The sequence below is a fragment of the Panthera uncia genome (genome assembly GCF_023721935.1).
Source record: "Panthera uncia isolate 11264 chromosome A3 unlocalized genomic scaffold, Puncia_PCG_1.0 HiC_scaffold_12, whole genome shotgun sequence".
Classification (NCBI taxonomy): Eukaryota; Metazoa; Chordata; class Mammalia; order Carnivora; family Felidae; genus Panthera; species Panthera uncia.
Genome location: NW_026057579.1, coordinates 2,411,607 through 2,555,305, shown reverse-complemented (window position 1 = coordinate 2,555,305; position 143,699 = coordinate 2,411,607). Strand labels below are relative to the sequence as shown.

The following is a 143,699-nucleotide window of genomic DNA, read 5'->3' as shown; positions in this document are numbered from 1 at the left end:
AAAAATAAATAAAGGTTAAAAAAAGAAAAAAATTTTTAAAAAAAAGTAAAAAAAAAAAAAAAAAGGAAAGGTCTATTCCCCCACTGACAGCCGCCTTTCATTCTGTGTCCCCAGCCTTGGTGAGAAAGTTTGTGAACACACATCGCACACACAAGACAGGGACAGGAGTAAATACTAACTACGAATAGAGCCATGTCAGGTGTTTGCTACTACTACGTACCTGGCAATATTCAAAGACTTTTGTACATGTGAACTCTTCTCATCCTAACAACCCAAAGGTAAGCTGCAATTATTATTCCCACTTTACAGATGAAGAAACGGAGGCACAGATAGGTAAAGTCACTGGGTAGTTTTATCACTAACAGGTGGCAGAGCTGATATCCCATGCAGTCCAGCTAGCTCCAGTCTTAACTACTTCCTTATATTGCCTCTCACAGAAAAAGGAGAACTTTACATGCATAAAACATATAATCATTTATAGGCCACCAGAGGGCGGTTAAACAGGGTTTACTTATTCTTTTTGGATTTGTGCATTTCGGTGAGGGGGAGGGATCTTAAGAAAAAAACTACCTTATTAAAAGTTCCAATCTTTTGACTCATTGGATCTGCAACATGGGAGGTTCAGAAGCCACTATTATGAAATGCACAGTAATTCCTTTGCCCTGCAATCCTCCACACACTCAATGGTAAGGTAGAAAGGTATGTAACACAAAAGCCCGTGTTAAGGCAATAAGGATTCCAGCAGCCATCACGCCAGCACCACAGCCACTCTTTTAAAGACAAAGTGTTCCTGGACTTTGTCTCCTGAGCACTGCCCCCGCCTTGGCACCTAGAAGAAGCAATCAGCATTCAGGCAAGTCTCTCCTGGGCTTTGTTTTAACAAACAAAAGCAGGGCAGTAAAACCTGTTGAGCAGCCACAGGGGCTGATAATTCCAGAGCCTTTCCTAAGCTCAGAGACACCCTAATCAGTAAGCCAGTACCTGCAGGAAGGAGCCACCAACTCTGGGTGCCTCATATCCACTCCAGGATCACGGACAGGCGAGCCTGCTCTGAGCTCAGTTTGCCCACCTAAAATTAACTGAGGGACCCAAAGGCTTTAGAAGCCTTGCTTCAGGGCCCCAGGGGCCACACACAGGACCACTGATGAGGATTAAAATTCTGTTGAGATCTCCTCCTAAATCAGCTCCTACCCTCCACATGAGCAAAGTAAACAAAGCCAGGGCATCCCCCAAAGTTGGCTGAAGAGGCCCAAGAATACCTCTCAGAAGAGCAGAGCTGGGCAGGTGCCAATGCTGTGCCCCCCCTCCATCCCCCTCTTCCACATCTTCATCCCCGTGGCCCCCACAAAACATCCAGACAGCCCAAGAGCATACCTATTCGCTGTACAGCATGAACGATTGTAGAGCCACTTCCAATTCCCAGCACTTGGTTATTCTGCCAAAAAAAGGAGAGGAAAAACAAAAACTCATTAATACCATATGTGACGCCCTCTTTAGCCCACTTCCTAGATCAAGGTGCTGTGCCCATTTGATAGCAACATAAGCACTGAACAGAACCAACTGAGAGTAATTTAGCCTAGTGCCCATGGCAGTTTATCAACAGCTCCTTCTACTCTCATCTGACACTAACATCACCATTTCCTCCTGTTAAAAAGGTAAACTGAGGCACATTAAAAATTTTAAGAATGTATTTGAGCAAGTCAGGCCGCATTCAATCTGGCAGAGACAGAAAGGAGCTCCGAGGAGCTACACGAAATGAGACTTTTACAGCCAGAAGGAAGTGTGAACAAGGAAGTCACAGCAGGCAAAACAGCAGACTGGTTATTGCCAGGTTACTTTTCCTTAGGGGGCAGTAGGGGCCACTGAGGCAGATTACCTAACTAGTGCCGAGCAGACAATTCCTGATGGACTAACAGAACATTCCACTTCTGGGAGGGCTGAAAATGTAATTAAATCTTCTTTTGGTGATACAGGCTTAACACAAGTGACTTAATTCGGGGCCTGTTGTCTTGCTCATTGATGAGGGAACATGGGGTAAGCTGAGGGCAAAATACAGGCTGGCACCACCACCACCCCCTGCCCCCCAGGGTGGAAATATGTGTGATATTCCCTGGACACTCCTGGCTACCCAAGAACAAAGGAAAGGGGTTTAAGTGCTTGCCATGGTGATGTGGGAAACTAAGGCAAATGAAAAATTAAACTCCCTTACTGCCTACAGTCCATTGACAAGTCCTTGAAACTGGCAGAGTAACCCCCCTCTAGGAGCTCAACTGTCTCCATGATGGCACTTTGCTAGGGGCAAAAGAGAACCTTGGCTGAACATTGTCCCAACCTTCAGGAACCTGTAAGTCTACTTCCTTAATCTCAAGCACCCCAAGATATACGCTGGTAATCATACTCTGAACTTATTGCCTACCGATATACATCTGAAAGGTCTCATGACTGAGGTTTTACTAAACAGTAAAAAATGGCATTTCCCTAGCTAACAGCTAGCCCCTCAAGGTCCTGGAAACCTTGCTCCAAAATCCCTTAGAGACTTCTATATCCCTATGTATATATATACATACACATACGCACACACACATATATGTACACACACACACACACACACACATATGTATATATATATATATATATACACACACACACATACATAGTGAGTAACCTGTCATGACCCCAGTGCAGCTCTTCCTGTCCACAGGGTCCTGTCTCCGTGCCTTAATAAAATCACCTTTTTGCTCCAAAGACCTCCTCAAGAATTCTTTCTTGGCCATCGGCTACGGACCATCCCACCATCACCCCAAAACTTCATCATTTACAGCAAAAAAATTCACTATGGGCTTCCCCTTGCACAATGAGTTGTTAATCAGTTGCTGGAACTCTAAGAAATTTGACACAAAATATTTCAGCATACTGAACTTCCTGAAGTTGCTTATTCAAAGTAAGGTTATGTAGGAGGTAACTGATATTGTGAAAAGATTATTTAAAAAAAAAAAAAAAGAAAATTACGAGACTTATGTCAATATAAAATGAATAGGTCATAGATTTCATTTAGCTCATTAAATTAATGAGTGAATGGGAAAAGATGTTACAACCTGTCCACAGGAAAAACCCTAGAACCGAAATTCATATGCAGTCAAGAAATGTTGAAATGAATTTACAAGAGTCTTAGGATAATAATCAGTTGACTCTCATAAAATTTGCATTTCTATGAACAAAAATTACGTGCATTAAGAGTGTTCTACAAGTTAAAGGTCTCTCCACAGAGTTGTAAATGGCCTAGTGGAAGGCCATTCCAAAGAAAGGATATTTAGTAATGTCTTTTGCTCATTTCCTTAAATTTTGCCTTATGGTGTTGAATTCTTCGCTAAAGTGGAGATAATTAGGGTTGAGGTCACAAAGGATTGTTGTGAGATTTGACTTATATTAACATTTAATAAATATTCTTGGTAAGTGCTTAATGAATGGTAGCTTTTGCTCTGGTTTCTAGCTGTTTTGCCTTAGTCTGGCAGGAAGTTGCTTAGGAACTGAGTGAGCTCCACATTAGTTCCTAATTGTAGTACCCTGACCCTGTTTTGCTGTTTGTGGTTTAACTGACCCCGGCTGGGCCCCTACTCTGCCCCCGTCTGCTCACAGGGATTCTCCCCCTTTCTTAGGATAGCAGGCTCCTGAGGCCTGTTTCTTGTCCTTTGTACTCACAGCACTCTTACCCATTGTCCCTACTGCAGGTGAAGACTCTTTCTCATAATCCTAAAAAAGCTTCACCCTCTTCCCATATTGAGGCAGCGTTGTGCAAAATAGGGACCTTCTGGCATCAAGTGGACGGATGCTGATGTGGTTTCCTATTTCAAAACGTCTGCCATCCCCTTCAGACAGGGAAACTGAAGCGACCCCATGGTGGGAAAAAACACCCTGCTTTTTCGCTTTTTCCTGCTTCTATTCTTGCTAGTGATGAGGGAGCCAAAGGCAAACTGAGGGCAAAGCACAAGCTAACACCCCAGACCCCTCTCTCCAGGTGGGATATGTGACATTCCTCAGGCACTTCTGGCCGCCCAAGACCAAAGCAAAGGGAAAAACAAACTGACAGAGATCACAGTCGTGCAGGACGTGGGTCTCCATCAGTTTGCAACTGTTTTGTTTTTTTTTAATTTTTGTTTTAACGTTTTTACTTATTTTTGAGACAGAGACAGAGCATGAACAGGGGAGGGTCAGAGAGAGGGAGACACAGAATCTGAAACAGGCTCCAGGCTCTGAGCTGTCAGCACAGAGCCCGACGCGGGGCTCGAACTCATGGACTGCGAGATCGTGACCTGAGCGGAAGTCGGCTGCTTAACCGACTGAGCCACCCAGGCGCCCCAGTTTGCAACTGTTTTAATGATTTACAAGAAAAAAGGCAATCTCCCGAAACCTACAGACTCAGCTTCCTGAAACCCTAACATCACCCTCCCCCTCCATAGTGATGTGGGGAACAATGGCAAGAAAATGTAGATAAAATTAAATTTCTTTATAACCTGCAGCCCATTGACAAATACTTGAGATAGGCAGAGTAAAACATTCCTCTGGGAACTCCCCATGGTCTTAATGGTCTTAACGTTAATACTTTGCTAGAGGGAAAAATAACTTTAGCTCAAAAAAAGCAAGGCCTCCAGTATCTTCTGAGTCTTCACCAGCATATGAAAGTCTGAGAACTTCCCACTGCCTTTACACACACCCCCTCCCCCCAAACTCCCAGGTATATAATCAGTTCGAACCCCAGAGCAGCTCTTTGGCCCACCGGTCCTGTCCCCATGCTTTAACAAAGGCACCTTGGCACCAAAGACGTCGCAAGATTTCTTGGCCATCGGCTCTGGACCCTCACCACCACCACTTCAACCTCATCCCTAGGACTGTGTGCACCCCCCCACCCTAAACATGCCTTAGGGTATCGATAAAAGTATGTCCTCCTTGTAAAGGTCAGGGAGTTCAGGGTATCTTCAGTCTTCTAGCACAATAGATAACATCTAAGTACTGATGGGGTGGGGTCATCATGAAGGGTTTTCGGAGACTCCTAGCTCCAGGGCATAGGTATAAGTGACTTATGGGGAATACCTGGGCACTCATCCTTTTCTTTTTTTAATTTTTATTTATTTTTAGGTTTTTGAAAGAGCTAGAGAGTAGGGCAGGGGCAGAGAGAGGATCCCAAGGAGCCAAGCAGGCTCTTCGCTCAGCAGAGCCCAACACGGGGCTCGATCCCACAACCCTGGGAGCCTAAATCAAGAGTCTGATGCTCAACCAATTGAGCCACAGAGGCACCCTGCACTCATCCTTGTTTTGACCAGTTCCAGGATGCCTGAGAGGCACATACCCCAGGGCCACTGTCCTCAATAAAAACCCCGGCCCCCAAGCAAAAATGGGAGTCTCTCTCCTTTCCTTCCTGGGTCTCCCAGACACTCAGGTCTGCTATAATCTATCCCTCGCACTATTCAATAAACTCTGCTCTCACTTCCTACCAGCTTGAGTTTGATTTTGATCCTGTGTGAAGCCAAGGACCCTCTTGACTGGTCCCGAGGGACCCTCTCTGGTTCCTCAGACCTGGCCAGGCTGCATCACCCTAAAGGTTACTTTGGACTCTACCCCTTCTGCTCACTTCAGGGAGGCTCTAGATGGCGGGCCTGGTGCCCCCCTGAAGTTTCCCTGTGATGCCACCAACCTGAAGATGCCTGTGATTAGTCGCTGTAAAGTCACTGAAGCTAGAAAACTCTGCTTTTCACTCTTAGGGTATACCTAGGCTCTGTGTTTTTTGTACAGCTTTTCCTTTCTGACTGCCCCTGGGGATTGGCCAGGAATCTTTCAGTACTCACCTGCAGAACATTTTTGTAAAGCCAGCTTAAATTGCACATTCATTTTAAGTAAGCTAAATCTTTTGCCTGATAGGAAGCAGCGAGTGTTTAAAAAAAAAAAAAAAAAAATAGACAGAAAAAACAGAAAAAAGGCCCCAAATGGAGTCACTTATGCTAAGCCCCAGGTCACCAAACCAAGACTTGACTTAATTACAGTTTTGGCTCTTCCAGAAAGGAAATCTTAAGCCAGTCAGTCAGGAACTGTCTAATCAGCACGAGCTAGGTAATCTGCCTGAGAGAACTCTGCCATCCCCTATAGCAAAGTGACCTTGTAATAACCAACCTGCTTTTACGCCTAGTCCTAGGTCCTGTCCCTTCTGACTAAGAAAGTCTTTCATTTTGCAAAGCTCTTTGGAGTTCCTTTCTATGTGCTAGCTTGGATGCTGCCTGATTCATGAACCACTGAATAAAGCCAATAGATCTTTAAATTTTACTGTTGAATTTTGTTTTTTAATACTTCATAGGAGACAAAAAATCCTGGGGGCAACTCAGGACAAATTGAGAGCTAGAGCCAACACCCCTCACTCCCCACAGGACAAACACCCAATGCTAGCCCCTGGGCCCGTATCTGATACAGTCCTTCTCAAAGCAAGACCACAGCTCAAACTGTAAAGGATTAGAAAGCATGACCAACAAGTGGAGAGAGCTGCAAAAAAGAAATGAAATGTTAATATCCCAGCCACTAAAGCACTTCCAGCTGGGCCTCTACCTACTGATGGCTTTACCCATTAGCCTCTGTGCTTGCTACCTGATGGAAATCACTCTGACTAACTCATAGTTCCCAAATCACCAAATCCACCATGGGGCCCTCAGAAGAGAGCTTGTTCTGGGTCAGTATTCCACCTTCAGTGATGCCCTCATGAAGGCAATGCATCATCCAGTAGTCATTTAGCTACCTGCGCAAACGTCAACAGTAAGGTCTTCAAGACAAGTGAATGGTAGGTCACAACACAAAAACAGTCAAAATAGCTGGATATCTGGGGGTGCCAGGCAAGCGTCCAACTCTTGATGTCCACCCAAGTCATGATCTGACAGCACAGAGCCTGCTTGGGATTCTCTCTACATCTCTCCCTCTGAAAATAAATAAATAAACTTAAAAAAAAAAAAATAGCTGGGTATCTTCAAGAATGAGAAAATTACTTAATTTACTGAGGCCTACGTAGGCTTGACCTGACTCTCACACCTGACCCAGAGCTGACAGCTCTAGCTATACAGTCATCCTCATTACCATACACTGATGTCGCTCACGGGCTCCCAGCAGGCAGGTGGCACACAGATGAACTCTGGTGAGTCAGACAAGCTCTACGCAAGACTCTTCCCTTTGTGGAGGAGGCCAGGAATTACAGACAGAGGCCTGCCAGGCGCAAGCTCTTCAACCACGTGGTTCTCCTACCATGGAATCAAATGACTGGCCCAGGAATCAGTGTCCTAGCCAAAGCGAAACAGAGACAGCCAAAGGCTGCCTGTGAGGTGGCCCAACAGCAGGCAGCTGCCAAGCAAGCTCTTCAGGAGGAACGGGCCCCTTCTGATGGGCAATACCAGACCACGTGTCATATGAAACACTTCTGCTGACCAACTGGAGCTACTGCTCACCAACTTCAAGCTAAGTCGGTCAACGAAACAAAGCCAGGCTCCAAAGGGAACAAAGGGAGCTACAGACCTTCAGGAGAACATGGCCCTGCATGGTAACCCATCCCGGGTGGCTATACTGCCAGGAACAGGCACATCTGAAGTCAGGGTGGCTACCCAAAGGGTTCAGCTGAGAACTCTCCAGGTTCTCCATCCATCCAGATGTGGAAGTGGTCACCACAGTGGAACACCAATGGGCTGGGCAACTGGAAACCCTACACTCCAGAGATTCTAACTAAGCAAAGGGCCACCACAACCTCCATATTTGTGTCCACACTCCACCAACTCAACCAACATTTACCAGGCAGGCCCTGCTGCAACCACCATTGAGCAAAGATAAGGTTAACTATCCACTAAGAGCTTACTTACTCTTTAGGAGGATAGGAGAGATAAACATACAGATGACTAGAACATAAGACACCATAAAGCATCTAAGAGGTATAAAGCACTACAGAATCGAAAAGATCTCCCTGCTACTTAGGAGGCTAAGGAAAAACCGAAAGGAGGAAATGGTCTTTGAACCAAACCCTGAAGGACATATACGACTTTAACAGGCAAGGTCAGAGGACAAGAGCGAGTATTCTAGGTAAAGTGTAGTGATGTTAAAACACACTCTATGCCAGTAGTCTGACTTTTCCAATGTTCTGGTACATGGAGGACAAAGGATTATAGAAGGAAACAAGACTGTGGGCTTCAGGAAAAGAACCACAGCCTCTCTTCCGTGCATTCTCTGCAGCTGGCCCAGTACCGAGCTCGCAATAGATACTTTAGATGTTAACAGGGACATTAAAATGAGGCCACCTGAGGGCCACTGTGACAAGAGCAGATGAGCGCTTCAGAAGATGATAATGGATCACTCGGTAGATTGGCAGAGGGGACAAGATAAGGGTAACTGCTATCCTCTGGCCATGGGGAGAGCTTAAACTGGTAAAGGTGATAGGTCAAAGGGAAGGGTCAGCTCTAACAACATTCCAAAGGTGGGACCAACAGGACTTGGCACATGACCACCTTGATAAACTGACACAAGTGAACAATTTCAAGACACAAGGCACTAGAAGAAAAACATGGCTTAGATTGGGACAAAGGACACCCCTCTCCCCCAACTCCCCAGAGGGCAGCTAGTAGCTAAGCCTTGACAATCAGGCACATGACTATGTTCAGTAAATGTGTAGATTTGAACTCTCCTGTTTGCAGGAGTATACAGGAAATGATTTTCCTTCTCCCTGAAGCAACATTTCTGGCCACCACACTAACTGCCTGACACATATTAGACACTCAAATACCTGGCAAACGAATGAAATGAACAAATCAACGTTTAAAAGCAGAAAATACAAAATTCAGGTAATGTTAGCATCTCAGGAAGAAGCTCTGTAGGCAAAGCAGATGCAACTGAGATTGGTGTGAGGTGCCCCAAAGTGCCAATGAAGCTCTCCCCATGATCACCCGGTAATTTCACAGAATAATGTGGCTGGAATCCAGTGTTTTGTAGCTCTAGCCTCAGGTGGGGGCTTACAGATTTTTATGTAAGCAAATACATTATAAAACGAAAGTCAAGAATACTTAATGTCAGTAAGTATTAATGTAAATAATAGGAAAAGGTATGTACAGATTTCATTTACTCATCTATTAATTACTCACTTTATACAGGCATTTTGAAATTTCAGCTTACTGTCCCAATTTTTCAGCTGAGGCACTGAATCCCAAAAGCAGAGCCAGACTGCACATTTTGCATTGTCTCTGAGAATTCCCATGGAAAACTCCACTGCTAACCAGACTTAGAACAAAATACACCAGAACAGGGCAGCTGGGGAGCTGGTGGAAGGGCACTGGAATAGGAGTCACTCAGTTTGGGTCCCGGAGGATCCTTGGGCATTCCTCTACAAAACATGTTTCCATAGAAACAAGTTAACACACTGGTCCCTCCCACTTAGTCGAGCTGTTTGAGGATCAAACATCATATATCAATGGAAAGTAACTCTATATGCTGAAGCATTAACAAATGTAAACGTAAAGAACTATCATTAAAGGAGAGAGGGAATCTGATACCACTTTCTAAGAAATAAAAAGAGAGACAAAAAGCCCAACAGAGCCCAGGAAACTCCACCAAAGGGCAGAGATACTCCACTTGGCTCCGGGGAAGTACCACAATTAAGATAATTAACCTGACTGATAAAAGCAAATCCACTCTGGTTAAGAGACTTCACTGAACAGCACCACACCCGCCACTTAACAAGTGGGGCCACGACCCCACCGGTAACACCTAGACATCTCTGCGCCCCAACCTTACAGAACAGCTTCCTCCAAAATGCAAGCGCCCACCCACCCCTGTGAAAAGCAGGAGGTTTAAAGCCTGAGTCTTCCTGTCTCTCTTTCGCTAGCGAGTACACTCAGGACCGGACGCGCGCCACGCTAAGAACCTCCTTGGAGTGAAATTTCAACGCAATTTTCAAAACAGCTCTCCACTTCCCAGCACAATAAAGAGCGATGAAGAGCTCTTGGCAGCCTCAGGACTCACCATTTGCCATTTGTTGATAAGGAAGCCGCACGGCAAGTCCCCGCCAGCCCCACTCCAAACACATCAGACACCACCAGACTCCACTTTGCAAAGTGTTACCCCGCCGGACAAGGAGTCTTTTTAGAAAGCTCAACTTTTAGGGAACTCGCCCCCAACTGATTCCACATCTAAAAGATCTTTAAGGAGCAAGGAAAAGCGCGGGGGGTGGGGGGGATCTAAACCCGGATAAAGTGTGCACCCTCTCTCCTCTCACGCACCCCCCCGCCCAGAGCGCGCAACAGGAGCCCATCAGGCAGAGCACAGGAGCCCCACGCCCGGAGCTGCTCACCCTCACGTGGTTCTCCACCGCCGCGCGGCCCGCCAGCTTCTTGGCCTCCTCGGCCTTGGACATCGTGGAGGGGGCCGGGCAGGCGCCGTTGGCGTCCCCGCCGTAGGTACCTGTACCGCCGACGCCGGCGCGGGTCCCGGACTGCGTGCGCCCGGGAGGCTGCACGTGGGAACCCAGGACACCCCAGCTGTTCCCGCCTCCGCCAGAGGCCGCGCCCCCGGCCCGCCCGGGCAGCGGGGCCAAGACCCGCCCGTAGAGGGTGCTGAAGGGCCCGGGGCGCTGCATCCCGACGCCAAGCTCCAGCCTCCGCCACGGTCCCGCCCCCCGGCTCGTCCGGAAGTGTGGTCGCTCACGCACAGAACGTGCGCCTGCTGCTGCCGGAGTCCTTGATGGGAGGTGTAGTTCTGTGGCTTCGGCAGCCCGCACCCACGCACCAACGGGAACTACCAGCCCCACAATGCTGCGCGACTGGCGAGCAAATAGCCCGCGACGACCTTCGGTGCGACGGCCCGTGTGTGGCCCGAGTAGCCAAAGTCCGAACCTAGGCGTAACACCTAGCAGAGATGCGTTTACGCCGCGCTTGGGAGGGTTCCGGGGGTTTTTCTTTCTGCCCTCACAACCGAGAAAGGGGTGGTGAAGCTGACCTTGTCGGTTTTCCCAGTAGTAGGAGCGTGGCCGTGGACTCCTTAGGCCAATCGCTGTTCTGGAGACGTCGCCCCCTTTTGAGAGTGACTGCTCTAGACACTCCCCGGGGAAATGCACAAGCGGTTTGCGCAGGCTTGTTATTGGACAGAGAACAGGTTCTGAACCCAGGTTCAGCTGCTCCCTGCTGGAAAATCAATATTCGAGAGACAAGTAACGGTGGGAAAAGAAGGTTATTTTTTTATTCAGGAAACCGGCAACCTGGGAAGATGGTAGACTAACTTCTCAAAGACCGTCTTCCCCGATCAGGCGAAGCCTGAGGGTTTTTAAGGGGAAGGCATTGGAAAAGGGAGGAGAGCTAAGTGCAGAGAAGCAGGTGCCAGGCAGCTAGTCGTATGTGGATGTGACCTTAAACGGACTTGCTGGAGTCAGCGGCGGCTGTTTGTGACTGTAGTAAGGCCTTATCTTCTGGGAGAGCGTGGGCCTTCATTCCTCAAGGCCGGCAAATCTCAAGGAAATTAGGCTGGTTCTGCTGTAGACCAAGGGACTTAGGTCAGCAAGCAAAGAGTGCATAAGCTTGAAGCAAGTTAACCCTTAAGACGGTTGGAGTGCTGTTACACACTGAAATCTTATTAGAGCTGAAGGCCCTGGACTACAAGTTTAGAACTCCCAACCTGAGACGTTGTTCTGCACCAGACAGTTTTGGATGGCTTACTTCCTCCAGGATGGATGCCGGGCAGAGACCTGGCAATCCTTGCTGATGACTTATGAAGGGATTCAGAACAGGTGTCCCCAAAATGTGCCACTTTGTCATGTGGACTGTTTTGAACTGAAAGCAATCCAGACCCTGAGGAACTCAAGAGAAACTTTGCCCCTCCCTTAACTGCCTAGAAGTATCTAAATTGGGTGTCTTTTCTAGAATGAGAGTTATTACCAATGATAAATTTTATCTAACATCTGTATAGCAGGGCAAACATCTAATTACCAAACATCTCATTGCCCTGTGAATTGCCCTTCTCCCCTTTGAACTCCACAGCACTATCCCATTCCTTAGCTTAGGCTGGCATATATACATATCTCATTTGTCTTGATATATGCCAAGAATTTCTCTGTGAAGCCTTGAGCAGCATCAGTCAGATTTACAGGTACCCAGCCCCAAAGAAGAAATGGATTTGTGTCTCATTTCAAGAAGGAGGCAAGAAAGAAAGAAAATAACCTGTTCTGCCACCTTGGTATATAAATGAGTTATCCAGAGAAGGCAGAAGGGCCCTTTCTAAGACTGACCGTACCTTTAGCTAGGGACCCTCACACAGTTGGCACCCTCACCTCATTCTGGTCTCTGCCTGCTCAATGGTCTTCCCCACACGCTTAATAAAGTACCCCTGTCCCAATCCTCAGCCTCCCAGTCCCCACCTCATGCCCATCATATCTTATTCTGTTCTAACATCATCTTGTTAAATAACCTGTTTCTTTGTTTATTGCCTGTATTTCCCACTTCAAGAATAGAAACAGAAAACTTGTGTTTCTTGTTCACTACTGGATGCCTGAATTTACGGAATGAATGAATATAGGGCATCAGCCCTTGGCTCCTCCTTCCCCTCATCCACCAACTCTCCACCCTCACCCCCACTCCACCTCAGGCATGGCACAGAATAATTTCCCGCTTTGATTAGCTTACAAGCAGTTTTAAGAGTTTAAGAACTAGTTTTACTAAGAAACAATGATAAAACAACAGACCCAAATAACTGCATCTCAAATGTTTTTCCTGTCTCTCAGGAGCTGTTGGCTATGTAAGAAGCACACTGCAGGCATTCCTGATTCTTTTACAGCAACTGTTTCCTTGCCGATTTCCCTGACTCAAGGCCCAGCCACAGCTTAAAGGAAAGGGACTTCAGGTAGAGGCCCCTGGGCCTGGTGGTACCACACCTGGGTAGGGGCAAGCAGGAGAGGAACAGACCTGAGGTCAGCTGCTTGTGCCCCACCCCCACCCCCACCCCATTGGAAAAGCAGGATACATCCTGAGTACCATTTAAGTGGCCTGACATAAAGTTCTATTAGTGGGAAAAGGAGCTGTAGGAAATGAGCACTTTTTTTTTTTTAAGTTTATTTATTTTGAGATAGCACGTGTAGAGAAAGAATCCGGGGCTCGAATGCACAAACCATGAAATCATGACTTGAGCCAAAACCAAGTGTCAGATGCTTAACCAACTGAGCCCCCCAAGCACACCCATCAGCATGTTTTTCTTAAGTTGGTTAACTCCAGGCTCTCCGAGGCTTCAATTTTTTTCTAAATTATAATCTAAATATTTATTGAGTTTATGGCTCAGATGTTTTGATTATAATATTTTAATAGACTTTACTTTTTATTTATTTATTTTGAGAGAGAAAACGCGCAGGAGAGGCAGAGAGAGAGAGAGAGAATCCTGAGCAGCCTCTTCACTGTCAGCGCAGGAGCCAATTCAGGGCTTGAACTCTCCAACCATGAGATCATGACCTGAGCCAAAACCAGCAGTCAGACGCTTAACTGACTGAGCCACCCAGGCACCCCTAGACTCTACTTTTGAAAGCAGTTTTACATTCATAGCAAAATTGAGCAGAAGGTACAGAGATTCCATATATACTGTCTGCCCCCACCTATGCATAGCTTTCCACCGCTATCGACATCCCCCACCAGAGCAATATATTTATTACAGTTGATGAACCTACATTGACCTATCACCCGGAGTCCACAGCGTGCATTATGGGTCACCGTTGGCGTTGGACATTCTCTGGATTTGGACAAATGTATAATAACATGTATCCACCACTGAAGTATCATACAGAGTAGTTTCACTGCCCTAAAAATCCTCTGTGCTCTGTCTGTTCATCTCTCCCTCCCCTTTAATCCCTGGAAACCACTGATCTTTTACTGTCTCCATAGTTTTGCCTTTTTCAGAATGTCACATACTTGGAATCATATACTATGTAGCCTTTTCAGATTGGCTTCTTTCACTTAAAAGTACGCATTTAAGTTTCCTCCACATCTTTTCGTGGTTTGATAGCTCACTTCTTTTTAAAACCGAATAATATTCCATTATCTGAACGTACCACAGTTCATGTATCCATTCGCCTACTGAAGGACATCTTAGTCGCTTCCAGCTTTCGACAATTATGAGTAAAGCTGCCATAAGCAGTGTGCAGATCTAGGTGTGGACGTAAGTTTTCAGCTCCTTCGGGTATAGCAAGGAGCACAATTGCTTGATCATATGGTAAGAGGAGGTTTAGTTTTGTAACAAACTGCCCAACTGCCTTCCAAAGTGGCTGTACCATTTTGCATGTTAACTAGGTTAACATAGCACGTTAACCAAGTAAAATTTAAATTCAAAATAACTAAATAAACAAACAAAGTGGGCTATACCATTTTGCATTCCCATCAACAATGAATGATTATTTCTGCTACCCCTCACCCTCACCAGCATTTGGCGTTGTCAATATTCTGGATTTAGACCAGTCTAATTGGTGCGTAATGGTATCTCATGGTTATTTTAATTCACATTTCCTGGTTGACATGTGATGTGGAATATCTTTTCATATGCTTATTTGTCATCTGTGTATCTTCTTTGGTGAGGTGTGTGTTGAGGCATTTGGCCCATTTTTAAATCAGATTGTTTGTGTTCTTATTGTTGGGTTTTAAAAGTTCTGTGTATGTTTATACAGCAGTCCTTTCTCTGATATGTCTTTTGCAAATATTTTTTCCCAGACTGTGGCTTGTCTCCTAATTCTCTTGAAAGTGCCTTTCACAGAGCAGAACATTTTAATTTTAATGAAATCCAGTTTATCAATTCTTTCTTCCATGGCTCATGCTCTTGGTGTTGCATTTAAAGAATCATTGCCAAACCCACGGTCCTCTGGATTTTCTCCTATGTTATCTCCTAGTTTCATAGTTTTGTATTTTATATTTAGGTCTGTGGTCCATTTTGAGTTAACTTTTGTGAAGATTATAAGGTCTGTGTCTGGATTAATTTTTGCATGTTCCAGAACTAACTGTAACAAATTCCCTTAGAGCTCAGGTCCCAAGAAATCTCTGTGTACTCCTCCTGGTTAACAGCAAAAGTTCCTGCTATTAGACAACAAAAGCTATGATCAGACTTTTCAGAAGCTCAAACTTTCTACTTTTCAGTAATGGAACACAGCTGGTGGATTTAAAGAAGTTTTTCCTACTTTTTGCACATTTCCTATTAGTCAAGCATGTTTAAGTTTACCTTGTATTGTCCCCTTATATATTCAGCAGGACCAAAATATAGGCAGTGCTGCACCTTATCTTACATCACCTTATCAGTGCTGCACCTTATCACTTACAGCAGAAGTCTTTGAAAGAAATACATTTATCCCAAAGCCACACTATCCACTAAGGAGAGAAGTCACCACCTATTCTTTCAAATTATGCTCAACTACCTAGACTGGATCATGCAATATGTACCAAATAAGACAGCCACCAGCGACAGAAGGGGCCCCCAATTTGCTAACACCCTACAAAATTTAACACAAATTATCAATTTTTCCCTCTCCTTCAAGAAATCTCCCCTTCTTTGTTTCCATAGAGAACATGTCTTCCCTTACCCTTTTTCTTCTCAACCTACTCAGCCCAAGCAGAAAGTATCCACTCAGTTGTCTCATATATTCATTCAGCAAATATTCATGGAGCATTTACTCCATGCTAGGCACCAGGACTACAGCAATGGGCCACACAGACAAACACCTGTTGTCCTGAAGCTCACATGGATGTCCAGGTTCCCGCTTCCACTCCGGAGACCAGAGCATCTTCCCATGGAAGTGACCCCATTCCCTTGGCACCTCAAAGGCAGATGATGCTATTAAAAGAGAAGTCTACAAAAAAAAAAAAAAAAAAAGAGAGAGAGAAGTCTACAAAAATAGGCAAAGCATGACTCTTACACAGGTTAAAAATGAATACATTGTTTACTGTTTCAGGTCGCTTGTGAATGAGGGAAACTAGGAAGGTGTTACAACCAGTTTAAAGTAAAAAACAAAATCATATATTTATATGGAGTTGGGATATTGAAATGAACATGCCAGTGGGGGAAAAACAAACTTATTCCACAGTGGGACTGGGATGTCAATTGAACCTCTGCTAGACAGACTTTCCATGACCCTAGAGAAGAATGAATATAGACGAGCAGACTACCATCAAGAACAATTTTGTATTGCTGTTGGTTATCTATAGCTTACAGACCTTTGAAATAGCTTTCATAGAATCAGATAACCCAGAGGAGTGTCCTCTGCCATGTAGACAATGCAGAATTTTCCACCGAAGCACAAAGTTTTCCCTACAATGCTAAAGTTAAGGCTCCCGTGGATGCTATCTCTCTAAAGCTACGGGGAACTGGCACAGGATTTCTCAGACTCAGCACTGTGGACATTTTGAACCACACAATTATTTGTTTTAAGGAACAGCAGCATCCCTGGTCTTTGTTCACTAGAGGTCAGTAGCACTCCCACACTCTGCAGTTGTGACCAATGGTGTCTCCAGACATTCCTACCCTTTGAGCAAAAGCCCTCAGCTTGACTTTAATTAGACCAATTTAGGGAATATGCCCACTCAGAACCAATGGGGGTAGAGGTGGGAGGTGGGGTGGATTTTATTTAGTTCGAACCTCAAATTCCTTAGAAGCTAGAGTCGCCTTGGCCCAAGGACTATGGAAAGGAGGGGTAGAATAAAAATTAGGTACTGTTACTGGGTGGGAGGAAGAAATGGATGCTAGGAAGCTGAAAACAGCACAGGGACACTTGTGCATTGGAGGGCCAAGACTGTCCATCTTCTGCTATCGCGTTCACCCTTACTGTATTTGTGGTTCAAAGTAGACTGTTCTGAGCTCCTCCTGGAAACAGGTGGAGTTATAAATACATTAAACAATCAATACAATATTAAAATGAGTCGGCAGCTACTGTTTACACAACTACCCTCTGCTACTGTCAGGGACACGGTCTGTGAGTAAGCAATGTGGTAAAGGAAAAAAAATAGCTGGAATTAAAATATTTTTGTGGGCAATTTTCATTCTAGATATTTGACACAAAGCAAGGGAAAGTTGACTTACAATGCTATTCTAGTTAAGTACTATCATAACCAACACCAGATCATTGGAAATGTCTCTATTTCCCTGCAGATGATATATTTAGGCAACTAACAAACAAGAACCATTGTAATGAATGAATGAACAAATTCCAAGCCAGGGTTTTAGGAACAGTCCCCTCTTGCACTATATCCAATTAACCACTTTCTACCTATGTGTCCTGCCTCCCTTGTAACTGTCAGCCCAGACCTCGTCTTTATGTTCAACAGCCACCCCCCCTCCCCCTACCCAGGTCAGGCTCTTGTCAATTCTAGATCACCACAGAAGCTTCATAACTTCTGTCCTTTTCCCCAGTTTCAACTCCCTTCCGTGACCATCAGAGCAATTTCAAAAAAACAAATCTGATCACGTTATCCCTGCTTAAATCTTACAATGGCCCCTCACTGTGCTCACGTTAAGTTCCAAACTTCCTGACAAGGTGTGCAGGGGCTTTCCATGAGCTGACCTTTGCCTTTTCCTTCAGCACTGTCCTTCCTCACTAGCATCCTCAGTGACCAAGCGTCCATCATAGCCAGCCAACAAAGTTTCCCCAGGGCACCACGTTCTGTCATGCCACGATGCCTCTACAAGACTGGTGTTTCCACCTAGAGTGTCCTCTCCACAGCCCTGTCATCCCCCAGCCTGCACTGTCATCTGACTAACTCCTACTCATCCCGTAAGACCCAGCTCAGACCTTGCCTCCTGGATAAACTTACCACATCACTACTTTTCACACTGAAACACAGTATATGCCTAGGCCTATTTTTGCCCACTAAGAGGGCAAGCTTCTTGATTCAGAGCCTGGAGACTGCCCTTCTTATGTCCATATCCTCAGGGCTTTATGCTGGCACAAGGTAGACACTCAGTGTATGGTTATTGGATGAGTGAATGGATGGATGGATGGATGTTAACAAAATTAACATGTTAAAATTTTGTACAACCCAGAAATTATATAATTGCTTACAGTTTATTAAAATATGATTTAACATATATAACATGATTAACATATAACATCATATAGAACTATATGATGTAATGAAAAGAAAAAGGAATTGAGTTAGAAGAACTAATTTTTAGTCCTGTCTTTGTACTCACTGGTAAAGACTGCCTGCATTTCTTGGCTTATGGCTGCTTCCTACATCTTTCCGTCATCTTTTTTTTTTTAATGTTTATTTATTTTTGAGAGAGAGAGACAGAGAGTGTAAGCAGGGTAGGGGCAGCGAGAGAGGGGGACAGAGGATCCAAGGTGGGCTCTAGGATCTGTGCTGACAGCAGACAGCCCAATGCAGGACCCAAACTCATGAACCATGAGATCATGACCCAAGCTGAAATCGGACACTTAACCAACTGAGCCACCCAGGTGCCCCTCCAACATCTTGGTCCACAGTCACATCTCCTACTGCTCACTCTAATCTCCTGCTTCCCTTTTGTAGAAGCCTTGTGGATACACCTGGCCCACGTGGATAATCCATGATAATCACCCCCTCTCAAGAACCTTAACTTAATCACATCTACAAAATCCCTGTTGCCATATAAGGTAACATTCACAAGTTCCAGATACTAGGATTTGGACATCTTGGAGGGGCAGCTATTCAGCCTACCACAAATAACCTAAGCAAAACAAACAAACAACAACAACAACAAAAAGACAAAAAAAAAAAAAAAGACCCTCAATCTAACCCTCACACATCATACAAAAAATTAATTCACAATGGTTCATAGATTTAATTGTAAATTATACAACTACAATTGTTTAAAAGATCACTAAAAGGAAAACTCCTTTCGCCCCCTCCCCTGCCACCCACCCCATGCAGTCTCGTGTCCCAGGTCAAAACCAGAGCATTCACACCTGCCATCAGGTCTGAGGGGCCAGTATGTGGCCAAGAGAGTGATGCCAGGTGGTTAAGAGTGGGAGGTGAGTGGGGCACCTGGGGGGCTCAGTTGGTTAAGCGTCCGACTTCAGCTCAGGTCACGTTCTCGTGGTTCGTGAGTTCAAACCTCACATCGGGCTCTGTGCTGACAGCTCAGAGCTGGAGCCTGGAGCCTGCTTTGGATTCTGTGTCTCCCTCTCTCTCTGTCCCTCTCCAACTTGCGTTCTCTCTCTCTCTCTCTCTCTCTCTCTCTCAAAAATAAAGATAAAAAGGAAAACTCCTTTCTCCTCTCTGCTCTACTGCCACTCTCAATACTTTACTTTTGACACCAGATATGTGGGTATTTTCCTACCCCAACCAGTTCTTTGACTCTATGCAGATACCAACTGGGCATCCCATAATTCAATTCAGTTCTGACACAGTCTATCTGGAGTAAGCGCAGACCCTCCAGGTGAAGGGCTCGGTCCCAAGAGACAGCCCCCACTTCAGGGCCACTGGGTGGCTCAGCTGGTTAAGCATTTGACTCTTGATTTCGGCTTAGGTCATGATCTCACAGTTTGCGGGATCGAGCCCCACGTTAGGCTCTTGTGCTGACAGTACCTCAGAGCCTGCTTGAGAGTCTTTCTCTCCCTCTCTTTCTGCCCCCTCCCCCCTCATGCCCTCCCCCCCTCAATAAATAAATAATAAACTAACAAAATTAACTAAAAAAAAAATTACTTTAAAAAAAAGACAGCCCCCACTTCAGTGCCAATCACAAGTCCCAGGTTATCACCTAAGCTTCTTACTAATTAGCTATAAATTGGAGGTTCCCACAACCCCCTCTTTGGGTTCAATAATATGCTAGAATAGCTCACAGAACTCACAAAAACAATTTACAAACTAGGTTATCAGTTTTTTTTATTTTTTTATAATTTTTTTTTAACATTTATTTATTTTTGAGACAGAGAGAAACAGAGCATGAACGGGAGAGGGTCAGAGAGGGACAGAGACAGAATCTGAAACAGGCTCCAGGCTCTGAGCTGTCAGCACAGAGCCCGACGCGGGGCTCGAACTCACTGACCGCGAGATCATGACCTGAGCCAAAGTCAGACACTTAACCGACTGAGCCACCCAGGCGCCCCTATCAGTTTCTTATAAAGGGATACAATTTAGGAACAGACGGATAGAAGAGATGCATAGGGCAAGGTATGCAGGAAAGGGCTCCGAACTTTCATGCCATCTCCAGGGCACCACCCTCCCAGGATCTGCATTTGTTCACCAACCTGGATGCTCTCCAAACCCCTTATTTTATGGGATTTTTATGGAGGCTTCATTACATAGGCATGATTCATTAAATCACTGGCCATCGGTGATTAAACAGTCTCCAGCTCCTCTCCCCTCCCCTAAGGTGGGAGTGAGGCTGAAAGTTACAACTCTCTAATCACTAGATTGGTTCCCCCCAGCAACCAGCTTCTCCCCAACCCTGCTCCCCCCAACCCCATCTTTAAGGGCTTTCTAAAAGTCACCTCATTAACCTGACCTCAGGTGTTGATGAAAGGGGATTGTAATGAATAACACAAGACATTGCTTTCACCTTTATGATCTCAAGCTATTTCAGGAGCTGGGAACAAAAGTTAAATACTATGACAAAGGCTGCTCTTACAGCTCGTATCACTTGGGAAATCACAAGGGTTTTAGGAGCTGCGTGCCGATGGATAAAGACCAAAATATATTTCCTATTTTATCACAATACCACAGTTGCATAGGAGAACACTTTCAGGACCTAGGACTTGGTGAAGAGTTCTTAAACATGATACCAAAGTATGACCCATAAAAGAAAAATCGAAACATTGATTTCCATCAAAATTAAAAACTTTTGCTCTGTGAAGGATGCTGTCAATGATGAAAAGGATGAAAAGACAAGCTACAGACTAGGAGAAAATATTTGCAAGCCACCAGTCTGAAAAAGGACACATATCTAGGATAAAAAAGAATGCTCAAAACTTAACGATAAAAAAGGGGGGGCACCTGGGTGGCTCATTTTGGTTAAGTGTCCGACTTCGGCTCAGGTCATGATCTCACGGTTCATGAGTTCAAGCCCCGCGTTGGGCTCTGTGCTGACAGCTCAGAGCCTGGAGCCTGCTTTGGATTGTGTGTCCCATTCTCTCTCTCTCTCTCTGCCCCTCCCCTGCTTGCACTCTCTCTCTCTCTCTCTCTCTCTCTCTCTCTCTCAAAAATAATAAATATTTTTAAAAATTATAAAAAGAGAGAGAGAGAAGAAAAAAACAAACAATCCAATTAGAAAATGAGCAGAAAACATGAAAAGTCATTTAACTGAAGAGGATATACTGAAGACAAGTGAACACACAAAAAGATTTTCAACATCACTAGCCATTAGGGAGACGCAAATTAAGACCCTCCCTAGAGTTATCACTTTACATCTATTAAAACAGCCAAAATAAAAATGGGTGACAATATCCAACGTTGACAAGGATGTGGAGAAAGTGGATCTCTGTTACGCTGCTAATAGAAAGATGAAATAGTACATCACTCCGGAAAGGAGTTTGGCAAACTACTTTAGTTAAAAAACTAACCATGGGGCGCCTGGGTGGCGCAGTCGGTTAAGCGTCCGACTTCAGCTCAGGTCACGATCTCGCGGTCCGTGAGTTCGAGCCCCGCGTCGGGCTCTGGGCTGATGACTCAGAGCCTGGAGCCTGCTTCCGATTCTGTGTCTCCCTCTCTCTCTGCCCCTCCCCCGTTCATGCTCTGTCTCTCTCTGTCTCAAAAATAAATTAAAAAAAAAAAAAACGTTGGAAAAAAAAAAAAAAAAAAACTAACCATGTGGGGAGCCTGGGTGGCTCAGTCAGCTAAGTGTCCAACTCTTGATTTTGGCTTGGGTCATGATCTCATGGTTCTTGAGATTGAGCCCTGCATTAGTTTCCGCACTGACAGCGCAGAGCCTGCTTGGGATTCTCTAGCTCCCTCTCTCTGTCCCTTCCCCACTCGTGTGTGCACACACACACATTCTCTCTCTCTCTCTCTCTCAAAATAAATAAATAAACATTAAAAAAAAACTTTAAAAAACCCTAAACATGCAACTATAATATAACCTGGCAATTGCACTCCTAGACTTTTTGTCCAGAAAAATGGAAACGTGTCCACACACAAAAACCTATGCATGAACGTTCACAAAAGCATTCTCTTTTTTTTTAATGTTTATTTGTATGTGTGGGGGGTAGGGGGCGGGAGGGGAGAGAGAATGAGCAGGATACGAGCAGAGAGAAAGGGAGACAGAGGATCCAAAGCAGGCTCTATGCTGACAACAGAGATCCCAATGCAGGGCTCGAACTCATGAACCGTGAGATCATGACCTGAGCCAAAGTCAGACGCTTAACCTACTGAGCCACCCAGGCACCCAACAAAAGTTTTACGTCTAATAAGAAAAACTGGAAGCAACTAAAGTGTCCTTCAGTGGGTGGGTGGTGAAACAAAGTGTGGTACATCCATTCCATGGCACTAGACTCATCAATACAAAAGAACGAACTATTGACACACACAACAACATGGATGGACCTCAGAGCTTTATACTGAGTGAAGAAAAGCCAATCTCAAAAGGTCACATACTGCCTGGTTCCAGTTAAATAACATTGTCAAATGACATTATAGAACAGGTCAATGGTGACGGGCTTTAGGAACGGTGGGCAAGAGAGGTGTGAGGATGTGTGGTGTCGATGCCTAACACCTTTTTTTTACTGTAATGTAAGTGCCTGCCATTAAGCTTTTCCACTTCAGAGACGTCCATCTCCAATAAACACATTGCCAACTACACCACTAGATAAAGAGCCCAACTGCCCCACCCATGAAGTTCCCCTTTTAGAAAGCCCTGGTTGACCCAGATAACTGACCATCTGAGTGACCCTGCTTTCCCCTTCTGCGTCTTCATTCCCCCAAAGGGTGAACCTGAGACCCCAGGCACCCCACCCTTGACCTCAATAGGGGCAGAGCCCCAAGTCCATGCTGTTTCTCTCTACCCACAACCTCACTGTGTGGCCCCGGACAAGCAGGGTACCCTCCAGGACTTGGGAGTAACAAACCTTGTTTTTTCAAAGTTCCCTAGTGATTGTTGATGAGGTGTGTCCAATGATCATAATAAAAACCACAAGGGCCAGTCCAGCCACATCATCGGCTCCAAAAGGGGAAATGTCTGTGGGGGGCTCACAGTACGGGCGATACGGGCATTTCTAGCCAATAGCATCGCTGTCGACAGGCTGAGACTAGCACAAAACAGTGTGACTATAAAGGGGGTCTTTGTGGTGCTGGAACAGTCGGTCTCTTGAGTGCAGTAGTGGTTACATGAATTTACACATATGCTAAAATAGCACACACAAAGACCGTACCAATATCAATTTTCCAGTTTTGGAATTTTCCTGTAGTTGTAGATGTAAAATGTTTGCAACTTCCTGTTCCTATATTATATGTGTAAATGTTTCAACATAAAATGTTAAAACATACAATTAGATTATATGTAAACTACACAGCAGTGAAGTTAATTTTTTAGCAGGTGATCTGTTAAATGTGTGGGAAGATGCAATGTTAAAGCCTGAATTCATCTTTGGAGCCATAAAGAATTGTGCTGTGCCCTTTATTTTCTTGTTTAATCTCAGAGAAATGTCTTAAAGTCCCTGAGTATCCATTTCATGATCTGTAAAACAGATATAAGACTATACCACGAGGTTGTGGTGAAGAGAAGTAATCTGTGTGGAATTTCTAGTTAACATATATACTCCATAGACTTTTGTTTCCTTTCTTTCCTTACCCTGTTATGAGATACCTCATATAAAAGAATTCACAAATCATTTAAAGATATTTTGGGGGGTAAAGAGATGGGCAAATGGGTGAAGGGGAGTGGGTGACACAGGCTTCTAATTATGGAATGAATCAGTCACGAGGCTAAAAGGCACAGCATAGGGAATATAGTCAATGATATTGTCATAACGTTGTACAATAGCTACACTCGGGGTGAGCATAGCATAATGTATAGAGAGATTGAGTCAGTATGTTGTGCACCTGAAACTCATGTAACATTGTGTGTCAACTATACCGAAATTAAAATTTTTTTAATTCTTTGTCAGGTTTTTCTATTTTAGTGGTTAGAAGTATAGTCATAACATAGGGACTCTCTCTGCTCTTAACCTTCTATGATACATTGAGCTAACGCAGGAATTCATGGTGGTTTACGGGGGAGCGATGCTAAAAGGGACCACCAGGTGGCAGACCATCCTCTCTCTTGAAGGGTCAATTTAGCCACTGGAGGCGATGGTAACCAGCTATATTTAGATTATGAAGTCTTTCTCTGTTTCCTGCTGTGAAGAATTTCTGGAACAGCCCAACTTCCCCAGATTTTCTGGCCCTGGGGTTTTGAATGTTGTCCAATAATGTACTCAATTAAACTTGATTTAACAATATAGCAAATATTTATCCAGGCTCATATGACAGATACCAGTGAAGGGCTGGGGACCAGAGCCATGTTAAATGATCACGCTATACAGCACATTTGCTTTTAGGTTGTGTGTGCATGCTTACTGCAAGGTGTTTTTCTATTAAATCCCCCTGTATAAAGTCCTACAAGGTGGCCTGCCAACCACGGCACCACATCTAGCGCGTCGGTAGACCTAAGCTACACTTTGAATCCTGGGGCAGCGTCCACAAGAAAATCTGAGACAGCAAAGCCCAGGAGAATGCAGTCGGGCCAGAAGAAGGTCACTCTGAGGACGTGGCATTTGAGCTGAGCCCCAAATGAAGCCAAGGAGGCAGCTATCGAAAGTTCTGGGGGAAAGCGTTACAGACAATGTGCCGAGACCCCGACACACGTGTTGGTGAAAGCAAACTCCTCTCAGTGTGGCTGGAGCAGAGTGAAAAGGGAAGTGGAAAAAGAGGTGAGTGTGTCAGGGCAGGCAGGGGCCAGTGCAGGCATGGACTCATGGGTCTTGGGAAGGAGTTTGGATTTTGTCGTTGATAAAGTGAAACCATGGGAGAGTCTTAACGCGGGGGGAGGACATGACCCAGTTTGCATTGTAAAAAGATCTCCCTGGCTGCTGTGGGAAGACTGGACGGTGAGGGAGCTGGAGCAGAAGTGGAGAAACCATTCAGTTTGGATTAAACTCACCGTGTTGGACAGGGAAGAAACCCCCCCCTACACACACACACACACTGCCATGTGAGGCACAGAGCATGGTCCAAGGAAAGAGGACCGCCACCAAGGACATCCCCTCCACCAGAATCTCACCCTGGTTTCCCACTCCCTACTTTGTAGCTAAGAAGCAGCTGAGTCGCCCAGCCTGCGACCTCACCAAGAGTCTGCGGTGCGGCCCCAGGATGGTGCCCCCAGAGATAGATGCCAAGCATGTGGAACATGTCCACACTACTTCACCCTGATGAGAGAGACGAGACAGTGAGGATCTGTGGGGGAAAAATGAGAGAAACACGAAAGCAATGAACACTTGTAGCGTTCTCAGTCCTGACATGCACAATTGCTGCCCGATCCCACCAGTTTTCCCCTTCTGCCCCATGTGATTCAGGAGCTGAGCAGAAAACCATTGGAAGTTTCTTGTAGAATCTCGGGATGCAACCGCCATAGCCCTTGAAATGAACGGGGGTGGGCACACAGGACCAGCCTTCCCCATCACGGCAGATACTCAGCCCCAATGTGCCATTGGAGGGGTCAGGTTCCAGAGAGCAGCGGAGCCTACGGGGCACCCCCCAGCCGCAGGGCAGCGCTGAGAATCTGGGGAGCAAAGGTGAGAGCTGTAAGAGAGCGAATGAACCGTAGCAGGTTCCCCAAGTGGTCATGCTGCCTATAGGTTTCTGGAAACCCCATTTCACCTTTGGACTGGGCCGAGGCAGACGGACTGTGATTCGGGAATGAAACTCGGGGCAGACCGAGGCGGGTCAGGGGATGCTAACGAAAACACTCAACTACACGCGGTCAGTCTTCAGCAATGCCCCACCTCCCTCCCCTCCGGGGCCAAGGAGCACGGGAGGCACACAGCTCTGCATTCTGTTGTGAAGAGCATTTGGTCCAGCGTGGTTAAAGCAGCCACGAAAATGAGGGCTTAAAACAAGCTAGGAGGATCGCGCAAAGGCAGACTGCCTGGGCCGGAAAGGCTGTCACCTGGGTGGGCGATACTGGAAACAAAGAGGGACAGTGGAGCAGAGGAACCCAGGCGCCAGCGTGGAGTCCGGCTTGTGGCCTGGGACACGGCCCGTAAATCAATCATGGATACGGGGCGGCGGGTGTGACAAGTGGTCAAGGCAAACGGGGCTCAGGGCTCCATGGCTAATTGCCTCCGTGGCCAGTGTGTTTGATCTGGCAGGACCAGGGTGGGAGCAGAGACAGACGTCCCGTGGTAATGACTCAGAGCTGTGCTAGTGACCGTGCCTGAGAACGGGGCCACCTGAGAAGGGCAGCAGTGAGGGAGGGCAGGTGAGCATGGGGGGGGGGGGGGGGCCCAAACCTCGTCTGAGCCAATCACAAGGCATGGTCAGCCAGTGTTGTTCTGTCCTCCAGCCTTAGGGGGGTAGGCTCTGAGGGGACAGACAGATATCTACAAAGATGAGCTTCCCCTTGCTGACTCTTTGGTAAAGTCTGAGGTGAAGTCTGTATAAAATGAAGGATAGATGACTGACTCTCTGTATTGATAGGCCACCATCACTTTCAGCATGGTCCTGACTGAAAACACCCCATCCTGCCACTTTTACCATTGCATTTGGTCACCCACATATTTGCACGTCTCCCTCACTCAGCTGTGAGCTTCCTGAGGACGGGGCTGGTAGCAAACACCCTCAGAGTCGAGTATTTTTCCTGGCACATAATTGAGAGTCAAGACCGTTGAATGAGTGAATAATTGTACGACGGTCCGGAATTTTCTGGCTTTTTTCACGCTGCTACCACAGACTGCTTCCAAGTGGGACTTCTCTCCCACTGTGACCTTGAATCAGAGAGAGAATGGAGGCTTCTTAATAAAAACAAAACCCAGAGCCCCCAAACTGAACAGCAGACCCAGAATCTCCACGCGAAGTGAGGGCAGAGGGGCTGTGAGGTTTCCCTTTGTTCAGACCCTCTGGGCTTTGTCTTCTGCTTGCCCAGCTATGAACAAACTCTTCTTATCATACCTGTATCACAGCGGGAACATCCAATCTCTACTTCAAGAAGGACCGGGCAGGGATACCCAGTCTCTGAGTATGAGCGCCCTTTTTGTTTTGTTTTGTTTAACTTATGTGAGAAAACATCTTGTAGACCTCTACTAGCTAGCAGCTGTTTTTCTAGTATTTGTTGACTGAACAAAACTCATAATTAAAAATCTACTGTAGGGGTGCCTGGGTGGCTCAGTGGGTTAGGCATCTGACTCTCGATTTCAGCTCCGGTCATGATCTCACGGTTCGTGAGTTGGAGCCCTGCATTGGGCCCCACGAACTGACTGTGCAGAGCCTGCTTAGGACTCTCTCCCTCTCCCTCTCTTTCTGCCCCTCCCTCCCAAATAAATAAATAAAAGGCCTTTGTGGGTTGTCAGACACCTTACAGTGATTTCTTGGTCCCTAAGGTTGGGATGCAACATGCTACAAAAGAGAAGGCAGCTTGGCCCCCAGATACAACCTCACCCCAGACTCGGGAAACTCCCATTCAGTTGGGATCCTGGGAAAATAAGGGAGTCTCCCTCTCTTAATCCCTCAACTCTTCCTTCAGTGTCAGCTCTGAGTCCCCCCACCCTTCCAGAAAGGCATTCTTTCAAAGTCCTCCAAATAAGCATTTAATAATTCTAGTAGTTCTTGGAGGTTGGATGCCAGTTCAAAGGTCTTTGACTTTGGCTAGTAAAAAACAAACCTAAATAAAACAAAACATGGGTTTTTTTTTTTTTTCACATATAAGAGAGTTCCGTGTCCTTAAACTTACGGCATCGTGGGAAGGCTTGAAGACACAGAATCTAGAAGGCTGAGCATTCAGGAACAATCCCCAAGCCCATACTGAGGACATAGTCTACCAGGAGCTCTGCTGCACTGTGAGGTGCCGCCCCAATCCATCCAGCTCTAGAACTTTCGCTACAATCCACACAGAAAAGTGGGGGCCTCGTATTCTGCCACCACCTTCCCTTAGTCCTGAATTCAAATATCACCTGAGTGTTTACAACTCGTGGGATGGGAATCAGATTCAGAGCCCTAGATGCAATGGGAAATGAAGTTTTTTAGTTTCTTGCCTCTATAGTGCAGGAAGGCACATTAGAAGAGGCTGGAACAGACACGGAGGGACACAATCCACAGCATTCACTGTACCTGGTCGCACTTCATCCTGACTCTACCCCCAGTGGAAGTCTTGGTATCCTACTCAGAGTTTCTCGTACCTCGTTAATCCAGTGAGTTATGGACCAATAGCATCCGCACCACCTGGGAGCTTTGAAAAATGCAGAATCTCAAGCCTTATTCGTACTTAATTAGAAGCTGCACTTTAACAAAATCCCCGGGTAATTTGTATGAATATTAAAGTTTGAGCAGTACTGGCCAGACACTGGTTCTCAAACTTGGCCATACATTGGAATCACTGGGGGAGATTTTTAAATTACTGATGCCTCCTTCCCACTCCCAGAGATTCAGATTGTGTTGATCTAGGGTATAGTCTGAGCGTTAGGATTTTAAAAATCAAATATACAGTAAAGTTAGAAAACCACCAACCCCCCAAAAGAGAAACATTCGTTTTGTGCTTTGTGCTTTGGCCAGTGCTGAGCATTTGCACTGGCCTCACTGAGATTACATGCTAATTCCCACTCTCTTACCCTGCTAAGGGTCTCAAGCAATCACAGACCTATGATACTATTTCAAGGACTTGCTCTTTAGTTGGAGAGACCATGAAAATCAGGATGGTGCTAAATACTAACGTTTCCAAATTACCATGAGGATTACATTCCAAGACAAGGGAGTTGCAGGTTGGACTACACCCTTTTATTTTTAATTAAATTAAATTAATTAATTAATTAATTTATTTATTTATTTATTTTGAGAGAGAGAGAGAGAGAGAGAGAATGCAAGCAGTGGAGGGGCAAAGAGAAAGGGAGAGAGAGAGAATCCCTCGATCTCTCGAACCGTGCTGGGCTCGATCTGTCGAACTGTGAGATCACGACCTGAGTGGAAATCATGAGTCAGATGCTTAACTGACTGAGCCACCCAGGTTCCTCTACACCCTTTTCTTAAAGTCTCCTTCTTACATACTTGACACAATAGCCACCATGTTACACATGTTCATTAAGTGGTCACAGAAATGAATTGGATATAGATGACATCCTGTTTCATCATGGATACGAATGCTTTCAGACCAGTCATATTCCTAAGAATATGCATTGTACACGCAATTGTACTTTTGGATTAGAGCAATGTTCATTACGATGATACTCTCGGGCTCCACATCTTGGGGCCTAGTGTGGTCCACTGTATTCTATAGCAGATAAATCCTTGGTTTAGTTCCGAGATGGACCCATATTATAACAAAGAACTTTAAGCATAATGGTATTCAAGGATATGTGGTGTTATATGTTATAGGATATGTATATGAATAGAGGGTCTTATCTAGGCTATATGCCAAAAATATTTTCTAGCTTTAGGTACATATGCTTTTTCATTCAGAGCTGGATATATCCCACCTACAAAGACTGAAAAATTAGCTACAGGCATGAACAGCAGCGCTGTTCATTTCCCAAAGTGTATATGCATTCTCCTTCCACCTTCTGGCATTCGCATTGCCATGGCTTCCACAGTCCATAATGAGGCCATCTTGGATTAGATACAGTTTTTCATTTTTGACAAGACTTAAGTGGCCCCACCCACCTAGACCCCTCTTACACACTGTTAGTATTAGAAAAGTTAACGTTTCTCAATGCTATGACCCTTGAGCTAGTTTATTGTGTAAAATGAACACAAAGTTTCAAAGTCTATTTGCATGGCTAGTCAACAGGTACTGTCTGGGCACAGAAGCCTAGCTTCCAAAAGAGTCCTAGTATTGACATCTCTAAAAAGGAAAGATAAAAAAAAAAAAAAAAAAAAAAAAGGCAAGGGTAAGATTTCAGAATGGGAAGAGAGGAGAAGAGTGAAATTTAGAAGCTATTTAGTAGACGAAACCATAAAATTGCAAAAACAAAGACAAGTAAGTCTTAATGAATCTGAGGCTGGGTCTAGGTAGGCCTAACCAAATCACTATGGCTGCAAATATTCTCTGCCTTCATCTGGACCCGTAGAGCATGACACAAGTTCCCTGACTGTGTGCAACCCATCTTTCCCCACCACACATCAACATCCGCAAATCTCTTCCCTGGCTCCAAATCTAGTCCTTTGACCATCAAGGTATTGAATGGCATGGTCGCCTTCCCTCTGTTGTCTGGTAGCCAGCAACTCTCCATTTCCATGCTGTCATTCTGGTCGGTGTTTAAATAATTGTACTGAAGGGGCGCCTGGGTGGCTCAGTCGGTTAAGCGTCTGACTTCAGCTCAGGTCATGATCTCGCGGTCCGTGAGTTTGAGCCCCGCGTCGGGCTCTGTGCTGACAGCTCAGAGCCTAGAGCCTGCTTCGGATTCTGTGTCTCCCTCTCTCTCTGACCCTCCCCCGTTCATGCTCTGTCTCTGTCTCAAAAATAAATAAACGTTAAAAAAAAATTTTAAATAATTGTATTTAAAGCTTTTAGTATTTGAAGGATGGAGAAACTTTTTGGCAAGGGGACTTTAAAGACAAAACTATACAATGCCATGTAAACTAAAGCTGATTTGATACGTTTAAGAGAAGGGCTCTGTCCACATTACACACTAATGTGACTGTACGTGAGTTAAGCGTTTAGTTAGGGCCCGGCCCCAGGGACCCAGACTGCACAGAGGGACAAGCAGCTTGAGAGGAAAGGCATTGCAAGTGACCCCGGAGCCTGGCAGAGTGAGCCTAACTCCACAGCACACCTGGGTGTAATGGTTAATTTCATGTGTCAACTTGGCTACACCATTGTACTCAGTTTTTCGTCAAACGCCAGCCAAGATGTCATGGTGAGGTATATTTTAGATGAGATTAATATCTAAAGCAATAGACTTTGAGTAAAGTAGATTATCCTTCATAACGCGGGTGGGCCTCATCCAATCAGTTGAAGGCCTTAAGAGAAAAGGCCTAGGTCTCCCGAGGAAGAAGGAATTCTGCCTCTAAACTGTCTTGCGACCAGAACATCAACTCTTCCCTGAGTCTCCAGCCTGCCAGCCTGCCTTAAAATTTTCAGACTGGCCAGTCCCTGCCATCACATGAGCCAGTTCCTTAAAATAAGTCTCTTTCTTACTCTCTGTCTCTACACACACACACACACACACACACACACACACACACGCATACGCTCACTTCCTATTGGTTCTGTTTCTCTGGAGAACCCTGGCTAATCCAGGAGGTGACTTACCCACCGGGTCCAGTTTTCCCCATGACACACATCCAGTGAGCTAGCGGGTTTTGGGCTTTGAGAAAAGGAGAAGTGTAACATCAAAGGGAAAACCACGGCACAGAGGCCCCGCAGCTCTTTGAGGAGCAACCCCTCTGAAATGAGTTTCCTTGCTGGCCAGAGAGGAGACAAACCTGATGAAGAGACATGTAGAAGGCCTCCATGAATGCTGGCAGGCAGTGAGTGAGCAGCGGGGAGCAGCGGCAGCCCACAGAACAGGACCACGTGAGTAGGGTGTGGGTCTGAGCAAGGCAGCCCCTTCGTTCTTCAAACTATAGAGGAAAGAAACTTAACCAGAACTGCAGACTGGCCAAGCCTAGGGAGCATGGGGACTATACCTGTGAGCATCCCAGGAATTTTTGTGCAAGACTGTGTTAGAAGCACTGAGTGTTGAGCGTTGTAACATTATCATCAGTGGGGCTTTACTTTGAGGTCACTTGCTAGTGGGGTTTGCCTGGTACTAAATTTGGTACTATATTTGTCTGGCACTAAATTGATGGATAGTATTCTGGTACGAAGAAGCTACTTACAAATTCATTGTCGTGAGATTGGCTAGAAAAATGGAATCAGGTTCTCAGCAATACAATCTCCTCCCGGGTTAAGCAGAGTCAAGTCAGTTTCTTGTGACTTCTCAGAGACTTTAAAACAAATGTGCTTGGGGTGCCTGGTTGGCTCAGTGGGTTAAGCATCCAACTTCGGCTCAGGTCATGGTGGCTCGTGGGTTCCAGCCCCACGTCTGCTCCGTGCTGACATCTCAGACCCTGGAGCCTGCTTCAGATTTTGTGTCTCCCTCTCCCTCTGCCCCTTCCCTACTCACGTGCATGCTCTCTCTCTCTCTTCCTCTCTCTCTCTCTCTCGCAAAAATAAATAAGCATTAGCACAAGCAGAGCAGAGAGAGAGGGAGACACAGAATCCGAAGCAGGCTCCAGGCTCTGAGCTGTCAGCACAGAGCCCATCATGGGGCTGGAACTCACGAACTTCAAGATCATGACCTGAGCCAAAGTCCATCCCTTAACTGACTGAGCCACCCAGGCACTTCCCACCCCACAAAAATTTAAACATGCTTTTCCTGGGGCGCCTGGGTGGCTCAGTCGGTTAAGCGGCCGACTTCGGCTCAGGTCATGATCTCGAGGTCCATGGTCATGATCTCGCGGTCCATGAGTTCGAGTCCTGCGTCGGGCTCTGTGCTGACAGCTCAGAGCCTGGAGCCTGCTTCCCATTCTGTGTCTCCCTCTCGCTGACCCTCCCCTGTTCATGCTCTGTCTCTCTCTGTCTCAAAAATAAATAAAACGTTAAAAAAAAATTTTTTTTAAACATGCTTTTCCTATTACTCCCCACCTTTCTGCTTCTTTTGTTTGCAAAACAAATCCCTTAGTCTGATGTGGAAGGCTCTTTTCTTTGCAGTCTGGCCCCCTCCTCTCTAGGCATGTTCCCCACACTTTCTGTACAGTGATGGACTTCTTCAGCCAAACTCCCCCTTCCTGAACCCATCAAGTCCCAGCCCATCTTTCATTCACTGAAGAGGCTTTGTTGTGTTGTTATGACAATAAAGGCCTATGTCCACAGGTCTCTTCCTAGCATGTGCACAAAGGGCCTTCTGGATTTATATAAGAAAAGTGAGGAGCTACTAAGTTCTTTGAGGCCCTTACACCTCTGAGAAACTGAATCCGAACTAAGAACCAGTCATAACAGCCAGGGTTTATATTGAAAGGGCTTTTCTGAAAGTTTCCTTTCTGTATGATTTTGGTTATTTATAGGCTTTGGTTATGCAGAGGACCAATTAGAGTTTCCTCCTTTAGCCACACAGCAAAGCAAAGCAAAGTAAAGCAAAGCAAAACAAAACAAAAAACAAAACAAAACAAAACAAAACAAAACAAAACAAAACGAGTCTCTGGTATTTCCATAAGCTGAGAAATAGACTCAAATGCCTGTGCAGAATGGTGGTACCATGTGGTTAGGCTGGCTGGGAGTTAAGTAGATACATTGGTGACCTGTTACAGTACTACAGTTCAAGAGTTTCCTTTCAGAGAGAATATTCTCTCTCTGCCATCCTCCAAGAACCCTTAGTTGGGGGTTGTCTCTTCTCCTCCCTGCTGAGCTCAGCAGTTTATGGCTACCTATTGCACATTCAAGTCCATGGTGTACTTGGCCTTTAAAGTTAAAAAAAACAATTCTGAGGAATGTGGGAGACCAGAGCTATATATAAAAACTGCCTTGGAGCTCCTGGGTGGCTCAGTCCGTTAAGCCTCCGACTTCAGCTCAAGTCATGATCTCACGGTTTGAGAGTTCGAACCCCACGTCAGGCTCTGTGCTGACAGCTTGGAGCCCGGAGCCTGCTTTGGATTCTATGTCTCCCTCTCTCTCTGCTCCTCCCCTGCTCACCTTCTGTCTGTCTGTCTCTCTCTCTCTCAAAAATAAACATTAAAAAAATGTTTTTAAACGCCTCTCTGTCTACCTTCTTTTCAGAACCAAGATCAAGATTCTTCTATTAAACAACACTTTTGGGGCGTCTGGGTGGCTCAGTTGGTTAAGGGTCCAGCTTCAGCTCAGGTCACGATCTCACGGTTTGTGAGTTCAAGCCCTGTGTCAGGCTCTGTGCTGACAGCCCAGAGCCCGATTTCTGCTTTGGATTCTGTGTCTCCCTCTCTCCCTGCCCTTCCCCCTGTTCACGCTCTCTCTCAAAACTGAATAAACGTTAAAAAAAAATAAATTTAAACAGCACTTTTGCCCCCTAATTTAGCAATGAGGGGGAGGGTCATCAGTGAGGTGGCCGAAGGGCCACTCCTCCACCTCACAGTCTGGCTTTTCCAGGTCCTGCCCGTTCTCCCAGAACAAACTGGTAAATAAAGGCACGGCTCCTCCAGGCCCCACCCACTAGCAGCCAGGCCACAGCCGCTTCTGCCTTTGGGGTTTCAGAAAAGCAGATACAGATCAGAGCCACTCTTGGCCTCTCTGAGTGAAACTGGGGGGCTGGGCTCCGAGGTCAGGTGATTGTCACCCCACTGGAAACACAATTACCAAGCCAACAGGAAGAGCTTATCATCAGCACACACTAACTGCTTCTCGAATTCAGGCCCTGCCAGGAAGTTGCTTTCAAAGAGAAATAAGGGAGCTGTGGAGTGCCAGCAAGGGGAAAGTATGGAAACATCTCACCTCCAAGTGCAGCCTCGGGAGAGGAAGCCTGTGTCCCAAGGACAGAGCAGAGGGGCAGACTTAGCGGGCGGACAGCGGAACGCGGCTGGTGGAGGAAGGGTGGGGCATGGGCTGGCACTGGCCTTTACCCAGCAGCTCCCTTCCCTCCAAGTCGTCCAGACTCGGCACTCAGAGGAGGGCGGAAAGCCCTACGGTCCCAGCCAGAGAACAAGTCCAGGCAAACACTGCTCGTTCAACCATTCACTTATTCACTTGTCATTTAGCTGATATTTACCGAGATCCTATCATGTGCCTGCTCGGGCACAGGTGCTGTGGGATGGCAGTCAGCCAGAGGGCCCCCACGCCGGTGGGGGTAGCAGGAGACCGGACAGCACCACCCAGTCACCAGCCTGTCAGGATTACCTCTTGCCTTCTTCATTTTCCAGCTACCGGTGCTATTTCTATTCCACCCAGGAAAATGGCACTGACTGACTCATGATCAAGAGTGTGAACGCTGAATTATTTTTCTAGTCCTGGATCAGCACTGATTCAAACTCTTTTCACCAGCCAACTGCACTCGCTTCAATTTTTTTTTTAATGTTTATTTATTTTTGAGGGGGGGAGGGGCAGAGAGAGAGGGAGACGGAGAATCCCAAGCAGGCTCTGTGCTGTCAGCGCAAAGCCTGACGTGGGGCTCGAACCCATTAACCACGAGATCATGACCTGAGCCAAAGTCGGACGCTCAACCAACTGAGCCTCCAGGTGCCCCCCGACTGCACTCATTTGAGAGAAAATTAATGGGAATTATTCTATAACCAATAGAATAGAGGCAGGGAGGGTAAGTGTTTATTTTCCCTGCGGTGCACATTCAAAAGATAACCAAGAATTAAATAATGTCCCTAATACCATCAGTGCCTTGGCTTGATCAAAATAAATGTACAAGTGATAGGAAGCAAAAAAGCAGGGAGAAAGAGGAGACAGTAGTGGAGCTTACTAAGAAAGAAGTCAGGAACCTGCCAGAGAGACTCAGTGCCACTGTGAGTGAAGCAAGATTAGAATTTAATAACGCTACCTCCTGGGCGTCTCGTAACCACTGTGCCAAAGGTTATATAGATCTTTCTGAAAACTGGTGAGTAGAGATAACAGCCGCTCGTTCTCCAAATCTCAGCTACCAAGCTTCAGAACGTGGAAGCCAGCAATTATGCAATGTGCCCAAAGAGGCATCAAAATGATAATAGAAAGACACACCGTATTTTCTTCTTTTCCTAATTTTTGTTTTTAATCTTTATTTTTGAGAGAGAGAGAGAGAGACAGAGCGTGAGCAGGGGAGGAACAGAGAGAGGAGGAGACACAGAATCCGAAGCAGGCTCCAGGCTCTGAGCTGTCAGCACAGAGCCCGACGCGGGGCTCGAACCCACGAACTGCGAGATCATGACCTGACCTGAGCCGAAGTCGGACGCTTAACCGACCGAGCCACCCAGGCGCCCCAAGACACATTATATTTTTTATTTTTACATTTTGGCTCTCGAGAGAATAAAACTTTAGAACCGGAAGCACCCAGAAAAGCCATCTTTAAATTGGTATTTAGCTACAAATGTATTTTATTGTGTATTTAAAGACATCTCAGGAAGGGAATTCCACAGCTTCCTGGATAAATCACTCCACTGTTTAATAACTTCTTTAACTTTCCCTAAATCCACTCTCCTGGGTTTATTTATATGCTCTGGTTTTGTGATCAGGAGTGTTACTATTCTCTGCTTTCACAGTTCAGCATCCCCAGTGAGACAACCCTCAGTGGGCAATACAAGACTCTCAAGCAGTGGGATCTGTGGGAGATGGTGGTACAGGTGAATTGGGAAGGAACTAAACACAAGGCTGGCTGACTGGACCGACAAATGGAAACTTCTCTGTCAACAGCACATAGCAGAACTCTTGCCTTGAGATACAGCGAGTCCTCCTGCTCAGGAATCTTTTGTGTTGTTTCTTCTCTTTGGTTCATTTGAACTATATATTTTTTACATTTATTTATTTATTTTGAGAGAGAGAGAGAGAGAGAGAGAGAGAGAGACTGCAAGTGGGGGAGGGGCAGAGAGAGGAAGAGAGCAGGAGCCCAAGCAGGCTCCGCACAGTCAGCGTGGAGCCTGAGGCAGGGTTCAAACTCTCAAACTGCAAGATTATGACCTGAGCCGGAATCCGACGCTCAACCCAGTGAGCCACCCAGGCGCCCCTGAACTATATTTTTTAATGTCCAGGGTGTTTAAAACCTGTTTAAACGTCATTGGTCCCCTGCCTCTCTAGTGCAGCCCTTGTTTCTCAGGCTACGCCAATGAAAAGAAAATCAAGGGTATGGGTTATAGCCCAAGAGATTGACCTGTTACCGCCTACCCAATCTTCTGGTAACTCCAGCTCCCTAGTTGGCCATGCGAAGGCCCGACCCAGAGTTCTTCCTCTCCTCAGTATCAGACGTTTGTTGTTTTGTTCAGCCAGCATCCATCCCCCCATCTGCTGATAGAGGAACTCTGATTTCCCGGTAGGAACGCACCCCTCTCCCACCCACTGAATGCTGTCTTGAGGGGCTTGCTGACCAAGGGGCCCTGCCCTTCTCCAGCTGAGAAGGGACTCATAATCCAAGCTCGGTCAAAGATCCCTCTCTCCAAGGAAGGTGAACTTTGACAGTGTGACTCCGTGGAAAAAAATGACTGAAGTGCTCTCTCCTGATGACTTATGTCTAAGAGCCTGTCCATGGGGATCTCCTTTCTCGAGTCCCCCCAAACTGCCACAGTTCCTGTACTTTCAGAGACTTGGTTGTTCATTCAGCCTTTCCTTTAATTCCGTGAGCTATCCAATATCCAACATCCTTCTTGCGTGTGACCTGAGGGTCAGGTCCTAAAGACAGTGGCAAGGCAAATCACATAGAACTGAGACCGCCCTATATAAGGAGATATTCTGCAGCAGTGAAAAAAACAAACAAACAAGGAAGCTGTCTTTGAGCTGAAATTAAAAGATCCCCAAGATATATATCTTTTAAACTTCTTATTGCATAAAATTTCAAACATATACAAAGGTAGACAAAATAGCACAATGAAATGCCATAGACATACTTCCAGTGTCAAGACCCTTAAACTCATGGCCAATCTTTTTCCATCTATACGCTTACCTACTTCCAACCCTTCCCTCCAGATTATTTTGAAGCAAATCTCAGACTTCATATCGTTTGACCCACAAATATTTTAACATACGTATCTCTTAAACAGAACTATGATACTATTACATCATCTAAAAATTAATTCTTCAGTGTCATTGAGTTCAGATTTTCCTCATTTCTCATTTCCCATCCTCTGCACCCCCCCCACTGTTTGTTTTTTAGTTTGTTTATTTGTTTGTTTTTGTATGTTTTATCAGCCTCCAAATAAGGTACTATGTCTAGAGTCCCCAAGACCACTCCTAGGTTCGGTGATTCATTAGGAGGACTCACAGGACTCAGCATATGGTCATACTCATAGCTGTAATTTATTACAAAGAAAGGACACAAGCAACATCAGCAAAGGGAAAAGGCGTACAGAATGAATTCCAGAGGAAATTAGAAGGGAGCTTCCAAAAGTCCTTTCCCAAAGGAGCCACACACGATGTAATTCCTCCAGCATCGAATTAGGACAACACATGTGAAATGTCTGCTAGAGAAACTCACTAGAGACTCAGTGACTGTGGTTTTTACTCAGGGCTGATCATATTTGGGCACCCACTGCTTGGCATGTACCAAAATTCCAGACTCCCAGTAGGAAAGCAGGTGTTCAGCACAAATTACATTGTTTTTATAGTTTATGCAAAGTGAGACATTCTTATTAGGGAATGGTGAGAACCCACCCCAATCTAAGTTCCCAGATGCCAGCCAAGGGCCATCCTTGCAAGCAGGTGTTTTTAGGGTAGCAGGCTCAGGCCTGCTGTGTTAACTCTTTTCTCCACAGGTGCACACACTGCAACTGATTGATATCTCTTAAATCTCTTTTATTTTATTTTTTTAAGTTTATTTTGAGAGAGAGAGAGAGAGAGCGAGCATGTGTGCATGCGCCAGCAGGAAAGGAGCAGAAAGAAAAGAGAGAGAAGGAAAGAGAGAATCCCAAGCTGACCCCACATGATGAGCACGGAGCCTCATGGGGAGTTTCAACGCAGGGCTCACATTCACAAAAGGTGAGATCACAACCTGAGCCGAAATCAAGAGTTGGGCACTCAACTGACTGAGCCACCCAGGCGCCCCTCTTAATCTCTTTTAATCTACAGGATCACCCCCATCTCTTTTTACCCCTTGTAATTTGTTTGTTGTTTCTCATAGTTCAGATTTTGCTTATTGAATCCCCGTGGAGTTAGTTGAAATATTCCTCTGTCCCTTGTCTTTCCCATGAACAGGTAGTTATATCTATAGGCTTGATGCAATTTAGGATTGGTTTTTAACATTTCTTTGGTAGCAAGATGGCTTCATAAGTAGTACCATATACTTTTATCCGGTGGTATATTACATATGGTTGTCTATCTATTGTGATGCCACTGCCTGGCTCTAGGGTCTACACCCATTAATTCATCAGAGGTACAAAACGGCAGAATTCTAATTCTATCCTTACTTCTTCATTAGTAGAATACTTCTACAAAGAGAAGCCTCCCTCATCATGTTTGATTACTCAGTGGTATAGTTTGTACTGAAATGCTTGATTCACACCCTCCCCCTACCTTTTCCAGTTAAAAAAAAATTTTTTTTAATGTTTATTTATTTTTGAGAGAAAGAAAGAGAGAGAGTGGGGGAAGGGCAGAGAGAGAGGGAGACACAGAATCCAAAGCAGGCTCCAGGCTCTGAGCTGTCAGCACAAAGCCCGACGCGGGGCTCGGACCCAGAAACTGTGAGATCATGACCTGAGCCAAAGTAGGATGCTTAAGTGACTGAGCCACCCAGGCACCCTAAATTTTTTTTAATGTTTATTTGTTTTTGAGAGAGAGACAGAGCACAAGCAGGGGAGGAGAGGCAGAGAGAAAGGGAGACACAGAATCCGAAGCAGGCTCCAGGCTCGGAGCTGTCAGCACAGAGCCCGACATGGAGCTCGAACTCACGAACTGTGAGATCATGACCTAAGCCGAAGTCAGATGCTCAACTGACTGAGCCACCCAGGTGCCCCCATTTGATGATTTATTCAACAGAATAAAAAGGCAACCCACAGAATGGGAGAAAATATGTGTAAATCACGTATCTGATAAGGGATCTGGATTAATATCCAGAATATACAGAGGCCTTCTAAGATTTAACAGCCAAAAAATTGAACAACCTGACTCAAAAACAAGGAAAGGACTTGAATAGATATTTTTCATAAAACGGTATATGAATGCCCATTAAGCACATCATAAGACGCTTAAAATCACTATCGTTAGGGAAATGCAAACCAAAACTACGAGAGGACACCACCCCACACCCGTTAGTATGACCGCTACCAAAAACCCAGAAAATGACAAGTGTTGACAAGCATGGGGAGAAATTAGAACCCTTATGCACTGTCAGTGGAAATGTAAATTGGTGCTGCCGTTATGGAAAACAGTGTGGAGGTTCCTCCAACACTTGAAATAGAATGACCAAAAAAAAAAAAAAAAAAGAAATAGAATGACCATATGATCCAGCAATTCCACTTCTGGGTATATACACAGAAGAACTGAAAGCAGGGTCTCAAAGAGATATCTGTGCACCCATGTTCATAGAAGCATTATTCACAATAGTTACAATGTGAAATGGATAAGCAAAATGTGTTATATACATACAGTGGAGTATTATTCAGCCTTAAAAAGGAAGGGGATTCCAGGGTGCCTGGGTGGCTCAGTTAAGCGTCCGACTTCAGCTCAGGTCATGATCTCGTGGCACGTGAGTTCGAGCCCCGTGTTGGACTCTGTGCTGACAGCTCGGAGCCTGGAGCCTGCTTCGGATTCTGTGTCTCCCTCTCTCTCTGCCCCTCCCCTGCTCACTGTCTCAAAAATAAATAAACATTTTTTTTAAAAATTTTTAAAAAAGGAAGGGAATTCTGACACATGCTAACAACATGGATGAACCTTGACGATATCATGCTAGTTGAACTAAGCCAGACACAAAAGACAAGTACTGTATGATTCCACATCTATGAGGTACTTAAATAGCCAAAATCATATAGATAGAAAGTAGAATGATGATTTCCTGGGGCTGAGGTGAGGGGTGCGAGTTATTGTTCCATGGGTATAGAGTTTTAGTTTTACAGATGAAAAGAGTTTTGGAGATGGATGGTGGTGATGGTTGCCTAATACTATGAGTATATTTAAACCCCACTGAACTATAGCCTTAAAAATGGTTAAGGGGCGCCTGGGTGGCTCAGTCGGTTAAGCGTCCAACTTCAGCTCAGGTCACGATCTCACGGTCCGTGAGTTCAAGCCCCGCGTCGGGCTCTGTGCTGATGGCTCAGAGCCTGGAGCCTGCTCCCGATTCTGTGTCTCCCTCTCTCTCTTCCCCTCCCCCATTCATGCTCTGTCTCTCTCTGTCTCAAAAATAAATAAAACGTTAAAAAAAATTTAAAAAAATGGTTAAGATGTTAAATTTTATGTTCTGTGCATTTTACCACAATTTTTAAGATTGGAAAAGAAAATTACTTGGGAGTTCTTAACCAGTCTGAAGCCCAGGCTGCACCTCTGACCAATTAATTACATCAGATTTTTGCGGGTGGGATGCAGGCATTTGTGTTTTGTTTTGTTTTGTTTTGTTTTTTAAAGCTCCCCTAATAATCCCCAGGCTGCCTGGGTGGCTCGGTCGGTTAAGTGACCGACTCTTGATTTCGGCTCAACCCGTGATCTCATGGTTTCATAGATTAGAGCCCCACATCGGGCTCTGTGTGCTGACTGCGCAAATGGAACCTGCTTGGGATTCTCTCTCTCCCTCTCTGCCCCTCCCCCACTCGCACTCTGTCTCTCTCAAAATAAATAAACTTTTAAAAAAAAAAAAAACCTTTTCTAATAATCCAAGTGGTCAAAACTGAATCCCTACACACCACTGGAAAATAGATGTCACGTCTTCCTTCTCAAGCTCTTTAGAAACAACTGTGTGAAATGTTATATAGGATCTCTGGTATGTTAAAAAAAATTATAAAAGCTTGTATCATCTAAATATTTATTCCTCTTGTATCTTTTTTCCACCCTTTCCCCCTTTTCTTCTTTCCCTTTTCCTCCCTTCCTTTCTTCCAAGTATACCTAATTGAATTTGTGTAAGTTCAGTGTTTGTATGATGCTCTGTCCCTCCTCCAACAATTTGTTTTCCAAAGCAGAGATTTGTGCCTTCCCTGCCTTTCCTCCCTCCAATTTTTATCTTGTCTCAAGATCTAGTTCCAGCCCCTAACTCACCACCCTCTTCCCTTCCTTTAACTTTCATTCCAGAGGTATGAACATATGAATGAATATAGTTCCCACCTAAATAACATGCCTGGGACTTGCCTTAATTTCTAGCATTCCTAAGATGGGTGTGTTCAAGTCCCTCTGGAATCCTCACTTTCTCATATTATTGCATACAGTTGGGTACTCAGGGCTTAGTAAGATATGCCAGCCGATTGAAGAGAAGAAGTCTTCTTTGGGTTCTTTGAGAATCGGTGTGGTAAGGTTAGTTGTTGACAGAGCTGGGTGTGAAAAGCAGGACACTTTAGGGGAGGTGGAAAGATGAAGGCTCAGTGCACTAGGCTCCATGCAAGACCCTAGAGACCCAGTTATGAAAGGCACAGCACCTGCCCTAAGGAAATCACAGTCTAAAGGGGACCTAGGTAATTAAACAGGTGATTAAAATACCTTAGAATAAGCTCTGTGCTAGAGGTGAGCTAGAGGTGGATTTTATGGAAACTAAAGGAACCAAAACTATCATGAGGAAATGAGGGAGGAGTCAGGAAGGCTTCCTGTAGGAGGCCTTAAATTTTAACTTATTTTTAACTTAAAAAATACACAGGTAACATAGATTCACTGTTGCAAATCAGAGTGAATTTAGAAAGAACACTTAAGATAAACATAAACACCTTTTTGAAGATGTTCTAACTTGTGCCGTGTTGGAGAGAGTTGTGAGACCAAATGTATGATCACCCCCTTGTACACGGTGCTATCCCAGGAACCCATGCTTGGTGACAAGTACCTGAAAATCCTGATCTAGTGCTATGCTGAAATCAGTGCTCTGCAAAGAAGCAGGTCCCTGGAGATGCAAGAGGGGGAAGACTGGATCCCAGTCATAGGAGGAGCTCCCCTCGGTTCTCTGATGGTTGGCAACAAAAGTTACCCAACCAATGAAAACACTGAGGGGTCTTGCTGTTTGGGGTGTGGCTTGCGCCCCATGTGACTTTTCATTGCATATATCCCGGAAGCATCAAAGCCCCGTGTCAGGCTCCGCCCTAGGTGTGGAGCCTGCTTAAGATTCTCTCTCTCTCTTTCTCTCTCTCCCTCTGCCCCTCCCCCACTCATTCTCTCTCCCTCTCCCTCTCTCTCTCTCTCTCTCTCTCAAAATAAATATATTTTTAAAAAGTCTCCTTCCTGGTGGCACAGATCTGTCAAAAATTAGAAAATACTGAATTGTCCCCTTAAAATAGGTGAATAGGTGAATGTGAATTATATCTCAATAAAGCTACTAAAAAAGGGAAAAGCCTCCCTCCTAATCTCTTACCCTTGTGCCTTGGCCACCTTGTTTGTTTTCCCAGAAACAAAAACTGTGACCAGTTTTCTTCTTCCAGAGATATAGAGATACAGAAATAGAGGCATAGAAATATATACATATATTTCTTTCCTTTCCTTTTTTTTTTCTTTTTTTTTTTTTAAGCAGGAAAAGGTTGTACCTTCTCCCTCTTTTGAATACAAAACCCTTGAGAGACAGATGGAGTCCAGCTGCCAGGACAGTAGATGTACCGGCCGTGTGGCCATTGAAGGGAGGGGCAGGCAGGCACCAGAGCTGTAAGCCGGGTTACTAGGCAGGGTGAGCGGAGTTGAGGCTGTATTGATGTAGGGATGGAAGATGGAGGAAACCAGAGACTGCAAGGAAGCCTTTGCTTAGCTTGGAACCCAGGCTCCCTGGTCTTTTGCCACCATAAAAGGTGACCAACATATCCCAGTTTGCACAGGACTTTCTATTTTATTTTATTTTATTGTTTTTTAAAAAATTGTAATGTTTATTTTTAAGAGAGAGAGAGACAGACAGACAGACAGAACATGAGCAGGAGAGGGGCAGAGAGAGAGGGAGACACAGAATCCAAAGCAGGCTCCAGGATCTGAGCCATCAGCATAGAGCCTGATGTAGGGCTCAAACCCACGAACCATGAGATCATGACCTGAGCCGAAGTCAATGCTTAACTGACTGAGCCACCCAGGTGCCCCTTATTTTATTATTTTTTTTAAAAATGTTTGTTTGTTCTGAGAGAGAGAGAGAGAGGGAGGGAGGGAGGGAGGGAGGGAGGAGGCAAGTGGGGGAGGGGCAGAGAGAGAGGGTGAAAGAGAGAATCCCAAGCAGGCTCCACACTGTCAGCACAGAGCCCAATACGGGGCTCGATCTCATGAATCGTGAGATCATGATCTGAGCCAAGATCAAGAGTCAGATGCTTAACCAACAAAGTCACCCAGGCACCCCAGGACTTTCTATGTTAAAACAGGAAGTCCCAACTCCCAAAAAATCCCCCAGTCCCAGAATATGAAATCATCCTGGTAAGTTGATCCCCCTTCTTTTCTCCCCAGGAAATGGTGAGTTTTATTTTATCTTTTCTAGGTAGAGGCTTGATTTGTTCTTGAATGTCCCAGGGTGGAGAAAGGGTAGGAGGAAGCACAGAATGTAGAGGTCTATTCCGTGTAATCTTCTCCCTCATTCTCATCTCCACCATCAACAGAGACAGCAGCAACAGAGACAACAGAGACAGCAGAACTGAACTTGGAGGCCAGATTTTCTTCAAGTTTCTTTGGCTCAGGTGCAGATCGGGGAACTTGACCCATTTTGCCGTCTTTCCTATGTGACTCCTTCCAGTGGTATTTCTTCCCTCATCTCCTGAACCACAGCTGGAGTTCCCACTTTGACCTTTTGGGACATTCATCCCACGTGCTTCAAGTTCATCCTTCCATGGTGATCTTTTCTCAGATGGTTGAGCAGGAACCCCCCCACCCCCGGTAGGGGATTGCTGCGGCATCTGAGCTCTGAGATGGAGCAGGATGGCTAGAACTTCACTGCACTGGAGCATTCTGCTTCCAGAGGCTGTTCAGGTTTGGGAGGTTTCGAAGTTGAAGAGTGACAATCTTCCTCTTGATTGTTTTCTAGAGACTTCTCATGCTCTGTTCTTTGTGCCTGTCTGCCAAATGGGGCTAAGTTCCCAGTCCATGATGACTCACTTCCTGTCCTCAACTGTTCCCCTTCTTGAGTTTCTTCACCTTGCCATCTTGGAATCTCTCCCAAGGCTGACATTCTAGTTTTGCTTCATCCAGCTGACATCCCTCTGTTCCTTCTCTCTCCTGCCCCTTCTGTAGCCACTCTTCCACTTCTCTAGCGCCTATGTCGACAGGCTTTGCCATCCCATAGGCTGTTCAAATGGACTGTGTGCTGCTGGCAGAGGAATTAGCCTCCTTGGAAGTACCCCACGGCCATTGACTCAGATTGTTGGGGGAACCTGTGTGCCTAAAGGCATCATGCTTATAACCATCCTGAGAGCAATAATCTCTGGAGCCCCATGACCCATCATCTCCTCTGTCATATCTGTTTTCATAGCGGTCCCTTCTTCCTCAGTGGATATCATCCCTATGGTACCAACTACCAAATGCTCTTCTGTCCTGCCTATCCTGGAATCATAGCTTCCGTCATAGTCTCCGGTGCTTCCGTCATCATAGTGATACAGTGATGCCAGCCCCCATATCAATCCATATCCTGGTGCGGGCCACGACGGTACCACATCCCAATGCCCATCACAATACTGGCCTGCATCATAACAGTCCTGACATTTGTCTCCAAGCTATCATCACCTCTCCTAGGCAGATTGTCATCAAAGCTGTCTGTTGCAAGATGGGCCCTCCAGTGTGTATCTGTTTTGTCAGAATTCTGATTTCTATCTCCACCCCAAAAATGGCCATTCCTGTTTTTAGCCTGCGTTTGAGCAGCAACATCCCCTCAGATTCTCCTGTTACATAGAGACTCTTCATTTGAGGCTCAGGGCACTGAGCAAGGAATTCAAACTCAGGTTCTCAAACTTAGCATAACCAAAATCTCTGAACCTCTCTGGGTTGCTGGGTTCACATGGTAAAGGTACAGCAGCAGTGATATTGAATCCTCCAAAGAATTCCTTAATGGAGTCTTCTGTCACAGCACAGGGCAAGTTCCCTAGAAAAACAGTGCAGGTGGAAATTTGGGAAGATGGGCCTGCTTGATATTGGGTTCCTGAGCAGCCCTTGGAGCAGTGGGCAGATAGAATGGTCAATTGGAGGAATCCTATACATATGGTCATCATGACTGTGTCGAGTGGTTGAAATATCTCCTTCCAGGTTATCTGTCTCCTCAGCCCAGCCGACTGGTCTGGGGACATAGGTGCTTCCTCCACCAGTTCCCCATCTTCGGCCAGAAAGTCTGTTAAGGAGACAGTCTTCCCCTTCTTACTCTTTTTTTTGCTGGGGCTGTCACATTGGGAGAGGGAGAGAGATTGGCCCATTTATGATTATGAAATGCCCCCCTTTCTTTTTTAGTAATCTTTCGTGCCTTAAACTTGTCATTACCATAGGCTGGGAGAAAACACTTGCAAAAGATATACCTAAGAAATGACTGTTATCCAAAATATACAGAGAACTCTTAAACTCGACAAAGAGAAAAAGAATAACCCAATAAAAAAATAGGCAAAAGATCTGAACAAACACCTCACTAAAGAAGATATACAGGGGCGCCTGGGTGGCTCAGTTGGCTGAGCATCCAACTTTGGCTCAGGTCATGATCTCACGGTTCATGGGTTGGAGCCTCGCATCGGCTCTCTGCTGTCAGTGTGGATCCTGCTTTTGGATCCTCTGTCCCCCTTCTCTCTGCACCTCCCACGCTTGTGCTCTCTCTCAAAAATAAATAAACATAAAAAAAAAAGAAGATATATAGATGGCAAAGTAAGCATATAAAAACGTGCTCAAATTATGTGTCATTAGGGAAACGCAAATTAAAATGAGATACCATTATATACCTATTAGAACAGCTAAAATCCAAAACAATGACAATACCAAATTCTGGCAAAGGTGAGGAAGCAGAACAACAGAAACTCTAAATCGTTGCTGTTGGGAATATAAAACGGTACAGCCACTTTGGAAGACAGTTTGTTGGTTTCTTACAAAACTAAATAAACTCTTACCTTTTACCCAGTGGAGTTGAAAACTTATGCCCACACAAGAACTTGCACATGGATGTTAACAGCAGCTTTGTTAATGATTGCCAAAACCTACATGCAACCAAGATGTCCTTTGGTAGGTGAATGGATAAATAAACTGTGGTCCATCCAGACAATGGAATATTATTCAGCACGAAAAAAGAAACGAAGTATTTATCGAACCATGAAATGACATGGAGGAAACAACAGCATGTAGGATATTAATCATAATTATTTTCATAGCTGATAGATTTTTTTTGTTCAAATGCTAACCACTGTGTATGAATAATTGTAGGAGCTCTATATGTTTTCCTTCTCCAAAGATCATTTAACTTTCTCCTGGCAGAAAGAATAGGGGCAGGTCACCCTAATCCAATAAGGGTATATAGTATTTTGAGGCTACTTTTTTAAGGCAAGTTATTTCCACTTTATCTTTATTTCCATCTGCAGACTGTCCAGAGTCTCTGCTGGAGGTGTTTTTCAGAGTTCCCACTTCTTGCTGGGCCTTGGCTTCTGTTTTTTGACTCCCTAAGCCTGATGAGACCATTTCACTTGTCAGCCTATTATCTCCTTCTTTCTGCTCAGGCTTTTGATACCTTACCTGCATGGTGCATGGCTAAGGAACCAGCAAATGCCTTGGTGGGAAAAGGGGGTGGAATATTAACTCACTTTTCAATAATTCTCTTTTCTCTGAAATCTGAGCCCTTCCAGTCCTGGCTCTCTTGTTAGCCCTGAACTCCACGTTGTGTTCTGCCTTGAGACTCCTAAAAGCTCCCTAAGATGCGCCTCTCTGCTTAGGTCTAGGTCCTGCACTTTTTGCTTATAATTTCAGCAAATGTCTCAGGGGGGAATGATGGAGAATGTCACTCCTCTGATCTCATATTTTCTTTCTTTCCTATTCTTAGCCCTTTGAGTCCTAGATGCCTTGGTTGCTTTCTGATACCTTCAAAGGTTTTTTTTTTTTTTTTTTAATCTAATTTACCATCATTCTCAGTGAGAGATGTGGTCTAAAACCAGCTCTTAGATCAGAGCTGGAAGCATTTGACCAAATACTGATAGCTAAGATACAGTTTTCAGTCTGGCCCACTCATAAAATTATATGTGGTATGAGGACTTGATTCTCCCATCATTTTTCTTTATTTGAACCATGTAGAACACTTGCTCTTAGAGGATACTATGTTTTTTTGGGTTTTATTTGACAGGAATGAATCTTTTATATATATGCAACTTACTTTTTGTCTGTTGCTTATAATAATTAAAATAGTATTACTTGGTGCCAATTCAATAAACACAAATGTGGGGTGCCTGGGTGGCTCAGGTGGTTAAGTGTCTGCCTCTTGAATTCAGCTCAGAGAGAATTCCAAACAGGCTCTGCACTGTCAGCATGGAGCCCAACGTGGGACTGGATCCCACAAACCATGAGATCATGACCTGAAGCCAAAGTCAAGAGTTCGACGCTTTACCAACTAAGCCACTCAGGCGCCCCTCCTTTTTCTCCTTAAGAGTTTAGCCTCTGAAAATCTGAGACTCACCTGTTTTTAGAGGACAGGCATGTATAACTGGACACTGGACATATATACACACACACAGCCCATATACATTTGCGTAGGGATTTGTTTCTGCGTTTATGTGCACATGCCTGCAGATCCCACTTTTGGAAAGATCTCCAAGGGGACCAGAAACGATCGTTTATATCTGTCCAGGACTGGACTGAACTGTGTAAATTCAGGAGTTGATAATTATCAGTTACTATCCCGCTGAAAGCCTCAACGCATTTCTTTAGACTCAGTCACTCAGATAAGGGAATTCATGGTGGGTGTGGTAGAATAAAGCACAGTCACAAATCTTCTCTGCCTTGCGGTACTAATACACATCTCCACTCCAGTGGTGGCCTCTTGGTATATGGCTATGCTGCTTCTCTGCCCTTTGACTTTGCACTTGGCAGTGTGGCATACTTTGGCTCCAGGGATGTTAGCAGACATATAAAAGCAGAGGTCTGAAATATACATGTGTGGTGTTCTTCTTTACTGCTAAGTAGCATTTCATCACAAGGCGGGAACTGCAACTTGTTTATCCATTCACTAGTTGATAGACACTTTCAGTGTTTCCAGTTTGGGAAATTAATGAGGAACCCGCTAAACATTCACATAGAGGTCTTTGTGTGAACAAATGTTTTCATTTCTCTTGGGTAAAAACCTAGGAATGGACCCTTAAGTCTTTTGGTGAGTGTATGTCTAATTGTATAAAAAGTGGCCAAAGTGTTTCCAAAACAGTTTACCATTTTTGCCTTCAGACCAGACGAGATGAGGGCTCCAGTTCCTCTACACCATCACCAGCACTTGATACTTTTTTTCCAAATAGTATTTTTCCTAATAGATACGGGGTGATATCTACATTGTGTGTATTGCTTTGAAGCAACTGTTCATGCTAGATTCAGGCACAGATCTAATCGATGACTCTCATGCACAGCACTTGTGGTAGATTGGATTTTTGCTCTCTGAAATCTTGTACCCATGCCCTTTGTCAGTGACTTTGCAGTTTCTCTCACAAGAGGCATATTTTCCTGCCTCATTGATACTGGGCCTGGCCATATGCTTGCCTTAGCCAATGGAATGCGAGTGGAAGTGCCAGTACTGCAGTCCTATTTTTTGTTTTGTGCGGGGGGGGGGGGGGGGAGAATGCAAGCAGGGGAGAAGGGCAGAGAGAGAGAGAGAGAGAGAGAGAGAGAATCCCACGCAGGCTCCATGCTCAGTGTGGAGCCTAATGTAGGACTCGATCCCATGACCCTGGGATTATAACCTGAGTTGAAATCAAGAGTTGTGTATTCAACCAACTAAGCCACCCATGTGCCCAACAGTACTGCAGTTCTGACTCCAGTTGTTTTTTTTTTTAAGTTCACTTATTTATTTTGAGAGAGAGAAAGCATGAGTGGGGTTGGGGCAGAGACAGAGAGAGAGAGAGAAAATTCTGACACAGCACAGAGCTTGAGGTGGGTCTCGAACCCACAAACCCTGAGATCATGACCTGAGCCAAAATCAAACGTTGGACACTCAACGAACTGAGCCACCAAAGTGCCCCCTGACTCCAGTTTTAAGAGGCCCTGTAATGTCCACCCATCTTTCTTGTGTTTCTGCCATGGCCAGAAGAAAAATGTGTTCTGGCTAGATCAAACCCCCAGGTGAAGGGCATGAGTTCCACATGAGTATAAATGTTTCACAAGCACAAAATCAAAAGACGCTCAAAATCATTAGTCATCAGGGAAATGCAAACCAAAAACACAATGAAATATCACAGCATACTCACAAGAAAAGCAAAAATTAAAAGACTGACAACATCAAGTGTTGTTAAGGGTATGGAACAACTTGGGAGTCTCGTATGCCACTGGTAGGAGTATAGAGTGAAACCACGGTGGAACACAGTTTGGCTTATTGGACATTTACATATCTTCTTTGCTTTTAAGTTTATTTGTTTATTTTGAGAGAGAGTGAGAGCGGGAGAAGAGCAGAGAGAAAGGGGGGGAGAGAATCCCAAGCAGACTCTGCATTGTCAGCACAGAGTCCGACGCTGGGCTAGATCTCACGAATCATGAGCAGAAACCAAGAGTCGGTCGCTTAACCAACTGAGCCACCCAGGCAGCCCTGGACATTGACACATCTTCTCTAGTGAAATTGCTAGTCAAAGCATTTGCAAAGAGAAGAATTTATATGGGTAGGCACCCAACAGAGTTTGCCACACAGTGAACTACACAGTGCCATATCAGTTGACTATTGCCATAATAATGCTGTGTAAGAAACCATCCCAAAATGCAATGGCTTAAAACAAAAATTTATACTCTCACATCCTTCACTCGGGGATTGACTGATCTAGCCAGAGCACGAATACTGTTTGGCAGATTCTTACCAACTTCACATACATCAACGACATGAGCCAATATTCCATTTCTAGGCATTTACTAAAGAGAAATAAAAACTACACCTATGTACACAGAGACTTCTACATGCATGTTCATAGCAGTTTTATTTTCAGTAGCCCCAAATTGGAAATCTCCCAATGTTACAACAATATGCAATGGAATACTACTCAGCAATAAAAATGAATACAATGTTGCTACATGCAAGAGCATGTCTGACTTTTAAAACATTATGCTGAGTGAAAGAAGCCAGACACAAAAAGAGTATATACTGTACAATTACATTAAAAATTGTAGAAAGTCTACTGTGACAGAAGACAGATCATTGATTACCTGCAGCCTGGGGTGGAAGAAGGACCCTGTGAGGAGACACGAAGAAGTTCTCAGGCAAGGTGGGAATGTTCGGTTATCTCGACTGGCGTATACACCTGTTGAAACTTACCCAAGCAGGCACTTTCCATAGGTACACATATTATACTTTGATGAAGTGGGTTACCAATTCTCTCCTTCATCCTCACTAGCAGAACCCCAGTTTTGTTCAGAGTGCCAGTAGGATTCCTCTGTGGCTCCAGATGACGATTTGACATGGTCCTGGCCTGGGAAAGGTAAGCAGAAGTCCCTCAGTGGGGCTTTTAGGAAAGCTCTGGACAGAGGGCAAATTCAGGCAGCACCAGATACAGGCTTCTCTGCTAACAGACTGAGCCTCGGATTCTAAATCGCTGGCCTGCCTTGCTCACCTTCTGGACCATGCTCAGTTTTAGAATGTCAATTCTAAACTGGGCAACCCCAGGCTACGATACTTAAGCACACCAGCTTCCTTTTGTGGCTCAGACTTATTGATCAGCTATCCTTCCTGGTCCCAAATATTCTTACACTTCCCTGAGGAACTCACACTTATAGGCCAAGGTTCCCAGGCAGCTACCATGACTCTCCATGCTGTCCCCCAACTGGCAGCTATTCTCTTCCCTCCTTCAAGTGATTTTCCTAGTCAGCTGACCATGACTCATGATCATGACTCTTCTTTTTCCAAAATGGAAATATTTACATGGTTTTTTTTTTTTTTTTTTCTGAGTATAAAGCTTGACCCTCCTTCCTGGCATTTTCCACCACTGTGCTCTTCTGTCTGTGCCTTTTCATCTTGGCACTTATCTTGTTTTCATCATATAAATATATGTGTGATTATTAAAATAGTGGCTGTCTCCCTAACCAGGTAAATATTAAGCTTCAGAAGGGCAGGGACCATGCCTATTTTGCTCACACCCTTACTCCCATGGTACTCCCTGAATAGTAATGAAGAAGTGAAGGAACAAAACTTCCACATCAATTGCAGGTGGCAAGCAGACTCCTAACTCATTAGCTTGGATTACTGTTCGTGCCATGATCATTTTTTGAAAAAGTTAAAAAACCATGAAGATAAGGTTCACTAACATATATACACTAGCTAATTTCAAATGGGCCATTACAAGTAGTCAACAATCATTTTTCATCTCAAGTTAATTTTTTCACACCTTCCTCACTTTGGCAAGAGATTTTATTTCCTGTTTTGTTGAATAAACCATGGTCAGCTAGTTTGAACTCTCTCATGTATTTTCTTTTTTCAAAATAAGTTATTCTTTAGGGGTATTTCTTCACCTTTCACCATGGAAGGCATACCTTTGCTTCCCCTGATACTCTGGGATCTTGCTTCCTTAATGACTCCCTTCTATCTACAGCAACTACAATCTCTTCCTGTCCATTTGTTTCTTTCCCTTCTATTGAATGAATTCATTCATTCATTCAATAAATATTTTTTAAACATTTACTAAACACCTTGCATTGTTTTAGGCTCTATTTAGGAATATATCAAAGAGCAAATCCTCATTAGAACTTACAGAGAAGTGGAAGGAGACAGATGATAAGCAAAACAGATATATCAATGATAGTCCTGGGGTGGCTGGGTGGCTCAGTCAGTTAAGTGTCCAACTCTTTGTTCCCACTCAGGTCATGATCTCTCAGTTTCATGAGTTCGAGCCCCACATTGGGCTCTGTGCTGATGGCATGAAGCCTGCTTGGGATTCTCTCTCTCCCTCTCTCTCTCTGCCCCTCAACCACCCATGCTGTCTCTGTCTCTCTCAAAAATAAATAAACTTTAAAAAAAATGACAGTATTTAAGGTCTCAGGTGAGAAATAAATCAGGGGAGGAGTTTAGGAAGTGACCTGTGGGAGGGGTTTCAATATTTAAAAGGGTGGTCCAGAGAGGCTTCACTGGCAAGGTAACAGAGCCTTGAAAGAAGTGAAGGAACAAGTCTTTTGAGCATCCGAGTGTTAGGGGCTCAAGTGTGTACCTTCCCCCATTTCCAAATTCCTATGATGCCCTTGCCCCCAGTACCTCTGAACGTAACTGTATTTGGAGATACGGCCTTTAATGAGGTGATTCAGATAAAATGAGGCCTAATGAGGGTCATAACCTGGCCTGTGGGGCAGGAAAACCAGTGAAAAGTGTTTTACACAGGAAACACTGAGTTACTGGGTTAAATACAGATGATGAGATGCAGACAGAGTTGTCCTTTTAAGTTAGCAATGATGGCTTCAGTGAGAGCAGTTTTGGTGGACTTGAGCTTGAAAGCCTGACTGTAGTGTGTTTGGGAGGAAGAGAAGAATTGAAGACAAGATGTTTAGAATGCTGGAGAGTTTTGCTGTATTGAAGAGCAAGGAAGTGTGGCAGGAGGTGGAAGAGGAAGTGGGGTTTTTTGTTTGTTTTGCTTTAGGACGGAAGAAATTAGAGAATGTTTGTATGCCAATATTTTTCAAAAAAACTTCAGAGTTTTGATGAGGCAATAGCCTCCCAGCTACAGCCTCCCAGCTACCTTCCTCATCTTTGATGTTATTCTTTTGAATACACTGCTGATGGACGCATCTTACCGTTTCATCAATCTGCTCAAAAATTTTCAGGGTCTCTTTAACTGCCGTATGAAAAGGTCCATCGCCTGAGATGAACATTCAAATTTTCTCCAGTTTGACCTTTTGCAGTCTTATCTTTCTTGGTCAGAGCCCTATAAGCGAGGTACAAAGCATGCCAGACCAGGGTCAGAAGGCTTGGATTAAAGTCATCGTTTCGCAAGTAGTAGGTGTGTGACTTTAGAGAAATTAGTCGACGCATAGGGCCTGGACTCCTTCTCCTTTATAACAGGGAAGGGGGCGTGTCAGGGAGACTGGATCCTCTATAGGCCGGCATCTCTAGCAGGCAGTAATTCTCAGCACCATCACGACCACAAGCAGGATACTCTGCTGAGCCCGTCCTGCCCCTTCCACTTCTGGGGACCACACGTCTTGTACCGCCACTCATTTTCCCTACTTCGCTTTTGCTTTTCCAAACAGACCAGGCTTAAGAAGAGCCACAGTGGCAGCTCCTTTAAGGTCGGCCGCCTCCCGGCCACCAGGGACTCGCTTCCCACTCTTCCTTTCACTTGGGACCATCCTCTCCACAGTCAGAATCCGCCACGTATTAAGTGCCGCTTCCAACCAATCAAGAAGAAGTTATCTCAGACCTTTGAGGAGCATCCACTTCTACCAATGATCTTCAAGTCTGCTCTAGCGCCTCATTTTGAGGGGCAAGGCCAACCACAGCGATGGCCAATCTGCTCCGGGAAAATGTATTCCGGGTACTGAGAGGCCTACCAATCAGGTAAGAAGATTGCGGGAAGGGCCGTTTCTCATTGGTAACCGCGTCCGGGAGGGGGCCGGGCGCCGGAAGACGGCAATACGATTTGACTGGTAGGCGTGATGTTGACATCCGGGAAAAGCCCACCTTCTCCAACAGGACCAACCTAGGTCTCCAGAGTGGCGGTGGCCGCAGCCAATCAGAGAAGAGACGCGCTGAAAGTTTGTTCAATGGGCGATGACTGAGGGAGGTTGTCACTCGGGTGGCGGTGGCGGAGGCCGGGCTAAGACGTGGCCGGGCCAGCTCCACTCGGCAGCCCAGACGGTCGGGGAGGCGGCGGGGTCCCTAGTGCGTCCTCGTCCTGGTCAGGGGCTTTTAGCAGCGGGAGAAGCAGGCGCCGGCGGCTGCACCTCCATGTCCCCGCGCGGGGTGGGACGCTGATGGAGCGCGCCACCCGCCCGGGGCCGCTCGTGCGGGCGCTGCTGCTGCTGCAGCTGCTGCTGGGGCTCGCGGCTGGCACGGTGGCCGCAGGGCGCGCCCCCGACCTCCCCGCGCCGAAGGTGGAGGCGGCGTTCGGCCTGGGCGCCGCGGCCGCTCCCACTTCAGCAGCGCGGGTGCCGGCTGCGGGGGCCGTGGCTGCGGCCGAGGTGACGGTGGAGGACGCCGAGGCAGTGCCGGCGGCCGCGGTCGAGCAGGAGCCGCGGGAGCCGGAGCCCGACGACGAGGCCGAGCTACAGCCGCGAGGCAGGTGAGCGGCGCGGGCTGAGCGCCCCGGCCGGCAACCCGGGAGTCCACTTGTTTACGCATGCGCTTCGCGGAGGCTATGGGGTCCGTGGTTTCCCCCTCGGCAGTGGCCTCTAGCACACGGAGACGTGCGGTGACCCGGGGGGGAGGGGTGAGCGCAGAGCCACGTTCCCATCCCCCAGGCCAGCGACTGGCCTCTCCCCCGTCCTCGCTTGCGGGCAAATGCAGCATCCTTGAAGGTGTCTGGGGGATGCTCAGGGAATGGAGCGCAAAGGTGGGAAAGAAACAGCACTCTCCCTCTTTCATTGTTTTCGAACTTGATTCATGTTTCAGGACTCCCTCCCCTTTTTTGTCTTCTGTGGATCACCCCAGTATCCCTGCTGGGGTGATAGCTGTTCGGGGAAAGGACTTTACAAAGAGGTTTCTGTAATTCCCTTTAAACACACCCCTGTAGTGGCTGGCCCCTGGACCAGGGGTGAGGTTAGTGTTGCTCTAATTGAGATCTGCAGAACATCTGCATCAGATCACCTGGGATGCTGCTTAACTGTACAGATTTTTAGGCCCCACCCCAGTTGTGCCAAATTAGACTTTCTTGGGCTAAGAACCTGGAATCTGCAGGTTTAACAAGCACTCCAGGCAACTCTTGTACACACCAAAGTTTAAGAGCTGTGGGTAGGTCTTGAATTTTGGCAGTTCTTTGATATTTAGAGGGTTTAAGAGATGTAAACATTTAAGATACGGTCTTGGTTGATTTGCTTAGCCTCCTTAAAAATGTTACGTTAGGCTACATCTTTTTAAACACTTTTCAAAGACTGTACACAAATGTAAGACATTTTAATAGTAAAGTATTTTGCAGGCAGCTAATGTCAGCACAAGTGGGGGAAAAAGTGATGTCCCCTCTAACAAACCGAGTGATAGAAGGAGCATTAGGTAAATTAAACCAGGGAGGGCGAGGAACTGTATTAGAAAGTATTGTAAGCTTGTAATATACCAATTACTAGATCCTAACAAGTTAGATTTCATTTTCAGTTAAATATCAGAACCTCAATCTATACGCCTGGGATAGTACCAAAATTTTCTGGGCACTATTGCAACATTTGTATGTAGATTTTTTTCCTTTTAAATAGCAAACATTTGACAAAATTTTCATAGATTTTGCTAATGAATTAACTTTCCTGGAAGAGTGTTTTTGTTTTCCTTAAACTTCTGAGGCATCTGTTCGAAGTAAGTTACATGAAGTAAAGTAGATGTTTCATTTTTCTTAGGTACAGGTCCACTGCAGCAGGTGCTTACTGGCACTGACAGCCCCCAGGATGCCCTGGGGTTAACAGAGGTCAGAGGCAGATAGTCCCTGTCTTCCAGGAGGTGCGTGTCGTCTAGCAGTGAGGATTAGATGAGGAGACCCGTAATGACATTACAGAACAGAAGGAGTGCCCCGAGTGTCCCACGGTTTTTGTGATGTTCAGTGGGTGGAGTTTTGGGGGTGAAGTAGGTAAAAAGCTCAGAAAAGGCCATGGCAGAGTGAATTGGTTTGTGAAATGTGAGTAGGATCATGGTGAACAAACACTGGACTTGAGGAAACAGAAGCTGGAACAGAAGCTGGAAAGGATGTTTAGGGAACATTTTTGTCTGTATATCTGTGTGTGTGTGTGTGCGTGTGTGTGTGTGTGTCCTGTGTGTATGAGGGAGATACAGACGTGCACATATGATGTGTGCTGGGTGGAGAGTTGTGGAAGATGAGGCTAGAATGATAGGTTGGGACCAGATTGTGTATGTAGAGTCTAACACTAGTAGCTTCGTCATGCCCTGGGAGCATGTTAGAAATACGAATCAGGCACCATCCGGATCCACTGAAGGAGGATCTGGGTTTTGACATGATCGCCATATGGTCCCCATGCACATTACAGTTGGAGAAGTGTGTAGAGTATCTTGAATGCCAGGTCTGTTTAAGTTTGTTGTTAAGTGGATATAGAACAGAGGGGAGAGATTTGAGAGATTTGAGACAGAATCTTGGTTCCTGGCAAATGAATTGATTTCCTCCTCCCTGGGCACCCCTGTCCACAGGTTGAGTTGAGACGGGGTGGTCAGAAGATGGGGGTACACGTGGGGAAGTGGGGAAATTGAGGAGAGCAGGGAAGAAAAGGTAAGGGGCACGGTGTTGGGGCATGGTGACTTGGAGGTACAGTCAGGCCACCCAGAAGGAGTAATTTGGGAAGGAGCTAAAAATGATGGCCTGTAGTTGGAGAGAAATCAGAGTACAGAGTTGAAGCTGTAAGAAAGAGGAGGCTCGTGATAGACCTCAAGACATGCCTTACATCTGGGGCACCTGAGTGGCTCAGTTGGTTATGGGTCCAACCTCGGCTCAGGTCATGATCTCACAGTTTGTGAGTTTAAGCCCCACGTCGGGCCCTGTGTTGACAGCTCAGAGTCTGGAGCCTGCTTCGGAATTCCTGTCTCCCTCTCTCTCTCTGCCCCTCCCCCTGCTTGCTCTCTCTCTCTCAAATAAATAAACATTGAAAAAAAAAAAAAAAGAAATGCCTTATATTTTAGAGAAGATGAGCCAGCAGAGGAGACAAATCCCACGGGTTGGGTTGGAGGTGTAGGGTGAGGACTGAGAAGAATGAGGGATTTGGTGGGAAGCACGGGTAAAGAATTTAAGTCAAGCAACAGAGTGCTCAGATTGCAAGATGGTAAGGATTCATCTATGGTGTTCAGCCCCACTCCCTCCTTCCTGCACTGCTCAGCTTGACCGCAGGCAAGTTCTAGGAGTGGTTATCCGTTCAGAGGAGGGAGCCTGTAGAGACAGGTTGAAGAAGAAAGGAATAGAGGAGGAGATGGAAGTCGTTGGAGAGGATCTACTTGGCAAACAGGAGGACCACTTCTTTCTCAGACACAAGGAGAGTGAAAATAGAGGAGTTTTGCCTGGCAGAGAGTAAGTGATCTTGGGCAAACAGAATCTTCTGGGAAGAGATAGGCCCGTGGTTAGGAGTCTTCCTGGTAGCTTGAGATAGTATGGAAAGTTGGAGAAGCCTTGGATAAGTAAATTGATAGAGTCAACAAAAGAGACATATGCCAGGTTTATAAAACTTCTTCCTAAGTGCTCTTTAAAAAAGTGAAAAACCAGACAATATCGGCGTTGCATAATAATAGACCAATATCCTGTTTATTTAAAGGAGGAGGAACAGATTTGAATTAACCAAGCGTTTATTACAAACAGCTGTGAAGAAGAAGTATGGTACTTGCAAAACTGTTTTAAAAAGAGGGAGGTGGGGAATTAAGGTTGTTATTTTTGCTTGTTGTCTTTTGATGCCCAAGAAGCAATATGAGACCCACAGGTTCATTTTTTTTTTCTCTTGGTGGAGTTTTCATTGGTTTTATCCAAACTGCTTACTCTACATCTCAAGAGCATGTAGATGAGTAAATAAACTTTTTTTTTCTTTAAAAAGTAGCCAAAACATTTTTAATGTTTTATTTATTTTTTGATAGAGCCTAAGCAGGGGAGGGGCAGGGAGAGAGGGGGACAGAGGATCCAAAGCGAGCTCTAAACTGACAGGCTGACAGCAGTGAGCCCAATGGGGGGCTCAAACTCGCAAACTGCAAGATCATGACCTGAGCCGAAGTCCCGAAGTCAGATGCTCAACCCACTGAACCACCCAGGCGCCCTGAGGATACTCTTCTTTATTTGAACTCGGAAGCCTTTACACACTGAGGCATTTTGCAGAAAGGGCCTGGGTTTTCATCAGCTGCTGTGAGCTGTGACTCCAGCATGCTTCTCCATTTCCTAAATACTGAACTTCATCTGTTTTTTTCCCCCCTTTTTGTAAGAGAAGAGCTGCTGCTGGACATTTTTACTACAAAATATTATAAAATACAAAGAGGAGAACTTGTAGGTTACAGAACTAAATGTAAGGGGGGGGAATTAATTTTATTTTTTTATATTTCACCCTTTTCCATTTGTAAATGGCCATTTTGATTAAAAATGGCTCCTAGAACAAAGCAGAAAGAGTGTGTCCAAAAATGTTCTAATCTCATAGAGAAAGGATATCCGGTACTCATGTTGTCTATAACATTGAAAACTTAAATGGTATTCTTTAAGGTTTAGCTGATGTGGCAAAGCTATGAAGTATAGCAGGTGATTTTTGGCATCGTTTGTTTTGATTTGGGGCAGGGCTAGTCCTGTGGTATGTTTAAATAAAGGAGGTTTGATTTGAAGATTTACTTAGTAGGTGAGGACTAAGAAGTACAGTCTAATTAGTACTAGTTTGTGTTTGGACAAGAACCTATGCTTTCTTGAATAAGAGCATATGTTTAGGTGAAGATTCCTGGCTACATTAAAGCATATTTAACCAAATTGCATTTTTATTTATTTATTTATGTATTTATTTATTTATGTATTTATTTATTTATTTTTAATGTTTATTTATTTTTGAGAGAGAGAGAGAGAGAGAAAGAGAGAGAGTGTGAGTGGGGAAGGGGCAGAAAGAGAGCGGGAAACACAGAATCCGAAGCAGGCTCCAGGCTCTGAGCTGTTAGCACAGAGCCCGATGCAGGGCTCGAACTCACAAACTGAGATCATGACCTAAGCCAAAGTCGGATGCTTAACTGACTGAGCCACCCAGGTGCCCCTTTGTTTTTTTGTTTTTTGTTTTAAATTGTTTTTAATGTTTATTTATTTTTGAGAGAGAGAGAGACAGACAGAGCGTGAGTGGGGAAGGGGCAGAAAGAGAGAGCCAAATTGCATTTTTAATTTTGTAGAGTTTTTTTCCCCTCTCCCTTCCCTCAAAGAAAGGAAATGTGCAATTTAAAAATAAGCAGTTGTTAATGTAGAAACTATTCACTCAATATAATGTTCTCCTGTCACCTGCTTCTCTTTCACATGGGAAATGTCTACAGGTAGTAAGCCTCCTTTAAAATTATTGTATGAAAGAATTTAGCATCTACTTACCAGACTCTGATAAACTTAATTGTAAATAGGCAGGTATTCTGGGTGTCTGAAGTCAGAGCAAACGGTTTTTCAAAATTGGATATTCATTGTGGCGTAAGGTCATTTCTGCTCAGTTGAGGGCAAATCAGAGCAATAACAGGATAGATGGCATCTTGATGAAATTTCTGGAATGAGTAAAAGCTGCACATTATAGTAATACAGTAGTTGCTATTTATGAAAACTTATCGTTAACAGAACGATAGAGTTTTTTTTGTTTTTGTTTTTGTTTTTTGTTTTTTTTGTTTTTTTTTTTAACGTTTATTTATTTTTGAGACAGAGAGAGACAGAGCATGAACAGGGGAGGAGCAGAGAGAGAGGGAGACACAGAATCTGAAACAGGCTCCAGGCTCTGAGCTGTCAGCACAGAGCCCGACGCGGGGCTCGAACTCACGGACCGTGAGATCATGACCTGAGCCGAAGTCGGACGCTTAACCGACCAAGCCACCCAGGCGCCCCTAGAGTTTAAAAACCTAAATTCATGCTTCTGTCCAAAACCTCTTGTTTGGTGCATGACCTTATGCAAGTCACATCTTTCTCAGCTTCTGTTTTGTTTTTCTTTTATATGTATAATAGTGGCTGCCCTGCGAAGATGTTTCATTCAACAAACATTGCATTTCATGTAGGGGCCAGGCACTGTTAGGGCCCACGGGTGGATGCATGGGCAGCTCAGCTTGCCTGTAAGCCCCAGCTGTGACAGGGGGATCATTGTGTTGAAGAATTAACTACACTAGAATGGATAGTGAGTGATATAAGAGTAGTTTGAGAATAAAGCCGATGGGGATATCGAGTGTGTGAGTCCTTGAATGTGAAGTGTCAAGGCCGCTCTAGGCTGCAAAGCCCAGAGCAGTGATTCCCAAGCCAGGGCTCCTGGATCTCCAAGGCAAAAGTGGAGATCCATGAAATTATCAGTATTTTTAAATAACTAAATGGGAAATGGATATCCAGTGAGGAGAAGCCTAATTAAACAGTCAAGTTTCTTGGCTTTGAACTAGAATTGTATCAAACTTAATATAGTAATCTTAGCTATGACTTTTAAGAAATGTTCAGTATTTTGTAATTTTTTTTTAACGTTTATTTATTTTTGAGACAGAGAGAGACAGAGCATGAACGGGGGAGGGGCAGAAAGAGAGGGAGACACAGAATCGGAAGCAGGCTCCAGGCTCTGAGCCATGGGCCCAGAGCCCGACGCGGGGCTCGAACTCACGGACCGCGAGATTGTGACCTGAGCTGAAGTCGGACGCTTAACCGACTGAGCCACCCAGGCGCCCCAAGAAATGTTCAGTGTTTTGCTTGGTACTTAAGTATTTCCTCTACAAATGGGGGAGTTTATTAGAAATGATGTTTATTGTGCAAATGAAATCATTTAAGATGCAAGATAAAAAATAAAAGGGAACTTTGTTGAAAAGTTTAGAAACCTGTGTACGCCTGCGTGTGTGTGCGTGCGTGCACGTGGCAGTGGGATGGGGGGTTATGCCTGATTATGAAAGGCTGTATGTGCTATACCAAGCAGTGTGGCCTTTATTTGGTGAGCACAGGGAGCTTCAGGACTTTATCAGATCTCTATTATAGAAACAAAACTGTTGGAACTGCACAGGGGAGAGAGACCTGAGGCAGGAAAATACATCAGAAAGGCTTTTGAAGGTGTTCTGATGACAAGCGAGAATCGGTTCTGGGACAAGGGCATCGGTAATGAAGAAGAAGAAGACGATTTAAAAGCTTCAGAAATAGAATCAATAGTACCTGACTGTTGTCTAAATGTAGAACGTGAGGGAGAAGGTAGACATGATGTCTCACGTAAGTGTTAAGTGACAAGGCAAATGGAGAAGGATGTGGGAGAGAAGATTCATCTGAACGCTTTGTGGCGATAACGGGTGCACCCTGCTGGAAATGGAACTAGAGCAGGTAGAGAGACGGTGGATGGTAAATACCATATAGGTTTGGGAGCCGTCATGTTCCACGTGAAGTCAAAGCCATGGGCATTGGCTAAAGCTAGAACTCCATGGCCTGCTTGCTGGAGATTGAGAGCACCAGGAATGATGGGGTGAAGGGAAGTGGCCTTGTGGAAGCCAGGGAAAGAGAAGGTCCAGAAGCAAGACCCGGCCTTCAGCTGCTGCTGCAGGACAGACTTGATGAGGAGAATGGGTCTGGCATTAGGAGGAGATTGTTGAAAACCTCTCTTAAGAGTACCTTCCAAGTGGGACGCCTGGGTGGCTTAGTCGGTTGAGCATCCGACTTTGGCTCAGGTCATGATATCACGGTTCGTGAGTTCGAGCCCTGAGTCGGGCTCTGTGCTGACAGCTCAGGGCCTGGAGCCTGCTTCAGATTCTGTGTCTCCCTCTTTCTCTGCTCCTCCCCTGCTCACACTCTGTCTCTCTCTCTCTCTCAAAAAGAAATAAAGATTAAAAAAAAAAAAAAAAAAAAAAGAGTGGCTTCCAAGGATTGGGTGATGCATAAGAGAACAGTGCTCGCTGTTGAATCCTCCAAACAAATGCCTTTGTAAACTAAAGCAAGGTGTAAGTGAGGGATAGAAGTTTCAAGAGAATTAACTGACAGTTGATCAATAGACCTTCTTCATCCATGTCATAGATTAGTTTTTTATGCTAAGGAAATAGCCCTTTGAGGGAAGTCAGTGTTTGCCAAACTGGCCTTATAGCAAGACTCAACCTGGGGTGCTTGTCAGGCTATAGCTCCCAAGCCCTCTGGGGATGGGACCCATGAATGCTTTTAACAAGCACCCCCAGATTATTTTTATGATCAGGCAAGTCTGAGTTATTCTGAACTGGTGAAATAGCTGTATCTTACCTGTGAAAAAGCAAGTGGAATGAAGCTGAGAGCAGAAGAGCAGAGCCATGGGGATGTGCACAAAGCTCCCGTTCCTAAAAAGAAGAAAACGCTCCAGTTCTTTCCACAGGAAATGCTGCGTCTGCAGTTCCCTTCAATTCTTGAATAAGTTAAGGGGTTATCATTCTTGTTCATAGAAACCTGAAAGTAGCACGGGTGAATTGTGGGGAGATAAAATGGCTTTATATTCTCCCTATTTGGGGAGGATATTCATTTTGCAGCTCTGATTGATGTTTGTTCTAAATGCTTACTGCTGTTCTCTGATTATCGTGCGTTCAGCATTATCTGTCTACTGGATGCTTTTCTCAATCGATAGCATATGGATGAACATCTCTCTCTTAGAATGTGATTAGATACAATAGTCCAAAGGATAGCATCTCTTTTTTGCCCCGTAGCGCTGCTCAATTTCAGCCACAGCAGAAGGGATACTTGCTTCCAGAGGCATGCTTGGGAAGGAGCCCATAGTTAATGTTATGGCTAGCGGGTTGCAGACGAGCGGATGAAGGACTTTGTGTGTGTGTGTGTGTGTGTGTGTGTGTGTGTGTGTGTTGACACTTAACAGAGTTGGTAGGGGATTTACTGTTATTTCTATCAAGCAGGTTAAAATAATTAAGGGTACTGCATTCACATAGAAGAACCAGATTACATTAAATATCAAAAGGCAGTTAAGAAAGTGATATACTTATTTGTTCCTGCCCACAGGTTTGTAGTTCTTCTAATTATTGCCCAAATTTACACTTCTTCTCTGGATACAGTATATAATCTGAAAATATCTTGTTTTAAAAAAAAACAGAATCAGGGCGCCTGGGTGGCTTAGTCAGTTTAGCGTCTGACTTAGTGCAGGCCATGATCTCGCCATTCCCAAGTTCGAGCCCCACGTCCAGCTCTGTGCTGACAGCTCAGAGCCTGGAACCTGTTTCGGATTCTGTGTCTCCCTCTCTCTCTCCCCCTCCCCTGCTGCATCTCCATCTCTCTCTCTCTCTCTCTCTCTTTCTCTCTCTTTCTCTCAAAAATAAATAAACAAAAAAATTAAAAAAATTTTTAAAAACAGAATCTTTGACTCAGTTAAAATGCACCTCATATGATAGGTTTTCAGTGAAAGAACAGTTAGATGTTAAACTCCAAGTGACTTCTTAAAGTGTATTTTTATATCCACCTAAGATACACATATGCATATCTTATTGTTGGGTTTTTCTTTGTTTTGAAGATCAGACCTAGAATTTTACCATTCTTCTCTATATACCTCTAGCCCAAATACCTACATACTCAAAAAATAAAGGTTTTTGTTGCTGTTGTTAAAGTAGAATGTCAGGGGTGATAAACAATGTTGGTTCTGAACTTTAAAAATAGTGTCTGAAGTGTTCCAGTGGTCTCCTTAATTTTTCATGGGTTAACACTGTTTGCTTATACTAAGTTTTGTTTAAATTAGAGTGGCTTTCATTCCGCTATTTATTTGTGTTTAATGATTACTGAACAGAATTAGACATTTCTACAATGGCACTAGGAACGAGGTAACTTGGATGTGAACCTTGGAATGCTGGCTTAATTATAGATTCTCTTGCTTTTATTTGTAAATTGGCACATCTAAGGTATGGGTTTTTTTATACCCTTCATTATAAAATAATATTCTTCTTCGTAGTATCCATCTCTCCCCCAGTTCCCGACAGATCTCTTTCAAAAGCAGGGTAATGTGTGGGGAGGGGAGTTAAGTTGTTCTCTTTCTTTTGGTTAGTTATCTAAAGTCAGTAGCGTTCGTAATGCAGCAAAAATCTTTATTTTCATAAATTAGATTATGAGTTACCATTTGGAAAATTCAAAATGAGAATTGGTGTATAGTTTGGGAAATAAATTAACAATTTTATTTATCCACTTGATACATTTATTCATTTGATAAACAATTAAGTGCTTTGAAAGGTTTCCAACGAGTTTATTGAGCTCTTTTATCATGGTCAACTTCTAGCTTCACTTTGATTTTGTATGCTTTGTACTTCAAGTGAAATAGAAAAGAAGAAGTTTGTATTTATAGTCCTAAAGTGGAACATAACTATCTGTAGGTGGAATTTGCATGGCCTTTGAAGCAGACAAACATACCTAACAAATTCCTAAAACAAGTGTACAACACAGTCTTTCATTCGACAAATATTTATTGAAGACCAGTTCTGGATCTGGGAGTGTATGTTCCAGATGGAAGGCACAGTAGCTGCAAAGGCCCTGAGGGAAAATCAGGATGAGTTTGAGGAATTGGGGTAGTCATTCCGGGGGTACCGATTTTGGATGTGCGAACTTTGAGAAGCCTGTAAGACCACCTGAATCTGGCAGGCAGTTAGACATGTAAGTCCAGAGTTCAGGGACAGATACAAATTTGGGAATTGCCGGCATATAGTTGGTATTTTAAGCTATGAGGCTGGATGAGACCATCAGATGAAGTACATGGGGGTAGAGAACACTTTAAGAGCTAGAAGAGATGAGAAAGAACCAGAACACGAAACCGAGGAAGAGTAGCGTACAACTAAGAAAAAAAATCAGATCTTAGAAGCCGCATGAAGAGTGCGTTTCACGAAGGGCAAGGAGAAGGCACTGGTCGGGTGCTGCTAGAGGGTCAAGTGAACGGAGACCTGACCATGGGGTTTTTCAGTATGAAGGTTTTTAATGACCCCAACAAGAATCTTTGAAGTGGAGCGGCAGAGGCAAAATGTTGATTAGGAATAATTTAAGACAGAAAAAGGGGAGAGGATTTGGAGAGAGAATATAGAAGAACTCTTTCAAGGAGTTTTGTTCCAGAGGCAGGCAAGGAGTGGATGGAAGCTAGAGAGGAGAAAGGGTTCATTTTGTTTAACTGGTTTCATTTTTAAGTTGGGGGGAATAATACCAGGTTTGAATGCTGACAACGATGCTCTGGTAGAGGGGGAATGATTGATGTAAGAGCAAGACAGGAGATGTGAGGACTGGCAAATAGAGATCTGTTTTCTAAACAGAAACGTCGGTAGTGAGTGGAACCATGAATGAACAGTTCACCTGCAGTGATAGCCGGGTAGGTAGAATTCTTGGGTCCCTTGCTGATAAACTGAGAGGTGTGATGGTGGGATTTCTTTTGATTATATCTGTCCCCGAGATGCCTGAGCTTAGAAGAGCTAGTGTTAGAAGTTGAGGAGAAAGGAGAAATGACATTGTCAACCTAGGACAGTGGGTGAGTATACAGACCAGAGTAGTGTGCTGTGATGGCAGAGCATCATTAATAGCCCCTTCCACGTTGGTGGTCGTGATTAAAGTGAGCCCAGTCAGCATGGTTATGTTTTTCTTTGGCCACATTCAACTGCGCAGAAGCGAGTGAGAAAATGCAAAACGTTGGATTTAACCAGGGTTGAAGTTCTGCCAGTCAAGTGTGACAAGTGAGAGGGGACAGGGAGTAGAGGTGGGGGGAGCTAGGAAGCTACGAAGTGCTTAAAATGAAGGCCTATGGAATTTACACTGGGTAAGAAAGAGGTGAGGGCATAATGGTAGTGAAGCTCAAGGTCAAAGTGACAGGATCCCTGGTGGGGTCAGAGATTTGTGGGAATCGGGGAAGTAGAGGAAATAAGCGGGAAAGAGGAGTTGGTGGCAGAGGATGGAATGCTTGAAATTTCAGTGGGGCAGGGGAGATGCGGTGATTGGTAATGCCAAGGGCTAGGGTCTCACCTTGGCAGTGGTTGAGGCAAGGTAAACAGATAATGAAAACCCAAAGAACGTGTTAACAGTGACAGTTAAACCAGGAGCTAAAATCCTCAAAGAGTGAGGCTAGTGGCCCAAGGGTCAGTGGACAATTACTAGGAGGGGTAATGGGTGGGACAGTCTGATCCTGAGGAGTTTTCGAGAGGAGAGAAATAGTGTGGAAATGGCAATGAGGCGCAAGGAGTGCGCCTGCCCTGTCACGGGGCCCAGGGGTCAAGGGTTCTGGAAAAAAGAATTCTCTTTGCTCCGGAAACAATGTCCTCAGGAAGAGCTGGCTTTCTACTCCAGCAAGAAGGCAAGTGAACATTCAGGGAGAACTGTGTTTCAGGGTTAAGGCTTTCAGGGCTCAGGGAAGGGAAAAAGACGGCAGAACCGGGAATGTTGAGTTCCATGTGGGGATTACAGTGTGGGGACGAGGGGTGACCTGGGAGTCTGGAGCTCTTCACAAGGGATAGAAACCGATAGAGGACCTACTGCAGGGTGCCTGGTGGGCTTTAGACAGATAGTAGTAGCAAGACTGTGTTTGTGAGGAGGTGGACCCTCCTCCCCCAGGCCTTGAGACGGCCTGGTGTTCTTTCCAGCGTATGCTGTCAGTGCCCGATATCGTACATATCTTTTAAACTTTGTCTTATTATTTTTTTACATTTATAGATCATTAGTGATTATCAGCACTTTAGATGGGCGAATTGCTGCCTTGGATCCTGAGAATCGTGGTAAAAAACAGTGGGATTTGGACGTGGGATCCGGCTCCTTGGTTTCATCCAGCCTCAGCAAACCAGAGGTAAGGATCTTCTGTTACATATTGATTGGAAACAGTTAATAATGATTGCTGACACTTGTAGTCTGCATTTGCTTAGAGAGCTGGGGCTCAGGGCCTGATGGCCCGGGTGTGAGGTCTACCTGCCTTTTGCGAGCTGTGTCCCCTCGGGGCAATTACCTAACTTTGCTGTTCCTCAGTTCCCCTCCTGTAAAATGAGTAGGTAATGTCTTCTGCTTCTTAGGATTGTTTTGAACATTAAAGGAGTTAATCATATAAATGAGTAACTGAGAATACTGTCTGCTGTATCAATATAGCTCTTTATCTGAGCTATAACATGATCACCGTTTCTTCCACCTTATTATTGTCACAAGGTGCCTAGGAATAATAACAAATATAAGTATCTTAACTGCATCTTAATAGTTAGAAATACATGCGGCAAAATCCCATAAATTATTCCCTACATTTTCCCTCAAGTGTATACCCTAATGGTAAGCATGACATTTTCTTTGAATGTAATTTTAGACAAATTTGATTACTTGCAAAAACAAAAAAGAAACCATGCTTCTGAAACTCCTATGGCACATGACTCCAAGACTTGAGCAGGCGACACAGCTCCGCAGAGCTTCAGTGTCCTCGTCAATAAGTGAGGACACTGCTTACTTTGATGAGGTTGGGTGCGGTGCGGGTTAAATGAGGGAAATTTCTTTTTCTCACCTTTTGTCTTGACTCTGATAGATTAAGTCTCTGTCCTTTTCTAGAGCTTTCTTGTCTTGTTTAAGTCATTTAAAATAAGCCCCTCTCTTGAGTTGTGACTGCCAACACGAAAGCAGTCACCTCTGTTTTCCAGAATACTCTCAAGCCTCCTATCTTACCAGGCTGCTCCTCTGGGACACTCCCTGTGGGTGTTCTTTTTTCTCTTTCGTCACCAACTGTTCCCTTTCAAAAAGCTTTCCAGTTGGTATCAAATTTGGAAAGGACAAAACCTAACATGAGGGGCTTAAGAATGACCTGATTAGTGTTGATGGAATTTTCTGATGAAAAAACTGCTACCAGTGACCCAGCTACACTCTGATAAACCCAGCCTGGATTCCTTCCTGGAGCACCCAGGCAGGTGCTTTGGGAAATTGCCCCGCCTCCACATTTGTGTATGCCGAGCCCTCACTGGGTTTTCATAGTGCTTACCATTTATCAGACGGTACAGTGTGCTGAAAAAAATCTGAGAATACTGAACTTCTGTTGTATTGTGAATTATTAATATAAATAGCAATTTTATTATAAATTACAATAATGTGAATCAGGTATAGCATTCAGATGAATTACTACTCAAGCGAAACATTCATTGATTTGTGTTCTGCTGGGATTATGCTTGGGTATGCATGTTTTGCTTTATTTTTAAACTAGACATAAAAAGATGATCAGCAAAATCAGAAGATTGTAAGCTGTTTACATCTGAGGTAATATTACAGTGTGTTGTGGTGGTACAAAGCATGTGTGTGTTTGCAAACTAAAATATACTCACGAACGAAAGATAAATTGCATGGTATGACAAAGTAGAATGCAAATAGTTATGATGCCCTGAGTGTTATTGAGTGGGTTTAAGTTATGTTAGCTGTTTTCTTAGGTACAGTTCAACTTTCTCATTTCCTGTGGTTTATCAGGGCTCTCTTGTTTTAAGTGCTTTCCTCCCCACGTACCCCAAACCCTAGACCCTTTGGATAAAATACTTTGAAATGTTGAATCTCAAGCATATTCCCAAAGCTTCACTGTGTCACCCTGAAACAGTAAATCAAAAGCTCACTGGCCACCTTCCATGCAGGGGAAGAAGCCTGAGGCCTCTTTTCAGACCTAGATTTTCATTTTCTATTTTGTGGGAAAAAAACAGAAAATCGAAAGATACTGCCCATCTGGGATAACATAATAGGTTTTCTAGACTTTACAGCTGCCCCAGGTTCTTGAGACCATTTCTTGAGACTATATGTTCTCTATGTAGATAACGCTAATGACAACAACACCGTTACCGGCATTGTAATATACACGTTAGGTACTTTACACACAGTGCGATCCTCACAAAGATCCTCCTGTGGCGGATGTGTTAGGGTCATTTTGTAGAAGAGGAAACTGAAGCTCAGAGAAGTTATTTGCTTGAAATTGCAGACCAACTAGACGATAAAGCTGGGATTAAACCGAGCCTTGCCTGACCGTACTCCATTCTTCGGGCTTTGGAGCCATTTCTCCATCCTGTGTGCACCTCCCCTTTACAAACTCAGGCTGCTCAAAGAAATTTTAAAAAAAGTTGTTATTAAATCATTTTAAAAAATGAACTCATTGGATGAGAGCATAAATAACATTTTTATAAAGAATATTTTCCAGTTTAAAAATATTTTAGTAAGAAGCATGGCTTTGTTTTGTATTTTTATAAGTTTCTTTACTTTCCGGTTTGGTAGAAGATAACTGGATTTTCATATCTGCTTCTGCGCTCAATGTGTTGCATTGTTGTTTTGGCTGAACTATATGAAGAAGAAAATCCGGGCACATATATATACGTGGCTAGAAAAGGGAGATGTATTTTAGAAGCCTCTTCAGGTGATTGGGTCATTCTTTTTTGATACTCTACCAAAACACATGGAAGTTTCTTAAAGGTTAGTTGCACTGTAGAATCTGAAACCATATCAATGAACATTTTGTACTCTTTTACATTAACATCCATTTGTCTTGCCTTTTACTCATGCATGATGTTCTAACATCATCTGGCAAATATTGATTCAGTGAGTTATACAGATCTTCCAGATGTTGACACATTTCTTTATAGAATATTTAAAGATCAAATTCGTTATTATCCTTGGATGTAAATTTAAGAAAAATTTTTTTAAATGTGTTACTGTCACCACTGATCTCATCAGAAAAATAGTTAAGTACTGGGAAAGTATTGAGCTTACATTGGTAGATACAGGTTTTCCAAAATTCGAATTTTCATTTGAAAACTGTTTTTTTGTTTTTTTTTTCCCTCACAAATATGGTCGGTTGTTCTCTTTGCAGTGAGAGGTTCACTTTGTGTATTTTTGAGAAAACGTCTGACAGGTACCCAGCTCTCATAACCATCACATCCCCTCAATTTTTCGAGTAGAAATGGCGCCCTGTGAACAAACAGCCCCCAAAGTCCGTCACACAAGCGCTTTTTCCTCAAGACGTGTTTCATTCAGCGTGTGGCTAAAGTGCTAGTGTGTCCTCGACAGTCACGCCAGAAGAGTGAAAACGTGTACTCAGGTCCCAAATGAATGAAATCAACTTTTTATCGCTTCACCGGAACATTCCTGAGTGAAACTTCTCTCTCTCTCTCTCTCTCTCTCTTTCTCTCTCTCTTTTTGCCGCAAGTGTGTGCTGGTGAGAAACGCAGTGACCAGTAGTTGGGTGCTCGATGGCGTGCTGAGGCGCTGCCAGTGTTAGTCACCATTGCTTTTATACCATCAGTGCGGATATCACCCCAGTGAGAAAGCAAGTAACACCTTCGCAGCAGAACTCTTGGACTCTCTGCACTTGTAAAAGCATCCACAGCCCACAGTCTGAGAATTGCTGAGCTAGTGTATGATAGAAATAGTATAAGAATATTCGGAAGGCAAACAGGAATGTAGCGTGAGCTTGAGTCCTCTGGTACTCAGTAGGGTGTGCGTTGCTCAACAGCTACAAGTCGTGTTCACAAGTTGGACAAAATACCGCAAAAAGAGGCTCAAAAACTGCTATTTGAAATGCCCTAAATATGACACATAGAGTTACTATACCTTTTTAAATGCATCTGATAAAATATTTTACGAAGGTCCCTAACTTTTTGTGAGCAATAGTTAATTTTCTCTTTCTGAAGCTCAGCGTTTGGTAGGGAAGGGTAGTGTAGGGAGAAGGGGTAGATACAGCAGGTGGAAGGAACTGGCCTGGAGATAGAGCCAAAGCCACCCAGGTGACAATAGATAGATCCATGACTCCATGTGGGGACTCCTGTATTAGAATGGCAGTCTCTCTAAGCTTTCGTCAAGAGTGGTATGAAGGAGGGACGAGGAGTGGTATGAAGTTGGTTGAGCGTCTGACTTCAGCTCGGGTCACGATCTCACGGTCCATGGGTTTGAGCCCCGCATCAGGCTCTGTGCTGACAGCTCAGAGCTTGGAGCCTGCTTCAGATTCTGTGTCTCCCTCTCTGACCCTCCCCCGTTCATGCTCTGTCTCTCTCTGTCTCAAAAATAAATAAACATTAAAAAAAATTAAAAAAAAATATCTGATTTTTCAGGGTGCCTGCATGGCTCAGTTGGCTGAGTGTCTGACTTCGGCTCAAGTCATGATGTCATGGTTCATGGGTTTGAGCCCCATGTCGGACCCTGTGCTGACAGCTCAGAGCCTGGAGCCTGCTTTGGATTCCGTGTCTCCCTCTCTCTCTGCCCCTCGCCTGTTCACGCTCTGTCTCTCTCTGTCTCTCAAAAATACATAAATGTAAAAAAAAATTAAAAAAAAAAAAAAGAGTGGTATGAAGAAGAAACAGATGAAACCCAGAAGGCCGGGGAAGATGTATCCCCTGTACAGCAATTGGTAAAGCTACTTATGAATCTAATGAAGAGAATTTGATAGACTGTATAATAATTTTTGTTAACTTTTATGTGTTAAGTAATCTCTACTCCCAACGTGAAGCTCAAACTCGTGACCCCAAGATCAAAAGTCGCACACTCTACCGACCGAGTGAGCCAGGTGCCCTGACTGTTTAAATAATTTTAAAGTTATTAATGATAGGGCAGGCAGTGATGAATCACATGCACTTTTGCTGGAATAATAAAATAAAGCCACACAGGAACTTCTCATGCTGTGTGGGATTGTGGAGGAGGGGCTGGGATTCAGGGACCTGAGTTCTCCTTTGGATTCTTCTGTTCACTGCCTATGTGGCCTGGCTAAATTCTTCAGTTCAGCAGAGTTTTAATTTCCTTCTCTGTAAAATTATGGGACTACACTAAATCCTAAAGATTGTTGTAACTTCAGGAATTAGGTAGCATCAGATACATGAAACTCCCAAATTATCGAGAGGAAGTTTTCAACTTCTCCCCCCCTTTTTTTTTTTAACCACATTTAAGGCTTTAAAAAATAAAGCACAAATTCATTAGAAATTGCCATTAGGTGCATATCTCATTGCCTCCTGGCCTGCTCTGATGATATTGTCCTTAAACTTTTCTAATGTAAAGGGCATATAAAATAGTATATTACGTTCTTTTAGTGGTTTTTTTATTATGTCAATGAAAAAATTGACATACAGGATAGGAGAGATTGACAGCTCCATTAAAAACAATATTATATAATATTTAGGATCACCTGTGTGCTGCAGGGTGTTTGAGATGCCTGATCTGATTTACCATTATTTCCTCTTGACTAGGTAATTTACAAACTTTCTCAAAAGAATACTGATAATAAACCAAGCTAAAACTGGTGTGTGTGTGTGTGTGTGTGTGTGTGTGTGTGTGTGTGTGTGAGAGAGAGAGAGAGAGAGAGAGAGAGAATAAATGGTAAACCTAAGTTCACTCCATCAGCTTTAACAGTTGTGCCCTAGGTTCTAAGCCTAATGCTTATGATAATAGCTAAGAATTTTGTTTTTAATTTTTCGAAGGACCACCTGAAGTGAAGTCTGATTTGCTTTCCTCTGGTTATTTATATGCAGATTAAACCTTGAAAAAGCACTACAGAGATTTCCCTGTGGTTCCTCATTGGTTGTCTTAAATTTTGTTTTGTAGCGTATTAGCATAGTTTTGCTTTGGGGTATCTGGGTGACACTTGGATCACACTTCACCAGATCTAAGTAGATATAATATCCTTGAACTATCTATTTGTCTACCTCTTGGAACATATTCCTAATTACAAAGACCTTCCTTATCTTTATTTAGGATGCATAATTGTATACATGTAACTCCTTAGACATGTTTCTCCTTAGATAATACCTTTACCTTTTCTTTATTTAGAGATACCATATTTGTTTTTTTGTTTCAGTTTTCTGTTAAAATGCCTTTTTTCTTCCCCCTCTTACAAAGAACAAACAACCCTATTATAAGTCTATACTTAGAGTTTGGGGTTTTATCTTATTTTTGGCATGTTTCTCCCCAAGGGACACCGCCTTTCTGTTTCAGACAGGTGCAGAAACAGACAGCTATGATACTGGAGCTTTCCAGCCTCCTCCCCACCCCTCATCAGAATGCATTCATTGAGAAAGGCCTTGGTAGGTAGGGGGATCCTTTAGAAAAGGCATACTTTTAATAGTTAACTTGATTTGTTCACAAAGAATTCATCAGTAGACCCTTTGAGTGGTGCTTTATTAAAAGAGGATCGGTGATCTCTTTTAAAGGTTCTCTAATTTACAATGAAAGATGTCTGGTCATTTTGCAGTTTTTCATTTGTACACAAACTAGCATATTTTGAGCCTGACTGTGTCATTGAAGATTGCGGTTTATTTGGAAAAGTCACTGTTCAGTCATGTAGCAAGCCAATATGTAAATAATTGCTTAGGTTAATTGCTTTTCTTTTAATTATAGAAATAAAACCATGCTTTGATTCAATTTTGTTTTATTAATCCCTTCGCACGGCTGAAAGCATTGCTGTGAAGTAAACTAGTTTACTCTAGCATGCATGTCGCCAAGTGAGAAATTGATTTGACCCTATTTTTTAGGAAATTGACTTTGCATGCACATTATCTACTTCATGAATGTATAATGATCTAAATGAAGGCAGAGATAGTTACTGAAATCTGTGTTTTTCATCATGAATGCAAAAAGTACACTTACAAAGTGAGTCTGATAGTTTTCCTTGAGGTATTTTGTTCTATAGGTTCACTATAGGTTGAGGAAAGAAAGAATGAATGAATTAAATAATTATCTATGTAGTATCTCAATGCTCTTGGGCATTAATTCACAATTGTTGATGATAACTAATAACACATTGCTTCGGGATTTGTTTTTTTCTCCATTTCCTTTTTTTTTTTTTTTTTTTAAGCAAAAAACAAAACATTTCCTCTTAAGCATGTCACGTGGGATGCCTTCTCTGACTAATACCCAGATCTGCTGAAAGTTCTCATAATCCCTCGTGTTAGATCATCTAATTAGTTGTTAACCATGCCCCCTTCCTTAGTCTGTGAGGTACGATGCCCAGGAACACTTTCAGCAAAAAAGATTCCTTCATTCTCCCCATCACAGCAATTTCAGTATTTTCAGGGGGAAAAAAAAAGGGTTTCCTTAGCACAATGCTTCAACATTTTTTTTCTCTTAAAGTCACAAATACTTAATTCTGGTACCTAGTCATTTGGTAGGTTGCTCATTTTGGTTTATTAAAAGTTATCATTTTATGTTCCATATATAGTATATCATTTTTGAAGAATTAAAATATACAAAAATATGCCTGTTAACTTTAATATTGTTCATCTTTGTGATCAATAAAGTACTTTACAGTCCTTCAGAATGTCTATGTGATAAAAGAGAATTTTAGGGTTGATAGAGATTTCTGGTAAATTTAAGACTGGTAAGAGTTTGATATATTTAATTCTTATATTGAATTCATCTTTAGTTAGTTTTGAGGTTTTGGTTTTTTGGTTTTGTTTTTTTATTTGAGAGAGCAGGGAAGAGGGGTAGAGGTAGAGAGAATCTTATTTTTTTAATGTTTATTTACTTTTGAGAGAGAGAGAGAGAGAGAAAGAACACAGAGAAGCAGAGAGGGGGAGAGGGAGAATCCCAAGCAGACTCTGTGCTGTCAACGCAGAGCCCAACATGGAGCTCGGACCTGTGAACTGTGAGATCATGACCGGAGCTGAAATCAAGAGTTGGATGCTTAACTGACTGAGCCACCCAGACGCCCAGAGAGAGAAGGAATCTTAAGCAGGCTCCGTGCTTAGCATGGAGCCTGACGGGAGGCTCTATCCCAAGACCCTCGGGATCAGGAACTGAGCTGAAGTCAAAAGTCTGACGCTCAACTGACTGAGCCACCCAGGCGCCCCCCAAGGCTTTGTTTTTAAATAGGGGTTGTAAATCCAGGATTGGGAAAGAAATAATTGACATGGCATAATTAAGCTCTCTACTTTCTCCGTGAATTTACTTTTGGAGCCGCTATTTAAATTCTAAAGGCTTTTTTGAAACTTTTGAAATCTGGTGTTCATGAACCTTAGTTATTTCTGAAGTTTATTTATAGAGAATAAAAGAAGGTTCAGGATGAATTTACAAGTATTCAGATTAAGAGTTTATATTTTTGTTTTAAACACTTTTAATAAGTATACGTATATACGCATACACACATGAATTACATTAGAGGTTCAAAATAACATTACGTTTACATAACAAGTCTTGTTTGATTAGTACTTCGTAGTTTGCAAAGTGATGCCAAACCCATTCATATTTCAGCCTTACATAGCCTTGTAAAATAAATACTCTTACTAGCCTCTGTTTTTCAGATTAGAAAATTAGGGCTCACAATGGGTCAGAGATGTGTCTGATGTAGTAAGTAAAGCTGAGACTCAACCCTAGATCTTTGGACTTCTCCTTGCCCTCTTTCCGATGCTTCATGCTTTTTGAAATATTTCAGTACTTACCAATGTATTTGTGTTTTGTGTACTAATAATCATAATTCTTAATGTGCTTTATCCAGAATAATTGCTGAAAGACATCATGTACGTAGCAGACTTTGCATGCTGCTCAGCATATTGTGAGCGCTTAACTGCCTCTTAGACATCCCTAGTGGAAAAGTCAAAGGTACCTGAACTTAATACATCCAAAACAGAGCTCATCGTTAGTGCCATGGGAGCCTGACAGGGTGTGCACTGGGGTACAGCAGTGCCCAGGATAGATGAGACCCTTGCCCTCGTGGAACTCATGTGGCACTTTGTGGAGCCAGCTGGGGAGACAGATATGAAATAATCACAGCATAAGTAATGTAATTGAGTTGTGGTAACTGCCACATGGAAGGGTGGAACCTAGAGAGCCTTCGCAAAGGTGCCCGACCTACCTGGATAGGAGGCCGGAGAAGTCTCCCCGGAAGGGATCTCAGTTTACAGCTGAGATCTAAGAGGACAAGGAGCTGTCCAGGCAAGAGATGGGCAGAGGGGTGGGGAGAGACTGCTCTGGGAGAGGCAGTAGCCCGTGTGGTGGCCTTGCCGTGGGAATTATCACAGTGTGCTCAAGGAGCTGAGAGAAGGAGAGGAAAGGCAGCAAAGACAAGGGTTGGGGGCAGTCGCAGATGAGTCTGCTGAGCGGGGCCAGGGCCAGGTCATACTGGGTCTAGTAAGCTGTGTTGAGCATTTTGGATTTTATCCTGAGCCATCAGAAGCCCTTGATGGATTTTAAGTGGGAGAGATTCCTCCATAGTCAAAATGGAAAGCATTTCTTTTTTTTTTTTTTTATAGTTTTTTTTTTTTTTAACGTTTATTTATTTTTGAGACAGAGAGAGACAGAGCATGAACGGGGGAGGGTCAGCGAGAGGGAGACACAGAATCTGAAACAGGCTCCAGGCTCTGAGCTGTCAGCACAGAGCCCGACACGGGGCTCGAACTCACGGACCGCGAGATCATGCCCTGAGCCGAAGTCGACTGCTTAACCGACTGAGCCACCCAGGCGCCCCCGGAAAGCATTTCTTGACATTCTTTTTTGCTTTGAGACTTTCAGTGAGACTCTGATGAATCAAAAGGTTGTCTCAGTGAGGCATTTGTATTTCAATCCAGTCATCTCAAACTGGGGAAGTATTTATATATATAAACATTCGTAAAGTATTCACACCAACTAACAGAACCTGGAAGAAAACAGGAGAGTCCCTAAAATCCTACTAAAGCCAGTAGACTTGAGGCACCTTTTTCTCTCAGTCTCCCCTGACTCATCACTCTGCTGGGATTTTTAAATGTTAGAATTCTAGAAGTTTGGGTGTGGGTCATCTTCTCACCCTACTCTCTTTTAAGGGGGTTGTGCCTCTGTTCCCATGACAGCAGCAGTTCTAAGTTTTCTCTTCAGCTCAGACCTCTCCTCTGAGCTGAAGACCGACTCAGGCAAATGCCTCCTTAACATCTCTACCTGGAGAGCCCTCTCAGTCTCTGGGAACTCACCACGTGTCAACGCGCTCCTGCTCTTCCTCTTTGTACCTGTTCCTCGTTGACCATGACATCCTCCTTTGGTCTGAATTGAATTCTAGAGAGTGTCCAAATCCCTTTCTGTTTTGACTGTAGAGGAACTGGGGGGAACAGGGACAGGAGTGGGGAAAAGCAGGAGGCCTGTAGATCCCCAAAGCAGTGGAAACATCGGTGGTCTGGGAACCAAAAGGCACACCTTTTAAAACATCTGGGGAGACTGAATTTGCAGATCAAGTGCAGTAAGTTAACGTGAGAAGTTTTGTAAAATGGTGCAGTGTTAATTTTTGTCCAAGGTCACGTAGCAAGCAGTAGGCGAAGGCGGGGACCCAGGAATGAGGCTGGAGGAGGTGCATTCATCACCCCGAGGACCCGGCTCCATTTCATATGTTGGATGCCTGCTGTTGTCTCCCTACCTAGGTTAGCAAAACAGCTAGCATGGCCAGGAAAGGAATTGTTCAGGGAAAAAGGGTTTCCATATAACAAAAAAAGTCAACAAGTTAACGCTTCCAAAGGAGTGTTTTTCATGTATTTTACATCTTCCCAGTCTTCATGAATTTTATCTTTTTAGTCCTTGAGGTCATCATTAGAAGCATCAGCTATTGTATTATTCTGGACATGCTTGGAGTTCTTGAGGTGGGAGAGAGATGTGTGCCCTTTTAGTGAATATTCTAGAATCGTTTTTTCCTTTTCCTTTTCCCTTACAGGCTGTGTTCATTCTTCCTTATCTCTACTGTTGATAAGCCTGAGTCTTACCACATGCTTCTTATCACCCCTTTTGCTTACCCTCTCCTCCCTTTTCACTTTATTGCTTCTTAAACTTGTACTTGGGACTTGGCTTTTGTAGCTCTCAGGGCCAGCATGTTCTTTTTCCCTCTTTCAGAGTTAGGGAACACACTGGATGCAACTTTTTGGATTTGAAAGTGTTTAATGTTCTCTACTTGAGAAAGTAATAGTGCATGTAAATCCCATTTCCAAAACTACACGAGGGAAAGTTCTTGCTAATAAATTCAGAAAGAATGTAAAATTAGAAATCATTCTTTTATTCCCTTTATTGAAATAATAGGTCATCAGTCGATATTAAAATGGTGAAAAGTTGATTGAACACTTTAAAATGGAGGAGTCAGGCTGACTCCTCCAAATCTACTGATGAATAATAGTAACAAATAGGACATAACACAGGGGTTGGCAAATTTTTTTGTAAAGGGCTAGAGAGTAAATATCTTGGGCTTTGTGGACCAGATGGTCTATGTAGTTGTAGTAAGAAAGCAGTACATAAATGAATAGGTGTGACTGTGTTCCCATCAGGCTTTACTGATAAAAACAGGCAGTGGGTCAGATTTGGTTTATAAACTGGAGTTTGCTGGCCTTCAATATAATAGGAAGTATGCAGCACCACCTATGAAGTACTCTTATCGAAAAAATCCAACCTGCATCAGATCAAAGCGCCAGGTCTAATCACACACTTTTCAGAAAATGGGACAAAAGAACAAATTAAATGACATGCAAACTCTAGGCTGTGGGACATTCTATAGGATGAATAATAGTCTGGTGTCTCAAGTAAATCAGTGCGTGAAAAAGGGAGTTAAAGGGTTCTTGTGGGGAAAAAAAAAGAATCAAATGTAATATGTGGAGTTTGAATTCCTTGTTGGAGCAGACCAATTGTATAGTACATCTTTGAGACAGTCAAGGAGATTTAAATATTAGACGATTTTAAGGGATTACTCTCAATTCTGTTAAATGTGATATCGGCAGGGTAGTTACTTCTCAGCAATAAATACTGAAATATTTGTAGGTGAAATGGCATGATGTCTGGGATTTACTTTAAAACATTCTAGTAAACAAGTATATGTAGTGGGTGGGTGGGGAACAGATGAAACAATTGGCAAAATTTGGTAATTGTTGAAACTGGGTGATAGATACATGGGGGGTTATTAGTCTCTTTCTATTTTACATGTTTCAAAATGTTCAGAATAAGTTAAAGTTGAATGTACCCCAGAAAATAGATGTGTCCGTGGTGGTGGTGGGTGCGTGGTACCTAGAAAAAGAAGGAAGAACCAAATTAAAAAATATATTTTATATAATTAGAAGAATTTTTGTTTTTATTTCTGGTTATATTCGTTGGAGTAGTAGCACTTCCTACATTTTTCTCGGTTGAAGTTCCTCCTGTCACTTGGAAATGGAATTCTTATTTTCACATTCTGATTTCAAATAGCACTCCCTGATTACATGTGCCACTGGTATTCATTATGCCATTTAGGTTTTGTTCAGAAATAGAAATTGAATTATTTCACTATACTGCTTTGCGATTGCATGGATAAAGATCTTGATTGGCTCTTTGGTACTGAGTTTGCCCACCAGTGTGACAACCTTTCATTTTAAAATTATGCACAGGAAAAAACAAATGGGGGGGTTGGAAACCATAAAACAACAAGAATTTATATTTTTAAAAAGTGACTGATGGAGGAAGCAAGTCACGCAATTAGTGTGAGAAGCAGAGCAGCGAATCAGAACAAATAGCTGCTTGCAGAGACGAATCAGTGGGATGTAAAAATGCATCACCGTAACCTACATTTTTTTCTACCAAGAGATTTGCAGCTGACTATCGAGTGACTCATTCCTATGCTGGGAGGGTGAGGTAATGCTCTTGTGAGGGGTGATGTCATCTCACTACCTGAACCGCATGCATACATCATTTCTTGTGGCTCTCAAGGAAAAGCACCATCTGCTTTCACATATGCAGCCTGAAAGACTCTACAAAGATCAGTGCAAAGGTTAGTGGCCATGGGTATGACTCATCAGCAGCCAATTAGTGAAGAGCAGCTTTTTCAAAGTGAGCTTTTAAAATCACGATCTAGAAATACGACATGATGTCCTGAATCATAGAATGCTTTTTGTTGTTGTTTTGGGTTTTGCACTTTTCTCACTGAGTTAACGCTGTTGAACGTCTAACTTTTAAAATAAGGCAGTTCTTCTCAATATGGTCAATCACCTCAAATCTTCTTGGTTGTTTAAACCATATATATGTATATATGTGTATAATTTTTTTAGTATATGTGCTGCCAAAGCGAGCACTAAACCATATTTTTTAAAGATTTTTTATGTTTATTTATTTTTGAGAGAGCGAGAGTGCACATGATCAGGGGAGGGGCAGAGAGAGAGAGAGGGAGACACAGAATCCGAAGCAGGCTCCAGGCTCTGAGCTGTCAGCACAGAGCTGGATGCAGGGTTCAAACTCATAAGCTGTGAGATCATGACCTGAGCCAAAGTCAGACACAACCCACTGAACCACCCAGCGCCCCTAAACCATATTTTTAATAGCAGGATGTTTGTTTTCTTTTACATTTGGAGGCATATGTATAGATCATCTTTAAAACAGAAACGAATTTTAATCTGTATTAGTTGGACAGTTTTTTGTTAGCGGTTTTTTAGTTTTTGATTTTTTTGCATTGAGGAGCCATTGTGTTTCTTAAGGATCTGCTAGTGTTTTAGGAGAAAAGAGGTTGTTAATGAAAGAGGAAACAAGTCAAAATAAGCGTTATCTGTTTACTACAGACCTTCTAGCCCCTCTTCCTCTTTCTTGTAGTGATGCACACCTGCTTTCCCTGTTTGTCCTTAACTAGTGCTGCTGTTGACTTGACCAGACAACCGAACTACCCATTTTTTAACTTTATCATAATTTGAATTTACTATTCTAGTAAATAGGATAGAGAATACCTAACATAATACGAAAGGGAGACAACAGTAAATACTTGATTTTCTAACTGATAGGTAATTCAAAATCGGAGAATGGGAGATCATATTGCCTACATATTGTTTTTATAGGGTATGTATACTAATGACCTAAATCCGCTCTTAATGACAACTTCAAGTTGGACATTCTACAAAAGATAAAAAGGAAAGTTTTAATTTTCAAAAAGTAAAATAAGAAAGCAAAGAATAGGGGTGCCTGGGTGGCTTGGTCGGTTAAGCGTCGGACTCTTGATTTTGGGTCGGGTCATGATCTCACGGTTTTGGGTTAGAGCCCCATGTCAGGGTCTGTGCTGGCAGTGAGTGAGGAGCCTGCTTGGGATTCTCTCTCCCTCTTTCTCTGCCCCTCCCCTAGTCACACGCACACCCGTGTCTTTGCTCTCTCTCAAAATAAACACACTTTAAAAAAAAAAAAAAAGGATAAAATAGTAATGTGAAAACTCTGAGGTCATATGAGGTGGTATACATACTGGTGCCATTCAAGAATTTATTTAAAATCAAATGTTTGTCAATAAAGAGTAAGAGTTGGAGATCTTTAAATACCCAGAATCAAGATGAACCTTTGCTAATGGTATCGCCTTCTGAGTTTAATTATAGAGCTCCTGCAAGACTTTTATTACCTTTCTTTTCTTTTTGACCTCTTCTTTAGAAATAATTTCCAACTACAAAAAGTTGCACGAATAAAAATGATAACAATAAAAAGAAAGGGCCAACCTTTATATACCCAGATTTACTTACCCCAAATCTTGTTTGCTTTATCATTTGAGTTGTCTCTCTTTCTCTCTTTTTTCCTCCCCCTACCCCTCCTACACACTTTTTTCCCCCTAAAACGTGTAGAGATAAATCAGCTATCCATGATGGCCTTTTGTTCTAAATGCTTCACTTGTATTCCTGATAGAGATATTCTCTTACATAATCACAGCATAGTTATCAACTTCGTAAAGTTATGTCGATACTTTAATCTAATGTCTGTATTTTTCAATTTTATCAGTTGACCTGGTACAGGCATACCTCATTTACTGTGTTTTACAGATACTGTTTTTACACATCGCAGGTTTGCGGCAACCCCGCATTGAGCAAGTCTGTCGGCACCGTTTTTCCAACAGCATTTGCTCACTTCGTGTCTCTGTGTCACCACTGGTAATTCTTGCAATATTTCAAACGTTGCCATGTATTTGTTATGGTGTTCTGTGATCAGTGACTGTGACTAGCTGAAAGCTTATATGATGGTTAGCATTTTTTAGCAATAAAGTATTTTTTAATTAAGGTATTATGTTATTTTTTAGACATAATGCTATTGCATACCTAGTAAACTACAGTACAATGTGAACATAGCTTTTATTGGCACTGAAAGACCAAAAGTTCATTTGACTTGTTTTATTGAGGTGGTGTCGAATCAAACCCACAATATCTCCGAAAGATACCCGTGATGCCTTTTATAGTGTCCTTTACCTCTAGGGTAGCCTCTGGTCTAGGGTCAGGTAGTTCATTTATTTGTCCCATTAGGCTTTCTTAATCTAGATTTTTCTACAGACTTTGTCTTTTCTGACATTGATATTTTTGAAGAATACAGTCTCTGCCCTTTTATTTAAAAAAAATAGACATTTCTTCATTTTGTGCTTATCCAGTGCTTCCTGGTTATTTAGATTGTACATTCTTGGCTTAGAATACTGAGTAGGTGATGTGTCCTCTCCTAGGGAATCACATCTGTCACTTATTGATGATGTTAATTTTGATCATCTGGTCAAGGTGTTATCTAAATTCTCCACTCTATAATTATTGGAGTTTTTTTGCTTTTGTTTCTATGTTTAGTTTCTTGTAACTAATAAGCAGTCCGTGGGGAGACACTTTAAGACCGTGCAAATCTCCTACTCCTCGTCAAAATTTCCACCTTCTTAGACTTAACACCATTGCTGAATTTTGCTTGATACGGTCTTTACTGTGATGGTTGCGAAATGCCAATTTTTCTAACTTCACCCCTCCCTTCATATTTGCCAGTAGACACTTAGCATTTTATTACAGTAACAGCCCTCCCTTCTCCCCCATGTATGATTTGTCTATTTGCTATCAGTATGGACTCACGAATTCTTTTTGTTTTCTTCTTCAGTACATTATAATTCAGTACTCAATTATTTTGGTCCTTAAATTGCTCAGTGACCAGATTTGGTGAATGGTATACTTCTATCTGTTTTGAACACATCCTTACTCTCTAGAATAATAAGATTCTAAAGTCTCATCTTGTGCCTACCCTGCCCCAGCCCTTGGAATCAGACATTTCTCTGAGGAGCCTTGATTCCTTTGGTGGGAAGTAGAATTGGATAACACAACCCAGGCACTGGGTTTGGGTGTATTGCTTTCACAGCCACTGTATACACATTGTAAACATAAATGTAGAAGCATTAGCATATGGGGTAAGTATTTCTTAGAGGTACAATAAACAGTTCTTGAGAATGTAGTGCTGTCTCAGCTCATAGTTACAGCGGAAAGCAAGGTACAGTACTAAGGAATGGGCGGTTTTTTGTCAGCGATCTTACACTGCTAAAATTTTCTTGGTTTTCAAAGCAAAAACATAAGTGAAGCTAACTTGAAGGCCAGATAGGATTTCAGTGGGCATTTTTGGTACAGGAAGGTGTTCCAGGAAGAAGAAACGACATTGACAATGACATAACTGAAACAGTAACAGTAACAAATATGCTTAAGTGGTGATGCCCAATTTCTGCCCATGTAGGGAATAGTAGAAGACAAGGAAGAAGGAAAGGTTGTTTGAGGTCATGTTTAGAGAACTTTGAATATCAGATTTAGGATTTGGGGTCTTTATAAGATAATAGAGAACTGTTGAAGATTTTTGAATAATGTCATAACAAGCTTAACTCTGACTCAGAGATTAATCTAGAAGATAGGTAGAGTTTGGATTGAGGAAATTGCCAGTTAAGAACTGTAAAGAGGCTGTTATAATAGTTCAGGCAGGAGGTACAAGGATTTGAACTAGGAAATGAAAGAGAGAAGTAGATTAGAATAGTGGTTTTCTACCAGCCCTTTAGAATCCCAGGATGTGGGGCCGAGCTAGAGGGAGGGAGGATGTGTGAGCACTTTTAGTGACAGTATGGGCATTTTCAAGTAAGTATCTCTTTAACGATAGGATTGAGGAACAAAGAAATACAAAGAGAAATTTTGTTAGAAAAAAGTTAAGGTCAACATTTTATTTGCAATTTTTTGTTGTTGTTGATTAAACCCATACTTCTTTTATATTCTCTTTTTCTCAAGTTTTGGGCCTGGATGATCAGGAAAGCAGTGTTGTCCTTAGCTGAAGTTAAGTCAAATTGTATATATTTTAAATACCAAAAGGTCAGGTCACAAAGCCATGTACTAATACCCATTCTCAAGAAACAAGGTGTTCATAGCCAAAACCTTTAAGAGTTACCCTGAACTCTTTTCTTTTGCTTATACTATACAGGGAATCCCCCATGAGCTCCTCTGGGCTTGGCCTTCCAGATCTGACACCCTGCCGTACCTCTGGTGCTATCAACCTAATTGGTGCCATCGCATCTCTTGCCTTCGGCCTGCTCTCCATGCCTCGGCCCTTCCCGCTATAGCCTGTCCATCTTCCTTGTGCTTCCTCCAAAGTGGAGGGCGTGCTTCCACCTTATGGCCTTTGCAAAGGCTATTCCCCAGATGTCAGCATGGTTAACTGGCCCAAGTTTAGATTTTGCTCACATGTTACTTTCTCAGTAGAGTCTACCCTGTGCTCCCTGTTGACAGTCCCCCTCCCCTCCCGCACACATTTCTAGTCTCCCTTTATCTTGTTCTATTTTTTCCTGTGTTATTTATCACCTCATATACTGTGACTATTCATTATGTCGTTTGTCTCCTGACACCAGAGTTTGAACTCCACAGGGCAGTGATTTTTTTTTTTTTTATAATTTGTTTTGCTCAGCGGTCTCTCCCCAAGCAACATACTCATGCCCAGCTCATAGTAGGCTCTCAATACACATTGTTAAAAGAAGGAAGGACAACCAAGAGCATAAAATCAGTAAGCTTTGTTACCAGGGTTCCGGCTCATAGCAGATTTGAGAACATAAATAAAAGATGGGATACTGCTTGAATTGACCTGTGTTTCGTGGATCTGAGCCTATGATAGTAATTGCCCTGGATGAAACAGGTCTGGAAAATACTGCATATACTATCTGTTTGCTAGAAAAGCGTATTGTATATTAGCATATGGATTGCTGTAACCTCTCCTTGAATTCACTTGATCACAAAACTCTCTTTTGGTAGCTTATGTATCATTATGGGACACCCATCACAAACAAAGTTTGAGAAAACCGTGCTAGAGTATCACGCGTAGACCCCAGGAGAGATTGGCAGCTCTTTTTACGTTGCTCTTGGTTGATAAATTGTGCCTCTCCACATGCTGCTCAGAAGGAGGCTAGAGAACATCAGGCTCAAGACTCCAGCTCTTTGTCACTACTTGTAAAGTTATGATCCCTTTTAAAATTTACCTTCTGTTTTGGGGGCGCCTGGGTGGCTCAGTCGGTTAAGTGGCCGACATCGGCTCAGGTCATGATCTCGCAGTTCATGCATTTGAGCCCCATATTGGGCTCCGTGCTGACAGCTCAGAGCCTGGAGCCTGCTTCGGATTCTGTGTCTCCCTCTCTTTGTCCCTCCCTCGCTTGCACTCTCTCTCTCTCAAAAATAAATAAACATTAAAATAAAAAATATTTTTTTAAATTTTGCCTTCTGTTTTAGGTATTTGGGAATAAGATGATCATTCCTTCCCTGGATGGAGACCTCTTTCAGTGGGACCGGGACCGTGAGAGCATGGAAACTGTTCCTTTTACAGTTGAATCACTTCTTGAATCTTCTTATAAATTTGGAGACGATGTTGTTTTGGTTGGAGGAAAGTCTCTCACTACATACGGACTCAGTGCATATAGTGGAAAGGTGAGTGAAAATGTTGGATTATTTGGGGGAGGAATCAGAATAAATAGGGCGAGAGGAAATAACTTAATAAGCTATACTATTACTGGCTGAGGTTTATTATTTTTCCCTGAGGATATTATTTGTTTGAATAAATGAATTACAAAGTAGAAAGGGCAAAATATTATTAAGAAAACTAAATGTATCTGAGACAACAGAATAAACAGCAGAGCCAGGAAAAGCAGGAGGAAGAGAACGAATCAATAAGGTCTAGTGTGTGTCAGTTGTGTTTTTCATACATTATATTGAAATCTTCATGATGTTCCTAGAGGTCACACATTCTTGTTTCCATTTGGACAGATGAAGAACCCTCCAAATATTAATAATAATCCCAATAAGAATAATTGCTACTTATTTATCTAGTTTGATCCTGTAATCCAAGAGGAAAGTTGTGTTTATTTTACAGATGAGAAAACTTGAAACTTTAAAAGTTGAGAAATTTCCAAGGTTCAATTTGACTTAGGTCTGTGTGCAGATAAAGTTATACCATTAAGACCTAGACTCTCTCTAATGTTAGGTTTCAGGATATAACCATCATCTGCTTCTAAGATTGGTCTTACAATATAAATCTCTTATTAGGAGTAACTAATTAAATACATCCTTTTTAGAAAGGTAAAAGTCTTGGGATGCCTGGGAGGCTCAGTCAGTTAAGCGTCTGACTTCCAGCTCAGGTCATGATCTCAGTTAGTGAGTTCGAGCCCCACGTTGGGCTTTGTGCTGATAGCTCAGAGCCTAGAGCCTGTTTCGCATTCTGTGTCTCCCTCTCTCTCTGCCCCTTACGGGCTTATGCTCTCTCTTTCCTTCAAAAATAAATAAACATTAAAAAAATTTATTTTTTAAAGAAAGGTAAAAATCTTTTTTTTAACTCTTAACCTTGATATGTGAATATTTTGTATACAGACTTAAGACTAGAACAAGGAAGAATAGAAAAATGATCTTTTGCCCTTTGACTTTTTCACACGTTAACGATTCCTTATTTAAGTGTTAGGCCCATAGCCCCCTCTTGCTCTTGCAGATGCTTTTCTGCCTTCTTCACTACCCACATCTGCTTTGTACCTAGGAGGCCTTGTGACCCTCTATCTCCTTCAGTGTTCTCATCTCTAAGACAGTGGAATTGACCCCTATCATCTGGTTCTCTATTTGATGTGCTGCTGCAAAATTCGGGTATTCTAGCACATATGCTTCTTTCTGTGAAGATTTTAGCTCAGATCATACAAGAGTCCTTCTTTGTTTTTCTAATGAAGGTTTGAAGGAGGTACTTTTAAATAGTATAGCTACTAAAAGAGATTTACGTCTTTAAAAACCAAATTCTTCCATCATATGGGAACTCTGAGGCCAATTTTTTTAATACACCTGGACTTTTATTAATGAAATTCTTGCTAAGAGATCACAACTGTGTATGTCTTCTCGTGTATCATCCTTGAAAATCCCCCAAATAAAACTAAAATTATCTAAATCCTTAAAATAAGGATTTTCCCTTAATAATTCCAGAAATATTTATTGTTTCTTTTGTAGTTCTAAGTAACTCATCTTTGGAATTGGTAGTCTAACCGATGTTTCTTAATACTTGGGTATTACAGATCCCCACAATTTTTTTATAAATTATATAGATTCTTTTAATATCTCCGATCTACTGTAACTTATGTATTCTTTACAAAATTTCTATCTGTCTTTTCAGGTGAGGTATATCTGTTCAGCTTTGGGTTGTCGCCAGTGGGATAATGATGAAATGGAACAAGAAGACATCCTGCTTCTGCAGCGCTCCCAGAAAACTGTTAGAGCTGTTGGACCTCGCAGTGGCAATGAGAAGTATGTATTCAGATGATGTGGCTGTTGATCATTAGTTCAGCAAAACCCAAATTTATCAGATTTTTTTCTTTATGGAAATTTCCTGAACTATTTTCTTGCCCGAAAAACATACAGCTCTTTTAAGAGAAATGTAGGCCCTAAATTAAAAATGGCCTCATGGGGGCCACCTTGGTGGCTTGGTCGGTTAAGCATCTGACTCCGGCTCAGGCATGATCTCACGGTTTGTGGGTTTGAGCCCCACATCGGGCTCTCTGCTGTCAGCGCAGAACCTGCTTCCAATCCTCTGTCCCCCTCTCTCTCTGGCCCTCCCCTGTGCGCAAAACACGTGCCCCCTCTCTCAAAAATAAACATTTAAAAATAAATAAATAAATAAATAAATAAATGAAAATGGTCTCATGGTTTTTAACAAATCCTGAATCGAGACTCCCACCATATGCTTCTGGAGATGATAACCAGAGGAAGGCCCATACAATGAATGTAACAACCTCACTGATCATACAGATCAGTGAAAAGCTCTTAAGACAAAGTTAATGCACTTTATTTCAACTTGGGCCTCTTTGACCCTGTAGTTCTCTCTAGTCAGTAGTTTCATAGTGTGTTTGACAACCCAATTTTAAAATAACATTTTTGTCTATTTTCTTAAAGCATTGAAGTATAATTCATTTGGTCAAATGCCTTTTTGTTTCCCTTTTCAAATAATGAGTTCCTTATGTAATTTTTACATTTAAATATGGGATTAAAAACCAAGATGGTTGGATTACTTATGTTGGTCCTAAATCACATGCTTGATTTTTTTTTTAACCTACCTAATATTTAAATTTTAACTTGCCTCTGTAGTAAAAATAATTTGAGATCTCATCTTTATCTTTTGAAAGTGAACCAGACTTTCAGATATTATCTAATGTGATGCAGTATAATTCAGCTTCCTTTCCTGTTTTCTTAAAATCAGTTAAGAATGTATTTCTATGTTCACTGGACTGTGAGTAGGGCTTTGCATCTGCTGGCAATCTGACCTTCTTTTTCCTGATGGGATTTTGTTTCCTTTTTTTTAAAAATGTTTTTAATGTTTATTTATTTTTGAGGGAGAGAGAGAGCAGGCAGAGGAGGGGTAGGGAGAGGGAGACAGAGGATCCAAAGCGGACTGTGCTGACAGCCACCCAGGCGCCCCTGGGATTTCGTTTCCTTAAGTGTTTGAGTGCTTGCTGGGTGTCCAGCCACCAATAGGAACAGATGTCCATCTCAACAGAATTTTAAGTTACCAAAATAAGAAGAGTATGGGGTCTAAGATCCATGTTCCTTAAGTTTATTTTTTAATAGATGTCAGGATTATTAGGTCATTTTCTATCTCAGTGACAAGTCATTATACTGTCAAAAGTTAAGTGATCTGTGTATTAATTGTAGAAGAAACATTGTTACTGCCACTTTATGGATGAGGACACTGAAATTCAGGAAAGGTTCAATGACTTGACAGATCTCGGGAGAGATTTGAGATTGGAGCTGAGGTGGTATGACCTTCAGTCTTGGTACACTGAATTACATTGCCTTTTGGGGCTATGTTTTCATATAAATACAAAACCGATGCATTTATCTTGCTGTGTACGTTGATTTATTGGGACGAATTAATTTCTCTGCACTTGAATGAAATGTGCCCAGGCTTTAATTTAATTGACAAAGCACACTGCTGCTGGCCTCATTTGAAGGTAACTTTGGTGTGTGTTGAGAAAATCGCTCTGATTTGGAAATGTGAGCATTTGTTAATTTTTGAGAGAAAATCTGTCCCATAGCCATTGTCAGTTTACAACTCAGATCCCAGGTTTCTAACAGATCAGGACAAGGTGATGCCCTCTTGTGGCATAAGTCAGCAAAGCACTCCCAGAAAATTGTGTTGAGTTATTCGTTGTCTCCTCCCAAAATTTTAGTGTTTGCTTCTTGAGTCTGGAACAGTTCTTTATGATTTGATCCCTTTCCTTAAGTGTAAATTTCTAAAACAAACCTTTGTAAATTTAAGGTGGAATTTCAGTGTTGGCCACTTTGAACTTCGGTATATTCCAGACATGGAAACTAGAGCCGGATTTATTGAAAGCACCTTAAAGCCCAGTGGGAACAAAGAAGGGTCTAAAATTATTTCAGATGTGGAAGAACAGGAAGCTGCCATGATGGACACAGTGATAAAGGTGTCGGTTGCAGACTGGAAGGTTATGGCGTTTAATAAGAAGGGAGGACATCTGGAATGGGAATACCAGGTACCTAAACCCACCGAGAATTGATGAATACGTTGTTTTCCTTTCCCAGTTTGACCAAACTTGTTGGGTAGAGGGAAATATCTCTCATTTTAGATTCTCAGCCTGTTCTCTATGCCCTAAGAAATGTGCGGCTCTACACCCGTTAGGATGGCTACTCTGAAAAAGGCTACAGAAAACAAGTGCTGGTGAGGGTGTTTGCAGTCTCGTGCGCTGCTGCTGAGAGCGTAAACGGGCACAGCCGTATGGAAGACAGCACGGAGGTGCTTTGAAAAATTAAAAACTACAATATGATCCAACAATCCTATTTCTCAATATAGTCAAAGGAAGTGAAATCAATATCTCGAAGAGATATCTGCACTGCCATGTTCAGTGCACCATTATTCACAATAACCAAGATAGAGACGCAGTCTGAGTGTCCATAGTAAGGCATGGGTAAGGAAAATGGGGTGCGTGTATATACGCAGTGAACTACTATTCAGCCTTAAGGAGGGGAGATCCTGTCACTTGTGAAATCGTGGATGAACCTGGAGGACATTATGCTAAGTGAAATAAGCCAGGCCCAGAAAGGTAAACAGTGCATGATCTCTTGCATGTGGAATTTTAAAAGCTGAACACACAGAGCAGAGAGTAGAATGGTAGTTGCCAGGGGCTGGGGAGCAGGAGAAATCGAGAGATGTTGGTCAAAGAGTACAAAGTTTCGGTTATGCAGGATGAGTAAGTTCTGTGGATGTAATGTACAGTGTGGTGACTATGGTTAATGGTCCTATATACTTGAAATTTGCTGAGGGTAGATTAAAAAAAATTTTTTCTTTCTTGAGGTATAATTGATGAATAAAAACTATGTACATTTGAGCTATACAGTGTAATGATTTGATATATGTATATGTTGTGAAATGAGGGTAGATTTCAAACGTTGACGCGAAAATAATGATGTGAGGCGATGGATATGTTAATTACTTGATTGTGCTAATCGTCTCACAGTGTATATACTGTATCAAAATATGGCATTGTATACTGTAAATATATACATTTTTTACTTGTCAATTATACCTCATTAAGCTGGAAAAATTTTTACAATTGTGATTTTTAAATGTCATTTTAGGAGTTGAATTATGGAAATACTGCTTGAAATTCTATACAATTTCTTGTCCATTTTTGTTTAGTTTTGTACTCCCATTGCATCTGCCTGGTTGGTTAAGGACGGAAAAGTCATTCCCATCAGTCTTTTTGATGATACAAGTTATGCATCTAATGATGAAGTTTTAGAAGATGAAGAAGACATTGTAGAAGCTGCTCGAGGAGCCACAGAAAACAGCGTTTACTTGGGTGAGTAGATGTCTCTTATCTAGTGACGGGACATACTGACATTTAGGTTTTATTCCTACATCATTCCTTTCTACTTCAGCGGTGCCTAGAGTAGTTGTAATTCCTAAATACAGTCTCTGGCTTAGGTTGCCCTTAAGATTTATACTTTGATTTACATTCCTGTTTTTTTCCATTTATCCACTTCTTTTTTTTTTTTAATTTTTTTAATGTTTATTTATTCTTGGGGGAGAGAGAGAGAGCGAGTGAGCATGAGTGGGGAAGGGGCAGAGAGAGAGGGAGACAGATGATCCAAGCAGGCTCCGCACTATCAGCACAGAGCCCAATGTGGGACTCAAATTCACGAACCGTGAGATCATGACCTGAATCGAAGTTAGACGTTGGACTGACCGAGCCACAGGTGCCCCATCCATTTATCCAATTCTGAAACTTTCAATTACCATGGCATATTCTTTTCCTCTGAGACCTATATCAGAAAGGCTTAGAGGGGCACCTGGGCAGCTCAGTCAGTTAAGCATCTGACTTAGGCTCAGGTCATGATCTCACAGTCTGGTCTGTGAGTTTGAGCCCCATGTTGAGTTCTGGGCTGACAGCTCAGAGCCCGGAGCCTACTTCAGATTCTGTGTCTCCCTGTCTCTCTTCCCCTCCCCTGTTCGCACTCTGTCTCTCTCTCTCTCAAAAATAAATAAACATTAAAAAAAAAAAAAAAAAGGCTTAGAAATGTTGCTGGGGCTCCTGGGTGGTCACTTGGTTAAGTCTCTGACTTTGACTCAGGTCATGATCTCATGGTTCGTGGGTTCAAGCCCCGGCTTGGGCTCTCTGCTGTCAGCACAGACCCTGCTTTGGATCCTCTGTCCCTCTCTTTCTCTGCCTCTCCCCCGTTCGAGTGCACGTGTGCGTGCATATGTGCTCGCTCTCTCAAAAATAAACATTAAAAAAAAGAGAGAAAAAAACTTTAAAAAAAGAAAGAAATGTTGCCATCATACAGTGTGTTGTGAATTACTCATATATCCTCAGAGTCTAAAACTTTCTACGTTTGTATTTGCATCTGGATTAATTGCTTTGAACTTCCCTACTAGAAGAGTTTTCCAGTAATTGCTGAAAATTATTATTCAGTGAGAAACATTGTAACTTATATATAACTTTCCGCCCCTATTTTTGTTTGGGTCACATTTGAGTGCTTCGGGCTTGATCCTTCTTTGAAAAGCATTTTGTAGCACATAAAGAAATACCTGGAATTAATCTAATTTTATTAAATCAAAATGACCCTTTTTGAAAAAAATCCTTGGTGCTTGATTCTAAACATAATTGATACTGTTTTCATTGACTCAGGAATGTACAGAGGTCAGCTGTATCTGCAGTCATCAGTCAGAATTTCAGAAAAGTTTCCTACAAGTCCCAAGGCCTTGGAATCTGTCAATAATGAATATGCAATTGTTCCTTTGCCAACAATCAAATGGAAGCCCTTAATTCGTAAGTGAATTAGGAACTTTTGTAATATTAGTGAGGTGTTCAGAGGCCTAATCATGACTGTCTTTGTCCTGGTATTGAATAGCACAGAGATTACAACTCATAGGTACTCTTTATTTTCTGACAAACTAGGAAGGCATTTGAGATGTCAGTGAATTTTAATTATCTTTTACATGATTTCATTGAAATAACAGCTGCTTCTAGAGAAATCAGTTGTTACTAAGATATTTCTCCAGACAACAGAGAAATATTCTTAACCGTTCACTGACTGTGACTGAGTATCATTTAGCTTTTAACATATTTACGTAAAGAATATTTATGAAAAATTGCTTCTCGGCCTTTTGGCTAAGATTAAGTGAAGAATACTTATGAGACATTACTGGTTATTACAGCATATTCTATGAGACGCTTGAATGAGTTGAATGCAGATATTAGACCACCTACTTCCTTCAGTTATCTTTCCGTAGCCTGTGTAGTTTTTTATCACATACATCACATCCTATTTTAATTACTTGTTCAAATGACTCAGCTTCTCTACAAGGCTGTGCTTTTCGGGGGGAAAGACCTTTGAGCCATTTGTGTGACTTAACATATTTGAACAGAACTGTGGCTGAATATCTGTGTTTGGAATGAATGAGGTTCATGCAATTGCCCTGAAGCCTTAACATGTAAGATTTTACCATTTTCTTTTAGATTCCCCGTCCAGAACTCCTGTCTTGGTAGGGTCTGATGAATTCGACAAATGTCTTAGCAACGATAAGTTTTCTCATGAAGAGTACAGCAACGGTGCGCTTTCAATCTTGCAATACCCGTATGGTGAGTGTGAGGAAGCTTGCATTGAAAATGCTGAGGTGTTTCTTTGCATTTATTTATTCCTTTGAAATGAATGGTTGCAATTCAAATGAAAGGTAGTCATTGGAAGGTGGAAAATAAGATATCTTGGGAGGCATAGTGTGAATGGTGGCCAAGGGTGCGGGTTCCGTAGTTAGATTGTTAGGGTTCAAATCCCAGTTTTGCCCCTGACACCAGGTTGGGCACACCCAGCTTATCTGCATCTTCATTCCTTCATCTGTAAAGCGAGGATAGTAATCCTAGTATTTATCTACTGGGCTGTTATGAGGCCTGAATGAGATAGATAATACACATACAGTCTTAGCTAGCACGGTGTCCTGCAAATAGTATTCAATAAGCATTCATTCTGGTGATTAGCTCTCATTTAGTTAAAATCCTGTTTAATATAAACTACATAATATCAGCCTGGATAATGAAGAAAACAGGCGTTTCCCATAATACTGTGTGAAATGCTATAAAACGAGGTGATATTAATTTTGTCCTTCGACGGGAAATTAGCGCAAAAGTAAGAGGAGGTAAAATTTGACATGAAATACATTCCTGGGTATTTAAAGTTAGGATGTATTTAGATATGAAAGTATTCCCAACAGTTATATGTTAAGAAAAACTCTCAAATCTGCATTAGGCCAAAGCATAGATTCCTCATCAGTCACCCCAGATGCTGGAACTGGGAAGTTACTGTAGAATTTAAATTGACAAAAACAGAAGGCTCTGACCTAGAAACATCAGTCTTTATCTGATGCTGATCAGAACACAAGGTAAGAGAGAATTGTGTAGTCTGTCCACGTGGTACAAAATAGAAGCCAAAAAGACAGGTTGCTTCCCAGGACAACCTCATTCTGACAGCGTGAAAGGAACCAATGAGCGCGTTGGAGATGTTTTCTTTTCAGTTTGAGAAGAATGACTGATGGTATTTCATTGATGTCTAAATGGAAGTAAAGTTTAAAATCCTTGGAGGAAGACTGAGTACTGTCTAACTCTTTCCCGAATTTAAAGAATTGAATTATTTAATGAGGTAATGAATGGGTGGCCCTTAAGTTTTCTTTCTAGTCTTATTATTCAGTACAAAGAAGATCTGTGATGCTTATGGAATAAAGGAAAATAGGTTTGTATAAGAAAAAAGAAAAAGTAGGGTAAGGAGGCTATTGAAATGTGTTAAAGAAGAGATGAAACTTTAATAAAAGGAATTGGTAATAGAAGTGACAGGAAAATAGAGAATTTTTTAGCAATTAAAGGTGGCTCTATATTGGTTTATCTTTAAAAAAAAAACTTTTTAACATTTGTTTTTGAAGATAATGGTTATTACCTACCATACTACAAGAGGGAGAGGAGCAAACGGAGCACACAGATCACAGTCCGATTTCTCGATAACCCAAATTACAACAAGAACATTCGCAAAAAGGATCCTGTTCTCCTCTTACACTGGTGGAAAGAAATAGTCGGAACTATTCTATTTTGTATCATAGCAACAACTTTTATCGTGCGTAGGCTTTTCCATCCTCATCCTCACAGAGTAAGACCTTTTTTAGAATTCTAATGTATCTCAAAGTTTGGGGTAAATAATGTGTGGGGGTGGGGAAGAGGGTACTACATTTACTTAGGTGTACCATGAAATCATTATTGCCCATCCCTTCCTGTCCACTGACCTACGACCCCTTCGCTCCTCAACCCATTGCAATCTGTCTTGCACCCCTACCGTTTCACTTCCCACTGACCAAGGAAATGCTGTATTTTGTGTTCTCACAATATGCTTATTTTTGTCCATATTGTTTATTTTTTTAATGTTACTTATAGTTTAAGATAGTCAGCTAACCTCAGTTCAGTTTTGACAGTGATTTTCTCCCCACCTTATCAGCAAAGGAAGGAATCGGAAACTCAGTGTCAAACTGAAAGTAAATACGATTCTGTAAGTGGAGACACCAAGGACAGTAGCTGGAATGACATAAAAAATTCTGGATATATATCGCGGTAAGTCTTACCATAAAGTATATGTGTGTGTGGTGCAGCTTCTGGTGGCAACTGTTGGAATCAAAGAAGAAATGACCTCTAAACTAAGATCCTGTTGAACTTTTTTTTTAGTTTATTTATTTTGAGAGGGAGAGAGAGAAAATGAGAACAAGCGAGGGAGGGGCAGAGAGAGAGGGGAACAGAGGATCTGAAGCAGGCTCTGCATTGACAGCACAGAGCCTGATGCGGGGCTCAGACTCACAAATGGGGAGATCATGACCTGAGCCGAAGTCAGCCACTTAACCCACTGAGCCACCCAGGTGCCCCTCACTTTTTTTTTTTAATGCACAAATGTCCAGGTAAGTAAAACATAGATTTAACCCTCAAGTAACTTAAACTTATTCAAAGTGGTATGTACCCTAAGAAAGATAAAAATAGAGTGTTATAGAAGGTCAGAATTTCAGCCGCCAAATTAAGTTCTTACCAGAACTTAACTTAGCTATTGAGGATCTACCATGTACTGGGCTCGTCATTAATAGTACCAAATTGTTATTGTGTTATTAGAGTATGGTATAAATCTCTATATGTTACTTAATCCTCAATTATTTATTTCATCCTTATTCTGTCTAGAATAAGAAATAGAAAAATGGGGGGAAAACACCAATAGGTCATTTTTAAAAATAGAAGAGGGAGGTGAGTCACCTAAAAAGTAGGCAATTCAAATAATTTGAAAGTAAAATAAAAGAGAGAATCTGTTAGCATCTATTAGGTATATAGTTTTTTATGCTTTGTGGTACAGGGAATGGTACTGTGGTTCATTTTTCAATTACATGGTTTATTTCTATGTTTTCCCTTTGTTTTGATATCATACTTAACACTTGGTAATATGGAAACAAGGAAGAGATACAGAACCTCACTGTTCAATACCTAGGGTAATGATTTGATGACAGAAAGATTGAAAATTACAGCTAAAATATGTGATACTTTATCTGTGGACCTAATTGATCTACGGTACATTCATACTGTATTATGACAAATGGAGAATTGACTATAATCAATTTGTTTTAGGTACAAGTTGCCCAAAGGAGAATTTACTAGGTGACTAAGAAATGGCAAAGGCTTTAGTACCCTTCTAATAAAGATGCTAACCAATATGTCAGCGGACAGCAACACCAGCAGGTAGAGAGAGGGAGCGAACTAGGGACCCAACAGCTCTTCATCGGGTAGAGTCCACTACTGAAGCCATTCATTGTTCATTCAACATTTACTCTAAACAACTGAGCACAGGAAAGTATTCCAGGCTTTAGGAAAAACAAAAAGACTAGTCCTATCCTGAAGGGGCTTAAAATCTATGAGAGAAGATAATACGGGGCAAAACGGAAACATACAAGAAAAAAGCCGTGAACTGTAAGTGACTCAGTCTGGTTGTGATGATTCTGTGAGTGGAGAAGAGGTTGTCATAAACGACCATTTTCATTGGCCAAATGTCATATGGTCACATTTTCATTGAACCTTAGATTGTGAGTAAGGAAGAATTAGGTAAACACAGGGAGGAATGGGGATTAGTGAATAAGCATATATCCGTAAGGCTGTTGTGAAGAGAATTAGAATAATGTACTCTGAAATTGAATTAGACTTTATTTTCCTTTAACTTTATTCAATATGGAGAGTACAGCTGATTGTTTTTCAAATACATAAGCTCTATAATAATACCTAATGTTTATTGAATGCCTACTATATTGTAGGCATTATAAAGAACCTGAGCTCTGGGTCCAGTCATGAGTTCAATACCCAACTTTGTGATTTATCAGTTGGGACCTTAGGCATGATGATACTTACCTTTACAGAGTCTATAATCTTAAATAAGATGTCTCTCATTTCAGATGATACATTTATTTTCATATGGATGTTTTCTTTAATATAGGGCAAAATTCAATTGGCCCTTCAGAAGTAGGGTATGGATTTCATGGGCTTTGTAGCTGGGGAGATGGATTTGTACCAAAGTGCCTTGACTAGCTATTTTTAGGGATACAGAGTATTGTTCTTCATTCTCTGTGAAGGTAATTGGCCCATGGAGGATTTGGATCAATTGCCTCTCCTCCTTAACTCCATGCTCTAGCCAGCTGAGCCAGCTACTAAATTAATAGGAGTGTGCAAATCATAAAGTAATAAACTTAGCCTTATGAGAGACACTAAAGATAATCTAATCTAATTCAACTACTCCCCATCTGCCTGGAGAACGACTTCATAGCATGCATGCATGCATTCATTTATTTTTTCACATATTGTCCGATAGATATTTGTTAGATCTTCTGTTTGCCAGGTAAGCTCAGCCTCTGGAAATACAAAGAGAAACAAGAATGCTTTTCTGCATTCAAGGCCGCCACAGTTCAGCGGCAGTGGGGAGAGTGAGCTGAGTACGAATAACTGCAAAATATCGAGATTACGTTTAAGTAGTTCAGAGTACTGTGTGAACAGTGCTATGAGAACATGAAGACAGGGGTGTAGGAAGGCCCTACGGCAATGGCGAGATGAGCAGAATGAAGGAAAAACAAGAGTTTCATTAAGTACAAAGAAGTAGGCCATCTCAGCAGAGCAAACAGCAGAAGCAGAAGTGCCGAAGTTGTGAGACCTCGTGCAGGCTGGCTGGAACACAGCACAGGGCGGTGAGGTCGGGCGCGGAAGGGAGACCAGACTACAGTGTGCAGCCCGGCCTTTAAGTCACAGATGCTGAGTTAGCCGGTGATGAGCACACTGACTCAGGAGGCATCCCAGCCAATTGCAGACATCTTTGGTTCCTAGAAAGATTTCTGGCAAAAAAAAACCCAAAAAACAAAAAAAAACACTTAAATATAAGAGGATTGATTACATTTTTGCCATAAAAATGCACTGACATAGGATTAAACTGTGTTTTTCTCATTGAGTGCAGAATGCCACAGGAGGCAGAAGTTTAGAGAATTAAGGATGGAATATTTTGGTAGGTGATGGAAAGTATCAGACAGGTTAGATCAGTAGTGTGGTTGCTATAAAAACAAGTGATTAACAGGTGATTCCCAACTAAACAGGAGCTTTTTTATTTTTTATACATTTTCTTGGAAAAAATTAGAATGGGTTTGCTTCATTTATATAAACAGAAGAACAAAGAATGCTAGTAGTAGAATTTAAACTACACTCTGAGGGCACCTGGCTGAGTCAGTTGGTGGAGCACGTGACTCTTGATCTTAGGGTCATGAGTTCAAGCCCCACGTTGGGGTTAGCATTTACTCAAATAAATAATTAAAAATAAAAAAAAAAAACCTGCACTTTCTATTAAAATAAGTTCTGTAAGACTTAACAGAGTTTAGACACTTTTTATACATCATAAAATAAGATTGAACTATTACCTTATTAAAATTTCTTTTTTTTTTTAAAGATATCTAACAGATTTTGAGCCGGTTCAGTGCCTGGGACGCGGTGGGTTTGGAGTTGTCTTTGAAGCCAGAAATAAAGTTGATGACTGCAATTATGCTATCAAGAGAATCCGTCTCCCCAACAGGTAAGGGAGGGGCACTGATAGTGAACCTGGAGCTAGGACCATATTACTCATCCCACAGGCAATACATCCTTCTTCCTATACTCGATAGATCCTATAGGAAACATAGTTTCTGACCTTCATTGAATCTTAGCTTCTGAGGGCTACCAGGTAACCAGCTGTCTAAAAGGGGTGATCTAGGGGTGCCTGGGTGGCTCAGTCGGTTGAGCGTCTGACTTCGGCTCAGGTCATGATCTCACAGTTCGTGAGTTCGAGCCCTGCGTCGGGCTCTGTGCTGACAGCTCAGAGCCTGGAGCCTGCTTCCGATTCTGTGTCTCCCTCTCTCTGCCTCCCTCTCTCATGACCCCTGCTCATGCTCTGTCTCTCTCTCTCTGTCTCAAAAAAGAATAAATAAAACATTAAAATAAAAAAATTTTAAAAAAATTAATAAAAGGGGTGATCTATTTATTTTTTTAATGTTTATTTATTTATTTTGAGAGAGAGAGAGCATGAGCAAGAGAGAGGGAGAGAAAGAGAAAGGATCCCAAGCAGGCTTCGCACCTTCAGCACAGAGACCAGTGTGGGTCTCGATCCCCCAAACTGTGAGATAATGACCTGAGCCAAAACCAAGAGTTGGACATTCAATCCGCTGAGCCACCCAGACGCCCTGGGGTGATCTATTGAGATTGCTTTGTCTCTACTTAGAAAATCTGCCCTTGTTTTTGATTCTTAACCACTCAGGGCTTTCCCACAGTGAATTATGATGACTATAGACTTTACTACATAGCACCATTTAGAAATAATCTATTTATTGTGGGAAATAGAGAAAGTATTAAAACTCATCTGTGTCTTTTCTCCCCAGAAATATTATTACCATTTTAGGGTGTTTCCTTTTGATTTTTTTGTCTGATCATAAATTTACTTTCTTAGTAGCATAGTTACCAGTACAGTACAGTTTTATCTGTTGCTTCCTTCATTTAATTCTTGGTATTTTCCATGTTATTAAGAGTATTTTATTAAAATGCTAAAATACACTAAAAGTATCTTAGGGCTGGATGATAGTCCAACTGATACATGTGAAATATTTTAACTGTTCCTTTTTTTGTTTTTTTTTTTAAACATTTGGGTTTCAAATTTGTTGCAGTTAAAAACAGCTTTGCAGTGTTCATCTTTATTTATTTATTTCTTTTTAAATGTTTATTTGTTTAATGTTTATTTATTTTTGAGAGAAAGAAAGAGAAAGAGACAGAGTGTGAGTGGGGGAGGGACAGAGAGAGAGGGAGACACAGAATCCAAAGCAGGCTCCAGGCTCTGAGCTGTCAGCACAGAGCCCGACATAGGGCTTGAACTCACGAACTGCAAGATCATGACCTGAGCCGAAGCCGGACGCTTAACCGACTGAGCCACCCAGGCGCCCCATGTTCATCCTTAATATAAATGTTTTACCACATCTGCTTCCTTAGGATAGATTCCCGGAAGTAGGATTTCTGACTCAGAACAGTGTCATGCTTAAGATGATTGCCTTTGAGTAATGCCTTCTTTTCCATCTATTTTAGCAGGCTCCTATTGGTTCTTGATTAAATGTGCACTGATTGCTCAGTGTCTTTGTAACTGGTAGTTAAACATTCTGTCCAACAGATAGGGACACAGGACTGGGATGGATTTGTGTACTATGTGACTAATTCTTCTCTTTGATATATAATTTTTGAGTAGTTTGCATATTCATATGTGTAAGTTACCACGTAGGATATGAAATTAAGCAAAACTTCTGTCCCCGAGAACCAATAACTCTTTGAAGCTTTTGTGTACATACAAAATAATTTTGTGTATATACAGATAATTACAATACAAGGAAGACTGTCACCTGGTGGCCTAGATTAGTAAATAGCTTCCCATGACAAAAGTGCAGATGTAGCTGAAATCAAGGAAGGCCAGCTTTATGGAGGTGGTGACATCTGGGCTGCGTGTTCAAGAGTAGCCTGTCTCTCAGTAGACGGATGTGTGAGGGAGGGATGTCTCACTACACAGATGGCCCGAGAAGGGCTCTAGGGAAAGCACTTGGAGGTGGCACAGAGAACAGTGAGCATTCTGGCGTGGGTGGAGTAAAGGGTAAGGATGGGGGAGTGTGGAGGAGATGTAAGATGTGGGTTTCAGGACCTTACATGCCAAGCAAGGGGGGTTAGACTTTGTTTCGTAGACAGTTGGGTCTTTGAGTAGAGAGGTGACGCGATCAAAGTGGAGGTGGCTCTGGAGGTGGTACGTATAAGTGGCTGACATGAGGAAAGGGTCAGAGATAAATGTTTGTTAGGTTTTTGGTTTGGGTGTTTTGGGGTTTTTTTTTTGTAAGTTTAGTCCTAAGATGTGGAACATTTGTGCGCAGTAGTGGGGACGGGTGAGAAACGAGTGAGTGTAATGAATTGAAAAGGAAGAGCTGATAGGACTTGGTAACTGAAGGTGGGGACCTAGAAGTTGAAGAATTCAAAAATGTAGCAGGATTCTCAGATTGGGAGAGTAGGACAACAGCCAAGCACAGAGGGCAGAGTGGGAGTGGCCATCCATCTCCTGGGGAGGGAGGAGGACGTCACTTGCATTCATTATGTTTCAGGTGATAGTGGGATCCCTAGATATGTGAGATTAGATCCATCAGAAAAGCTGTCACAGCAGAAAATCGAATCCAGATGCTTTTCTTTTAAAAAATTTTTTTTACACTTTTATTTATTTATTTTGAGAGAGACAGAGACAGCATGAGCTGGGGAGGGGGAGAGGGAGAGGGAGAGGGAGAATCCCAAGCAGGCTCTGCACTGTCAGCACAGAGCCTGATGTGGAGCTTGAACTCCCGAACCTTGAGATCATGACCTGAGCCAAGATAAGAGTCAGACACTTAACCAACTGAGCCATCCAGGCGACCCACCAGACGCTTTTCTAATACACTTCATTGCCTGTGATACTCAGTATGTGAGACTTGCCTCAAACAAACATGCTAATACAGGTTTTTTGCATTATAATATGTGCTGTGCCAATTATGTATGTACCAGTGTGTTTGTTCTCCATCCTCCTGAGCTGCCATTCTGAGCTCCTTTTTCTGAATACTTAATACCTATTCCTCTTTTTATTGATTTAACAAGCATTAAACATTAATCTTTAACGGTCTGTAGTCATTCATTTTTAGTCATCCAAGAGACAATAGATATGTCTGTAGCATTTATTTTTAGAAGAAAAAAACCTAAAAACATGTATTTTTTAAATTTTTTTAAAATGTTTATTTTTGAGAGACAAAGACAGGGCATGAGCAGGGGTAGGGGCAGAGAGAGAGGGAGACACAGAATCTGAAGCTGGGTCCAGCCTCCAAGCTCTGAGCTGTCAGCGCAGAGCCCGACGTGGGGCTCGAACTCACAAACTGTGAGATCGTGACCTGAGATGAAGTCAGACACTTAACCGACTGAGCCACCCAGGTGCCCATAAAATACATGGATTTTTTAAAATACAAAACCTAGCACGTGGATTTTTAGAATTGTGCCACTAGGCTAACTCATTTCTTTCTTTCTTTCTTTTTCTTTTTCTTTTTTTTTTAAGAGAAAGAGTGCATGAATGGGGTAGAGGGGCAGAGGGTGAGACACGGAGAGAGAGAATCCTTAAGCAGCCTCCGTGCTGAGCATGGAGCTCCATCCCATGACCCTGGGATTGTGACCTGAGCTGAAATAAAGTGTCAGACTTTTAACTGACGAGCTACACAGGAGCCCCTAACTCCTCTGTTTCTAATTTTACATTCAAGAGAGATTTTTATTTTCTTATTTTTTACTATTAGATACGATTACTTTTTCAGATAAGAGCAACCTTCAGTGTTGTCTTTTTTCTATATTTCAGGGAATTGGCTCGGGAAAAGGTAATGCGAGAAGTTAAAGCCTTAGCCAAGCTTGACCATCCAGGAATTGTGAGATATTTCAATGCTTGGTTGGAGGCACCACCAGAGAAGTGGCAAGAAAAAATGGATGAAATCTGGCTGAAAGATGAAAGGTAACTTGGTTAGACAGAGACTTAAAAACTTCTTTTAGGCTAGTTTTAGGCTAGTTTTTCCTTCTGTGAACAAAATATCATTTCTGTAACTAGAGATGCGTCTTGTTTGTTTTAGGAAAAACTGCTGTTCTCTGTCATGTTTTAGAACGTTCTCTAGCCACTTGTTAATTGAAAAGTTTATTTTTTAGAACCTGAATTTTTGAAATTATTTGTAGATAGGGCTCTACAAATTGTAAATCACTGAGGGATTTACAGTGGCTTTTCTCATCAAGAGAGATTGTCTGCTTTTGTCTCCTTTTTTTTTTTTTTTTTAATTTTAGATGTTTAGTTTCTCAGTAGTTAACAATTCACAACTCTTTTTCAAGGTAGGTTACAAGTATTTGCAGCTAAAAATACTTAAACTTACTGAAGATAATTCCTGTATCTTGGGAAAGAAGGCTCTTGTAAAAAGGATTAAATGAGAACGAAGAAGAGGCAGGCTGCAGACAGACTGTTTACCAAATAGCTGAGATTAAATCCCAGCCTACGTGTGCCAAACACAACCCCAGATCCACATGAAGCCATTTATTGAGGTGGCACTTGTTATAGACGCAGTCAGTAGCCAAACCATGGAAGGACCCAGTGAGGTGATCCTCAGCTCAAGGCCCTGGGAGCTGCTGCCCCAGTGTGGACGAGGGATTCAGAATCACGGCCGCTGAGGAATCCTGTCTTTGGTGGGCCCTCAGTGCCTTGTGTTTTGCATAAAGGCCTTGGCTGCTCTGGCACAACAGATAATGGCTTCGAGTATAAAACGAAGCTTTCCAATTTAAATTTCTTAGAAGAAATGGATGGAATATGACTGTTCTTTGTCACATATAGCATGTTTTTATTTAATCTGTGTGTTGTTTGTCATTTGGTAACTGGCTTTCTTACAGACGAAGCTTTTAGAATAAAGAGTATAGTTCACATAATTTAATCAGCACATACTCCCTCTCTTCCCTTTGTATCTCTCCCACTTTTAGCACAGACTGGCCACTCAGCTCTCCTAGTCCAGTGGATGGACCATCCGTTAAAATATGCAGAATGGACCCTTTCTCTACAAAGGAACATATTGAGATCATAGCTCCTTCTTCACAAAGGAGGTCTTTTTCAGTAGGGATTTCCTGTGGCCAGACAAGTTCATCTGAGAGCCAGTTCTCTCCACTGGAATTATCAGGAACGAACCACGGAGATACCAGTGAGTCAGTGGATGCAGCCTACAACCTCCAGGACAGTTGCCTTACAGAGTGTGATGTGGAAGACGGTACCATGGACGGCAATGAGGAGGGGCACTCCTTTGAACTTTGTCCTTCTGAAGCTTCTCTTTATGGAAGGTCAAGGGAGCGAACATCCTCTTCTATAGTGTTTGAAGATTCTGGCTGCGATAATGCATCCAGGAAAGAAGAGCACAAAACTAACCGCCTGCATATTGGCAACCATTGTGCTAATAAACTGACTCCTTTCAAGCATTCCAGTAGCAAATCTTCTTCCGAACCTACCTTCTCTATTTCTCCTCCAAGACCGACCACTTTGAGTTTAGATCTTACTAAAAACACTGCAGAGAAGCTCCAGCCCAGTTCACCGAAGGTATATCTTTACATTCAGATGCAGCTGTGCAGAAAGGAAAACCTCAAAGACTGGATGAACAGTCGGTGCACCATAGAGGAGAGAGAGAGGAGCGTGTGTCTGCACATCTTCCTGCAGATCGCAGAGGCGGTAGAGTTTCTGCACAGTAAAGGGCTCATGCACAGGGACCTCAAGGTCTGTATTCGGGGAACACCGCCCAGGGGTTTCAGTCTGACATTCCGTGACTGAGAGCAGTTCTTTCGATATTTGTCGGTCTCTAACTGAAGTGCCCTCGGGCAAAGGAGAGTAAAGGCATCAGAGAAGGGAGCAGAGGTCAGGGGAAATAGCCTGAAGGAACCTCTGCAAAAAGAAGTCTTGTGTTTTGAAAACTTCGGGCAGAGCATACCCTGTCCTCTATAATGTGCTTATGTTCATTTTACAGTAAAAAGTATTCCCGGTCCTCCTGATGAAAAGGACCAATCCACCCTGAGCAGATATACCCTGTTTTTCCTATGGCTTTGGGTAACCCTGACATAAGTTCCAGAGGGCCCCAGAGTAGCATGGTGAAAGGACCCACGAAGGAAGGGCAGACATAGGTTCCGCATTAGCCATTTGGGGAAGGGTGTGAGAAGCTGGATGGGGAAAGAAAGGAAATAGCCACATGATTGTTTCTAGCTCTAAAACTTTTGATTCTATTTTTGGTATATACGGTATTGAATATTGTGGCAATATGATATGCTAAATTATATAAGATTCTTGCTAAAATACTCAATATTTCTTCAACGTGTGTCTCTGAAATAAGTATATGGAACTTTTACCTGGCTAATTTCGGCCGTATTCCATACGCTCATAGCGATCATCAGCACATGTGTAGGGAATATATAAATACTCTCCTGATGACGAAGTAGCTGAAATTATCGATTGCAGGCACTTTCAGTTTTGTTGCACGTGACCACACACTTTTGTTTCAGGCACCAAAGTAGCTACTTGGACAAGTTATTTTCTTCTCAAATCACCAGTAGTTTTTTTAATCCTTGAATATGTTTTAAGAGTTTGGAATAACAGGGATAAGAGTTAGGAATAGTTCCTGTTTTCCAAAGTAATCCTTATTGAGGTATATATAATCACTGTGCTTCAGTGATTTTTAGGGTGGGCCCAAACTGATGAGAACGAGTTATTTTGCACTGTAGGAAAAGTTCAGAGATGATTTCTTTTGGTTGGAAGGGAGAAGACAACTTCCAGGAAGCCAGATCCCCTTAACCAAAGGGTGCTGGCTATTTGACTACGGTAAACGTTTATCATCTGGTTAGAAACACATTCTTCTTGTACTCAGCACTTACTATACACACAAGATTCCAAGTTGAAAGGCAATGTAATTGTGCTTTCACTGATGATGTATCCTTCTGCCGATTTTATAATGTTAATGAGATATTAGTGAATATTTGTTTAATGCCACAGTGTTGTCTAAAGGTTTTTTCTGCGTTTGTCTATCCACCAAAAAAATTCCAATTTCCCCTTAGTTTTTCTAGAAATCAAAAAGTTTGTTCCTTTGTAAAGACCTATTGTTTTTAAAGACTTCCAGTGTGCCAGAAAAATTACTCCCACAATTTTTATTCCCAGTTTAAAAAGGTCTGCATTCTGTTCATTCTGACCCAAGGCTCTGAGCCATGTTAAACCTTGCGGCCCTTCCACTCCCCAGCTTTTGTTCCTTGCCCAGTGTTTGTCATTGGCGCTCCCCATCCCCCAGTTCTCCAGGCTTCTAGTCTCTTCTCTCTAGCTGGGGCTTCACACTGGGCTTTTCGCAGTTCCTCAGGTATACTGTGTCCTCATAGAACCTGGTATTTCTCCTTTAAATTCTCATCACACTTGTATTATTTATCCTTTGGTTTCCATGTCTGTTTTGTTCACTTGTTAGTTCCTTAGTACAATGTCTGGCACATTCTGTATGCTCATACCATTTTATTTTTAATATTCTTTTGTTTATGGGAAAAACGCATTTGTGCCGATTTAACCAAAAAGGAAATGTATTGGCCATATAACTGAACTATCCAAGATTCAGGTAAAGCTTGATCTAGGATCAAGAGATGTATAGCCAGAACCTGGCCCTACCCCATCGCCATTTCGTGTTTCCATTTTCAGGCATGGTCTCCCTTCACGGTCTCGGGATGGGTATCAGCAGTCCTCAGGGCTTCATGTTGTAAGTCTTTGAGGGTCGTTGGATAGGGCATGGGAACAAAAGTATCTCTTTCCCCCAATATTGATCAGAAATCCTGGGTTTCTTTCTAATTGATAAGCCAAGGACACATATCCACCCCTAACCCAGTCTCCTAGCCAGGGGATGGAACCATGCTGACTGGCTTATATAACCTCTGGGGTAGTAGCCTCAGGACAACTTCCACACAAACCACGGGGTTGCTGCACGCTTGGGAAGAAGGGAGTTCCCCAGGGCAAGTCAGGATATTTCTGGTGGAAGCACAGGGGGAGATGCTGGAAGACCAAAAAAAAAAAAAAAAAAAGTCCATTACAGTGTTTAGTAAATAACAACTGACCCCAGAAAAGAAGCAGGGAGGGAGAAAGATGAAACGAATGGCAGCACGGTCTATTGTTGTCTCTCACATGGGGTCATTTGGGGGAGAGCAGGATGCCATTACTGTAGACTTTGGGTTTTGTGCAATAACTTACTGCTTCAGAGTCGAAACTGTAGAAGCGTATTTTGCAGTTTAGGAGTAAAATGTTATTTAGCAGTATTGGAGGCCCAGTGACATTCAATGTCATGAGCTAAATGACTTCCTTTCTCCTTATTTCAAGGGCTACGACAGTGTTTATGTTAGCCAGGGTTAGCACAGGTGCTGAAGGAACGATGATGTATTTCACGCGGGCAGTTGGAGGAACCCACAAGAAATCTGGTTGGATATATCCCACAAATAGTTGTATGTGAGGGTTTAGAACTCAGGACAGTGGTCTGGGAGTATATGGGAGCCTAGGGTATTAGAAGAGGCAGCACAAGGTAGTAGTGAAGAGCTCTTATTCTCCTTGGTAGCCTACTTCCCCCTCTCAGACACAAACCCAAAGGTCAGTCTGTTTTATTCATTCATCAAATAGAAGTGATGAGCTACCATAGGGCAATGATTGTCCTGAATGCTGGCCATGTGGCAGTGAACCAGAAGTCTTTTTCTTAGGGAAACTTGAACTTGAATTTCCTGGGTTTGAATCCCTGCTCCACCACTTGCTAGATGGGTAACCTTGGGCAATTTACTTAATTGTTCTGGGCCTCAGTTTTCATATCTGTAAAATGGGGGTCTAAAAGGACTAATACGGTTGTAAGTATTACATGAGTTAATAGTGGTAGACTGCTTTATTTTTTTTAATTTTTGTTTATTTTTGAGAAAGAGAAAGCATGAGCAGGGTGGGTGGGCAGAGAGAGGGGGGACAGAGGATCCAAAGCAGGCTCTGGACAGCAGAGAGCGCTGCACTGAGAGCAGAGAGCCCAATGCGGGGCTCGAACTCACAAACTGTGAGATCATGACCTGAGCTGAAGTCGGACGCTTAACTGACTGAGCCACCCAGGCGCCCCAGTAGTGGTGAACTGCTTTAGAACTGGTGCATTACCAGTGTTATGTATGCCTTTGCTGTTATTATTACTGTTAACTATCATGGCTTAAGTCATAAACATAAAAAGCCTGCCCAAGGAGAGTCTAGAATACTGAGATTGAGGACTGGGTCCTGGAGAATGTGAATCTCTAAGAGTTTAAATAGATGTTCAATCAATGCCAGCTCCCTTTGTCACCCCTCCCTTTTCCTTACTCAACATTGGATGATTGCTTTTATTTTTATATTAGTCCATTTTAAAGAGAAACATGTTTGAGACTATCTAGTTTCTTGTATATATCTTCTACAGTCATTTAAATAATTCTCTTCATTTCTCTTCTTCTCCATATACACCCACCATGCCTTTGTCTGTCTTATTTTTTCCAGCCTTCCAACATATTCTTTACAGTGGACGATGTGGTCAAGGTCGGAGACTTTGGATTAGTGACTGCAATGGACCAGGATGAGGAAGAGCAGATGGTTCTGACCCCAATGCCAGCGTGTGCCAGACACACAGGACAAGTAGGGACCAAACTGTATATGAGCCCAGAGCAGGCAAGTTTTTTGTTTTCTTTCCGAATTGAAAATGGATTTTCAGTTAGAATGGCCACAAACTAGATGAGCCCCAGGAATCTCCATCCACATTCTCCTTAAAATACCCAATACAATAAAATCTGAAAATCATGGAAACTGGTAGTAGTATTCACAGACAGCACAGCTAGGGTGCCATTTCTACAACCTGAGTTGGGGATGAATTAAGAAAAATACAGTGCATAAAACACACTCACCCCTGCACCAAAACCTGACAGTAACCAGAAATTTAGAAAAAGACTTGGAATGCCCCTCTCCCAAACGTAACTCCAGTTCGTCTTGTGTAAACTATGTAGAAACTGGTTTCAGAGCCAGCCAGAGCCAGAGTACTGTACTGGGCTGCTCATTCCAGTAATTCACAAGCAACTTCTAGAATGTACCAGGGCAGGAACTAGTGGTAGATGGGCTAGGATGTGTTGCCTTGTGGTATGCTTAGTCTCCCAAGGACACGCACTGAGAACGGGCAGGGCCTAGAAGAGTAGTGGGAGCAGGGCATCCCGAGAGCATCAGAGAAGCATGCACAGCCACCACCAGGCTAACCATACTCACGGGCTTACAGATGCTTCTGCGACAGCCGATCTAGGACTTTGTGGTCTCGATACCTGTTTATACTTGTAAACGTGATTGAGAACCCAAGAGTTTTTCTTATGGGATCTTACCTATCAATATTTGCCAAGTTAGAGGTTAATATTGAGAAATTCATAAAAATCTTACTAGCTAAAAATAGCAGTATTGAACCCATTGCATCTCAAAGACATTTCTGTGAGAAATAAGTATTTTCCAAAACAAAAACAAGTTAGCAAGAAGAGTGGCATTTGTGTACATTTTTTGCAAATCTTATCGGACATAAAACAGCCAGATTCTCACATCTGCTTTTGCATTTAATCTGTTGCACTGTGTTATTTTGGCTGAAGGAAATGAAAATCAGACCTCACACGGATACATAGTTGGAAAGGGAGGAGTATTTAATAGCATTTTCAGGTAATTGTGAGGGTTTGTCTTTGGTAGTGCATCAAAACTTAGTAAGTAATAGTTTCTTAAAAGTCATCTGCCCTGTGGAGTCTAAAACCGTGTCACTAAACGTTTGTATTCTGTTACTGTAACATCCTTGGTCCTTTTTGTACTTTGAAAGGATCTTTCGCCGTTGCATGATTTTGTCACATTGTGTGTTGGTAACTTGAAAACTGTCGGTTCCCTAAGTTATGCAACTTTTCCAAAAGTTGTCACAAGTCATTATCTAGTATTTTAAAAAATCACTTGGATTAATATCTCTACCAGTCTCACTAGAAAAGGCTTTAGACATTAAGAAGCCCCCATGGTGAATATGAATTTTCCCAAACTCTGATTTCATGTCAAAGCTCAGTTTTTATCATTAGCCACAAACACTGTCAGTTTTCCTTGAAGTGCCAATCTCACTTTGTTCACCTGTAAGAAAATGTCTCGGGCGTCTGGGTGGCTCAGCCGGTTAAGCATCAGACTTCAGCTCACGTCATGATCTCACCATTTGTGAGTTCGAGCCCCGTGTCGGGCTCTGTGCTGACAGCTCAGAGCCTGGAGCCTGCTTTGGATTCTGTGTCTCCTTCTCCCTCTGCTCCTCCCCCACTCTCACTCTGTCTCTCTCTCTCAAAAATAAACATTTTTTTTTTAATTAAAAAAAAAAGAAAGAAAATGCCTGTCAGGTAACCAAGTTGGAATAACCATAGTTTGTCGACCAGTTGTTGCTTCAAGTCAAAATGGTGAAAAAATGGGAAAAGCAACCAGTTTATGAGGCTGACGCGCTGCCTGCTGTGCTAAGGAGGCAGGTGAAAAGCAACCAGTTTATATTATAACTCCAACAACTGCACAGTCGCTTTCTCTTGAGACAACCACTAGGCCTGGGTGTGGAGCAGAAATGCTTTATGAATATTTCCCATTTTGTCATGCAGACCATTATAAAGATAGGTACCTAAGGGTCGAGATGTAATAAAATTAAGGATTTTTACTGCTTCAGCAAAGACATTCTAAGGGAAACTGCCTTTTTTGTTGTTGTTTAACTGTATGTGGCACCGAAGAATATCATTACCACTGGTACAGCTCGGTGTGGCTGCCTTGATTCACGCTAAGCTTCCCACAGTGCAAATGTCAACATAGAGAGGAGACAAATCATGCCTTAGTAGGAGTATGGAAGTAGTCCTGACCTTGCAGGCCTCCTGAAAGGATGTTGGGATCCTCAGGGATCCGTAGCCAAACTTTGAGAATCTGTGGATTAGATGATCTTTGGAAGGTTGTATCAGAGACCAGTCATAGGAATTGCCTTTGAGAAGGAAGACTTTATTTAACTGTTGTACAATATCCCATTCCACCCCTGCCCGCAGACACCCTTTGAAATAGATGACTGTCCCTCCACTCCTTGTCAGGATCTATCCCATTGTACTGTTTATGCTTCTCACAGCATTTCTAACTCTCTGAAATTTTTTCCTCCCCTCTAAAATACGAGCTATCAGAAGAGAGACCTAATTTTTCTCTTGTTTTACTTTATCCCGGACACCTACAACCATGATAGAATGAGTGAGTGTGAATGTCAGTGGAAACATAGACACTAGATGGACTCAGCTAACCCCACGCTGCTGTGCTGTGACTGGATTGTGGCTTGCGGCTGATGTGTGTGCTCACGTGCGCACATGTGGGTGTGTGTTTGCTGGAGGAAAGCGTTGCCATCTAAGAAAGGAAGAGATCAACCATAAATGATACCATATTTGTTGTTGTTGAAGATACTAGAAATCAAGGATAGCCGGAGAAATTTTGCCATTGACACTGCAGTGAAAATATGGTAGTTAAAAATAGTCTTAATTCTCTTAACAATTACCTTGTTGTTATTCTATATTATACACTCTTCAATATAGACACTGTCACTTTATAAAATGTCCCTTTATTTTTTTTTAAACATGTTCATTTACTTATTGTGTGAGAGAGTGAGAGAGAGCAGGGGAGGGGCAGAGAGAGGGAGCAGGAAAGAGAATCCCAAGCAGGCTCCACACTGTCAGTACAGAGCCCCGTGTGGGGCTCAAACTCACAAACTGCAAGATCATGACCTGAGCCAAACAAGAGTCAGACGCTTAACCCACGGAACCACCCAGGTGCTCCTAAAATGTCTCTTTATATATATATAAAAACAAAAAACAAAAAGCAAACAGTTAACTGTCTGACTTCGGCTCAGGTCATGATCTCACAGTTTGTGGGTTTTAGCCCCGCGTCGGGCTCTGTGCTGACAGCTCAGAGCCTGGAACCTGCTTCGGATTCTGTGTCTCCCTCTCTCTGCCCCTCCCCTGCTCATGCTCTGTCTCTCAGAAAATAAATGTTACTAAAAAAATTTAAAAACAAAAAATGTCCCTTTAAAAGTCTCTCAGAATACTTTGTATGAATTGTCTTAACCAAGTTTCAGAAGCTGTGTTAAGAATTGTTTTAAAATATATTTTATCAAAGCTTTCAATTTTTTTTGCCCTTCTAGGAGAAAATAAGTGAGCAGAGACCAGCTACTTTTTTCTTGGTTGTAATTACCAAGAAATATGGTCCAAGTTCTAATATTGCACAGTGATAAAACAATCAACTTAAACTCTCAAAGGGTATATTTATATTATATTCTCCCCCTCTTGAGATTTTACACTTAATTCCTTAATTTTTAGATATTTTGTAGAGATCACTTTGTATAATCACTTTTTGTAGAGATCACGAAGCTACATTGTTTTTTAAATGTACGTAATCGTACTTTTCCCCCCTCCTTTTATATCGATCTATTCTGTATGTAGGAAATATAGGAATGTATAAAGAAAAATTTAAAATCACTTACTAAAAAATCTCTAAAACATTAACAGTGGTTCTCATTTCTTTTTTCTGTATATGTATACACCCTTTACAACACGTATTTATACATACTTTATTTTGGAAAAGAAACTTGGGATTCTAGTCCATAAGATTTTGGATAAAATATTAAAATTAAGCATTTCCCACATTATTGAATGTTTTTAGAAAATAGCTTTGGGTATATAGTCTTCTCTCTGTGAAGCAATTTATTCAATATTCGTTTTGGGCATTTTAGTTACTTACTTACAAGTTTTGCTATTAGGAGTATTACTTAAATAACTATCCCTGCGTACAAATCTCCCCATTTCCACTTACCTTTGGGTGGATGAAATAAAATAGGACTATTAAATGGAAGTCAGTGTTTACTGCAAGTTGCTTTTCATGAAGGTGTGTTATTTTCCAAATAGTGTGTGAGGATGTCCTTTTCACTGTAGCCCTATAAGCTCTGTTTTTGAAGAGTTTGGGGAGTTTGGAATACTTCCCAACCCCCAAAGATAAGAGGGAAGGGAAGAGGGAAAGGTAATGTCACCAGTGTTGGCACTGACACTCTCCCGAGCTGATACTCTTTACACACAGAGGCAGGCTGGCTGGTAGAAGGAGCCTGGGAGGCTGGTGTCAGCTGCCACTTAGGAGGTGGGAGAGGGCTTCGAGTCCCCCATTAAGAAATGCCACCATGGGGGCGCCTGGGTGGCTCAGTCCGTTGAGCGTCCGACTTCAGCTCAGGTCATGATCTCGCGGTCCGTGGGTTCGAGCCCCGCGTCGGCTCTGGGCTGATGGCTCGGACCCTGGAGCCTGCTTCCCATTCTGTGTCTCCCTCTCTCTCTGCCCCTCCCCCGTTCATGCTCTGTCTCTCTCTGTCTCAAAAATAAATAAAAAACGTTAAAAAAATAAAAAAAATTTAAAAATGCCACTATGGAGTGCTTTCAGAGTAACGCCCTTCTCTAATGTTTGCCAAACGTGAAGTTCTCTGCCTAGAGTAATTTTCACACATAAAAGGGTTCTTCTAAGTCCGGGGAGGTCACTTTTAATTTGAATGAGGCTTTGTTTTATAGAGCAGTTGGGCTGTAATTCGTCTGTTCATTTTAACAAATAAGTTTTTATTGAGGGCCTTCTCTATACTTAGCCCAGTGCCTGATGGTGAGAACACAAAAGCACACAAAAGCGGCAGTTTCCTTCCCTCCAGGACTTTATAATCTAGTCGTGAACAATAAGAAATATACGCATGTAAAACACAACTAAGAATGCAAAGTAGTCCACAATTAAGTACCATAATGAGGGCTAACCACAGTTGATTAGTGGTTTGGAGTAATGAAGATTTTCTCATAAAAATGGGTGAGGTCTAAGATGATTAGAAATGAGAGATCTGCTTTAGATAGTGTTGGCTTTGAAAATCTTCACCTCGAGGGTAGTTGAGCAGCTCTTACTGGCTCCCACCAACTTTTTTAGCACCGCAAGGCTCCAGGTTTCTTCGGGGCCTATTTTACTGATGCATATCTCAGAGCTGTACCTGGGCTTTCCTTCTGTAATGCTGAGTAGTTTAATTACTCTTGCTGTGGTGAGTTGAAGAAAAGAGGCTGGGAGTGATTATTAACTCTTTGCTGACGTTTTTACCCATACGATTACATTGAAACCAAGAAGTGACTAGGTCAACTTTGGGATTCACTAAGGCTATATTAATTTTGTACGACCTCTGTTAAGTTTTTCCTAATATTTCTTCTTTATATGGGATTTCAGATTCATGGAAGCAACTACTCTCATAAAGTGGACATCTTTTCTTTAGGCCTCATTCTGTTTGAACTGCTGTACCCATTCGGCACTCAGATGGAGAGAGTCCGGGTAAGTTCCCCCTACTCAGAAAAGATGCAAAAAGAAAATACTCAAGTTTACAAAAGAAAGGATTTTAAAAGGAGAGTAACTTATTCTGGATACCATCAGACTAGTTGACTGTAAGTGGAAAAGGTCACATGAGCTTTTACAGGGATGATTTGTAGACTGTTTACTTCCATTTAAAGCTCAGTTTTCAAAAATTATTTGATTAGTCCTTGTTACTTAAATTCATCATTAACAATATCCTACACTCAGTCAATTTGTAATAAGTGCAAAGCTAGGGGGACCGTGAGTAATGGGGGCGGAGAGGGAGTGACGGTGGTCTTTGGTCAGAAAAGAGTTTTTCTGAGGGCAAGTGGCCACATACTCATACACTTAAAAACTGGCAAATTAAGCATAATTAATGTTTTTTTTCTCTGAAAATAAGCCATGACCATGGCTTTTAAGGAAGACTACTGAAAGTCTTTAAAATTTTTTTAAGCTTTAGATTGAGAGCAGGCAAGCACGAGTGGGGGAGGGGCAGTGAGAGAAGGGGAGAGGGAGGGAGGGAGAGAGAGAGAGAGAGAGAGAGAGAGAGAGAGAAAGAGGGAGAGAAAATCCCAAGCAGTCTCCACGCTCAGCGCGGAGCCCTACGAGGGGCTCCATCCCACGACCCTGGGATCATGACCTGACCCGAAATCAAGAGTCAGATGCTTAACCAGCTGAGCCACCAGGTGCCCCAACTACTGAAAGTCTTTTAAAAGGAGGCCATTGTCACATTTTTCCCCATTGTCCATAAGTGGTCACCCTCAACTTTTCTAACTGCTATCCCCAGTACTTACCTCCGTATTTCTAAAGTTTGTTCTTATCACCATTTCTATATCAGTTTTAGATCTTATTTATTGACTCCTGTCCATGGTAGAAGAGGATATAGTTCTCACATAGTATCAAAGGGCTCATATTTTCTAACCAAAAGGACCTACCAAGTACTCTGCATAACAAATGGGAAAAAAAGAAGAAAATTAAAAAACCGGAATGACTAAATTTCAGAACACTCTAAAAACTTCTAGAAAGATATGAAACAGGTCCAACATATGTAAAGAATCAGAATCATACGGCATCAAAATTTATGTTGTTACAAGTATATCAAAGAACTCTGTCAAGAAAGTGAAAATCCCCTACAGAATGGGAGAAAATATTTGTGAACCATAGATCTGATAAGGTCTAGTGTTCAGAATATACAAAGAACTATTACAACTCAAGAACAAAAAGACAACTTAATTAAAAAATGAGCAAAGGACTCGAATAGACATTTCGGCAAAGAAGGGATACAAATAATACAAGTTAATACAAATCAAATGCAACAAACAAGGACAAATCAAAATCACAATGAGATACTACTTCACACCATCTATGACAACTGTAATAAACAAAACAAAACAAAATAACAAATGTTAGAAAGGATATAGAGAAATTAGAAGTCCCATACTTTTGCTGGTAGGAATGAAAAATGGTACAGCCACTGGGGAAAGCAGTTTGTCAGTTACTCAGAAAATTAAGCATAGAGTTACACGTGACTCAACAGTCCCACACTAGGTATTTCCCCAAAAGCAATGAAAACATAGGTCCACAGACAGACTTGTATGCAAGTGTTCACAGTAGCATCTTCATAGTAGCCAAAAAGGAGAGACAACCCAAATGTGAGTCAGCTGATGAAAAACAAAATGATGTGGTGTGCCTGGGCTATGGAATGTTATTCAGCCACGAAAGGAAATGAAACACTGACGAATGCTACAACACCAATGACCCTCGAAAGTGTTACACTGAGTGAAAAGCCAGACACAAAAGGCCACCTGTTGTAGGATTCCACTGATGTGAAATATCTAGAATATGTAAATCTATAGAGACAAAGCATATCCGTAGTTGTCAGGACCTGGGGGTAGATGGCGATGGAGAAGGGGCTGTTTAATGGGCTGCTTTTTGGGGTGATGAAAATGTTCTCCAATTAGATAGTGGTGATAGTTGTACAACATTGTGGACAGAATAAGAACCACCGAAGGCACTTTTAAGCGGTTAAAACTACATTTTATTTCGATAAGAAATATTTTTAAAATGTAGTTATGTAAAAAAAATGAGTTAAATGAAGCCAGAATTTATCTTGACCGTGAAAAATTGTTCTATGGGCTACACCAAATAACATACTCTTTGTTTTCTTTCTGATACTTTTTCCCCCCAGAATGGCCTTTTCTCAATTGTTTCGTTTTCTGTGAACCTTTATTGTCATTTTTAACGTGTTCAAAATCTGCACACAGTATTTTGTATATCTATCACACAGTATTTTCTCAGTGCTCAGTATAGCTTATCTGTCTGGTTTTGGGGGTTTTGTTTTGTTTTGTTTGCCTTTTCTTGGAGTCTTTCTTCTCAAAGCTTTTGTCCTCCCATCTGAACTGAATACCCCCTGGACTTTCTATAAGGTGTCACCCAGGGCACACTTGCCCTTCCCCGCCTGGGTCCCTCCCTGTCTCCCAGATTCCACGTTTCCCCTCTTCCTTGCACTACTCCCTTATTTTGCTAGAGCACATTCTGCAGCCAATTCCTCAAAAAGAGTGTATGAGAGAGAAATTTTAGAGTCTCCACGTTTCTAAAAAATATTTTTCCCATCTTTAAATGTAATTGATGAATTGGCCAGCTTCTAATCCTGGATTGGAAATAATTTTCCTCAGAACCTTGAGGGCATTGACTCCGCCTTACAGTTTCCAGTGCTGCAGAGCTGGTGCCTCTCTGATACCTGATTCTTTTATGTGGAATCTTTGGAACCGTTTTGTTTTCCTTTCTGGAAGCTCTTACGAAATTCAGTCCTTTCATTGATCTCTTTTCCCCTCACTTAATGTACTTAACACCGGTAGGTCCTTTCAGTTAGAAGATGTGACTCCTTCAGTTCTAGAAAATTTCTTGTGCTAGTTCTTTAGAAATTCTTCTCCACTTTTCTGTTTTTCTATAACTCCTGACTTAATCATATAATTGGCTAATTTTTTCCCTCCTATTTCCCATTTGTTTGTATGGTTCTTTTGTAAGAGTTCCTTAACTCGTTATTCCAATTTCCTAAGTTTTTATTTTGACAATCCAATTTTTAATGTCCAAGATTGTTCCTTTTTAGAACATTCCATTCTTTTTACGTGGATTCACTATCTTCTCTTAAATCTGAGAATCTTATTTTAAAAGTTTTGTTCTCTATTATGTCTTTCTCTGGAACATAAAGAGAGTGATAACATGTATGAAAATTTCCCAATGAACTTTGAAAAGCTTCGTTTTATACTCAGGATTTAGCACAATTAACTGTTTGTTTGTTTGTTTTGTTTTGTTTTCACTCAAAAAAAAAAAAAATAAGAAAAACAGGGGTACCTGGCTGGCTCAGTCAGCAGAGCATGAAACTCTTGATCTCAAAAGTCATGAGGTTGAGCTCCACGTTGGGGATAGAGATAACTAAAAAAAAAGAGAGAGAGAGGAAGAAAGAATGTACTCTTTCATATCAAATACAAAGGCTAGATACAAATAGAAAAACTTACCCACGTAAGGTCACAAATATTTATTCATGAATGATTGAGGGTTTTTTTACACAAATCAATGTGTTTTCAGTTAAAATCGAGGTGTCAGGGGCGCCTGGGTGGCGCAGTCGGTTAAGCGTCCGACTTCAGCCAGGTCACGACTTCAGCCAGGTCACGATCTCGCGGTCCGTGAGTTCAAGCCCCGTGTCGGGCTCTGGGCTGATGGCTCAGAGCCTGGAGCCTGTTTCTGATTCTGTGTCTCCCTCTTTTCCGCCCCCCCCCCCGTCCAGCCTCTTTCCCCTCCCCCCCAAAAATAAATTAACATAAAAAACCAAAAAAACGTTGAAAAAAGAAAAAAAAAATCGAGGTGTCAGTATAATATGTACAATTCAAGCATAATTATATCTGAATTATTTTCTAGATTTTGATGATTTGATGGCATGTAAGATCTGTGCTCTGGAAGCACTTCTTTGTAGATTGTCAGGTCAGGAAAAGCTATTGATAAATTTTCTGTCTGTTTAATACTCAATTTTCTTCTTAGTCACTCTGTGAGAGTATCAAAAAATACGTTTAAACAAATAAATCCATATGTCAAAACCGACTTAAAAACCAGTAACACTTTTCTTTCTTTATAGATCTTAACTGATGTAAGAAATCTCAAATTTCCATCACTGTTTACTCAGAAATATCCTCGTGAGGTTTGTATAATTCTAATCTTTTATTTTCTTGTGAATCAAATTCAGAACTTAAAAGGTCTTGAGCCATTAATTCATCAGTTTCCCATTTTACAGATGAGGAAGCCAGAGGTCTAGAGAAGAAAGGGACCTGATCCCAAGCATACACAACTTGTTAAAATCACAGACTGAACTTGGGTCTGGGGTCCTTGGTGGGGCCCTCAGCCCCGTGTTCTGTGTTCCCTGCTGGGTGATGTCCTATGTGTACATCCTGTGTGTCCTTTGGCTTGAGTAAGGCTGAACTCCTAGCTCACTCACGGGCATAGAGCTGCTCCTGGGACCGTGCCATTAATCTCTTTATTTCAGTGAATTTGGGAGGGACCTTAAAAACTGGCTGATTTCTTTAAAAAGCAGGGCAGCGGGGGGGGCCGGGGGGGGTCACTAATTTCTATTGATTATGTGTGTTGGAGTGAAAGCACTCAGAGCAACACTGTAAAATGGTTCAGCAGAGTGGGAGGGAAAATTAAGCTGGTCTTGATGGAAGAAATTGTATGTAATGAACCTTTGAAGTTTGTTTTTGCTACTTTTGTTATTTGTATTTCATAATATATTTGGTCCACACACACATCATTTTATAAATCTTGAATTTTCTTAAATAATTAAACTGAAGTAAATCAGACTGGGTGTTAATTATCAAATTAGAAAAAAGTCCAAATTTATCTGTCAGTGAAGAACTGCATTAAAAAATTATCTTTATAGGGGTGCCTGGGTGGCTTAGTTGAGTGTTCCACTTTGGCTCAGGGCATGATCTCGACGTCTGTGAGTTCAAGCCCCTCTCGGGTGAACTCGAGCCCCACTCTGGGCTCCACACTCTCTCTCCCTCTCTCTCTGCCCTTCACTCACTTGTGCTCTCTCTCTCTCATAAATAATAAGTAAATTAAAAAAAAATTTTTTTTTTTAATCTCTATTTTTTGAGAGAGAAAGAGAGTGTGAGCAGGGGAGGAACAGAGAGAAAGGGAGACACAGAATCCGAAGCAGACTCCAGGCTCCGAGCTGTCAGCACAGAGCTGGATATGCGCTCAAACTCACAAACCGTGAGATCATGACCTGAGCCGAGTCGGATGCTTAACCGACTGAGCCACCCAGGTGCCCCAGTAAGTAAATTTTTAAAAATGACCTTTATAGGGGTGTCTGGGTGGCTCCATCAGTTAAGCAACTGACTGCCTCTTGATTTCGGCTTAAGTAGTGATCTCATAATTTGTGGGATCAAGCCCCAGGTCATACTCTCTGCTGGCAATGTGGAGCCTGCTTGGGATTGTCACTCCCTCTCTCTCTGCCCCTTCCTGCTCGTGTGCTCTCTCCCGCTCTCTCTCTCTCTCAAAATAAACTTAAAAAAAATGATCTTTATAATATAAGATACACTAAGCTAAAATGAAATATATTTTACTAAAAATTACTTTGTTATATATTTTTCAAAGTTGATGATTCAATTTCCAAGGTGGCTTATAAGAATATATATTACATTGGGGCACCTGGAAAAATACATGTTACATTGGGACACCTGGGTGACTCTGTCGGTTAAGCATCTAACTCTTGGTTTCAGCTTGGGTCATGATCTCCCGGTTCATGAGTTCCAACCCTGCATCGGGCTCTGTACTGACAGTGCAGAGCCTGCTTGGGATTCTCTCTCTTTCCCTCCCTCTCTGCCTCCCCTGCTCGCTCACTTTCTCTCTCTCTCAAAATAAATAAACTTTAGGAAAAAAAGAAAAAGAAAAGGACCCACACTAACAAGTGTTATAAAATATATATATATATTTTATATATATATATATATATATATATATATATATATATATATATATCACATTAAGGGAGCTCAAAAAAATCAAGAAAAGGGGTTAGGTACTGATCTCTGGTGTGATTTTTTTAAATTTTTTTTTTAATGTTTTATTTATTTTTGAGAGAGACAGAGACAGAATGTGAGTGGGTTGGGGCAGAGAGAGAGAGGGAGACACAAAATCCAAAGCAGGCTCCAGGCTCCAAGCTGTCAGCACAGAGCCCGACGCGGGGCTCCAACTCACGAACCACGAGATCATGACCCGAGCCGAAGTCGGATGCTCAACGGACTGAGCCACCCAGGTGCCCCTCTGGTGTGATTGTTTTTAATTGAAATTTTTATTGAGATAATTGTACATTCATATGCAGTTATAAGATGGAATTATTTTTGTAATGTTTAGCTTGAGAAAGGGAGTGAGCATGAGCAAGGGAGAGGGAGAGAGAATCCCAAGCAGGCTCTGTGCTATCAGCACGGAGCTGTAAGCATGGAGCTCAGTTTGGGGCTCAGTCTCACAAAACCCGACATCATGACCTGAGCTGGAATCAGCAGTTGGTCGCTTAACTGACTAAGCCACCCAGGCACCCCTAGATGGAATTTTTTTTTTTTAATGTTTATTTGAGAGAGAGAGAGAGGGAGAGAGAGAGAGAGAGAGAGCATGAGCAGGGGAGGGGCAGTGAACAAGGGAGACACAGGATCTGAAGCAGGCTCCAGGCTCCAAGCTGTCAGCACGGAGCCCGATGCGGGGCTTGAACTCATGAACCACGAGATCATGACCTGAACTGAAGTCAGTCACTTAACCAACTGAGCTACCCAGATGCCCCAAGATAGAATTATTTTTAAAGACAGGTTATGTCTGTGTTTCAAGGATATGATTTAAGACCCTTTATTATATGTTAGAAAACAATCAATTCAATTACCATGAAATGGTCCGTGTTTATTTGGACCAGGGATTAGCAACCTATGTCCCACAGGCCAAATGCAGCTTTCTGTCTAATTTTATAATAAAGTTTTATTGGGCCACAGCCATGCCCATTTATTTACTTAAGATCTGTGGCTGCTTTTGTACTTTCCTGGCAAAGTTGAGAAGTTGCGTCAGAAACTAGCCCACAAACTTAATATATTTACAGAAGAAATTTTCTGATTCCTGATTTAGCAGACTATTTCACGGTCTAAACCTGGCCCTTCGTTACAAGACAATTTTTATATTTCAGTATGTGATGGTTCAAGACATGCTCTCTCCATCCCCCATGGAACGGCCTGAAGCTACCAACATTATTGAAAATGCTGTATTTGAAGACTTGGAATTTCTAGGAAAAACTGTACTCAGACAGAGGTCTCGCTCCATGAGTTCATCAGGAACAAAACATTCAAGACACTGCAGCAGCTCCTGGAGCCCTTTGCCAAGCAATTAGCCTTAACTTATGCTCACACCCCTAACAGGTGACACAGAATGGCCTCTTAGGAATGTGGCTTTCGGAAATTGTGAACTTGAAAATTTTGTTCTTCGCTCAGTCTTATTTTGGACTACTCTTTCTACGTCATATTTAAACTGGATTTGGGGGCATAACCTAATTTGAGCCAACTCTATACTGCTATACTCCAGAAGAGGGCTCTCACTAAATCATGTGTGGTCCTTGTTCTTCGTGGGTCTCTTGAAACTGGCTGGCCAAGCTTTATAGCCCTCATCTTTGTCTGGGGGCTGGGGGGGGGGGGGGGGAGAAGCAATCCCTAAAATATAAAGAGAGAATTAAAGGGAAATATTTTTATAGTTCAGAAGAATGACAGTTCCTACATGTGGTAATTATATTGTTCTAGAAATATGCTTTCTAGAGACACAGTGGTGATTTTGAAACTAATTTCCAAAAAAGCTGACTCCGTTTTTGACCTGGTGGGTGGATGGAGAATCTGCACTATTTTGGAGGACAAGTGGCACAAATTGTATAATAATGGTTTATGTCCACAGCTAGTTTTATAGTGACATTTGTAGTATTGAATAGCTTTATTCCTTAGATGGTTCTAGGGAGAGTTTAAGAGCTTTTTGTACTTTTACCTCCAATAAAGGGAAAATGAAGCTTTTTGTGTAAATTGGCCACAAGTTCTGGTTTGGGGAAGGAAAAAGCTGTAGTGAGACATGAATCGTATGTGACGACTAACTTCTTCAATGATGGACTTTTTAAACCTAATGAAATCTTAAATGTTTTATGTGTAATCCTGTAGGCTGGTACTTTCCCCAAACTGATTATAGATAACAGTTTCATCATCTAACTAGCTAACATGTTTTTATTTTTCACTGTAAATATGTTTATTTTTTATTTATAAAAATTCTGAACTCAATCCATTTGGGTTGGTGGTGTACAGAACGCACTTAAGTGTGTTAAGTATTGTGACTTCTTTCAAGTCTAAATGATTTAATAAAACTTTAAAGACTTATTTACAGTTGGCTCTTCTTGGGGGGAATTGGCTCCCAATGGTAGTTTTGCAAATTTATAAAACAGGATCTTAGGTCTAGGAAGGGTCATAACCCTACTCTCAAGAAAACTTTCTCTAGGGGGCGCCTGTGTGGCTCAGTCTGTTGAGCGTCCGACTTCGTCTCAGGTCACGATCTCGCGGTCCGTGAGTTCGAGCCCCGCGTCGGGCTCTGGGCTGATGGCTGAGAGCCTGGAGCCTGCTTCCCATTCTGTGTCTCCCTCTCTCTCTTCCCCTGCCCCGTTCATGCTCTGTCTCTCTCTGTCTCAAAAATAAATAAATGTTAAAAAAAAAAAAAGAAAGAAAACTTTCTCTAACCTTTTTCAAACGGTGTTTTCTCTCTTCTTTCCCAAAGACTTGACAAAACCTAGTCTTTTTCAGAAATCACTGGACTCATAACTAGGAGACGTCTGCTCGGGGCCTACCCTGTGCCAGAGACTGGGAACAGAAAGAGGACCCCGCCCTGAAGGGAGCCGTCGCAGAGACCAGGGCCCGGGAGACGCCGGCTGTGCTGGCGGCACAGGATGTCCGTCCGGCACGTTCCAGGGGGAGGCGCATGGCATGCTGGGCGGATGAGGCGCCGGCCAGCCAGGCACAACTTTCAGGGGCCAAAATGCAGGATTACTTCCGTTTTGCATGCAAATAATGTCTGCCCCACAAAGTTCGGGGCCATCTGTAAGCTGGAAAAGCGCGTCACAGGCATCTGTGTGTCTTCTCAACCCTCTGCGCTTCACGCTGCGGCTCGAGCATCACCGTCCTTCCTGGGTTCCGCTTGGCCCCTGGCCAGCCCGCCGCCCTCTTGCTTCTTCGTCTCTTGGCCGGCCTAGTTGTCCCCTTACCTCTTGCCTCTTCACCCCAGAGAGGGATCCTGTTGAGATCCTCCCAGCACGCCGCTCAGTCCCAGCTGCGGACCCTCCCTCCCTCACAGCCCTGAGAGCTGGCCGTGGCGGCTGTCATCGGTGCCCTCTCCTGGTGACGCTCACGTCCCAGACAGGTGCTGGACCTAGGTGCCCGGGAACCAAACACAGGCATTACAGTTTCTAGTCAGGGTTTTGTCTACTCCCTTGTACTGAGCTGTCTGAGGATTTGCACACTTCTTTTATGATAGAATCAAGCCTTCTTCCATTTTCGTTCTGCGTGTGCCTTTGCTGGCCACCAGCAGGAAAGCAGGCATGGGGGGTTTAGGGGCTGGGCCAGCGGCTCCTGGCAAGTCCTCAGCGTAGCCAGAACAGAGTCTCCCGAGTCCTCACCCAGAGCCCTTTGTCCTGACTCCACACCCTACCTCTCCCTTCAAGTTGTTGCTTCTGGTGTTTTCTGGTGCTTTGCTGGGCCCCTCCCTCCACACTCGCCTCTCCCTCGAGCACTTTGTCGTTGTCAAGCCGCAGATGAGCCAGTTCTCGGGTGCAAATCTGGCTTCTTTGGTAGCTAAGGTCCCCACGGGTAGGGGCGCACCTCCCCGCCACCCCAGCAACATCTGGCACAAAGCTCGGCACTTGATCACACAGTTGTGGCGCTGAATTTGGAGGCTGTAAGGGGATGACAGGCATAGCTGCAGCCCTCGGGAAGTGGCCAAATGAGGAGGCAAAGAAACGTACCAGTCACTGCAATAAATACTTGGTAAAAATGGAGACATGATGGCGGAACAATCCTAATGCTAAAGACAGAAGTCTCAGTTGCTGGAAGTTTCTGAAAAGAAGGGGGGCCCTATGCTTTAAATGAGAGGAGAAATGGGCTGGGACACTTGGCACCTTGTGGCTCTGTCCGATGCTGTCCCATTTGGCTCCTTCCTCAGCTGTCACTAGAGTGCACTCACCACCTCCAGCCAAGCCTGCATGGGACGGATTCCGGTGGGAGAGCCACGCATGCCTACTGACACGGAGCCAGGAGGAAGCTCACGCACATCTTTCAGGCTCTGCCCTCCCCGAAGGCAGCAGTACTCCAGTGAGTGCTGGTCCAGAGGTGGGGAGGATGTGAGAACTTCATCAACGAGCCACCTACTCTGCCCTCTGCCTCCCAGTGGTCCACTAGAAAGCAGACATTGATGATGTTTGGGGTGGTTTGCCTTTTCCCTGTTGTTGCTCACTGATCCCTTCTCCCTGGATGCTTTTGCACCAAAAGCAATTCTATTTCTACAACAAAGTGGAGACAGAACAAGTTTCCAATCCAACCATGGGCCATAGAGTGACTCGGCCTTACTCCTGGAGAAGTCAAGGAGTAAGCAGAAACGCTGGATGTTTTCTAGTCCATCTCTGGGGACATTTGCTCCTTCCACAACTAGATTTGCAAGGCACTGCTTAAGGAGACGTCCTCCTCCAGATTCTACCCATGCAACTACAGTAGCTGCCACTAGGAGGCTCGTTTTCACCTTTTTCCCCCACAGGAAGCAAATTGTTGAGGGTGGGGATAAAACACATTCTTGCACCTGTAAGGGTATCACCCCCCCCCCCACCAAAGAGACAACACATTACAAGAACAGCATAGCATGCATGTCCACGCATGACCGACAAGAACATACCAGATATGATAAAGTTCAACCACAGCATGTCTCATAATGCTTTTGCCACGAACCGCCTTTAAATTCAAGTGCACGATGACTTAAAACAATAAACGGGACAATATGTGCCGACTGCTTGCAACAGTCCTGGCATCCCTAATCCCTCCATGAGCACCCCCTCTTTGGAGCAGCAGAGTGGCTTCCTCTGGTTGCTCTGCGCCCCGGGATTGCACTAAGAAAAGACTGGAGAAGGCAGCAGAAACAGCCCAGGGGAAGACTTGTGGGGAAGGGGAGGAATAAGAGAGCTCTCAATCATGGTAGTGGAGAAAATAGATGAATTTGAGGACTGTTTTTGAGGCAGGAAGGCCAGGACACTGGAATTTAAATGAATACAGATGAAGGAGTAGATGGCTCCCAGATTTCAGGTGCAGGAACTTGGATAGAATCCAGAAGAACAAGGGCGTGGTTTGGGGACAGATGTGCTCTTTGAAAAATGATGAGTTTCCCAGGAGTCAATGCTAAAAATTTGGGGCTTATTCCGGAGAAAATGTGAAACCGTTGAAAGTTGCTGGGCTGAAAAAGAAGCTGCTGAAATTTTAAGATCGTCGTGGCAAGTGAGGAAGAGGGTTGACTGGAGGGAGAAGGGGCTGGAGACAGAACCAGGCAGGATGCCTTCATCCAGCAAGAGTCAGAGGCCCTGAGCCAGGTCAGTGGGAGCTGAAAGACATCCCTTGTCCGGCCATTACAGCGGTGCTGGCCCCCAATAGCCCAGGGGAGGACCTCTGCCACTGCTCTGTGCTGTTGCCTTCTGAAGGATTTCTCCAAAGGGGGTGCTTCAGTGCCTGGCTTCATCTGCCTTCATCTGAAATGCCATGAGCTTTTAGAGAGCACCCAGAGAACATCGTCAGGATGACAGCGACTTCAGGCTCGACTCCTGTCTTGCTGGCAGGAAGAATGTGGGTAGGAAAAGGTTAAAGAACAACGGAGAGTTTGCAGGCCCAGAGCTCAGGTGCCTCCGGGGGGATCCTGGGAAAATTCTCACTATCCAGAAAGGTCACAAACCTGCCTAGAGGCAGGGAGGGGGCTTTGATACTGAGAAGTAATGAAGGTTAAAGGATGTTCTCTCTCCAGTTGAAGAAATCCTCAGGGGGGGCAGCTGAGTGAGAATACATTCAGCCTGTGGACATTATACAAATGAGTCGGCAGCCTAAGTGGAGTTATAAAATGTCTATTCAGCAAATAAACGACAAACCTGCAAGTCGCAGAGGAGTGTGACCGGGACAACTGCAACCAAAAGCAGCAGCCTCTATATCTGTTTAAATGAAATATTTCCGTAGGCATAAAGAAAGTTTAGAAGTATCCACACCCAGGGGCGCCTGGGGAGCTCAGCTGGTTAAGCCTCTGACTTGTTTTCAGCTCTGGTCATGAGTTCGTGAGTTGGAGCCCCGAGTTGGGTTCTGCACTGTCAGCTTGGGATCCTCTCTCTCGCCTTCTCTCTGTCCGCCCCCTGCTCACGTTTTCTCTCTCTCTCAAAATAAATAAACTTGGGGCGCCTGGGTGGCTCAGTCGGTTGGGCGTCCGACTTCGGCTCAGGTCATGATCTCGCGGTCCGTGAGCTCGAGCCCCGCGTTGGGCTCTGTGCTGACAGCTCAGAGCCTGGAGCCTGTTTCGGATTCTGTGTCTCCCTCTCTCTCTGACCCTCCCCCGTTCATGCTCTGTCTCTGTCTCAAAAATCAATAAACGTTAAAAAAAACTTTTTTTAAATCTTTAAAAATAAACTTAAAAAAGAGGAGTATCCACACCCTACCCAAGGCCACACTGGCTACCTCAGGAGAGTGAAGTTGGGGGAGGGGGAGCAAGGGGAAGATTATTAACTTCAGTCCCCATTGTATTGTTTGACTTCTTCCAACAGGATACACTGCTTTCGGAATTAATACTATTAAATTAACTAGAGAAAGGAAACCAATAAATAGCATTTACCGTATGTTCATTGATCTCATTTTGTACCCTGCTCTATCGTTTAGAAAGATTTAACGTGGTCACATTTAATTCTACTAAGGCCTCTGCAACTCAGATATTTTCACTGCTGTTCTGCATGTGAGGAAGGAACACAAAGATTCAGATAACTACAGGAACACAGCAGGAAGCTTGTAATAATGCCCTCACCAGACCACCGCCCCCTTAGCATAACAATTCTACTTGGCTGAATTCGCTTCAATCCAGAGGGCATTTAGGGGAGTGACAGGTGACAAGACCTCAGCGGGCTCTGGCATCACCTTGGGCCACATTACTATTTACTTGTTTTTGATTTTCCTTGTGCTGTTTCCTCAAGTGCAAAGCATTGTGAACATTCAGCAGGAAGAGATACAATGGTTAGCATAGAAACTGGTAAGTAGTAAACAGTATGTAAATGGATAAGTGTAATCATCACCTCAGTTTCCTGAACTCCAAAATGGGCATAACTGGGCAAGACTTATTGCAAGGACAAAATGACCGAAGTGTGGGTTAGAGCCATACAAATATGTGCATATATGCAACTCTAAAATTGTAAGACCAGAGGGAAAGAAAAAGAACCGCTGGCTACTCCTGTTGGGTACCCAAAGAGCAGAAAGGAAGGAAACAGGAGGTGAAGAAGGAAAGAAAAACCACCGCACAGTAAAATATGTAGCACTAAAACGAGTCTGCAAAAGTGTAGATACTGAATATGCGTGTGACGAGGACTAGAGGCTGGCTTTTGATCACGTGAGGATAACGTGTTATGCTGATGTGAAAGTATGCTTATTATTAAAGCAACCAAGGAGCGCCCTTTGTTGTGATCCTAGGCGGTTTGGCGCTGCCTGTAGGGCAAGGGCGAGGGGCTCGCGTTTGCTAATTCCTTCTTTCTTCCCGGACTTTGACCCCAAGCTGCCGGTCAACGGGGCAGCCGGCGAGTCTTCCCTCGATTGCCTCCGCGGGGAGCCGGGGCGCGGTGTGGCCAGAGGGTTTGGAGATCAAAGCCGTGAGGATGCGCCCCGGACTCCCCGGGCCGGGGCCGGACGTCTGGCTCGCTCGCAGCCGGGAGCGGCGCCAGGAAAGGTCGGGGAAGAACCCGGCCCCGGGAGGCAGAGGAGCTCACACTGGCCACGTGGGGGCGACAAGACACCGGGGGAAGCCTGGGGCTCCGCGTTCCCGCGCGAAGGTCCGGGGTTTGCGGTCCCTTCGTGGGGTGGGGGGAGGGGCCGCGGCCGGCGGTGCTCGTTGGGGAAGGGGGCGTGCGGCGGGGGAGAGGCTGCGCGGGAGCCGGAGGAGGTGGCAGGAGCCGCGGGTCCTCGCAGGTCGGTAATTGCTGTCCGCCGCCGCCCTCCAGCTGTGCGGCTCCGCCCGGGACCCCGGCGCGCTGCGCGGCGGGAGGACGGGCCCCTGGTGGCTTTCCGTGGCACACGGTTCCGGGCCACCTGCTGCGCACCCGGTCCTGCACCTTCATGAAATCGCACCCTAAGCCTCACAACCACCTTGGGAGACGTTATCGCCCACGTCTTATGGAGGGTTACTAAGTCTAAGGATTTACCCCATCCGTGGGTGTAATCAAGCAAATCACAAGTGAGTTGTAAGTATTTTAAAATGAATGAATGAACGCAAAGAACTCAACGTCGCTACTCATCAGGGAAATACAAATGAAAGCCACAACGGGAATCTCGTTTTTCCTGCATTCGATGGCAAAAAGATTTACCTGGGATGCATTTCAATGAATTCTCTAGTCAGTATCTGTCTGTATTGGAAAGCTAATTCCTCTTCCCGCAGCAGGTCTATTTCTGGATCTGTTCTACAGAAATAATCACACAGGTATATTAACCTTAGTGGGAAAAGCAGGTAAAGAGATTATTTCTTTAAATGTGATTTACTCCCTGTTGCCCTACTGCTGTAGGAGCCTGGGGTTCAATGGGGCACTTGCCAATTCTGATAATGGGGCCCTCCAACCTTTTCTCTGTAATCACAGCCCTCAGACATCGGCATTGGGGGAAGCTTCCAAGTGTAAGTACCATTTACCTGCAGCAGAATCTCCAGGGGTGCTTACTAAAATACACTTTCTTTAGGGATGGTTGCCCTAGAACCTACATTTTTTCCCCCTACATTTATTTATTTATTTTGAGAGAGAGAGAGCACGCGGGCCCTGACAGGCAGAGAGAAGGAGAGAATCCCAAGCGGACTGTGGGCTGTCAGCATAGATGTTGGGGCTTTATCCCACCAACTGTGAGATAATGACCAGAGCTGAAATCGAGAGTGGCTTAACTGACTGAGCCACCCAGGCATCCCAAACCTACATATTTAAAAGCTCCCCAGGTGATTCTAAAGCACCTCTTATCTATATTGAGAACATTTTAAAATACTGGCACCTGGGTGGCTCAGTCAGCTAAGCATCCGACTTTGGCTCAGGTCATGATCTCACTGTTCATGAGTTTGAGCCCTGCATTGGGCTCTGGAGCCTGCTTGGCATTCTTTCTCTCCTCTCTCTCTCTGCCCCTCTCCTACTCATGCTTTTTCTCTCTCTCTGCTCCTAAATAAATAAACTTAAAAAATTTTTTCTTTTAGGGGCACCTGGGTGGCTCAGTCAGTTAAACATCCGACTTCACTCAGGTCATGCTCTCACAGCTCGAGAGTTTGAGCTGCAGGTCGGGCTCTGTGCTGACAGCTCAGAGCCTGGAGCCTTTCTCTGCCCCTCCCCTGCTGTGCTCTGTCTCTCTCTGTCAACAATAAATAAACATAAAGCATAAATATATTTTTTTTTAATTCTGGGCCCTTTAGAAAATGCCAAAGGGTGCCGGGGTGGCTCAGTAGGTTAAGTTCTGACTCTTGATTTCCGCTCAGGTCATGATCTCAGTTCGTGGGTTTGAGCCCCGAGTTGGGCTCTGTGCTGGCAGTGTGGAGCCTGCTTGGGATTCTCTCTCTCTCCCCTCTCTCTGCCCCTCCCCTGCCCATGCTTTCTCTTTTTCAAAATAAATAAATAAAGCTTAAAAGTTTAAAAAGAAAGAAAGAAAATGCCAATAGCCAGGCTACATTCCAGCCCTATAACTCATAACCTCTGGGTGTGGGGCCCAGGTACTGGGAGTTTTTAATTTTTTTTTTTCAACGTTTATTTATTTTTGAGACACAGAGAGACAGAACATGAACGGGGGAGGGGCAGAGGGAGAGAGGGAGACACAGAATCGGAAGCAGGCTCCAGGCTCTGAGCTGTCAGCACAGAGCCCGACGCAGGGCTCGAACTCACGGACCGCGAGATCGTGACCTGAGCCGAAGGCGGCCGCTTAACCGACTGAGCCGCCCAGGCGCCGAAGTTTTTAAAGCTCCCGGATGTTTTCCAGGGGCAGTCAAGGCAGAGAAGCATAGGCCTTGCCACTCATAGTGTGGCTGCTGGACTGGGAACATGGGCAGACATGCAGAGTGTCAGGTTCTCCCCCAGACCTGCCGGGTCAGAATCCACATCTCAACAGGAGCCCCAAGTGATCCACACGCACATTAATATTTGCAATAGAGCATGTGTGAGGTTTCAGATATATTTCAACCTTCCTCCTGTAGCCTAGCCAAGCCGGACTGCGGAGAGAGCAGGCTGGAGCTCCAGGCTGCACCAACAAGATAAAAAAGCAGTCGGGCCAGGGCCCCCCGGGTGGCTCCGTTGGTTGGGCAACTGACTTCAGCTCAGGTCATGATCTCACAGTTCTCGAGTTCTAGCCCCACATCGGGCTCTTTGCTGTCAGCACAGAGCCTGCTTCTGATACTCTGTCCCTTCTCTCTCTCTGCCTCTCCCCCACTTGCGCGCACTCTCTCTCTCTCTCAAAAATAAACAAACACTAAAAAGAAAAAAAAAGTCATCACACCAGGAAAGAAGTACGGCTTTAAGGTGGTCAGATATTCAGTCGGTCTGTCCTTCTCAATCGGCACAGCCAGTCTCATCGACCTTCTTCCTGTCCCATGAGTGCCCCCAGCTGTCTTCTCCATCAAATGGCCTTGCAGTTGCCTCGAGTCTCTCACTCCCAGGGTTTCTCCAGACTTTCAGGTTGCAGGGAGTGCTGCTCTGACCCGACCAGAGGTACGCTTCTGCGCTGTCGGTCCGAATCCTTGTGTTTTTTCTTTTTCTCCTGTTTCTAATCTTAAGAGCTAGACTGTCGGGGTTCACATCATAGCTCAACCACTCACTCTCGCTTGTGACTTTACTGTGCCTCTGTTTCCTCATCTATAAAATGGGGATAGTAATAGGGCCTGTCCTCATAGGGCTATTAAGGGCATTAGTTAGTGCAAGTTATTATATTGCTTTATCACCGGTCTCTTCTTACTGACAGGGAAGCTCGCTGGGATCTTCTTGCCTGACTCTTCACTGTGGGGAAAACAGCCGCCAGAATGATGTTTGACGCTTGTAAGGCCATCAGTTTTTCCAGAGAATTGTACACGCGGTGAGCACGGTGCCCACTGCACTCTTCTGCCCGTGTTTCGGAATGGCCTGAGGAGCTGTTATCCCCACATATCCCCACGAGATGTGATCTGCCCATCAGCTCTGTGTCTTTGCAGCCCCCACGTGATTCTGATGCAGCCCGACCATGGACGGGGTGTGAGAACCTCTGGGTTACATCACCTGAAAGTCCTCCCAACTCCGCATGATATGACTCCACGGCAGAAGTTTTATTTAAAAAGGTTTTTTTTTATTTAAAAAAAAACTTCTTTTAACATTTATTTATTTTTTGAGAGACAGAGAGACAGAGCACGAGTGGGGGAGGAGAGAGAGGGAGACACAGAATCCGAAGCAGGCTCCAGGCTGTGAGCTGTCAGTACAAAGCCTGACCCGGGGCTTGAACCCACGAACTGTGAGATCATGACCTGAGCCAAAGTTGAATGCTTAACCGACTGAGCCACCCAGGCACCCCTAAAAAAATTTTTTTTAATGTTGATTTATGTAAGAGAGAGAGAGGGGGAGACACAGAATCCAAAGCAGGCTCTGCACTGTCAGTGCAAAGCCCGATGTGGGACTCAAATCCACAAACTGCTAGATCACCAGTTGCTCACGTCTGATGCTCAACTGACTAGGCCCCCAGGCACCCCAGAAGTTTTATTTTAAAGTGAATTATTGGGGTGCCTGAGTGGCTTAGTCGGTTGAGTGTCCGACTCTTGATTTCAGCTCAGGTCATGATCCCAGGGTCGTGGGATCGAGCCCCACATGGGCCTCTGCAACTGAGTATGAAGGCTGCTTAAGATTCTTTTCTCTCTCTCTCTTCTGTCTGCACCTCTCCCCTGCTCTCTCTCTCTCTCAAATATAATAATAATAATAATAAAGTGAATTCTTAACACAGTACATGTTCATGGGTAAAACTTCAAACAGTGAAAAAGGATCTGGAGTAAAATACGTCTCTACCTTGAACCCTAGACCACCCTTCCAGGGTCACCCTTGATTTCAGTGTCTTGTGTGTGCTCCCGGAAATCTCTGAGACCTGCACAGGCATGTATGTAGGTATCCTCTTTTCATCACAAATGAGAGACAATACACATTTGTTTTCCTTGTTTCCTAGTCCAGAATGATCATCCAGAATGTTTCCTAGTCCATCTGCTACACACAGCTGCTTGTGTTCCCTTTATGGCTATACCATGAGGCCAGCTCAGAGACATCTAGATTTCTTCCAGGGTTTTATTATAAATATCATACATAATAATGCTGTGTGTATACCTGTACATGGTCATTGAATATCTGTGTGACTTTACGCATTGGGACATTCCTACGAGAAGAATTACTGAGCTGAAGTGTAAGTACTTTTTTTTTTTTTTTTTTTTTTTTCGAGAGAGAGAAATAAAGAGTTCGTGCTCACGAGCTGGGGAGGGGAGAGAGAGAATCTTAAGCAGGCTCCATGCCTGGCTCACGGCCCAATGCAGGGCTCCCTGTCACAACTACAAGATCATGACCGGAGCCGAAATCCACCCAGGCGCCCCTGTAAGTGCATTTTTACCAACCAGAAAGGCTGTACTAATTTAAAGTCCTAAAACAAGGGATGACAGTTGGCTTCTCTGCTCTTCCAATAACACAGTATTGACTTGTTAATTTCTCCTAGTCTAAGAGGTATAAAATGACATCTCTGTTGTATATTTGATTATGAAGTTCCGCGTCTCTCCATATGTTTAAAAGCCACACGTATTTCTGTTTCTGTGAACTTTCCGCATCCTTGCCCATTGTTCGGCTCCCCTCCCCCCACCGCCTTTTCCTGCAAAGCTTCTCAACAGTTCTCTATACTCAGTGCTTCCCTTTCTTCTGTCTCATTCTCTCTTGCCTACCCTCTTCCTCCACCCTCACTCCAACCTGGGCTCCTTGCCAGGTCATCAACAGCCTTGCTGCATCCAGCGGTAATTCTCAGAGCTCTTGCTTCCTGGCCCAGAAGCAGCCTCTGACCCCACTGATCCCATGAGGGCTCCCTCCTCCCTGACACCTCTCTTCTCCTGGTTTCCAGAATACCACACACCCCTGGTTTTTCTCCCACCTCACGGCTCCGCCTCATCTCCCTGACTTCTCAACCCTGACCTGCCCCAGACCTCAGTCCTTGGACCACTTCCACACTGTGCCAATGGCATCGGGTGTCCCGGTTTTCAGTACCCTCCACAGGCTGTTAACTGCCAAGTTTCTATCCCCAGCTGGCCCTGACCTCTCCCCTGTGTGGCCAACCGAAATCTGCACTTGGATGTCCTAGAGGCATTTCTAATTTAATGTCGCCAGTTCCAAACCGATCTTCCCCCCAAACCCACTTCAGATGTCATCCTCTCCCAGTTCAAAAAAAAAGCAGCTCACCTTTCCAGTTTGCACAAGCCCAAAACATGGCGTCATCTTGACGCGGCTCTTTCTCTCACGTGCCTCCCCAGCCGATCTGTTAAGAAATTCCATTGGCTGCCCCTTCAAATACATCCCAAAGCCGACCAGTTACCATCTCCACATCTGAAGCTCTGGCCCCATTGGCCAGTGCCGCCTGCCTGGATTATCCTAATCCACTTCTCTGCCTCTGCTTTTGTCCCTCTCAGTCTTTTGGTAACCCAGTGGCCAAAGTCTCTCTTTAAAGCTAGAAATCGGCTTATGTCATCTCTTTGCTCATTACTTGCCAGGGGGCTCCCACGTTGTGTGAAAGAAGACCAGGAATCTTTGCAACCACTCACCCATGTGTAGACAATAATGTGGGACCCTGTGACTTCCCTGACCTCATTCTGCTGCCCTCTGGCCTCCCAGGCCTGACCCTTCAGGGTCTTTCCTGGTCACTTGGCCCCACTCGTCACCGTGAGAAGATCTCTCTTCCCTTCGGGGCTTTGCTCAAATATCACCTTCACAGCGAGACCTGCTCTGATGAATCACTTAACCTACGCCCCTCGGCACAACTGTCTCCTCCTTCACACCTGCTGCACTCTTCTCCCTATCACTCATTGCTTTCCAATGTATTATATACTTTCCCCATTTACTTTGTCATTTTCCCCAACGGGTATTGAATCTCCTTGTCTTACTGTTGTTTTTATATATTTATTTGTTTGTTTGTTTTTGTGTGTGTGTGATATTCCCAGCACTTAGAATTGTGTCAGGTGCTTACGTGTTAAACAGATATTTGCTAACAGAGCAAATGATGGAATTAAAAAGTAGTTTTTCTCCTGCATTGTTGGTCTTTTTCTTCTTGGCATATAAGGGACTCAGATGCTTTCATCCTTTGTATTGTCCATGTTGTCCCAGTTTGTTCTTTGCCTTTTGATTTTGTTTATGGCAATTTTTCCACACAGAAATTTTGATTATCGTGTAGGCAATGTGTTGATTTTTTAATTTTTATTATTTAAAAAAATTTTTTTTAATGTTTATTATTTTTGAGAGAGAGAGAGTGCAAGCAGGCGAGGGGCAGAGAGAGAGCGAGACACAGAATCCGGAACAGGCTCCAGGCTCCGTGCTGTCAGCACAGAGCCCGATGCGGGGCTTGAACCCAGGAACTGTGAGATCATGACCTGAGCCGAAGTCAGCTGCTTAACCGACGGAGCCACCCAGGCGCCCCAGATTTTTTTAATTTATGGTTTCCAGGCTTTATGTCATACTCAGAGAAGCTCCCTTTCATATGTGTGTGTATACATCTATTGTGATAAAATATACACATAAAATTGACTCACCCATTTTAAAGTGTGCAGTTCAGTAGCGTGAAGTACATTCACATTGCTGTGGCTCCCCATCCCCTCTTCTCCCCGCCGTGGGCAACCAACACTCTCCATCTCTCTAGGTTTGACTACTTTAGGCACTTCACGTAAGTGGAGGACATACCTATATGTATTTTAATGTTTGGAAATTAATGAACACATTCTGGCATAGTGCTTGGCCCAAACACTCTTGTTTTTGTTTTTTAAGTTGATTTAGTTATTTAGAGAGAGTGAGTGTGTGAGCTAGTGGGGGAGGGGCAGAGAGAGAGAGATGGGAGAGAGAGAATCCCAAGCAGGCTCCGCACTGTCATCACAGATCCCGGATGCGGGGCTTAAACTCACGAAACATGAGATCATGACCCGAGCCGAAGTCGGATGCTTAACCGGCTGAGCGGCCCAGGCACCCATGGCCCAAACATTCTTGAAATGTTTCAGTACGTGCCTCCTCTGATCTACCTCCTGCTCCCCCAACCCCTCCCACACCCACTCCCAGTGGTGTTTATCTCCAGCAGGGATTTACTGGTGTCTGCCCCGAGATTTCCAGAACTCTGCATCCTTTGCTACAGCTCAAACTGTGATCTACAGAGTACCAGCGACCCAGCTTCCAGGCGAACTGGATACAAATACTGATTTCTGGAGTTTGCTCCAGACCTACTGACCATCCAGACCCGGTGAGCTGAGGAATCAGCATTTCACCAAGGTGCTCCAATGCGAGGCGCTCTTTCAGAGCTACTGCTCCACAGTGAACGGCTGCTTGATCCAGAAAAGGCACACTGCCGTACAAGCCCGGGGTGTGCATCCCCACTCAGCCTTAGCTACTTGTCCCCTCTGTGAAATGGGAGCAAGAGCTCCTGTGTCACAGAGATGAAATGAGATTGAAGGGAGATACCACCTGCGGCTGTGTTTTGTAAACTCTGAAGAATATACACATGTAAGGGCCCTTCGCATTATCTTGGAGCCTCCCAATCCTGTTTCTGCAGCGTCATAATCAGGGCCCCTCCCCAGGCCCAGGAATGACAAAAACATCCCTTCAAGTTGACTTCCAGCTGGGGGGTGGGGCGCAGTGCAGGGCAGGGGCGAATCTACCAGCAAGTGCAGCAAAACAGGTGTCAGCTTGTCGTCTTTTAGGTCAATAATTGGAAAGGAGCCCTTTGTTAAATTTAAAAAACTTTTTAAGGCCCTCTCCTGCACATTCTTATCTGCATCTCGCGAAACGAACATAATTACCCTCTTTTTACAGATGCTAAAACTGAAGGTTTTCATGGGAGTCAGATTTCATGGAAGGAAGATATTCCTATCCTGTGACATTTGGCCAGATCACCTGAGCCCACGGTTTCCTCCGCTGTAAAATGCGGTTGACAGCTGTTGGTGGGATTTTAGAGAAGGTCTGCGCTGTGCCTGACATGGGCTGGCCCACCCGGTGGCACTATGGGTCCACCCACAGCACCTGCTCCAGATTCCCTGCTTTCTCCCTTATGTTCAGGTACTCTGGGGGGCTCTAAAAATGCAAAACGGATGAAGACATTTGGGGTGGCTGCTGGCAGGGAGCCATGTTCTGCCCCATAATAAACTGGACGAGGAGCTAAGAATCTTCTTCTGAGAATATTAAAATGTCTATTGACCAAAGCAGGCTTCTCCTGAATCTATTGATTAAACACAGTTATTGCACTAGGCCAGAATTGGGACTAGGAACATGCAAGGGGGTGGCCCAAACCCAGTTTGGAGTTCCCACCGTCCTGCTGTCTCCCCAAAGAAGACTCCACTTGGTAAAGAGCAGAGTTCACTGGGCAAAGCCGTGGGCCGTCCTCAGGAATGTCACTCAGGTAACTTCACCTGACATCACCAGGTACCGAGAGCTTCCCTGGTTGAAGGTGGACACATAGCCCCGCCTGGAGCCTGAAACTGCCAGAGGCCAGAGCCAAGAGAGCTGCTACAGAAAATGCCTGGAGGTCAGGCCCGGGGCCACCTCGTTGCTGTGCTTCCCCTCAGAAAGCTCTTCCTCCCTCTCGCCCCCTTCATTCCTTCACTATTTACTGAGCACTTGCTATAGGCCGGCTTCCGGGAACAACAAAGATAAATAAAACCGTCCTAATTCTAAAGACAATAAAAACGAAAATTAAAAAGATCTAACAGTTACTGAGCGGTCTCGGCCAGGCCCTAGGGTTTCAGTCAGGTAATCCGCACAGCACCCCTCGGAGAGATGCAGGGATGGCAGGCCTTGGGAACACTCAGGAATTGCAGTGTTACGGGCGGGGGATTGGCCAGACAGGCTTTTCAGAGGAGGCAATAATTCGGGGGGTGGGGGTGGGGGAAGAGGGGAAGACAGAAAGAAACAGCAAGTGCGCAGGCGCCGACGTCGGCCTGTTGCGTGTGAACTTGGGGAAGGCAGGGAGCCTGGTAGGAAGGGTGGCGCAGGTGAGGGGCCCCAGAGGCCAGGTCCTGCCCATGAGAAAGAATGGGGAAGCATGATATGGGGAGGGCCTGCAGGGGGCACTCCGGCTGCGGTGGGGTCTGAGGCAAGACCAAGTCAGAGAGATTTCCAGGGTGGGGCTGTCGTGCCTGCAGTGGCTCTTGCCCAGACACAGCTCAAGGTCACCTTGGGGCCTGCGTGTGGGACTGTGTGGCCAGTGCCTCAGGCGCCGTGTGCTGGGGTCTCTATTCATCATCGTCGCTGGAGCCAGCGACTCCCTGTGCTGTCCTGCTCCGGGGGGCCCAGGTCCCAGCCAGCCTTCCTGCTCTGGCTCCCGTGGACCTGTCCGGGCATGACTCTGTGATCCATTTCAGATCTTCAGCGTGGCCAGTCCCAGCCCTTGGAAGTCCATGACGAGGGCTGTGACCTCTTGAACACCTCGGATTCAGAATCCAGAGGGAGCCCTGCATCTGCCCATCTTCTTGGTGGGGCAATTGTTCACACCAAATGGCAGGTTTGGAAACTTGGACATTAGGGAGCAAGACAGCTATCATATTAAAGGGCTTTCTATCATTTATTTAGAACAAAATGGCATGCAACATTCTAAAACTGACTGAACCACTGGGGTTAGAATCAGATGCTTCTGGGATTCAGATTCTAGTTTTGCCATGAGTGGCTGTGGGCCGATACTTAACTTCCCTGAACCTCTGTCTCTTCATCCGTATGTGAGGACAGAAGAACGTTTGTGATGTATGCACAGAGCCTGGCTTACAACAGGTGATGGGTAAAGGGTGGCTATTGTTACATTTTTACAACCAAATCACTTTGTGGAAGTAACTATGTGTTAAAACTGTCAGCGGATCCGTATGGCCCAACACTGGAAAAAACGTTCACAAGCATTGAAAAGTGGTGAGATTTCACTCATAAACCTTCTTTTACAGACATCCTAGAAGCCATTTTGGATAAAACAGATTCACGAAAGAGTGTAATAGGTCAAGGAGAAGGGACACGCTAGTAAGAAAGCATTTTGCAACCCATGAAGAGATAAGGGTCATTTGTGAAATTATTCAACCTCACCGGGGATCAGGTTATACTATCCAACTAACAGACTTTCTCTTTCACGCTCTTCTCCTTCCCTCCCTTCCTTTCTTCCTTCCTCCCTGCCCCTCCTTTCCCTCCCTCCCTTCCCCCTTCCATCCCCCTTTCCTTCCAGCCTTCCTTCCTCTCTTTTTTTTTTTTACTCAGAATAGCAAGGATGACAAGGATATTATGAACTAATACACTTAAAGATGGCTAGCCATAGCCTAAAGGTACGTCTGTCTTCCTTTTTTCCTCCTTTCCTTTCTTCCTTTTCCTCCCTCCCTTCCTCCTTTCCTTCCTGTTTAATTTTGTTATTTATTTTTGAGAGAGAGAAAGGGAGAGAGTGTGGGGAGGGACAGAAGGAGAGAATCTGAAGCAGGCTCCATGCTGTCAATGTAAAACCTGACATGGGGCTAAAACCCACAACGTGAGCTCATGACCTGAGCTGAAGCGGGGTGCTCAACCAAGTGAGCCATCCAGGTGCCTCATCCTGTTTTACTGTTTATGACAGAAAATTTAAACATGCACTAAAGTGGAAAAGAAGGCAGGATGATGGACTTCCATGCCCCCATCGCCAGCTACAGTTATTTTGTCACTGATCTTGTTTTATTTATTCCCTTGTTCCAGTAACACTGCTTTGCTACAGCATTTTAAAGTAAATTTCAGAGGCACCTGGGTGGCTCAGTCAGTTAAGTATCCGACTTCAGCTCAGGTCATGATCCCCCTGGTTCATGAGTTTGAGCCCCACATCTGTGAGTTCGAGCCCCACATCAGGCTCTGTGCTGACAGCTTAGAGCCTAGAGCCTGCTTTGCATTTTGTGACTTCCTCTTTTTCTGCCCCTTCCCCACTCAAGCTCTGTGTCTCTGCCTCTGTCTCTCTGTCTCTCAAAAATAAATAAGCATCGAAAAAAAAAATCAATAAAGTAAATTTCAGACATCATCTCTCCTGTATTTCAAAATTAAATCTCACTGGGGCACCTGGGTGGCTCAGTCGGTTAAGTGACCGACTTTGGCTCAGGTCATGATCTCATGGTTCGTGGGTTTGAGCCCCGCGTCAGGCTCTGCGCTGACAGCTCGGAGCCTGGAGCATGCTTCGGATTCTGTGTCTCCCTCTCTCTCTGCCCCTCCCCTGCTTGCACTCTGTTCTCACTCTGTCTCTCAAAAATAAATAAATGTAAAAAAAAAAAAAAAGAAGTCTAACATAACCAAAAGGCAATCATCACACCTAAAAAAGATTCCTTGATATTAAAGATATGCCTGTTTAGAACGTGGTTTGGTATTATTACTCATTGAGAATACCTACATACACTTTGACACAGTAACTTTGCTTCTTTATCTAATTACGGAAAAAAGTTTATTCTGTAGCCTAATTTGCAAGAGAAAAAGACATAACTGGAAACAACTTGAACCTCTAACTGGTAATTACGGTATGAACATGCAAGCGTGTTTGTAAAGTTTTTTTTTTTTAAGATTGTATTTTTAAGTAATCTCTACATCCAACATGGGGCTTGAACTCATGAAGGATATTTATAAAGTTTTAAGGCTGAATGGCGATGCTTATTGCTAATGCAACGAAGACCAAGCAGCGTTTAAAATTACATATTCAGGGGCACCCGGATGGCTCCGTTGGTTAAGCATCCGACTCTTGATCTGGACTCAGGTCATGATCTCATAGTCATGAAACTGAGCCCCGAGTTAGGGCTCCCCGCTGACAGCACAGAGCCTGCTTGGGATTCTCTCTCTCTCCGTCTCTCTCTGCCTGCCCTCCTCCACCTCTTGCATAGTCTCTCCTTCTCTCTTCTCTCTCTCAACAATAAACTTAAAAAAATAAAATAAATAAATAAATAAATAAATAAAATAAAATAAAACGTATATCCAGTATGAGATTTGTAAAAATACCTATAAAAGGTCTCCCCAGGCACTGACTATATCTCAGATGCTGTGCAAACAGTGTTTACTCAAAAGGTGGGAGCATTATTAATGCCTCTTACAGATGGGGAAACTGCTGTTCAGAGACATGAAATAACTTTCTAGAATACCCCTCAGGTGCTAGGTAGTAAACTCAGGCATGGGTGGAGCCCTAGATTTGTCTGCCTCTACAGCCCAAGGATCTGACCGAGCATCTGCTATGCTGGGAATCAAAATGTTACCAGTTGTTACTGGCTGAGCAGTGGGATTAGAGGTGATTTCTTTTTCTTCTTCATGCTTTTCTTCACTTTGCAGGATTTTCCACTGAAGGTATTAATTTTATGTTAGAAAAAAATATGTTCTGATTACATATTTTAAATTGTGTATTTAAAAGTTCAGGGAGAACATATTAGGAACATGTGCTATACAAAGAACTAACATGGCCAATGTGCAAAAAAAAAAAAAAATCCTATAAACTGATAAGAAAAAACATAATTCGGGGCGCCTGGGTGGCTCAGTCGGTTGAGTGGCCGACTTCGGCTCAGGTCACGATCTCGCGGTCCGTGAGTTCGAGCCCCGCGTCGGGCTCTGTGCTGACAGCTCAGAGCCTGGAGCCTGTTTCAGATTCTGTGTCTCCCTCTCTCTGACCCTCCCCCGTTCATGCTCTGTCTCTCTCTGTCTCAAAAATAAATGAACGTTAAAAAAAAAAAAAAAAAGATAATTCAGGGTAAAAGATGTGACTCAGAAACCCAATGGCAAATGATATAATAAAGACCATGGGAGTGCCTGGGAGGCTCAGTTGGCAGTGTAACCAATTTGTTTCCAGCTTAGGTCATCATCTCATGGTTCTGGGGATCAAGCCCCAAGTCAGGCTCCTTGCTGACACAGTGCAGCCTGCTTGGGATTCTCTCTCTCACACTCTCTCTGCCCCTCCCCGACTTGTGTTCTGTCTCCCTCTCTCTCTCTTTCTTCCTCTCTCTCTCTCTCAAAATAAATAAGCTTGAAAAAAGAAGAGATACTGTATCTCACCAGTACCCAAGTAATGACAAATTAAAACCACAATGAAATACCATTTTCTATTTATCAAATTAGCAAAAATCAGAAGGATTGATAATGTCCATCATAAGGAGATGGGGATAAGAGGCACTAGTAGCCACTGCTGGGAGGATGGGGGCACTTCTAATGGTATCTATTAACAGCAAACACCCGCCCCATCAGACCCAGCACAAACCCAGCCCTTGTAAGACTCTTACAGAAATAAAAGCAGCAAGGGTATATGTTCACGAATTGTTACTGCTGTATTATTTGTAGGAAGGAAACTGGAAAAGCCTTACTGCCCACAAATAAGAGAATCCTTCAATACGTCACAATCCATCAATTCAATGGAATATCAGGCAGCTGTTAAAAAAATATATAATTAGATCTGTCATGGTTTGTGAGATCGAGCCCCACATCAGGCTCTGTGCTGACAGCTCGGCTCCTACTTGGGATTCTCTCTTTCTTCCTCTCTGTCCTTCCCTCATTCCTACTCCCCCTCTCTCTCTCAAAATAAATAAATAAACTTTAAAATAATAACAATAATTGCATCTGGGGTGGCTGACGGGCTCACTAGGTAGAGCATGCAACTCTTGGTCTCAGGGTCGTGAGTTCAAGCCCTACACTGGGCATGGAGGCTATTAAAATCAAACAAACAAAAACAAAGAAAGAAAAAATAGATCTGTAAGTGATGGCTTGTGAAGAGAAATGGAAGGTGCAGAGTATTGTGTATGACCTCATTACTCAAGCATGGTCCCCTGTCCGGAAGTGCTGGCCTCACCTGGGAACTTGCTGGAAATGCAGAATCTTGCCCCTGTCCTAGACTGACTGGCTCAGAATCTGCATTTTAACGAGATTCCCTGGGGAAGCACTAGGTGTCTGGTGTGATTCCAATGGGAACGCCTCCTCAGGTTTTGTGGCAAAAATGGACAGTCGTCCACCCCAATACACCCTCTCCTTCTATTCTGCTGGCTTCCTGTTTTTCACCGGCACATGGCCACCCAGGATGAAGGTGTATTTCCCAGCCATCCTTGCAGTTTGGTGGGACCATGTGGCTAGGCTGTGGCCAAGAGGACAGAACTGGAAGGGAAGAATGTCATTTCTGCATTGTGCCCCTAAGAGGGCATATGTATGTTTACA

General features: G+C 43.5%; 2 protein-coding genes and 1 pseudogene across 3 annotated transcripts in view; 1 reads left to right on the top strand and 2 right to left on the bottom strand.

The window, feature by feature from the left end:
• RPIA (ribose 5-phosphate isomerase A) overlaps positions 1-11,164 on the bottom strand; it is a 32,590-nt gene extending 21,426 nt beyond the window's left edge. Inside the window, exons 1-2 of one of the 2 annotated variants that reach the window (XM_049652109.1) lie at positions 10,352-11,164; positions 1,375-1,435 (exon numbers count right to left, since the gene is read on the bottom strand). In XM_049652109.1, the coding sequence (XP_049508066.1) occupies positions 1,375-1,435; positions 10,352-10,636 (346 nt within the window). In that variant the 5' untranslated portion in view covers positions 10,637-11,164. The remainder of the gene's footprint in view (positions 1-1,374; positions 1,436-10,351) is intronic. The other variant, XM_049652108.1, reaches the window with a different exon arrangement.
• Positions 11,165-43,761: 32,597 nt separating this feature from the next.
• Positions 43,762-48,167, bottom strand: LOC125937419 (eukaryotic translation initiation factor 4B-like; annotated as a pseudogene).
• A 6,572-nt stretch (positions 48,168-54,739) lies between these two features.
• Positions 54,740-125,938, top strand: EIF2AK3 (eukaryotic translation initiation factor 2 alpha kinase 3). The gene is made up of 17 exons (XM_049652107.1): positions 54,740-55,253; positions 67,434-67,563; positions 86,144-86,338; positions 88,053-88,183; positions 90,192-90,426; positions 91,590-91,752; positions 93,082-93,222; positions 93,913-94,035; positions 95,364-95,584; positions 95,927-96,039; positions 99,431-99,553; positions 103,394-103,543; positions 104,545-105,322; positions 109,103-109,270; positions 114,881-114,982; positions 119,133-119,195; positions 122,220-125,938. Exons 1-17 carry the CDS (start codon positions 54,946-54,948, stop codon positions 122,418-122,420), a joined length of 3,345 nt encoding a protein of 1,114 aa, XP_049508064.1. The 5' UTR covers positions 54,740-54,945; the 3' UTR covers positions 122,421-125,938.
• The last annotated feature ends 17,761 nt before the right edge of the window (positions 125,939-143,699 follow it).

What these genes read in the sequence shown, in the direction of transcription:
- EIF2AK3 (XM_049652107.1), top strand. Translation starts at nt 54,946, where the DNA reads ATGGAGCGCGCCACCCGCCCGGGGCCGCTCGTGCGGGCGCTGCTGCTG. An exon ending in TCAGTGCATATAGTGGAAAG is followed by an intron (nt 86,339 to 88,052) that starts GTGAGTGAAAAT and finishes CTGTCTTTTCAG; the next exon opens with GTGAGGTATATCTGTTCAGC. An exon ending in CCTCGCAGTGGCAATGAGAA is followed by an intron (nt 88,184 to 90,191) that starts GTATGTATTCAG and finishes TGTAAATTTAAG; the next exon opens with GTGGAATTTCAGTGTTGGCC.